The sequence below is a fragment of the Phycodurus eques genome, chromosome 1 (assembly GCF_024500275.1).
Source record: "Phycodurus eques isolate BA_2022a chromosome 1, UOR_Pequ_1.1, whole genome shotgun sequence".
Lineage (NCBI taxonomy): Eukaryota > Metazoa > Chordata > Actinopteri > Syngnathiformes > Syngnathidae > Phycodurus > Phycodurus eques.
In genome coordinates, this window is record NC_084525.1 from 40,627,753 (window position 1) to 40,771,931 (window position 144,179).

The 144,179-nt window shown below is 43.5% G+C and overlaps 5 protein-coding genes across 8 annotated transcripts in view; all 5 read left to right on the forward strand.

Moving 5' to 3' along the window:
* Positions 1-38,274: 38,274 nt before the first annotated feature.
* LOC133410465 (sodium- and chloride-dependent GABA transporter 2-like) lies at positions 38,275-63,963 on the forward strand. Of its 3 annotated transcripts, none has more exons than XM_061691694.1 (15): positions 38,275-38,342; positions 41,025-41,268; positions 41,439-41,573; positions 43,304-43,444; positions 43,662-43,752; positions 43,833-43,965; positions 44,117-44,251; positions 44,445-44,548; positions 44,930-45,054; positions 45,368-45,480; positions 58,458-58,595; positions 58,720-58,822; positions 61,382-61,482; positions 62,162-62,332; positions 62,423-63,963. In XM_061691694.1, exons 2-15 carry the CDS (start codon positions 41,052-41,054, stop codon positions 62,555-62,557), a joined length of 1,842 nt encoding a protein of 613 aa, XP_061547678.1. In that variant the 5' UTR covers positions 38,275-38,342; positions 41,025-41,051; the 3' UTR covers positions 62,558-63,963. The 3 variants fall into 3 exon arrangements, with proteins under 3 accessions (XP_061547678.1, XP_061547669.1, XP_061547686.1); XM_061691685.1 differs by having other exon boundaries at positions 38,298-38,364; XM_061691702.1 differs by lacking the exon at positions 41,025-41,268 and having other exon boundaries at positions 38,306-38,364.
* Positions 63,964-66,409: 2,446 nt separating this feature from the next.
* On the forward strand, positions 66,410-81,647 carry LOC133410478 (A disintegrin and metalloproteinase with thrombospondin motifs 5). Of its 2 annotated transcripts, XM_061691723.1 has the most exons (9): positions 66,410-67,723; positions 76,490-76,622; positions 76,843-77,010; positions 77,211-77,494; positions 77,588-77,771; positions 77,850-78,025; positions 78,105-78,280; positions 79,420-79,556; positions 79,621-79,777. In XM_061691723.1, the coding sequence occupies exons 1-9, from the start codon at positions 66,638-66,640 to the stop codon at positions 79,686-79,688; spliced, it is 2,412 nt and encodes an 803-aa protein (XP_061547707.1). In that variant the 5' UTR covers positions 66,410-66,637; the 3' UTR covers positions 79,689-79,777. The 2 variants fall into 2 exon arrangements, with proteins under 2 accessions (XP_061547707.1, XP_061547699.1); XM_061691715.1 differs by having other exon boundaries at positions 79,420-81,647.
* Positions 81,648-85,002: 3,355 nt separating this feature from the next.
* Positions 85,003-91,238, forward strand: adamts1 (ADAM metallopeptidase with thrombospondin type 1 motif, 1). Its single transcript, XM_061691739.1, has 8 exons — positions 85,003-85,952; positions 87,204-87,544; positions 87,640-87,772; positions 87,859-88,316; positions 88,421-88,607; positions 88,712-88,890; positions 89,109-89,284; positions 89,646-91,238. Exons 1-8 carry the CDS (start codon positions 85,331-85,333, stop codon positions 90,382-90,384), a joined length of 2,835 nt encoding a protein of 944 aa, XP_061547723.1. The 5' UTR covers positions 85,003-85,330; the 3' UTR covers positions 90,385-91,238.
* Positions 91,239-92,310: 1,072 nt separating this feature from the next.
* cyyr1 (cysteine/tyrosine-rich 1) lies at positions 92,311-105,391 on the forward strand. Its single transcript, XM_061664009.1, has 4 exons — positions 92,311-92,389; positions 96,381-96,480; positions 96,872-97,032; positions 105,297-105,391. Exons 1-4 carry the CDS (start codon positions 92,311-92,313, stop codon positions 105,389-105,391), a joined length of 435 nt encoding a protein of 144 aa, XP_061519993.1.
* An 8,455-nt stretch (positions 105,392-113,846) lies between these two features.
* The window catches only part of appa (amyloid beta (A4) precursor protein a), a 60,593-nt gene continuing 30,260 nt past the window's right edge, over positions 113,847-144,179 (forward strand). The window contains exon 1 of the mRNA XM_061691753.1: positions 113,847-114,049. Within this exon, the coding sequence (XP_061547737.1) occupies positions 113,990-114,049 (60 nt within the window). The 5' untranslated portion in view covers positions 113,847-113,989. The remainder of the gene's footprint in view (positions 114,050-144,179) is intronic.

Genomic DNA, 144,179 nt, shown 5'->3' on the forward strand with positions numbered 1-144,179 from the left:
ATAGTCAGGACAGATTATGGCTGTTGAGCATTCGGTGATGGGCCAGGTGTCCATCAGCATTCCGAGTCAGCCGCCGGGCCACCAGCAACAGTCATCGGAGATTCGGAGCGGAAGATGCTCTCAGGAGCAGGTGTGTACGAGACAGGGGGAAGACAACAACCATAACACACAACCCTCGTTAACTACCGGACCCAGATGGCAACCAGAGCCCCAGGATGCGCAATGTGGAAGTTCCAAATGAGTGAGTCCTCCACAATAAACCCAGACGGCACCCATGAACGTTCCTCAGGCCCGTAGCCCTCCCAGTTCACCAGATATTGATTCCCCCTCCGACGAGATGACAACAGCAGCCTCACCGTAAAGACAGGGCCCCCGTCCACAAAACGGGGGGGAGGAGGGGGCCTGGAAGGCGGGACCAGAGGCGACTACTGGGCGGGTTTGAGCAGGCTGACGGGAAATGCAGGGTGGACCCGCATCGACCTTGGGAGCCTAAGCTTCATGGTGACAGGGTTGATGACCTTTGTGATGGGGAAGGGCCCAACAAACCTGGGAGCGAGCTTCCGGGACTCCACCCGGAGTGAAATATGCTTGGTGGAGAGGCAAACTTGCTGACCCACTTTGTAGTTCGGGGCCGGTGTCCTCCTTCGGTCAGCTGCGGTCTTGTAGGACTGTCCTTGGCGTAGCAGCATTTGGCGGGCTCGCTCCCAGGTCCTCCTGCAGCGTCTCACCAAGGTCAATGCAGCTGGAACCGTGGATTCTGGGGCTATGGCAGGAAACAGAGATGGTTGGTAACCATGCACAATTGGAAAAAAAAATTACCAATGGATGCAAAAGGGAGAGAATTGTGAGAGAACTCGACCCAAACCAGCTTCTGAGTCCAGAATTGTGGCTCCTGTGAAGCAAGACATCGGAGCCCAGTCTCCAGGTCCTGGTTCAGCCTCTCAGGTTGTCCTTTGTTTTCAGGATGAAACCCAGATGACAGACTGACGGTAGCACCTATTAAACTGCAAAACTCCTTCCAAAATCATGAAACGAATTGGGGGCCCCTATCAGATACCACATTCTTGGGGAAACCATGAATCTTGAATACCTGGTGTATCATTAACTCGGCAGTGCCTTTAGCTGAGTGGAGTTTCGGAAGTGCAATGAAGTGCCACGACTGTGACAATGGTGGTATTTCCTTTAGTGGCTGGTAAGCCCATCACAAAGTCTACGGAGATGTCTGACCAAGGACGTTGTGGTATTGGCAGGGGTCGCAACTCCCCAGAAGGATGTTTACGAGAGGGCTTGTTAGCAGCACATACCTGGCAAGCATTGACAAAATTGATAACATCCCTTATAACATTGGGCCACCAAAAGAGCTGTTCGATCACAGATTGAGTCTTGGCAATGCCTGGGTGACATACAGTCCGGTTAGTGTGAGCCCAGTGGATGACTCTTCCCCTTAAGGCCGGAACCACATAAAGTCTGTTTTCAGGGCAATTTTCAGGGTTAAGAGTGTTCTTCAGAGCCTCTTTTACCGCAGTCTCAATGTCCCAAATAAAAGCAGAAATGAAACATGACTCGGGAATAATGGTTTTAGGGTCGGACAAAGAATTATCTACGCTGAAAATACGTGATAAAGCATCTGGCTTTCCATTTTTAGAACCAGGTCGGTAGGATGACGTGAAATTTAATCTTGTGAAGAACAGAGCCCATCTAGCCTGCCTCGCATTTAATCTCTTAGCAGACTTTAGATATTCTTGTGATCTGTCCATACTAAAAACGGATTATGTGCCCCCTCTAGCTAGTGCCTCCACTCCACCAAAGCTACCTTGACTGCCAGGAGTTCACAGTCACCAATGTCATAATGAATAAATAATAATAAATAATCGAGATAAAGCTTGATTTTAGTTTCTGAAAAGCTGGCTGACAAAGCGGGTTCCATACGAAAGGTCTATGTTGCGAGGTAAGATCATGCAAAGGCGAGGCTATAGAACTGAAATTTCTAATTAACTTTCTGTAGAAATTAGCGAACCCTAAGAACTTTTGTACGTCCTTGCGTGACGTGAGAGTGGGCCAATTAGACACGCATCAACTTTGCAAGGCTCCATTTTGATTTCACCTGGAGCCAGCACAAACCCCAGAAAAGAAACGGACGCCTTTTGGAACTCATATTTCTCAGCCTTGACATATGGTTCATTCTGCAGTAACTGCTGCAACACAGAGCGGACCTGAATGATGTGAGTCTCCTCATCCGGGGAAATATCAAAATATCGTCCAAATATACAAAAACATACACATTCAACATGTCACGCAGGACATCATTGACAAGGTTCTGAAACACAGCTAGAGCCGTTAGTTAGTCCAAAAGGCATCACCAAATACTCGTAATGTCCCGTTGGTGTGTTGAATGCTGTTTTCCATTCACCCCCTCCCTTATCCTGACTAGATGATGTGCATTTCTAAAGTCTTGTTTGGTGAAAACCTTGGCTCCCTCCAGGAACTCAAAGACGGTGGAGGTGAGAGGAAGACGGTACCTGTTTTTCACAGTTATGTCGTTGAGACCCCGGTATTCGATACAGGGTTGCAGAGTTTTGTCCTTCTTGTCCACAAAGAAAAATCCGGGTCCCGCAGGGAATGAAGATGGGAAACAGGGGATCTGCCTTGGTTTGGCTGGTCACCGAGGCTCATCCTCCAAGTGCGCTGTGACGCAGCCTTCCGCCGAACTCCGTCCAGCTCGTGATCCAAAAGCCTTTTGTCGATTTTTACTGTGAGAGCGATGAGAGTGTCCAAGTCGGTCGGCAGGTCTAGTGGGACCAAACGATCCTTGACGGCAGGGGATAGTCCTTGAAAAAAATGCATCGAGCAGTGCCCTGTTGTTCCACTGATTCTCAGCTGCTAGAATGCCAAACTCAATCGCGTAATCTGACACCCTGTGCTTGCCTTGTTGTAAGGTGACAAGGGAGCAAGCTGCCTCACAATCTGGTATGGAATACTGGAAAATTTTCTCCATCGTCTTTATGAAAGAAGCCCAAGAATGACACGCTGCGGAATTCCGGCTGCATTCAGCAGTAGCCCACGCCTCCGTACGACCAGTCAGGTGGGAAATGACAAAAGTGATTTTTGCCCGCTCAGTGGGGAAGGCAACTGCCAGCAGCTCAAAGTAGAGTTCGCACTGCGTGATGAACGGCTTAATATTCCCAGAATCTCCAGATAACCTCTCCGGTCGAGAGAGCTGTGGGCAGACAGCAGCGGAGGTAGCAGGTGGCTGCATGGTAACTGCTTCACATGGAAACATTGGTACTGTGGCGGTATCGGGTGTTGTGCCAACTGGTTCCTTCTTCTGAATCATTTTCATAAGAACTTCAAACTGTGAGGCCACCTGTCTCATCATATTGTCCTGATGCTCTGAAAGTCCCTCTAGATGAAGGTGGAGGGCAGCAAGCTGCTCATCCTGCTTCGAGAGGCGTTGACCCTGCGCTTGAAGGGCTTTGCTGGGTCCATGTTATGGCCAGTTCGTTCTGTCATGAGCGGAACAGAGGACAGGACCCAAAAAAACGCACGACTCCACTACAAATGGAGAGTTTAAAAAAAGAGAGGTCTAATTCACGGGCAGAGGTCGGTACACAGGCAGGCAATCCGAAAAGGCAACAGTATCCAAAACCGTGAGGCAAAAAGGCAAGGTCGATAATCGGAACAGGGTCTAGTCTTACTGTGAGTCGGTGACGTGGAAACAAGGAATGCTGGAACGCGACGACAAGGTACAACGAACTGGCGACAAGAAAGAATGAGACACGAGGTTAAATGCAAGGGGTAATTAGGGTGAATGGGCACAGGTGGTGAAGATGCTCTCAGGAGCAGGTGTGTACGAGACAGGGGGAAGACAACAACCAGAACACACACCCATGACACAAAGACAGTACAGTTTACGATCAAATGACTTCCTTGCTCTGACTGTCCCTTGTGTCCTCACGGAGCTGGATGAGAAGGAATTTGCTCCCTCTGCATGGAACTCCCTGCAAACTAAACTAAAATTGTCTGACCTGATCCCCCTTGACAGATTTATTGCATTACTCGAAAGCATTGGGCCTTGTCACTGTTTTTAAATCAAATATCATACATTTTAATATCACAGGGTTTTTTTTTATTCTTGGTGTTATTTATTGTATGAATGGTGATGTGTTATGTACTGTATAATTTCTGCTGCCTCTTGGCCAGGTCGTTTTTAAAAAAAGAGATTTTATATCTCAATTAACCTTTCACCTGGTTAAATAAAGGTTACATAAATAAATAAATATGTTAGAAGAGCTGAATGGCTTCGTCAGCATTGTGTCAACTCCAGTAGTGGCTTGAATGAAAGATTTATTTTTATTTTTTTTATTAAAAAAGCTGTTGATTATAGCTTTAAGTGAACAGACTTCTTCCAAATTTAGCCAAACATTTGACACCTCCACAGGAAAATGCAATAATTATGTAAAAATGCAATGTGTGTGTGTGTGTGTGCGTGTGTCTGTGTGTGCGAGACCATCATAGGATCCCCGTTTTATAAGGCTTAATATTGGGGGTGCGCGGAGGTAAAATGTGTCCCTGCAACCCGCCCCCCCCCCACCCAGACCTCCCCCCCCCCCCCCCCCAACCACCATCCACACACACACATATCCTTATCTGATATCTGATAAAACAAGGGAAAAGTTAAATAAATAAATTCTGCACACCTTCTTGACTGTAGAGAGCGTTAGCAGAACGGAAACACGGTCAGGACAGCTGTGGAGCATCAAAAGCCATTAAAGGGAGGTGAGGAAAAACAAAGTGCAGCCTCTGGACAGTATCACTGTTGGTCCAGAGTGCAGGGGAAGGGGAGATAGGAAAGAGGGCAACAAGACAAAGATATGCTGCAATGGAAAGGATATCTAACATTCAAGACTTTTGCTATTCTGGCAGTTGGGTGAAATTGTGAGAACATTTTAGAAGGAAAATATTCCAACAATATTTTTAAGTCAGTTTGACGTCTGGATGAGTGGAACCACCCATCCAGCAATGCAAGACCACCAAGACACTAAGCTTTCCGAAGCATTGGCGCAAGAAAGGAAGAAAGGTAAAAACGAACAGGAATTTCACATCACAAACGAACATTTTTAAAGCTCCCTGAGGTCTGCTTAGTGTTTAACTGTGAAGTTGAGAGTTTATACTTGAAGTGAGGTGAAACGGGTGCTCAAAGTGAAGTGCATTCGAGATGAGGACATGCAATGAGGTGCAGTCGCACTTAAGCAAACCCTGATGTAATGTTTGCAAGGAATTAGTTTGGCATGCAATGCTGACTTTACCACACACTAAAGCAATCTGGGACAAAGTGTACAAACATATACACCACATTCAAAGGAACAACTTTTCTCAACCATCTTCTCGAATCATGCAGAACCAAATGAACCCTCTCTGCCTGTCCCAATGTTCAAGCCACGAAAAATTGCTGTGTCAGCATTTGGACCTGATGTTGCAGGTCCAGACTGAGCTTATGTTGTTTATTTGCACTCACAGGTGGATCTGGACCCCTCCTGTTCATACAGTCTTCCATCCAACTCAACACAGGACAGGCTGTTAAATTCACTATCACAGTTTTAAACAAACTTGACACTATTCAGGTTAAGAAGAAAAGAAAAAGAAAATATGTTCTTTTGCTGTAATTGGCTGTAGGTCTGTTCAGTCACATCCAGCAGCCTCGTCATGCCAGGCTAAAGATAATTTCCAGATGTCTAATTGCAGAGAAACCTAAAGAATGGTTCCATTGGGGTGGGGGTCAGTTCATGCAATGCATAAAACATGTACAACCCTAATTCCAATGAAGTTGGGACGTTGTGTTAAACTTAAATAAAAACAGAATACAATGATTTGCAAATCATGTTCAACCTATATTTAATTGAATACACTACAAAGACAATATATTTCATGTTCAAAATGATAAACTTGATTGTTTTCAGCTAATAATCATTAACTTAGAATTTTATGGCTGCAACATGTTCCAAAAAAGCTGGGAGAGGTGGAAAACAAGACTGAGATAGTTGAGGAATGCTCATCAAACACCTGTTTGGAACATCCCACAGGTGAACAGGCTAATTGGGAACAGGTGGGTGCCATGATTGGGTATAAAAGGAGCTTCCCTGAATTGCTCAGTCATTCACAAGCAAAGATGGGGCAAGGTTAACCTCTTTGTGAACAAGTGCGTGAGAAAATAGTTGAAAAGTTCAAGGACAATGTTCCTCAACGTACAATAGCAAGGAATTTAGGGATTTCATCATCTATGGTCCATAATATCATCAAAATATTAGTCATTCGAACTGCTCTAAGTGCTAGAGGACTCTGCATCTTTTTGCACAATTGTCAAAAAAATAAAATAAAAAATGTACCGGCATTACCAGATAACTAGCAACCCTTTACTGCTCAGTGACTGGTTTTTTTTGTCAATTTCTTTCTGTCTCCAAAGTGTTCTGTAAATTGACTGTCTGTTGTCGTACTAGAGCGGCTCCAACTACCAGAGACAAATTGTTGGACATACTTGGCAAATAAAGATGATTCTGATTCTGATTCTGATTCTGTAAAGGTTCAGAGAATCTGGAGAAATCACTGCAAGTAAGCGGCAAGGCCGAAAACCAACATTGAATGCCCGTGATATTCGATCCCTCAGGCAGCACTGCATCAAAAACCGACATCAATGTGTAAAGGATCTTACCACATGGGCTCAGGAACACTTCAGAAAACCAATGTCAGTAAATACAGTTTGGCGCTACATCCGTAAGTGCAACTGGTAACTCTACTATGCAAAGCAAAAGCCATTTCTCAACAACAGCCAGAAACGCCGCCGGCTTCTCTGGGCCCGAGCTCATCTAAAATGGACTGATGCAAAGTGGAAAAGTGTTCTGTGGTCCAACGAGTCCACATTTCAAATTGTTTTGGGAAATTGTGGACGTCGTGTCCTCCGGGCCAAAGAGGAAAAGAACCATCCGGACTGTTATGGACGCAAAGTTCAAAAGCCAGCATCTGTGATGGTATGGGGCTGTGTTAGTGCCAATGGCATGGGTAAATTACACATCTGTGAAGGCACCATTAATACTGAAAGGTACATACAGGCCATCCAAGCAACGTCTTTTACATGGACACCCCTTATTTCAGCAAGACAATGCCAAGCCACATTCTGCACGGATAACAACAGCGTGGCTTCGTAGTAAAAGAGTGCTGGTACAAGACTGTCCTGCCTGCAGTCCAGACCTGAATCCCATTGAAAATGTGTGGTGCATTATGAAGCGTAAAATATGACAAAGGAGACCCCAGACTGTTCGAACAGCTGAACCTGTACATCAAGCAAGAATGGGAAAGAATTCCACCTACAAAGGTTCAACAATTAGTGTCCTCTGTTCCCAAACGTTTATTGAATGTTGGTAAAACCAAAAGTGATGTAACACAGTGGTAAACATGATCCTGTCCCAGCTTTTTTGGAACATGTTGCAGGAATAAAATTCCAAGTTAATGATTATTTTCTAAAAACAATAAAGTTGATGAGTTATTAAATATCTTGTCTTTGTAGTGTATTCAATTAAATATAGGTTGAACATGATTTGCAAATCATTGTATTCTGTTTTTATTTATGTCTAACACAACATCCCAACTTCATTGGAATTGGGGTTGTACAAATCCCATGAAAGCCTTGTACGAATACAAATGCATGCTCACATTCACTCTGCGTTTAATGAGCAGAGGTCCAAGAGGATTCCGGGAACTCGATTGATCTTGCATTACTAACGAAGTGTTTAAAGGCAAAACAAAGGGTCATATTGTGAAGTAACCTCCATCCATCCATCCATTTTCTGAGCCGCTTCTCCTCGCTAGGGTCGTGGGCGTGCTGGAGCCCATCCCAGCCACCATCGGGCAGGAGACTGGGTACACCCTGAACTGGTTGCCAGCCAATCGTAGGGGACATACAAGCAAACAACCATTCGCACTCACATTCATACCTACGGACAATTTAGAGTTGTCAATCAACCTACCATGCATGTTTTTGGGATGTGGGAGGAAACCAGAGTGCCAGGAGAAAACCCACGCAGGCATGGGGAGAAAATGCAAACTCCACACAAGCGGGGTCAGGGATTGCACCCCGGTCCTCAGAACTGTGAGGTAAACACTCTAACTAGTCGTCCACCGTACCGCCGTGAAGAGGTGCTTTGAGAATGCTATAGAAGTAGTTACACTACTCAAAATACAACATATATCCATTTTCTACAGTGCTTATCCTCATTAGGGTTGCAGGTGAGCTGGAGACTATCCTAGCTGAGTTTGGGCGAGATGCGGGGTACACCCTGAACTACTCGCCTACACCTATGGACAATGTATAGTAGGGATCACCAGCATGGTGCCCGTGGGCACCAGATAGCCCCGAAGGATCACATGAGTACCTTGCAGGCCTGTTCTAACAATGCCGTAGCTCACCATTGATGGGACATGGATTTTCTTCAAATTTGTAGAAGTGATTATTTGAAAAGGTAAACACTTTTTTTTATTTAGATTAAAGCATTGCATATTGATATTTTTCTGTTTTCTACGATGTAGAATAATTGTTGATCAGTGTCTTCACATAGATATCAATTATTATTATTAATGACATATGAGGGTAATTTGAGCTAAATTGTTATTTTAGAAGTGTTTAAATTTGTTGGCCTTCGCATTATTCAGTACCCAAGAAGTAGCTCTTAGTTTCAGAAAGGTGGTTTAGTTTTCAATTCACCTACCAGAAAACAAACTGCACAGATGGGGCTGAGCCAAGATTCAAACCCAAAGCTTCTGTGAGGCAGACATGCAAACCATTATGTTACCATGCTGCCACAATCACAACACTTTCTTCTAAAAAGGACAATGTGGAAGCCTGAATAAAATCCAGTGACAAATTTTAACTATTCAGACAATTACAACCTCTAAGGTCAATCACAATCAGATCTTATTTATTTTGTTTTCAAAAACATCGGAAGAAAAAGAAATATGTAATCCTTTGAGGTTGAGTCCCTTTATGTCACATCCTTTGTTGAGGTAGGGCCTTCTTTTTGAATGAATATTGCAAAAAAGATGTATTCCTTTGATGCTCCCTAAATTTAGATGGGATATGTTAACATGGTAGCTTGGTATCACTCATTTGTGAGTCTTTAGAGGCTTATTTTTCAATAGAACCTTTGTCAAATTCTTAATTGGGCAAATACTGGGTTTTCCTAGTTTTATGTAGCTTTGTTATACATAACCAATTAAACCTACATTTTGTATAAAACCCATTTGTTTTGGTTGGTGCTTGCTAGCATGTCGTGATGGTTAGCGCTCCAGACGATATTTTCACGGCTTGTATCTGACACTGAACTCTCCCAGAGCAACCCATTAAAGACCTGCATGGACTTTCTCATGCCAAACCCCTTGTCAGAGTCCCTGTGGTGAAAATGACTTTACTTTTTGGTGGAATCAAAGGCTGCCTCCAGAGACCTTGACGTCACCCTAGTCATATTTCTATGAAAACAGTATGCCCCAGTCAATGTAGTTCTGAGATGCATGTGAGTTGGTTGGCCTTAGATCTTAGCTGATATCAGGAGCTGCATAAAGAAAAAGGGAACTCCTAAATTTGTCATTGGTCAGTCCAGCTCAAATCACATGGCCAATCTCACAGTCATGTCCTTACGGCATATGATCACAGTTTACCACATACCAATAAATGATGACACCATGAACACATCATTATTTAAGGCACTAAATTGGGCATTTTAAAGTGCTCTGTCGGCCCATCTCTGCCAATGAAAAACAGACAAAAGGAGTGACAACCCTGTGGACTTTGGGGAGAAAAGATAAATGGATGAAATAAAGCAGAGGCATGTGGGTAATGAAAGCAGGATGTTTTCTGACAGGCACTGAGCACAGTTCAAGACCAACTCCTTCAGACAAATACAGTCCAAGAGACAAGAGGAGCACCAGCTGAACATCATTTGGAGCATTCTTGGGCGTGGTGAACCATCTGACTCTAATGTTGAATCATTTGGGGGGTGAGGGGGTTATTGGGGGCAAAACAGCTATGACATACTTTATCTCATGGATATATAATTATTTTTCTCATAAGAAAAAAGAGCATACGTGAAAGTATCGCAACATCTGAAACAGAGGCATTTTTGTGTTAACCCCGCGTCTATTGACATCAGATTGTACTCCTTTTAGGGAAAGCATGACCGAACTTTGTGAGCTTCTACTACTATTCTAGTACAGGGGGTCCTCTGTTTTCGATGCCTATCATTAATCCATGCTAATACAGTAGTACATATTTGAATGAAAAACACTTTTAGACCATAAATATAAAACAATCAAATTGAAAAACAGTAACAAAAAAAGAGAACCATACCTCTACTCCTGTGTTTGGCTTGTACACTCACTGGAAGGGGGTTAACTGCGGAGACTAATACGCAGGTTGAGACCATCGCAAACTAAGGACTCCCTGTACAACGAAATATTTTGTATATACAGTGTTACCAATACAATACACAATATGTTTCATCATGAAATATTGTTGTTGACTATAGGTACTGTATTCACAACTGTTAAATACATGCAAAAATAACACATTTTAGTCAGTAAATAAAATAAATCACTCAGTCTGAATTTTAAGTGGCGGCACGGTGGGAGACTGGTTAGAGCGTCAGCCTCACAGTTCTGAGGACCGGGGTTCAATCCCCGGCCCCGACCATGTGGAGTTTGCATGTTCTAGTGCTGGAGCCTATCCCAGCTGTCATCGGGCAGGAGGCGGGGTACACCTTGAACTGGTTGCCAGCCAATCGCAGGGCACATACAAACAACCAACCATTCGCACTCAGTCACTCCTACGGGCAATTTAGAGTCTCCAATTAATGCATGTTTTGGGGATGTGGGAGGAAACCGGAGTGCGCGGAGAAAACCCACGCAGGCACGGGGAGAACATGCAAACTCCACACAGGCGGGGCCGGGGATTGAATATAAAAAAATATATAAACAATGTGACTATCTACACCAACCAACACTATCTATACAGTACCTGTGTGAAAATGCCTTCCACAAACCACTGATGAAGAATCCCAGTTTGTCCCTTTGAAAAAGTGAATACTCCACCGGGCAGTCTTGCAGTCTGGCAGTCTTCTCTGTACAACTACATTATTTACAGGTTGTGCTGCATTAATTTAATTTTTTTTAAAGGAAATTGAAAAAAAAGGTAAACCTTTTGGGGTATATCTGGCTGTGCAACCCCAAATACAAAAATACCTTTTGTCATCGTTTCAGTTCAGCCGATCTACTGATTCTGATTTTGACGTGAAACGGAAGGCTAGTCAATTAGGCCACACATGAAGGTAATCAGGCTGTTTTTGTCCTGATTTTGCCCCTTCCCAACCAAGGACGACAAATGGCAGACTTTTATATAAGATTATCCAATCAGGTTATCCTGTAGTCTGAGGTGTGTTAAGAGTGAATTTGTCCTGAAAATAGTGTCCGAAACGGGTTGGAGCCGACAATCTTAAATACTGAACGTGGTCAATATTTTAAAAAATAAATTAAAAAAAGTTGACGTCACAAGAAGCGACCTGACTGACGAACAACAAAGCAGTTTTATTGTAAATAAAAGTTTCCTTCCCAATGTTGTATTTTGTATCAATGGATTCACCAGACGCAAGAAGTATTTTCCAAAGCAAGTCTTGATTGACGACATCACTATTCTACTACACCCCTGCCTCCGGTCCCTATGGCAACACTCGAGAAACTGTGGTGCAACATATCCATCTTTTCTTTTTCTTTGCTTTTGATAGATTACGTTTAATCATGTGATGTACCTGTGTTGGGAACTTGATTTTAGATCAGTGGAGGAACAGGATCTTTATGTGTGTAGTGTTAAGCTTATCAGAGCACACCACACAGTATGACAAAAAACTGTCAAATACATGATTTTCTTCTCTTCATGGGTAGGATGTGTAAAATTATTTTATTTTTATTTTTTTTTAAGATGTGGAAAATCTTAATTTGAAATAATACAGCCCTTGTTTGGCACTTGTACAGCAGTCCGGACCAATGAGCATCCTGCCTGCCCTATTTTTCCAACTACTGCCAAGATGAAAAAAAAAAAAACCCACACAACTTTGTTTTCTATGAAACTCAGGAAGCATTTTTCCCAAAAAATATTTTTGGGAGTGAGTATGTGAGAGAAGGAAACTGCTCTTAGTGTACACAGGGTGTGTGCTAATTGTCTTACGACATGCCTGAGCACAGAAGGACTTTCCTGGCTGCAGTAATTAGGTGAAGGGGCAGCCCTTTTAAACTTTGTTTCCTTTGCTCCACACCCTTTTAGATCTTCACTCAGGTTTCTGTTGGACAGGGACGGGCACTTCCCTGATTGTTCCCCTGTGTTGCTCCAGGATTGCTCTTCCTCTAAGACAGCCTGGCCAAAGCAAGCATTGCACTCACTGCATATATCAGTGGCCAGTGTTTTTACTCCTGCGGCCATGAGGGTGTGTCAACTCCCCACTGGTGCCCGCTGGCAGGAAGAGAGCAAGGAAATGATCCTTCTCTTTGTATTTTAGTGTGCACATTTATTTACCCATTGCCCTTTCATTATCAAGCTTCAAACAATATTTTCTTTCAAAGAAAAAAAAAACTGAATTGGTTATGTGTGTGTGTGTGTGTGTGTGTGTGTGCGCGCGCGCGTGTGTGTGTGTGTGTGTGTGTGTGTGTACAACACGTGGAAAACATGATACCATGCTGACCTAATGACAAATGTGCACAATTTAGACAATTTCGCTTTATATGATGAACCAGATAAGTGAATGTTCCATGAAAAAGTAAATGTTCTTTTTATGTGTTCCAAAGAGTAACAATAAAACCTTTTCAAAATCTCAGACAAACTAATCGATTATACCACACGATGGCGCTTCCATGTCATATAGATTAAAAAAAATTAGACTAATGGCAAGCATCTGATTTAGAAGGAGGAAGTGATATAAAAAAATAATTCTGAGCCTTTGTGACTATTTATCAAATGTAACTAAAATTGCATCATGGAAATGTCCAGAATCAACTCGAATTTAATTACACCCACGTACTTTAATGGTTTCAATTACATAATTTGTTTTATTAAATGACATCATCTCATTACATGTAATTAGTTTCTCCCCGGCCCCCTCTCTGGAGCCAGGCCTGGAGGTGGGGCTCGGCCGGTCACAGCTCACACTCTCTTCCACTCTGGAGTTGGCCACGGTGAGAGGCTACAGAAGCTGGTTCTAGGGACGTGGAATGTCACCTCTCTGGAAGGGAAGGAGCCCGAGCTGGTGTGTGAGCTCGAGACGTTCCGACTAGATACAGTCGGACTTGCCTCCACACACAGCTTGGGCTCTGGTACCAGTCTTCTCGAGAGGGGTTGGACTCTCTTCCACTCTGGAGTTGGCCACGGTGAGAGGCGCCGAGCAGGTGTGGGTATACTTATCGCCCCCCGGCTCGGCGCCTGTACGTTGGGTTTCACCCCGGTGGACGAGATGGTAGCCTCCCTCCGCCTTCGGGTGGGGGGACGGGTCCTGATTGTTGTTTGTGCCTATGCACCAAACAGGAGTTCAGAGTGCCCACCCTTTTTGGAGTCCTTAGAGGGGGTGCTGGAGAGCGTTCCCGCTGGGGACTACATCGTTCTGCTGGGGGACTTCAATGCTCACGTGGGCGACGATAGTGAGACCTGGAAGGGTGTGATTGGGAGGAACGCCCCCCCAAATCAGAACCCGAGAGGTGTTCTGTTATTGGACTTCTCTGCTCATGACGGATTGTCCATAACGAACACCATGTTCAATCATAAGTGTCATGGGTGTGTCTTCCGGTTGTTGTCTTCCCCCTGTCTCATACACACCTGCTCCTGAGAGCATCTTCACCACCTGTGCCTCGTTCACCCTAATTACCCCTTGCATTTAACCTCGTGTCTCATTCTTTCTAGTCGCCAGTTCGTTGTACCTTGTCGTCGCGTTCCAGCATTCCTTGTTTCCACGTCACAGACTCACAGTAAGACTTGACCCTGTTCCGATTATCGACCTCACCTTTTTGCCTCCTGTTTTTGTACACTGTTGCCTTTTTGGATTGTCTGCCTGTGTACCGACCTCTGCTCGTTGATTAAACCTCTCTCCTTTTGAAACTGTCCATTTGTTTTGGAGTCGTGCATCTTTTGGTCCTATCCTCTGTTCCGTTCATGACAGAACAAACTGGCCATAATATGGACCCAGCAGAGTCAGACCCGGTGCACAAAGCCCTTCAAGCGCAGTGTCAACGCCTCTTGAAGCAGGATGAGCAGCTTCCTGCCCTCCACTTTTATCTAGCGGGACTATCAGAACATCAGGATAATATGATGAGACAGGTGGCCTCACAGTTTGAAGTTCTTATGAAAATGATTCAGAAGAAGGAACCAGTTGGCACAACACCTGATAACTCCACAGTACCAACGTTTTCATGTGAAGCAGTTGCCATGCAGCCACCTGCCACCTCCGCTGCTGTCTGCCCACAGCTCTCTCGACCGGAGAAGTTCTCGGGAGATTCTGGGAATATTAAGCCGTTCATCACTCAGTGTGAACTCCACTTTGAGCTGCAGGCAGCTGCCCTCCCCACCGAGCGGGTAAAAATCGCTTTCGTCATTTCCCACCTGACTGGTCGTGCGGTGGCGTGGGCTACTGCTGAATGGAGCCGCAATTCCGCTGCATGTCATTCGTGGGCCTTTTTCATCAAGACTATGAAGCAAATTGTTCAGTTTTCCACACCAGATCGTGAGGCAGCTCCCTCCCTTGTCCCCTTACCCCAAGGCAAGCACAGGGTTTCAGATTACGCGATTGAGTTTCGCATTCTAGCAGCTGAGAGTCAGTGGAATAATAGGCGCGACTATCCCCCGCCGTCAAGGATCATTTGGTCCCGCTAGACCTGCCGACCGACTTCGACACTCTCATCACTCTTGCCGTAAAAATCGACAAGAGGCTTTTGGATCGCGAGCTGGACGGAGTTTGCCGGAGGGCTGCGTCACCGCGCACTTGGAGGACGAGCCTCGGTGACCAGCCAAAGCAAGGCAGATCCCCTGTTTCCGGTCTCAATCCACTGGATAGCCTCACCACGGATGAACCCATGCAACTGGGCAGATTCCGTCTCTCCCCTGAGGAACGAAAACCACACTGCTCTTCCTTTTAAGGGGGACCGTTGGGTGTGTTCCAACTACAGGGGGATCACTCCTCAGCCTCCCTCGTAAGGTCTATTCAGGGGTGCTGGAGAGGAGGGTCCGTCGGGAAGTCAAATCTCAGATTCAGGAGGAGCAGTGTGGTTTTTGTCCTGGCCGTGGAACAGTGGACCAGCTCTACACCCTCAGCAGGGTCCTCGAGACTGCATGGGAGTTCGCCCAACCAGTCTACATGAGTTTGGTGGACTTGTCCCTCAGGGGGTCCTGTGGGGGGTGCTTCGGGAGCATGGGGTACCGAACCCCCTGATACGGGCTGTTCGGTCCCTGTACGACCGGTGTCAGAGTTTGGTCCACATATCCGGCAGTAAGTCGGACTCGTTTCCGGTGAGGGTTGGACTCCGCCAAGACAGCCCTTTATCACCGATTCTGTTCAGAACCTTTATGGGCAGAATTTCAAGGCACAGCCAAGGCGTAGAGGGAGTCCGGTTTGGGGGCCTCAGTATTGCATCTCTGCTTTTTGCAGATGATGTGTTCTGTTGGCTTCACTAAGCCGTGATCTCCAACTCTCACTGGAGCAGTTCGAAACCGACTCTGAAGCGGCTAGGGTGAAAATCAGCACATCCAAATCTGAGACCATGGTCCTCAGTCGGAAAAGGGTGTCGTGCCCTCTCAAGGTTGGGAATGAGATCCTGCTCCAAGTGGAGGAGTTCAAGTATCTTGGGGTCTTGTTCACAAGTGAGGGAACAATGGAACGGGAGATCGACGGGCGGATCGGTGCAGCGTCTGGAGTGATGCAGACATTGTATCGGTCCGTTGTGGTAAAGAAGGAGCTAAGCCGAAAGGCGAAGCTCTCGATTTACCGGTCGATCTACGCACCTACCCTCACCTATGGTCACAAGGTGTGGGTCGTGACCAAAAGAACAAGATCCCAGATACAAGCGGCCGAAATGAGAAGGGTGGGAAGCTCGGTCATCCGGGAGGATCTCAGAGTAGAGCCGCTGCTCCTCCACATCGAGAGGAGCCAGATGAGGTGGCTGGGGCATCTGATTCGGATGGCTCCTGGACGCCTCCCTGGTGAGGTGTTCCGGGCACGTCCCACCGGGAGGAGACCCCGGGGACGACCCAGGACACGCTGGAGTGACTTCGTCTTTCAGCTGGCATGGGAATGCCTCGGGATCCCCCTGGAAGAGCTAGAAGTGGCTGTGGTGAGGGAAGTCTTGGCATTCCTGCTAAAGCTACTGCCCCCGCGACCCGACCTCGGATAAGCGGTAGAAAATGGATGGATGGATGGATAGTTTCTCCCCAACACTGCTCATTACAACATGGTTGTTTCGGTCCCTCCAAGCAATACACCATTCATTTTCTTAAACCTTTTACATTTCCTCTTGCAGCCCTGTCCAAAATGTTCCTTTTCTTTGTTTGTACATTATTTTTGTGGTGCATATACACAGAGGACATTTCTTTGAGACTCATCGAAGGCTATTCATATTCAGATTATTTGGTTGTTCTATCTGTAAACCTTAGTGATCAAGTTCTTCATTTCCTTTGATAGTCTTCTTCTTCTTTTCCTTTCGGCTTGTCCCGTTAGGGGTCGCCACAGTGTGTCATCCTTTTCAATGTGAGCCTATCGCCTGCTTCCTCCTCTTTAACACCTATTGCCCTCGTGTCTTCCCTCACTACATCTATCAATCTTCTCTTTGGTCTTCCTCTCGCTCTCTTGCCTGGAAGTTCCATCCTCATCACCCTTCTACCAATATACTCACTATCTCTCCTCTGGACATGTCTAAACATCGAAGTCTGCTCACTCTAACTTTGTCTCCAAACCATCAAACCTTGACTGTCCTGATGAGCTCATTTGTACTTCTATCCAACCTGCTCACTCCGAGAGAGAAACTCAACATCTTCATTTCCGCCACCTCCAGCTCTGCTTCCTGTTGTCTCTTCAGTGCCACTGTCTCTAAAACGTACATCATGGCTGGCCTCACCACTGTCTTATAAGCCTTGCCCTTCATCCTAGCAGACTCTTCTGTCACACAACACACCTCACACCTTCCTGTACCTGCTCCAACCTGCTTGGACTTGTTTCTTCACTTCCTTACCATACTCCCCATTGCGCTGGACTGATGACCCCAAGTATTTTAAGTCATCCACCCTTGCTATCACTTCTCCCTGGAGCACCACTGTTCCCACTCCACCCCTCTCATTCATGCACCTATATTCTGTCTTACTACGACAAATCTTCATTACTCTCCTTTCCGGGTCATGCCTCCACATTTCTAACTGTTCCTCCACTTGCTCCATGTTTTCACTGCAGATCACAATGTCATCCGCAAACATCATAGTCCACCGGGATTCAAGTCTAACCTCATCTGTCAGCCTATCGATCACCACTGCAAACAGGAAGGGGCTCAGGGCTGATCCCTGATGCAGTGCCACCTCCACGTTAAATTCCTCTGTCACACCTACAGCACACCTCACCACTGATCTGCTGCCCTAATACACGTCTTGTATTATTCTAGCATACTTCTCTGACACTCCAGACCTCCACATGCAGTACCACAGTTCCTCTCTAGGTACTCTGTCATACACTTTCTCTCGATCTACAAAGACACAATGTAGCTCCTTCTGAGCTTCTCTGTACTTTTCCATCAACATTCTCAAGGCAAATAATGCATCTGTGGTACTCTTTCTAGGCATGAAACCATACTGTTGCTCGCAAATACTTCTGTCCTGAGTCTAGCCTCCACTACTCTTTCCCATAACTTCATTGTGTGGCTCTTCAACTTCATTCCTCTATAGTTCCCACAACTGTGCACATCACCCTTGTTCTTAAAAATGGGCACAAGCACACTTTTCCTCCATTCCTCAGGCATCTTCTCACCCGCTAGAATTCTGTTAAACCAGCTGGTCACAAACTCCACAGCCAGTTCTCCTAGACGCTTCCATAACTCCACAGGAACGTCATCATGACCAACTGCCTTTCCATTTTTCATCCTCTTTCATGCCTTTTGAACTTCCCCCTTACTAATCATTGCCACATCGTGGTCCACCACACTTGCCTCTTATACGCTTCCTTCTCTTTTATTTTCCTCATTCATCAACTCCTCAAAGTATTCTTTCCATCAATCCAGCACACTACTGCCACCAGTCAACACATTTCCATTTCTATCCTTAAATACCTTAACCTGCTGCACATCCTTCCCATCTCTATCCCTCTGTCTGGCCTCTGTGAATAGATCTTTTTCTCCTTCTTTGGTAACCAACCTGGCATACATGTCATCATATGCCTCTTGTTTGGCCTTTGCCACCTCTACCTTTGCCCTACATCGCACCTCCATGTATTCATTTCTCCTCTCCTCTGTCCTCTCAGTGTCCCACTTCTTCTGAGCTAACCTCTTTCCTTTTATGATTTACTGTAATTTGAGGTTCCACCACCAAGTCTCCTTCTCCCCGTTCCTGCCAGAAGATACACAAAGTACTCTCCTGCCTGTCTCTCTGATCACCTTGGCTGTAGTGGTCCAGTCTTCTGCAAGCCCTCTGGTCCAACAAGAGCCTGTCTCACCCCTTCCTGAAAAGCCGCACAACACTCTCACTCTCGGCTTTCTCAGCTTCCACCACATGCTTCTCTTCTCTGCCCATGTCTTCTTAACCTTCCTCCCCACCACCAGAGTCATTTTACACACCACGATCCTATGCTGTCAAGCCATACTCTCCCCTACGACTTCCTTACAGTCAGTAACCTCCTTAAGATTACATCGTCTGGAGAAAATGTAATCCACCTGGGTGCTTCTACCTCTGCTCTTGTAGGTCACTTTATGTTCCTGCCTCTTCTGGGGAAAAAAAGTGTTCACTACAGCCATTTCAATCCTTTTGGCAAAGTCTACCACCATCTGTCCCTCCAAGTTCCTTTCCTGGATTCCAAATTTACTTGCTTGTGTCCCCCATAGGGCTGTATTTCCTTTGATAGTGTTATTCCTATTCTTTTTCATCCTCCTTTGCTTGCGTAACTGTAGATAGTTTATATCCATCACTCTGTTCCTTGCTCTTGTTTATGCACTACAGCGTCTCCCAGTCATGGTTCCTGTGTTCAGTGTTCCAAATCACGTTTAGATCTACTTTGACCGCACCTGCTCATGATGCGGTAGCCCTTGCTGCTCCACAGAGTTAGGGTGATGTGTCTGTGGGTTGCTTACATCATAGCTTCAATCTGCATTTGTAATCAACTAATTTCCATATATGTTTTGGCATACGTTTTATGGAGAGATGCCCATCCTGACTCCAATGACTCCAACCCTCCCTATCTATCCGGGCTTGAGATGGCACTGGTTGGGCTGGCTTACCCTCTCAGAGGCAAGGTTAAACATTTTCAATATTTATGATGGTAAATCCTTATGTTTATGGTCAACACTGAGGTCGTCCAATCTACCCACTCCATGAGTGTGACGTAAAACTGATAAATAGCCAATTAGGAACTGATCTGAGGCTGGCGCTGTTGCTTGACACAAATAGAGGAGTATGTGTCAGAAGTCCCTCAAGTTATTCACACAATAACAATGACAAGGAGAAGAGTTTGCAACTGCAATTTAGTTACTGCATAAACTAAGTTAGCCCTTACGCCACATGATTTAAGAAGTAGCAAGAACAAACTTAGGTTGCTAAAATTTTAAAATCAGTTAAGATGTAAAAAGATGCGTGTACCCCACTTTACTCATCCTTAAACCACTGAAAGCACATTTATACCCATATTTTGAAGTGCTGAATTAAGTCATAACCTGCCCCAATCAGACACGTAGCACCACTGTATGCTATTTTGTGAGCACAAACGCACACCAAGGTCAAGCACACATAAGCACACACGCATACGTGCGCGCGCACATGCACACCCAGACACACGCACAGACACACACACACTTTTGTGTAACAACAACACGGGCCAGCCAAACAAAGCAAATCCCCCACCGATTTTAAACAAAACTTTCCCACTGAGCATCTCATCATTTTCTAACAAGGCTGATGTGTGATCCGTGCATGCATGCGGACTGAGGGTATGCACTGGTGGTGTTTACCATAGAGGTTGACTGTTCACATGGCTTGTCACGTGATGCATGCAGCTGGATACCTGCCGTGCAGATGGAGACTGTCTTGGACTGAATGGTCTGGCCCAGGAGGTGAAAAAACACTCCGCTTTTTGTTCATGGGAATGGAGCCAGATATCGACAGACAGAACACCCGAGGAGACTCTAAGGCTTTACATTTACACTGCAGGTGTTAATGCACCATTCTGGGATACTGCCTATATATTTCTTGACTGTCTATAAACTGAAATTTACTTACTTTTCAAATAGCCCATACCATGGATCACTGTGCTTAAATAAAAATTTAATTATAAGAGCATTTCCAAGCACTCGAGGAATGTACAAAGTATAAATAACACACCAACAACAACAATAAAACAAGTATCCTCTAGCGCCTATTGTTTACCTATTTCAGGTTTTGTTGATTACTCACTCTTTGTCAGATTGTTTCAATGTCATCCATTCCGGACACTACAACGCTACCCCATGAATCCCCTCCGCTTTCCGCCTTCGACCACCAATTCCGCCATATCTCCTTTGCCTGTTCCTTAGATTGTTTGCCCAGCCTTCTGCCTTCTGACCACAAGTTTTGCCTTAGCAGTTTTATTTGCCCGCTGGCTGTTGCCAGCTTTGGCTTTTGAGAATTCTGCTACAAAGACAACAGAGTCTGACTTTCCCCGTCATGTTCTCTGTGAATTGTGAATTAAGACAACAATGAAGTGTGAGCATTCCTGACCTGCTGTCTGTGGATTACAGAGCATTCCATGAGTTTGGCGGAAGACAAATTCCCACTATTCAAAGCCTCACCCTCTCATCTGTGAAGTTGACTGCTCTGTATTTGGGCTTTGATTTCAAAATCATTATTAAAGTAATTTCCAGCTACTTTGGTGGTTCAGTGTGCTGCACCGGGGCCCTACACCACACTCGCCTCATGTCAAAAATGTCATATGTTTCATAACGCAGGAGTGTTTACAACCGTAACCCAAATTTGTATGTGAGTCAGAACGTGCCAAGTTGGTCTATCCTAATCTACGGTAACACAGTGGTGTGGTAAAGTCATAATTACAATAAATATTTGTATAAAAAACACATTTAGGCCATAAATATAAAACAATTAAAGGAAAAAGGAAAATCCATCCATTTTCTGAGCCGCTTCTCCTCACAAGGGTCGCGGGCGTGCTGGAGCCTATCCCAGCTATCATCGGGCAGGAGGCGGGGTACACCCTGAACTGGTTGCCAGCCAGTCGCAGGGCACATACAAACAAACAATCATTCGCACTCACATGCCCACCTACGGGCAATTTAGAGTCTCCAATTAATGCATGTTTGCACCTGAATCATTTTGCCAGGACTTTAGCCAAAGTATCTGAACCAAGCCAGCAGCCAGCCCCCCCAATAAAAACAACAGCCAACTCAATAATGTGAAAGGTGGATGTGTATCTTTGATTGCATGAGTCCACATTTTATGGACATGTGTGAGTATACATCACAGCTCACACATGATGCAGCAGGTCAAGGGAGTGCATATGTGGGCCCAAGACATAGATGGCGCAGAAATGTCTTGATGAAATCTGTCATAAATGAACTGTAACTTCAACGCCATCACCTGTCTCTCATCAAGGAAACCTTCTCTGTCAACCCTTACCTCTTCCTTCATGGTTCAACTCCACCAATTTGTATTCCAACTGTTCCCGTGTGATCCTTTTGAAATTCATTTAACTCTGTTTAACCACACCTCCAGGGCGCTCTCTTTCATTCTTTTGTGATTGTTTGATTTCTAGGTCACATTATTTTGTCTTTCTTTAGCTTCTAATTATTTGCTAGATTTCTTATCCTGTATAGGGCCACAGGACAGCTGGAGCCTATCCCAGCTGGTTTAGGGTGAGTGTTCGAGTACACCCTGGACTGATCACAGCATTGACACATAGTGACAGACTACCATTCACACCCACATTTACACGTACAGAATATTTTGATTCTTCAAGAAACCTAATATACATAATTATGGACTGTGGGAGGAAGATGGAGGAAGTAAAGAGAACCCTCACAAGCACAGGCAGTATCCAACCCGTGCCTTTTTAGTGTGAGGCAACAGGCAACAAATGCTTGTTTTTAAAAAAAAAAAATTGACACATTTATTTTGTTTTCTTTCTATTCATTGGTGCGCCTCGTCTGAGAAGTGTGTTTGATTTCTCTCAACATTGCTTTGGTCAGTTTTGGCCATTCATTTTCATACATGGCATTCCAGACAGATATCATTTCTTCTTTATCTCCACATTGTGTTCTTTCCTGTCTGTCTTCCTTTCGTCTGTGAAGCCTGTGTACCATATAATCACTTGTTGTTAAGATTTAGCAATCTCCGCATTAAGGAATGTTTACTTAAAGTCAACGGGCAGGCAGGTGGTGTGGGCCTGACCCTCACACAAATTAATCCATAATGAGATATCGATCAGGAGAAGCTAATTAAATGCTTCCTTTGGAATCAAAACACTTTACAGTAGCTCAAGGCTGCGGACATGGTAGCACTGTTACCTGTTACGTATTCATTTGTCTGGTCAAATGATGTTCAAGTCTGCCGCTTTTTCCAGTCTTACAGAGTGCCTAACCCTAGCCCTGCATTGTGGAGAGAGAAATGTGTCAGAGGTCAGCTCATGCCATTTGTGTCAGGGGCAATTCCATCTCAGGGGTTAGATCTGACATGGAAGATCACAGCAAAGCCAGATCTTTAAATCAGCACTCACATGACAGTCAGTGATGTTAGGCTTTTGAATCAGAGTGTGTGAGCAAATACCAGGAACACAATACCGTGCAATAAATTCCAATTCCAAGATGCAACTCACCCTTCTTAATTTCAGTTCAGTACTAAGATATTCAAACAACAGGACCTCCTCAACCATATGTTCTTGAATGGATGTACCAAGCTAATTGTACTAGAAAAGGGTGATACTTTTGGTTCTTTGCCTCACCTCCAGCCCTGCTTCATTAAAGGTCGTTTGTATTTTCAGAAGACATTGACATACAGAAGAGAAATTGCAGATTTCTTATAAGACTTATACTTATGACGTAATATTCTAATGCAAGGGTCAATGTAAACATTGTACAGTATACTGTAAATATTGTGTGTTGCCAGATATTACAAATGGACGTGAGTGCACTTCAAGTTGACTGATGATGTAAAGTGTTTTATCCTTGTTTTCCATTTAAATTATTTAAATTAATTAAAATCATAATACCTTTCCAGTACAGGTGACGCAATGCATTTGTTTTCATATAAAATATCTGAAGTAGAGGGACAACACATAAGAATTGTTAACACCATGATCTGCAATTACCTTAACATCACATTTGCACAAAAATGCTTGGAATGGAAAAGTATAAAAATTCCATTGTTTTTGTGTAGTCATGTTATTTACATTGCCTGGGAAACACAGTTTAATTGGTATAACTTGTAAATGTGACGGATTATATTTGAGAAACAACTCAGAGGCCTTTGATTTTGCTGCATTTTTTAAGCAAACACATACAGTACTTCACCATACAGAAAGTCAACTTGTTCCATTATTCTTGCCTCCCTGTGCGCTTTTCATCAAGCGACCCAATTTCCTGCATACTTTCCTTCTGCCTCTGCAGGCGCAGTGTTGTGCCAAATAAGTCCTTGAATCACTCATTCAAGCTCTCTGACCCAAGTACAGACAAACTAGACGTCACATAGTGTTTTAGCAAATGCTGTGTATGCCAAATGATGGAAAACAAAACTGTGAGGAAAAATCGGACAAATAGTGCACAAAAAAGGCTGGACTGACTGGATACAATTACTTATGACAGACATCACACATTACAAGAGTATATAAGTAAAAGACAACTTGATTGTCTCACTAAACATGTTTTAGATGCAAATTGTGCAAATGTCAGTTGGTGAGAAAACAAGTTAATTGGGCTTAACTTGTCAAGATCTGTGCTTGTTAAGCTTTCTGCTTTTACGAGTTTTGATCATAGTGAGTTTATCACCTTTTGTTTTCTATTCATGCCCTCTCTGTCTGCTCATCATGTCTTTCTCTCCACCTGGTCTAGCTAGATCTGCTCTCCTTGTATCAACTAATCAGCTTTCTTCGTCCACTCGTCTTGTTCAGGTGTGCTTTGTCATTTTGTCTGTCTGTTTGTATTTAGTTCCTGGTTTCTGTTCCATCTTTCTCCCATTCTCATTGTCCGTGGTGGTGAGTCTGTCTCCTGTGTTTCTTTGTTCATGATGTTTCTCAGTTGGACTTTTATAATTATGTTTTTTTCTTTCTTTTCAGTGCCTTTTTGAAATTCAATACTTTTTTAAAATTTACCCCAGCACTCCTGCCTTGCCTTGCGTTTGGGTTCACTTGCATTTTTGCCTGCACACCACCACCACGAAACACCCTTGTGACAGAAGCCATTGACATATACAAAACCAGAGCTCTTTTCAAGGTTATTGAAATGTGTCGTCAAAGCTGTGAGTAAATGATCAGGAAAGTTTCAATCAGTGCACTCCAAACAATCTGGCATCAACACTGAAAACTGTGACGGAATAATGTAAAATGAAGCCACAGCGACACCACTTCACCTTCACTCTCAAGTTACCTTTGCTCACGTACAAACTGCCAGGATGATGCTGAGACTATAAAGCTGTTGGGGGTGTCAGTATGAGCAAATGAAGAACACGGTTTGTCAGCAAGCTAGTTAATGCGGACTGTGGAACTCTGTGTGCCTCTGTTGTACTTTATATCACCTTGAAACCTTGTTTTCAAGGCCCAAAAGCCTGCACTCATCGTTCTGTTCCACAGACACTTCCCATGAAGGACAGTGCCTCGCTCCTCCAATTGAATCAAATTCCCGAGTGATGGTGTTCATCCTTATACAACCTCAATTCCAATGAAGTTGGGACCTTGTGTTCAACCTATATTTAATTGAATACACTACAAAGACAATATATTTCATGTTCAAACTGATAAACCTTATTGTTTTTAGCAAATAATCATTAACTTAGAATTTTACGGCTGCAACACGTTCCAAAAAAGCTGGGACAGGTGGCAAAAAAGACTGAGAAAGTTGAGGAATGCTCATCAAACACCTGTTTGGAACATCCCACAGGTGAACAGGTCTGGAGAAATCACTGCATGTAAGCGGTAAGGCCGAAAACCATGCCCGTGACCTTTGATCCCTCACGCGGCAATGCATCAAAAACCGAGATCAATGTGGAAAGGATATCACCACATGGGCTCAGGAACACTTCAGAAAACCAATGTCAGTAAATACAGTTCGGCGCTACATCATACTTTGATGCTTGGCTGTTTGGGAAGTTGTGGCCCAATGGTTAAGATCATTACCTGCCACCGTGGGGGACCTAGATTCAAGCCCCGACTGGACCATCTGGCAACATTCCCCGGACTCATGGCTGTGGTGTCTTTGAGCAAGACACTGATACCCCGAAATGCTCCCCGGGCGCTTAGCTACCCCCTGCTCCAGTGAGTTCCACTAACATGTGTATGTGATGGGTAAAATGCAGAGAACAAATGTCATGTGCAGGCATGGATGTTCATGACAATAAAGGTGATTCTTGTTCAATAAAGACTTTGTTGCTTATTTTCAACAACCCTCTGTCTGCTTTGGGGTCCAACTATTCACAAATCTTCAGTTTCTTCTGTTGAACTTGAATCTGTTCTTACGAGCAGGAGTAACAAGTCGGCCGGTGTACCGCGTGGGAGCGAGAATACTCTGGCGCTGGAACACTGGAACTGGCAGGCTTAAGTGCAGGCAGTGATGAGTGCTGATTGAAACCAGGGGCATAGGCGAGGAGTAATTTGTGCTGGAGAGAGATGGAGAAAAGAGGCAAAAAGCACCACCCATGCTCTGCAGAGGAACTGCAGTGAACAGATCATGACAAAAATTACTTTTTTTAAGAACATCAAACCAGTCAGTGACATGTAAACATTCCTGCTGCACCTCCTCTGTTTTGAGAACAAACTTTCACAGTCACAGTTTGGTCTGTGGCAGTCTTCCAGAGCCTTTAAATGTTCACTAAGTCTGGTTCAGGAGACTCCACAATCATGTCGAAGACTGCTGACTTGACTGTACTGCAGAAGTAGAGACATCCTCCACAAGAAAGGGAAGCCACAAAATGTTATTGCTGAAGAAGCTATCTGTTCTCAAAGTTCTGAACCCCAGCACATTAATACAAACTTGAGTGGATGGAGAACAGTGTGGTAGAAAGATGATGTACAAACAACAGAGATAACCACAGGCTTGAAAGGATTGTTTAGCAGAACCCATTCAAGAATTTGGCAGATTTTCACATTTTGTCTGTGGTCCAAAGTCCTATTTCCAGATAAAAATAAATTTTGAATTACATTTGGCAATCAAGGACCCAGATTCTGGAGAAAGGATGGTGACGCACACGATCCAAGTTGCTTGAAGTCAAGTGTCAAGTTTCCACAGCCCGTCCTGTTGTGATGGCATACAGTATCATCTGCAGGTGTTAGCCCACTCACAAGTCCTAAGTCAAAGCAGCTGATTGCCAGTATATTGTAGAGTACTTTGCATTTCCTTCTGAAGCCGAGCTTTATGGAGATGCCGATTTCAGCATGACTTGACACCTTTCCTTCAGCAAAACTTACCAATAGGTGGTCAAATATTGTGATATTACTGTACTTGATTGGCCAGCAGACTCAGCAGAACTAACCCAAATACTGTCGATATAATCTATGAGGTATTGCCGAGAGAAAGCTGAGAGACACTAGACCACAGGTGTCAAACTCAAGGCTCAATAGCCAGATCCAGCCCAGCGGAACATTTTATATGGTCCATGAAAGCAAATCATGTGCATCGACTTTATTTTTCTTGCTAATATACCAAAATTGCAAATTATCTTCACTTCTAATAACATTGATATACTATAAGCATTTTTTTGTTAACAGTGCCCCTTTTAAAATAAATTTAATTGTTGTTGAACAAACATTTGTTTTAATGGCTTCTGATTTCAAAACTAGTTATCCATCAATGTGTTGTGAATATGCAATAATATGAAGTCCTTACAGTCCTAATGGCCCTCGGAGGGGAAACCATAACTATCATGTGGCCCGTGACAAAAATGAGTTTGATACCCCTGCTTGACTCGACCCAATAATGCAGATGAGCTGAGGGCAGTTATCAGTGCAACCTGTGCTTCCAGAACGCCTCAGCTGTGTCTCAGGCTGATCGATTCCAAGCCACACCATATTGCTGGAGTAATTCATGCAAAAAAAAGTTCTGAACAAGTATTTACTGCAAGTGAGGAGACTTTTTTTTTTTCTGCTTTTGTAATATAAAAATTTTTTAGATGGTGAAATTTTAACTTGGCTGTAAGATATCATAATCATCAACATTACAAGAAACTAAATCTTAAAATCTTTCACTCTGTGTAGTTAATCGATGTAATACTCAAATTTCACTTTTTTAATATTCTTTTCTATGATATTGTAATTTATTGAAATGCATAAAGAGAGGGGACTGCCGCTGTTGTAGACTTCTTGCATACTCAGACATTCCTAAAGTATAGATAGATTGGCATCCCTTTACGAAACTAGTTGGTCTATATTCAACAATACCCTGAAATGGGATTTTGTTTTTATCGGTGACAGACTGAAAGGTAAGCTACCCCTAAAAAGTGGAGTTATGTACTTAGGTTTAACTTCTATAATGTTGCAAAGTGTGAAACAATTCCATGTCGCCACAACTTCTACAGAAAAAAACATTATGAATTTGAAATCTAAAAACTATCTACACAATTTACACTTGCTTATGTTTTTTTCTTCTTCAGTGTTAATCTTATTTTATTGCTGGCTATAATCATATCTTATTGACTGGGACGGCCTATTGAATATGCCTGACTTTCACAGTAAACCCTTAGAGGGAAGGCATCAAAGTATGTATTTTCTATATTTTTAAAAGTCAGCACCATTTGTTGGATGTCCATCCATCCATTTTCTGTACAAATTATCCTTTATTTTATTTTTTTTCCTGTCCTGTTCAGCTGCATGGCCTTCCAGAATGGTGGATCTTTATGCCTTTTGTGCTGGAGCTGTTTTACTGTGCAACTCGGGGAGTTTGAAATACTGTAGGGGACAGAGTGGGGACATAGACAGTCTAGATATTTGACCACAAGTAATGTTACGACAGTCAAATCATGTTGCTATTTGTGGATGGGGTGGTGGGGGGGGGGGAACCATACCCAAACCATTCACAAACCAAAAATAATACAGTACATAACTAGAGGTAAATTTTCTTCGAAAACTTTGTACGGTATCCTGGATTTTTCGTGAACAGAATCATGTATACATATATATTTAGAAATATGTATATCCATCCATCCATTTTCTACACCGCTTATCCTCACAAAGGCCACAGGTATTCTTGAGCCTAGCCCAGCTAACTGCAGGCAAGAGGCGGAGTACACCCTGAACTGGTCACTAGCCAATCGCAGGGCACATCCATCCATCCATTTCCTTTACCGCTTATCCTCACAAGGGTCGCGGGAGTGCTGGAGCGTATCCCAGCTATCATCGGGCAGGAGGCGGGGTACACCCTGAACTGGTTGCCAGCCAATCGCAGGGCACACATAACCAAACAACCATTTGCATTCACATTCATACCTACGAGCAATTTAGAATCTCTAATTAACCTATCCTGCATGTTTTTGGTATGTGGGAGGAAACCGGAGTGCCCGGAGAAAACCCACCCAGGCACGGGGAGAACATGCAAACTCCACACGGGCTGGGCTGGGATTTGAACCCCGGTCCCCAGAAGTGTGAGGCAAATGTGCCAACCAGTCTTTCACCGTGGTGAGATGCAATTCCATTGAACATATTTTATTGAACATTTTTTTGTCCTTCTAGCTCTGTCTAAAGATAGATTGATATTTATTGTTATGATATTTTGTTAGGCGGCACGGTGGACATTAATTAAAGACTCTAAATTGACCGTAGGTGTGAATGTGAGTGCGAATGGTTGTTTGCTTATATATGCGCTGCGATTGGCTGGCAACCAGTTCAGGGTGTACCCCGCCTCCTGCCCGATGATAGCTGGGATAGGCTCCCGCGCTCCCGCGACCCTTGTGAGGATAAGCGGCTCAGATAATGGATGGATGGATGGACATTTTTTTATATTCTGACACTGGTACATGTCTTGTTGATGATTTCATTGAAAATAAAATGCCCAACAAATGACGTCAGATCATAGCTGAAAGAAGAACAGGACACTTGCTGTGGTTAAAGACAACAATAAATACAACAAAGTAGTCGTGTAGGGAAACACTCATAAAATACATATGAAGGACCATCAGCAGCAAATAACTGGTGCACCACAAAGCCTCTGGGCAATTGTGTATAGTGTGGATGATTAAGTGATTCCTGTTTTAACTAAACCGTATGTGTTTCTCATACAGTATCTTGAAGAGGAAGGAGGATGCAACCACAGGAATTTTACCTGTGGGCATAAAAGTTTATATGTAACATGAAGACCTGGAAATTATTGTTACAGTATGTGTTTCGTTCACAACAATGTAAAATGTTGCATACTCAGACATACATACATTTAACCTAAACTTACATTTAGAGGGTTCCGTCTGATATTCATAGAATACTTTTTACTGTGAGTATTTTTATTTATTTTTAACACAATGCCCTCAGCTGTTTATAATGCCCCGAATACCAGACGCTAATTACAAGGTCCATAAAAGTGAGCAGAGGGCTTTGCCTGGTCTCCATCACACGCTCTGGCAGCACATTTACAGGAGCTACACATTGGCTTGTGCATAACTTTGACAACATATCTTAACGTTGGGCTTTTATTTGGCTCAAGGGGGAAGCCTCATGCAGCGTGTAGAATAGAATGTGTGTGTTTGTACTAAGAGCACGTGCGTAGTTGAGGAATTTGTGCATTGTATGACCACCAATTACTCTTAACCGATAACCGTTTTAATTTCTCTGCAGAATTTATGACACTAATGAGGGAGACTCGAGTAAAGCCATACAAAGAAACATTAGTTCTTCCAGCCCAGTCGCTCATACTTTTTAGCTGGGTGGATGTTGCTTTTCACTGTAAAGTTGGTTCTTTATGACTAAGCCTCCAGTGCCATATGTTCCAGATCAATTTCTGTGTTTGGATTTTATTTGTAAGCACTACCAGCTATAATGAGAATTATTTAGGCTTAATATACTGTATCGTTGTGATTTAGAAAATGGCATACATCAATACCATGTAGCCACAATTTCTCCAGAACAAACATTATGAATTTGAAACCTAAACACGATCCACACAGTTGCTATGTTTTCTTCTTCTTCAGTATTAATCTTATTTTATTGGTGGCTATAATACATATTTTACTGACTGGCACGGCCTATTGAATATGCCTGACTTTCACAGTAAACCCCTAGAGCAGTGGTTCTTAACCTTGTTGGAGGGACGGAACCCCGCAAGTTTCATACGGAGTACACAGAACCCTTCCTAATTTGAAAAATAAAACATGGTTTATTTCAAATTAAAAACAGGTATATATTTTATTGTCTGTGTAGATTCTCAATCATCCAGGTCATGCACAAAAGGAACCACGCATCAGTTGCACACAAAATCACTGTGTTAAAAGAACAAAACCAACAAAACATGAATTTCAAAAAAAAAAATTCGACTCAACTAAAATTTACTGTAAGTGAATGTGAATTTTGCTGTTGTCATTCCCCTTGGTAAGTGCCACTCTCGTATCAGAGGAACAGATTTTGTTGTTAAAATTCACAACAAAGTCTGTTACTTTTCTTTATGTTATATCTACAATTCTCGAAAAGGGTTCCAGGTCCTACCTGGAGGAAAGGAGTTCTTTTGTAACCATTGGAAGTGCTCAATCTCATCGAACAGCAATGACCTATGGGGTCCCTCAATGGTCAGTTCTTGGACTACTCCTGTTCTGCCTGTATTGCTACCCTTGGGTCAAATTCTTCAGAACTTTAATCTTGACTATCATAGCTATGCAGATGACACACAGGTATATCTAGCAGTGTCTCCAGATGACTACAGTTCAATTGAGGTGTTGTGTCACTGTCTAAAACAGATAAATATCTGGATGAGCCAACAAAAGTAAGATAATTGTTTTTGGCAATAAAGAAAAGAAAATTGCTGTTAGTAAATACCTGGAGTCACTCTCTCTAAAAACCAAAGACCAAGTCCAAAACCTTGGTGTTCTGATAGATTCCGACCTGACTTCCAACAGTCATATCAAATCACTTACTAAAACTGCCTTTTGCCATCTGAAGAACATATCCAGAGTGAAGGCTTGCATGTGTCAAGCAGACCAGGAAAAGCTAATCAGAAACAGAATCATCTTTCTTTGCCCAGTATGTCCAAAAAACACACAAGGAATTTGTCTCCGGTAATTGGAGCCGCTCTAGTACGACAACAGACAGTCAATTGACAGAGAACACTTTTGAGACATAAAGACATTGAGAAAAACAGTCACTGAGCAATAAAGGGTTGCTTAAACAGCTGTAGCTCATTCAGAATGCTGCAGCTCGGGTTCTGACCAGAACAAAGAGGTCAGAGCATATGACTCAAATTTCTTTACACTGGCTTCCAGTTAGCTTTAGAATAGATTTTAAAGTTCTGCTACTGGTCTATAAATTACTAAACGTTTAAGTCCAGAATACATGAATGAAATGCTAATGGGATATAAACCCAGTATATCCCAGACCGGAAACCAGCAGGGACAAAGACCAGTACCCGGCCCGGCTCTCGCCCCATCATGCCTCGTGCCAGTCCCTCAGGGGACACTGAATGAGATGTGATTGTGCCCAATGTGTGACGTATGTACAATGTGAGTAATACAAATGGGTAAATGAGTTATTTAATTGTATTTTTCAAACGAAGAAGTAACCCTCACCGCTTATCCTCACCAGGGTTGCGGGCGTGCTGGAGCCGATCCCAGCTATCTTCGGGCGAGAGGCGGGTTACACCCTGAACTGGTCGCCAGCCAATTCACACCTATGGGCAATTTAGAGTCGCCAATTAACCTATCATGCATGTTTTTATAATGTGGAAATCAGAGTACCCGGAGAAAACCCACGCAGGCACTGGGAGAACATGCAAACGCCACACAGGTGAGGCCAGATTTGAACCCGGGTCGTCAGAACTGTGATGTGATAACCAGTCAGTCATTGTGCCGCCTTTCTTGGATGTATGAAATAAATTTTAAAAAACAGTCATATAAACATTTTTTAATCTACATATCAATAAAATATTCACGTTACATTAAACTTTTTCACATGTATCATAACCGTTTCTTACATATTTTATAGGAAAGATTATGAAGTTGGGTTATAGTGTGTTATATCCATTTCCTGATGGACAAGCTGCAGTACATGCTAACCTTTGAATATAATCATAATTGTATTTATACTAAATACAGTGCCATGAAAAGTTACTTTCCCCCTTTCTGATTTTTTTTGTCTTACATATTAATCACACTTAAACATTTCAGATCATCAAGCCCGTTTTAATATCTTACAAAGAGAACCCAAGTAAAAATGCAGTTTATGAAAAATATAATTTTTATTAAAGAAATGCAGACCCATGCCCATTGTGAATGCCCAAAGATCTGGGTGTGTGCAAATGTTTTAATTCAAGTAAACATAAAATGCAGTTTTTAAACTGTGATTTTACTGAAGGAAAAAACTCCTCAAAGCTACCTGGCCCTGTGTGAAAACGTAATGGCCCCCTAAACCTAATAAAACTGGCCAGCAGCAACAACTGAAATCAAGTTTTCTATAACTGGCAATGTATCTTTCACATCTCTGTGGAGATATATTGGCCCTCTCTTCGTTGCAGAATTGTTTTAATCCAGCAACAACAAACGGTTTTTCGGAAAGCACAGTGAACGACTGGTTAGCAGAGCTGCCTCACAGTTCTGATGCCCCGGGTTCAAATCCGTCCTCGTCTGTGTGGAGTTTGCATGTTCTCCCATTTTTCGGTTTCCTCCCACATTCCAAAAACATGCATAGTAGGTTAATTGAAGACACTAAATAGTCCCTAAATGTGGATGTGAGTGCGATGTAACTCGGTAACGCGCTCTCTAGTATTGTCTTTGTTTTTGTGTTTTTCGTCCGTCTTTGGAGACCTTACACGACTCACTTACACAAGGGGAGACCTGCTAACCATCAAGGAGGCTACTCCGGACTTTCTGTCACCAACTTTCGAAAATCCGCTCAGTTTTTTCCCCGGAGTTACTCACCGGAGCGGCGTCCGCAGTTTTCGGCGCATGGAGCCGGAAGCGGCGCCACAGAGGTAAACGAGCCGGCATTCAGGTGAAACTCCGCAAGAGAGGACACAGATTGGCGTTCCCGTCGATCCACCTCGCGAATGTACGCTCCCTACCCAACAAAATGGACGAGCTTCATCTTCTGTGAAAGACCAGTAAAGACTTCGGACGTTCCGCGGCGATGTGCTTCACGGAGACCTGGCTTTGCGACGCTGTACCCGATGGCGCCGTCACGCTTCCCGGCTTCAACATTCATCGAGCGGACCGCGACATGGAATCATCGGGGAAAACGAAGGGCGGCGGGATATGCCTCCATATAAACGGAAAATGGTGTACGGACGTCACGGTGCTCAGCACACACTGCAGCCCGCATTTGGAGTCGCTGTTTCTGAACTGTAAACCATTTTACTCGCCACGTGAGTTTGCATCGTTCATACTGGCTGGAGTCTATATTACGCCTCAAGCTAACACGAACGCCGCATTGCTAACGCTCGCCGAACAAGTCAACGAAATTGAAAGAAAACACCCGGACTCACCCCTCATTATTCTCGGGGACTTTAACAAAGCTAAACTCAACCACGAACTCCCTAAATACAAGCAGCACATCGACTGTCCTACCAGGGAAAATCATACTTTAGACCGTGCTATACCTCGTGCAGCCCTGGGCTCGTCTGATCACTGCTTAATTCACTTAATACCGACGTACAAGCAAGAACTTAAATGTGCGAAGCCTAAAGTGAAAACAGTCAAAAAGTGGACCAATGAAGCCAAGATGGAACTTCAAAGCTGTTTAGACTGCACAGACTGGAGTGTCTTTGAAAATTCAGCTGGTAGCCTGGATGAATATACGGACACTGTCACATCCTATATCAGTTTCTGTGAAGAGGTTTGTGTACCAACAAAATCATTTCGGACATTCAACAACCACAAGCCGTGGTTCACTGCTAAACGTAAGCAGCTTCGCCAAGCTAAGGAAGATGCATATCAGAGCGGGGACAGGGCCCTGTATAATCGAGCTAGAAACCAGCTTACTAAAGAAATTAACATTGCAAAGAGGATCTATGCAGCAAAGTTGGAAAAACAGTTTAGCGCGAACGACTCAAAATCAGTCTGGCATGCATTCCAATCGCTGACTGATTACAAGCGACGATCCCCCCAAGCTGAGAACAATAGCACACTAGCCAACGACTTGAATACCTTCTATTGCAGATTTGAAAAGGACAGTTTCACTCCACACACCCACCCGGCCGCACCCGCGACCACAACCACACCTCTGACTTCTGCGTTAACCATCCATGAACAGGATGCGAGACGCATCTTCAAACAACAGAAGATTAACAAAGCGGCAGGACCGGACCATGTGTCCCCATCCTGCCTCAAAGTCTGCGCGGACCAGCTCGCTCCAGTCTTCACTCAGATCTTCAACAGATCTTTGGAAATGTGCGAAGTTCCATCCTGTTTCAAACGCTCCACCATCATTCCAGTCCCCAAGAAACCTGCAATCTCTGGTCTGAATGACTACAGGCCTGTCGCTTTGACATCTGTGGTCATGAAGTCCTTTGAACGTCTCGTGCTGGACCACCTCAAGAGTGTCACAGGTCCCCTGCTGGACCCCCTGCAGTTTGCCTACCAAGCGAACAGGTCTGCGGATGATGCAGTCAACATGGGACTGCACTTCATCCTAGAACACCTCGACAGTGCAGGGACCTACGCGAGGATCCTGTTCGTGGACATCAGCTCAGCGTTCAACACCATCATCCCTGAACTCCTTTCAACCAAGCTTCTCCAGCTCAGCGTCTCACCTGCCATCTGCCAGTGGATTTACAGCTTTCTGACGGGCAGGACACAGCAGGTCAGGCTGGGGGAGGCCACCTCATCCACACGCAGCATCAGCACTGGGGCGCCCCAAGGTTGTGTCCTCTCTCCGCTGCTCTTCTCTCTCTACACCTCAGCGAACCCGACTGTCAAGCTCCTGAAGTTTGCAGATGACACCACTGTCATCGGCCTCATCAAGGACGGTGACGAGTCTGCATATCGACAGGAAGCGGAGCGGCTGGACCTGTGGTGCGGCCGACACAACCTGGAGCTGAACACGCTCAAGACTGTAGAGATGATCGTGGACTTCAGGAGGCATCCTTCGCCACAGCTGCCCCTCACGTTGTCCAGCTGCCTTGTGTCAACCGTCGAGACCTTCAAGTTCCTGGGAATTACAATCTCTCAGGACCTGAAGTGGGCGACCAACATCAACTCCGTCCTCAAAAAGGTCCAGCAGAGGATGTACTTCCTGCGGCTTCTGAGAAAGCACGGCCTGCCACCGGAGCTGCTGAGACAGTTCTACACAGCGGTCATCGAATCAGTCCTGTGTTCTTCCATCACAGTCTGGTTTGGTGCTGCTACAAATAAGGACAAACTCCGACTGCAACGGACAATCAAAACTGCTGAAAGGATTGTCGGTACCCCCCTACCCACCATTGAGGACTTGCACGCTGCCAGAACTAAGACAAGGGCGTGCAAAATCCTCTCGGACCGTCTGCACCCCGGTCACCAGCTCTTCCAGCTCCTTCCCTCAGGTAGGCGCTACCGATCAACGCAAACTAGAACTAGTAGACATTCCAACAGCTTCTTCCCTCTTGCAATCAACTTCTTAAACACCTAACCTATAATTCCATTACAATAAGCTGGCAATTTTTTGACTTGAGTTCGTTGTCACATTTCTGTGGGGCCAATTATGTATTACTCGTGCACTCACTGTAGTTGTCTCGCCATGCTGCACTATTTGCATATACTGGCCACTCATGCCAGAGTAGCATCTGCTCCATTTGCACACTGATTGAGGAGTATCTGTAACATTTGCACAACCAACATTGTCCCAGATGATCGCACTACTCGTCACTTTAAACCGCATACACTCCTTGAAGTCTCAGCGCCCTTTGCACAATGGTCATTGCACCGGACTATTGCAATATTAGTCATTCGAACTGCTCTAAGTGCTAGAGGACTCTGCATCTTTTTGCACAATTGTTTTTTGTCAATGTCTTTATGTCTCCAAAATGTTCTGTAAATTGACTGTCTGTTGTACTAGAGCGGCTCCAACTACCGGAGACAAATTCCTTGTGAGTTTTGGACATACTTGGCAAATAAAGATGATTCTGATTCTGAATGGTTGTTTGTCTATGTGTGCCCTGCAATTGGCTGGCGACCAGTTCAGGGTGTACCCCGCCTATATCTCTACCTCTATCCAGAGTCAGCTGAGATGGATGCCAACACACCTGCAACCCTAGTGAGGATAAGCGGTACAGAAGATGGATGGATGGAAGGTTTTTGAGCATAAGCAGCCTTTGTAAGGTCATGCCACAGGATTTCTTTTTTTTCAGCAATTCAGAAGTTGGCTTGCTGGTGTGTTTTGGAGTGTTGTCCCACAGTGTTCACAGAAATAACTTGAATCTGACAAAAGTAATAAATGAAAATTTAATGAAAATTAAACAATAATAAATTTACGATTTTTCACCATACTAAATTAGCGATTGAACATAATTTGTGGGTGCTAGCTGTTGTTGAGAGAGCAACGGTATATGATAGCAACATAAAGTATAATTCCAACTTGAACAAAGCATTGTTCGGAAACTGGTGTTTGGAAAACTGTGGGGTTTTTTTTTTTTCAATTTCCTGAAAAGTTGTCATTTTGGAGGTGAGGGGATTCCACCTGACAGCTACAATACTGTAAATAAAATATGACTAGATACAATCACTTTAAAGTATAGTATATTCCACACCGGCTATGCAGATAATTTGGTCTTCACTTCTCCCACTGACGTCACACCAGCACATGGGGAGTCGCATTTGATTTTGGCAATGAAAAAGGGGCATTCCAAACGCAACTGGTGATTTACCAATTGCTCCAAAATTGAGGATAAGTTGATTAGCATCCAGCAACATAACAAACCATAAAATTATCAAAATTCCAATTAAAAAAGGCACAAATTTTACTTAGGCTAACGCAAGGCAATGCCGGGACTGGGGACCCTGATTAATAACAGGGAGTCCATAAACGATGTGACATGGATTTATCCAATGGCAGAGCAGTGCGGTAAGTTCAAAGACTGTGTGGACTTTGTTTCTATGGCTATGCAAAAGACGGTTTACAATGTAAACACGTAGGTCTAGAGAGTAAAATACTAAAGTAATACATAATAATCAGTTCAAATGTAACACTCATTTAAGAAAAAAATATGACAGCTAAAGGGAGTATAAAGAAAATGTATTTTTTTCAAATAATAATATCGATAACGTTAGGGTTTTTAAACCCCTGCTTTCAATTATTTTCAGAGCATTTCATTTGAATTGAAAGTATGTACATCCTGAAAGAACCCGTTCGGAAAAGCAGTAAAGCACGGCTTTCTTTTCAACAATGAATGTGGTTTTATGACATCAGCAATAAAGGATTTAATTGAGGGACCGGATTTTTTTTTTATTTTTTTTTATGACGATCAAACAATGCATTCTTCCAAGAGATGTTATTTTGAATTAGACCTCACAGTTTCTGCCGACCAAATAACAGCGGGCAGTCCCGAGATACTGCAGGTGAGCGACCGTTTCAGGCCATTCAGGCGTGACAACTTTTTCTTTTTCTTGTTCTCCTTGTTCTTGTTCTTCTGCTTGTTCTTCTTCTGCTGCTGCTGCTTCTTCTTCTTCTCTTCCTCCGGTCGGAGCGTTACGCGTCACTGGAGCAAACCATTTGGTTGCTAGGACTCGGGGTAACGTGCTGTGTAAAGAGGTATGATACACGCAGAGCAGAGGTAAGCTAAAGTAATGTCGAATTATCCGTGGCTTTCTAAAAGCTCATAATTAAGCATAACTTCAAATGACTCAACTCTGTCCCTAATCCGTTACGATGACGGTGAACCTGTTACATGTGTGCGGGGGTTGTTCGGTTATACTATGTTTGGGGTTGTAGTAGTGAGAGCCGGTCCTTTCAAATTGGGAATAGAATTGTTTTCGTCGAAGTGAAACATTCTTTTTGTACCATATACTGAATCTGTTTATACTGGCGCAAAGCTAAGACCAAGGGACGTGCAACTGCACTCTATATTACATTAGCTTCAGTCTTATGATATAACTTGCTTTTACCCGCCAGAAAGATATTCGTGTGTCAGCTGCACAATGTAGATAAAGCACACACGCTCAATGTGTTGTGTCCCCGGGGAACACATCTTAGATAAGTAAAGCAGCCAAAGCAATATTAACAAACAACATACTCATCATTCACAACCATGACGATGTGTGTGCACCGGGCTTGTGGTCTTTGAATTTGTTATTTAATTATTATTATTATTAATCAGTTTAGTGACCAACTGAGACAGAGGGTGACAGTCTGTCTGCTAGTGGTGACACTTGAGGACGTGGGGTGTGTAAAATAATGATTTCATGTTTTTTAATTCATAAAGTCACAATGGATTCAATGTCACACACCAGACCAGGTACCAAGTGACTATAAGGAGGCAGATATGGAAGTGCAGGTTTTAGGTGTGGTGCAGTCCCCCCAAGATAAATTTGTTTTCTTTTTCTTTTTCAAAGGAAGAAAAAAGTGGTGTGGGTGTGTTTTTATTACCAGGTATTGATTAGAACTAAGGCACTTGTTTGTTTAAAAAATATATATATATTTTAAAATAATATTACAAAACATACCCTATGTATTTTGTATAATTGTATATAATTTAATATAATCTGTATTATTAATATGTATACCAGGCGGAACACTTCTTCTTTTCCTTTTGTTGTCCCTTTAGCACATTTTAATTTTATTTTAATGGGATTCAAATTAAACGGTCAAGCATTATCATTAAACAAAACATAACCAAGGCGGCACGGTGGACGACTGGTTAGAGCGTCAGCCTCACAGTTCTGAGGACCCGGGTTCAATCCCCGGCCCCGCCTGTGTGGAGTTTGCATGTTCTCCCCGTGCCTGCATGGGTTTTCTCCAGGCACTCCGGTTTCCTCCCACATCCCAAAAACATGGAGTCATTCGAGACTCTAAATTGCCAGCAGCCATGACTGTGACTGCGAATGGTTGTTTGTTTTTATGTACCCTGCGATTGGCTGGCAACCAGTTCAGGGTGTTCCCCGCCTCCGGCACGATGACAGCTGGGATAGGCTCCAGCACGCCCGCGACCCTAGTGAGGAGAAGTGGCTCAGAAAATGGATGAATGGATGAAAACATAACCATGAAGAAATTAATTATGGTTGTTCTTCAGTCATCAGTCACATTTAAAAAAAATAAAATAAAAAAAAAATTCACAAATTCTGCCAGCGTATGTAAACTTATGAGCACAACTGTACATATATGCAGTCATTTATGTACCCCTCTCATATTGGAATGAAAATGTAGGCTACACCTTTTTCATAACCACCAGGTGGCAGTGGCATATTAGAATGAAAGTGAACACTTTTCTCATAACCTCTAGGTGGCATTGGTATTTTGGAATGAAAGTGTACAGCTTTATAACCTCTTGATGGTCGCATACATTTATAAAATGTGAAATGTTTTTCCATTTTTCCCCTATACCTATGTATTATGCACACTCTTGACTTGACAATTTTTTTTGGGGGGGGGGATGCGCATTATACACGAGAAATGACGGTACATCTAGCCTTTGACATCAACAAAAAATTTCTATTTTGGATTCTTCTTTTGTAATGATTTTCCATTCTTATACGGCAGCCTCTTTCAATTATTGTTTATTTTTGGAGGAGTTCCTATAGCAGGTAACTGTAATGCTATAAAGGGTTTAGGTCTGGAGATTGACTTGGGCAAGTATGGCAGCAATGGCAGGTGGTAAAGTGGTCGTTTCCCGACCCGAAGGTTGTGGATTTGATCCTCATCACTTGTGACCATGTCAAAGTGTCCTGGTGCAAGATACCTAAGCCCTAGTTGCTCCTGATACTATGTAATCAGTAGGTGAATGGGAGACGGTGTTAAAGCTCTGAGTACCTTGAAGGTAGAAAAGTGCTATACAAGTGAAAGTCCACTTGCTGGGCCAGTGTAAAAGCATCCACTTCTTTCCCCTATGGACTCCTTTGCTATTTTGGCAGTGTTTTGGGGGGCATTATCTTGTTGCATAATGAAAGGTCTCCCAATATGTTTGGTTGCATCTTTCTTTAAATTGGCAGGCAAAATGTTTCTGTCGCCATCCATTTTCTATGCTGCTTATCCTCACTAGGGTCACAAGTGGCGACTAGTTCGGGGTGTACCTCGCCTAAATGTCAGCTGGGAATGGCTCCAGCTCAATTGTGACCTGAATGAGGATATGTACTGTACTTCAGAGACAAATATTAAGGGCTAAGGGGAATGGGAGAAAAAAGGACAAAAACTCAAATCTACACCATTTTCTATTTCACTTTGCTCACAACATCTTATTTATAGTTCCCACCTAGCTCAAGTTATTTTGTATCTTTCAAGGGGTTTCGTGCATATTTGCCTTAACCAATGATGACGTCCCAGCCACCGCCACAGCAAAGAGAGCCATTGGTGAACAGCGTACATAAAGGAAGATTCCCTGACAAGGCGAATATCAACAAAGTTGGCCTGCATGACAGGGCCCAGTGGGCCAGCAAGGGCGAGTTCCTTCTGTCCGTGGCGGGCCAGATCATTGGCTTGGGCAACGTGTGGAGGTTCCCATACTTGTGCTACAAGAATGGAGGAGGTAAACTAAATGAGGGAAAGCAGTGCAGGAGTGAAGAGATGAGCTTCTTGCACGTACCCATTTTGCCTAAATGTCCCTCTTACAGGCTAATCTTTTTCTGGCATTCATAAGGTTTATTGCATCTACTTCACAGTATGAATAATAAAAATAAATGTTATTTGTGTGTCCAGGTGTGTTCTTTGTACCTTACCTTTTGTTCCTGGTGCTATGCGGTATCCCCCTGTTCCTCCTGGAGACTTCACTGGGCCAGTACACGAGCCTGGGCGGGGTCAGTGCCTGGACAAGCATGTGCCCAATATTTGGAGGTATATTTGTATTGCACCTCATATTTAAAGGCCAAATTAAATTAACTGACAGATAATAATCAAACAGAACAACAAAGTTGTGCAAATAACAGCACTTCTTATTGCACTTGCTTTCTTCTCTGTCCAAATAAAATTGGCACAGCTGAAAGTATAACATTGAGTCACCATCTATGCCAAAAATTAAACCATCCACCCCCTGGAATCATAATGGCACCACCCGTCTGTTGTTTATCCTTCATAAAACAGGAAGTTGCCTACTAACTAACAAGCAGATGGACAAACAAAAACAAATGTGAGGCTCCTCAAATTGTATCACACTTTAGTTTTGCCTTGGAGGAGGTCTGTGCTGTACTTGTACTCGTGTTTCTAAAACAAAAGAGCTAATGGAGGTCTGAGAGTATTACACAAAACTCTATTGGCCTGATTTACTAAAATCCTAAATCAAGGGCGCTGAATTGTATTTTCACTCATTCTAACAGATTGTGTGCATGTAAAAAAGGAGAAGGCTATTTTTTAAGCGTGTTTTGTTCTTCAGTTTGCGCTGATTGTTTTCACCATGGAAAATTTGAGAGAGCGCTGCAAGTGCAAAATGAAGTTTGAAAGTGTTAAATATTTCTTTGCACTTATAAAATGTATTATATTCTGGTAATTATAACATCATATGAACTCTGCTCTAGTATGAAGACAAAAAAGGTCGTTTCTACTGCCTCCTCTCACTCTGATATTTTGATATCACAAAACAGACAAAACATGTTTGGTGGATACTAGTTGCGTCAAGACATAAGATAACTAACTGCCTGTTCATGTTAGTGTATATGACTTCACTTAAGAAAAATAGTTGGGCACTTCTTAGCAGCCATCAGCCTTGTTGTATTTGAACTGTCTCCTTGCATGCCATATTATTTTAAATTGTATCACTCATTTCTCTCAAAATACTTGTCCTGTCTCTTGTCTATTAAGGGGTCACATTTTCCCAGTGACCAAAGTAATGGAATTGGAGGTGTTCGTGGAGAAGAGTTACGGAAAATAAATCTCTCGCTGATCATGTTGGGGAAGCCACCAACCGCCCATGTTTTGTGTATTTAACTCGCCGTGAGTGCATGGCATTTGAATGTACACAATGTGCCCATTCTGTACAAATTTTTATTTAAACCTTGAGACAGCACACTTGAAAAACTGCCCTGAGAGATAGTCACAGTGCCCCCAAATGACCCAGACACAAGGAAATGCAGCCTTGAAAGGAGTTTGTCATAAGTGATATGGCATGACTCCTTCTTGTGACTGGCTCCGGGTCAGTCCTTCGATAATTCAGAAGCTCCAAAGTTGCATTTGTGAATGGACCATATGTTGCAATATGTCGCCTCTAATTTTGCCTTCCCCTTCTCATCAAAGAGACGCACAACAGCGCCGTTTGCACCTGCCTTGCAGACGCGGTATTTAAAGCCTCAAAATCAGACTGTAATTTGCTTCAGGTTTCATCAATCACATTGTGTGTGCTAAATTAATCTATTTGCGTGTACTACTCCAAGAATGCACAAAATGAACTGTGTGTCACTTTAGCACATTTGACAGATGCAATCCCGGGTGTGCCTGCTTAGTACAGTAAATCAACTTCCACGTCTGTTTGCGTGAGCAATCAAGTTTCTGCCCATTTATCAGTGTACTGTATTTACTTGTGGTCCACAACCACCAGATGGTTATAAAATGTGCTTGTTCTTGTCTGTCTGCAGGTCTAGGCTATGCTAGCCAGATGATGATCCTGCATGGATGTGTGTACTACATTGTCATACTGGCCTGGGCTCTCTTCTACCTGTCTTCCAGCTTTCAGGCAGAACTTCCCTGGTCGCACTGTAACAACTCGTGGAACACTGGTCAGTTATCGCAGTAGCTGTTGTCAAGTACACACGTGGACAAAATCTTGGCACCACTCTGTAATGAAGGAAAAATCCACAGTGGTCACATAAATAACTCTAATCTGAAAAAAATAAAGAAAGAAATAAATAATGAAAATAAAAAATTTTGTCCACGTGTGCACATGTGGAAAGGTGCAGTGTGAAGTCTCATGTGTATTTGTATGCTTCCCTGCAGAGGCTTGTTTTATGTTTGATCATCACAACCAGGCATCCAATGGGAGCAACCTACCGGAAAACGTCACGTCCCCTGTTATGGAGTTTTGGGAGTGAGTGTATCCTTAATGATGCTTCATTGTTCATAAATCAGAGTTTTGCTCATTGTAACAACTGTCTGTGTGTGCTGCAGGCGAGAAGTGCTACATCTGCCTGATAGCTTAGACAATCTTGGTCCAATTAGCTGGAAGTTGGCATTGTGTCTTGCTATTGTCTGGCTCGTCTGTTACTTCTGCGTGTGGAAGGGCATTAAGTCCTCAGGAAAGGTGAACATATAAAGCCTTCACTTCCCCCAAAAAGTACTTAATAGCAGCAACATTCCCCTGGACTTGTCTGACATGATACATTTCATTTTGTAGTTTTCCATTGCTTTTCATTGTCATCCTTCTTATTTCCTTTGCAATTTGTACTTTCTAGGTGGTGTATGTCACAGCCACCTTTCCATATGTGATGCTCTTTGTGCTGCTGGTGCGTGGCGCCACCCTGCCTGGAGCAACCCAGGGAATAATCTACTACCTCAAACCCAACCACACTCGCTTGGCAGACCCGCAGGTGCAGACAGACATATTTGTCCGTAAAACATGAATTTAAGGTTTTGTATCACCATGTGTCCCCGAATGTGGATACAAATTCTTGAATTTTAGAGAACATCAACCAACAGAATTCAGAATCAATCTTATATTACAAGATTGGTCGCAAAACCTTCTCGAGTGTACCTTTTCTTCACTGTCTCCTCTCTTTGTAGGTATGGATGGATGCAGGTACCCAGATCTTTTTCTCTTTTGGAATCTGTTTGGGGAGTCTCACAGCCCTTGGCAGTTACAACAAATACAACAATGACTGTTACAAGTAAGACACTTTATCATACAGTCATACACACATATAAATTAATTCTTCAATTCAAGACCATACTCTGTGAAATGGGAGAAGCCGATGGTCAGATGGCTTCCAGAAAGAATGAATGGAATGGCCCAAGAAAACACATTTGGACATAGCCACACCTTAAAGAAAAGCCTCAGCCACCCAAATTCCCACACTCAACTTAGTCGTGCCCAAAAACAGCCAAGCACTTAACTTTTGGCTTCTTTTCATCGTTAACCTGCAATGCATGGCCATCAACTCACTACATACTGTTGCCAGATGCACTTAAATATAATGTGTACTGTGTTTTGTGTAAACTTTTACTTCCTCAATATTTCGTTTCTTGTATGTGTCTGTGTCTGCCTACAGAGATTCGTACCTTCTGTGCCTCCTGAACAGTAGCACCAGTTTCTTGGCAGGGTTTGCCATCTTCTCAGTGCTAGGCTTCATGGCGGAGGAGCAAGGAGTGGACATCGCCACTGTGGCTCAATCAGGTGAAAACACAACATCAAATACATATTAACCAAATATTTTTGATTTGCCTTTTTATTGTATTGCACTAGTGGGGAGTAAGATACTTTTTGTTTTATTTTGCCTTGTGTGTGAAGAACAAAGGGCTGCTTGTCCCAAAGTAACTATTTTCAAAGTTGGAGCGTTCATCATATCTCACGTCTGCATATTGCGCATGCTGTTAGCGTACCTCAGCGGACCTCATTTCAGCCACTATCCGAGAACTAACGCTGGCTCTTTGTGGCTTGAGAGTTACTTTTCTGGAAGATATATTTTTTGTGATTAATGTCCTCACAGGACCAGGCCTGGCCTTCATCGCCTTCCCCAGAGCTGTTGCCATGATGCCTCTTCCCCAACTCTGGGCCATCTGCTTCTTCCTCATGATCATCATGTTGGGGCTGGACACACAAGTGGGTCTCTATCTCACATGCACACCCACAAACACACTCACACACCAGGGTTCGACATTAACGCTGGCCCAATGGGACGGGGCTACGACACCGCTGCCTCTCCACCACCTACGTATAGATGCTGGAGCACTCGGCCCAGTACAAATTTCTACGCCACCAAAAATGTCCACCTGCTGAAAATGGCCCAAAACTGCATTTTCCGTTTTGACCGAAATACTTTTATCGCAGAAACATCCTGTCTGAGATAGGGTGTTGTGATGACGCATGGAAAACCCACGACTGGCACATATTTGACTGGACAAACGAGCACAAATCAAATCACTTATTAGTGAATGAACACCAAATCACACGCATCTTAGTCAACTGGTATATGGAGTTGCTGAGCCGGCACATTGAGGAAGGCTGGGCCTGGCTCCCTCCATCCGCAAGGCCACCCAGGGCATTCCCCCAGCCTAACTGAAGTGCCCCAAACAGTCCCAAAGGGGCGGGCACGGGTACCGCACCCCCACTCACCATGGCCAAGCCCCACACCCCCCACCAAGCGCGCATTAATATTGGGGAGACTGGTGGGTGGATGATGACCCTTAACCGTCACCCCCACAGAGGCCAACCAGCTCTCCAAAGGATGTGCGAATGTATGTTGTGCTTTTAGAAATTCGTGGGGATAAAGGCATGACGGGCCAGAGAGCAGGCCGGTGCAGAGTGCAGGAACACCTGGCCAAGTATCCTCCCCAGCCCGAAACTCCCCTCACTGACGGGTGTGTGATGCATTAAAAACTGGAGGACATGCAGAAGGGGGCAATCAGACCGGAGACCAGCACAGATGTGCCAGGAGCCGGCCCGGTGTCCGTCCCATCATGCCTCGTTGCAGCCCCCCAGGGGACCCTGAATGAGATGTGAATGCACCCAATGTGCGAAATATGTACAGTGTGAGTAATAAAAATGTGCTGAGTGTGTGAAGTAAGAGGCTACACTCCTGCGGGTCCGACCCCACACAGCCCGAGCGAGAGAGAAGAACACGGCCCTCCACCCGGAGACCAGGACGACGCCCCCGGAGTGGGGCCAGCGGGCACCCCCCTGGCACCCAGGGACCGAGAGCAGCCCCGGGACCAGAGGGCAACATGGACAAAACCCAACCCAAGAGGAGGAGGGGGAAGCACCCAGCATCTCCAGAGGCCCACACAGCAGCTCAGTCGCAGACCAGTTTTTCTTTGTTATCCGTTTAGTTCTTACATTTAGCAGAGATATTTTCTAGTGTTATCAGAATCAGAATCATCTTTATTTACCAAGTATGTCAAAAACACACAAGGGATTTATCTCCGGTAGTTGGAGCCGCACTAGTACGACAACAGACAGTCAATTGACAGAAAATACTTTTGAGACATAAAGACATAGAAAACACAGTCACTGAGCAATAAAATGCGACCAGTAGTGTGGTAATGCTGGTACAATAAAAACATTTTTCTTCTTGACAATTGTGCAAAAAGATGCAGAGTCCTCTAGCAATTAGAGCAGTTTGAAATGACTAATAGAGCAATAGAGACTGGCACAGAGACTTAAAGAAATTGATGCAGTTTAAAGTGATTAGTACTGCGATAATCTGGGACAATGTCAATTGTGCAAATGTTGCAGATGCTACTCCGCACATGGGTGGCCAGTATTGGTCCACAACAGATAGTGCAGTGTGGCGAGACCACTACAGTAAGTACACGAGTAATGTGTAATTGGCCTGACAGACGTGATAAACTCAAGACAAATTTGGCAGAATTTTGCGATGGGGTTGTAAATTTACTGTTTATGAAGGTAATAGCAAGAGGGAAGAAGCTGTTGGAATGTCTGCTTGTTTTAGTTTGCATTGTTCGGTTACGCCTACCTGAGGGAAGGAGCTGGAAGACGTGACCAGGATGTGGAGGGTCCAAGAGGATTTTGCATACTCTTGTCTTAGTTCTGGCAGCGTGCAACTCTTCAATGGGGGGTGGGGGGTACCGACAATCTTTTCAGCAGTTTTGATTGTCCGTTGCAGTCGGAGTTTGTCCTTTTTTGTCGCAGCACCAAACCAGACTGTGATGGAAGAACACAGGACTGATTTGATGACTGCTGTGTAGAACTGCCTCAACAACTCCTGTGGCAGGCCGTGCTTCCTCAGAAGCCGCAGGAAGTACATCCTCTGCTGGTCCTTTTTCAGGATGGCGTTGATGTTGATCAACATGAGAGACATGAGAGACTGTCATTCCCAGGAACTTGAAGGTCTCGACGGTTGACACAGGGCAGTTGGACAGCGTGAGGGGCAGATGCGGTGAAGGATGTCTCCTGAAGTCCACAATCATCTCTACAGTCTTCAGCGTGTTCAGCTCCTCGTTGTGTTGGCCGCACCACAGCTCCAGCCACTTCCTGTCGATACGGCGAGTCGTTACCGTCTTTGATGTGGCCGATGATTCTGGTGTCGTCTGCAAACTTCAGGAGCTTGACAGTCAGGTTCGCTGAGGTGCAGTCGTTCGTGTAGAGACAGAAGAGCAGCGGAGAGAGGACACATCCTTGGGGCGCCCTGGTAGTGCGTGTAGATGACGTGGTGTCCCTCAGCCGCACCTGATGTGTTCTGCCCGTCAGGGAGCTGTAAATCCACCGACAGATGGCAGGCGAGACGCTGAACTGGAGAAGCTTTGAGGAGAGGAGTTCGGGGATGAAGGTGTTGAACGCAGACCTGAAGTCCACGAGCAGGATCCTCTCGTAGGTGCCCGCGTCCTCGAGGTGTTCTCGGATAAAGTGCAGTCCTGTGTTGACTGCATCAGCCGCAGACCTGTTTGCTCTGTAGGCAAACTGCAGGGGGTCCAGCAGGGGACCTGTGACGCTCTTGAGGTGGTCCAGCCCGAGGCCTTCAAAGGACTTTATGACCACAGATGTCAGGGCAACAGGCCTGTAGTCATTCAAACCCGAGATTGCAGGTTTCTTGGGGACTGTGATGATGGTGGAGCATTTGAAACAGGATGGTACCTCGCACAGTTGCAGAGATCTATTGAAGATCTCTGTGAAGACTGGAGCAAGCTGGTCCGTGCAGACTTTGAGGCAGCATAGGGACACAAGGTCTGGGCTTGCCGCTTTGTTAGTCTTTGTTGTTTGAAGATGCGTCTCACATCCTGTATGTGGATGGTCAATGCAGAAGTCAGAGGTGTGGTGGTGCGGCTGGATTGATGTGGGGTGTGAAAGTGTATTTTTAAAAAATCTGCAGTAGAAGGTGTACAAGTCGTCGGCTAGTCTTTTATTGTTCTCAGCTTGGGGGGTTGGTCGCTTGTCATTGGTTAGCGATTGTAATCCATGCGAGACTGATTTAGTCGTTAGCGGAAAACTGTTTTTCTAATTTTACTGCATAATTACTCTTTGCAATGTTAATTTCTTTAGAAAGCTGGTTTCTAATGTGAGTATACAGGGCCCTATCCCCACTTCGATATGCGTGTTCTTTAGCCTGGCAAAGTTGCTTAAGTTTGGCAGTGAACCATGGCTTGTTGTTATTGAATGTGCGCAATGACTTTGTTGATACACACACCTCTTCATCCATCCATCCATCCATTTACTACCGCTTATCCGAGGTCGGTTCGCGGGGGCAGTAGCTTTAGCAGGGACGCCCAGACTTCCCTCTCCCCAGCCACTTCATCCAGCTCTTCCGGGGGGATCCCGACGCATTCCCAGGCCAGCCGAAAGACATAGTCTCTCCAGCGTGTCCTGGGTCGTACCCGGGGTTTTCTCCCGGTGGGACGTGCCCGGAACACCTCACCAGGGAGGCATCCGAATCAAATGCCCCAGCTACCTCATCTGGCTCCTCTCGATGTGGAGCAGCAGCGGCTCTACTCTGAGATCCTCCCAGATCACCGAGCTTCTCACCCTATCTCTGAGGGAGAGCCCGGACACCCTGTGGAGGAAACTCATTTCGGCCGCTTGTATCCGGGATCTTGTTCTTTCAGTCACGACCCACAGCTTGTGACCTTAGGTGAGTGTAGGAACATAGATCGACCGGTAAATTGAGAGCTTCGCCTTTTGGCTTAGCTGCTTCTCTATCACAACGGACCGATACAAAGTCCGCATCACTGCAAACACTGCACCGATCCGCCTGTCGATCTCCCGTTCCATTCTTCCCACACTCGTGAACAAGACCCCAAGATACTTGAACTCATCCACTTGTGGCAGGATCTCATCCCCGACCCGGAGAGGGCACACCACCATTTTCCCACTGAGGACCATGGTCTCAGATTTGGTGGTGTTGATTCTCATCACAGCCGCTTCATACACTGCTGCGAACTGCTCCAGTGAAAGTTGGAGATCACGGCTTGATGAAGCCAACAGAACCACATCATCTGCAAAAAGCAGAGATACAATGCTGAGGCCACCAAACCGGACCCCCCTCTACGCATCGGCTGCACCTTGAAATTCTGTCCATAAAAGTTATGAACAGAATTGGTGACGAAGGGCAGCCTTGGCGGAGTCCAACACTCACCGGGAACGAGTCCGACTTACTGCCGGATATGCGGACCAAACTTTGACTCTGGTCGTACAGGGACCGAACAACCCGTATCAGGGGGTTCGGAACCCCATAGTCTCGAAGCACCCCCACAGGACTCCCCGGGGGACACTGTTGAACGCCTTCTCCAAGTCCACAAAACATGTACACTGGTTGGGCGAACTCCTATGCACCCTCGAGGACCCTGCCGAGGGTCCACTGTGCCACCGCCAGCCATTAGGAACTCCAGGCGAATCTCATCCACCCCCGGGGCCTTGCCACCGAGGAGTTTCTTAACCACCTCGGTGACTTCAACCCCAGAGATAGGAGAGCCTGCCTCAGAGAACCCAGACTCTGCTTCCTTATGGAAAGGCGTGTCAGTGGAATTGAGGAGGTCTTCGAAGTATTCTCCCCACTGACTCACAACGTCCCGAGTCGAGGTCAGCAACGCCCCATCCCCAGAATACAGTATTTATGGTGCACTGCTTCCCCCTCCTGAGACTCCGGATGGTGGACCAGAATTTCCTCGAAGCCGTCCGGAAGTCTTTCTCCATGGCCTCACTGAACCCCTCCCATACCAGAGTTTTTGCTTCAGCGACCACCAAAGCTGCATTCCGCTTGGCCGGCCGATACCCATCAGCTGGCTCAGGAGTCCCACAGGCCGAAAAGGACCGATAGGCTTACGGCCACAGCTCTGGTCGGTGGAGGCGCGGAACATGGTCAACTCGGAGTCAATGTCCCCCGCCTCCCCCGGTACATGAGCAAAGTTCTGTCGGAGGTGGGAGTTGAAGCTACTTCTGTCAGGGGATTCTCCCAGACGTTCCCAGCAGACCTTCACAATACGTTTGGGCCTGCCACGTCGGACCGGCATCTTCCCTCACCATCGGAGCCAACTCACCACCAGGTGGTGATCAGTTGACAGCTCCGCCCCTCTCTTCACCAGAGTATGAAGAGAGGGGCGGCCGCAAGTCTGATGACATGACCACAAAGTCATTCATCAAACTGTGACCTAGGGTTTCCTGGTCCCAAGTGCACGTGTGGACACGCTTATACTTGAACATGGTGTTCGTTATGGGCGATCCGTGATGAGCACAGAAGTCCAATAACAGAAGACCGCACGGGTTCTGATCGGGGGGCCGTTCCTCCCAGTCACGCCCATCCAGGTCTCACTGTCATTGCCCACGTGAGCATTGAATTCCCCCAGCGGGAGCGCTCTCCAGCACCCGCTCAAAGGACTCTAAAAAGGGTGGGTACTCTGAACTGCTGTTTGGGGCTTAGGCAAAAACTACAGTTAGGACCCGTCCCCCCACCCGAAAGTGGAGGGAGGCTACCCTCTCGTCCACCGGGGTGAACCCCAACGTACAGCTGAGGGGCAATAAGTATACCCACACCTGCTCGCTGCCTCTCACCGTGGGCAACTCCAGAGTGGAAGAAAGTCCAACCCCTCTCGAGAGGATTGGTACCAGAGCCGAAGCTGTGCGTGGAGGCGAGTCCAACTATATCTTGTCAGAACTTCTCGACCTCACACACCAGCTCGGGCTCCTTCCCTGCCAGAGAGGTGACATTCCACGTCCCAAGAGCCAGCTTCTGTAGCCGGGGATCGGATCGCTAATGTCCCTGCCTTCGGCTACCGCCCAGCTCGCACTGCACCCAACCCTTATGGCCCCTCCCACAGGTGGTGGGCCCATGGGAAGGGGGACCCACGTTACCCTTTCGGGCTGTGCCCGGCCGGGCCCCATGGGTGCAACTCTTCACAGAAACTGATATAGGATGTCACAGTGTCCCTATATTCATCCAGGCTGCCAGCTGAATTTTCAAAGACGCTCCAGTCTGTGCACTTTAGACAGTTTTGAAGTTCTGTCTTTGCTTCATTGGTCCACTTTTTCACTGTTTTCACCGTAGGCTTCGCGCATTTAATTTCTTGCCTGTATGTTGGTATTAAGTGAATTAAGCAGTGATCAGACCAGCCCAGAGCTGCACAAGGTATGGCACGGTATGCATTATTTAGCGTGGTAGGACAGTCTATGTGCTGCTTGTATTTAGGAAGTTTGTGGTTGAATTTAGCTATGTTAAAGCTTTGTTAAAGTCCCCAAGAATAATGAGGGGTGAGAATGCGGCATTCGTGTTCGCTTGAGGAGTAATGTAAACACCGGCGAAAATGAAAGATGCAAGCTCACGTGGCGAGTAGAATGGCTTGCAGTTAAAAAAACAGTGACTCTAAATCCGGGCTGCATTGTGTGCTGATCTTACTTACGTTGGTACACCATTTTTCGTGGATATAGAAGCATATCCGGCTGCCTGTTGTTTTCACTGATAACTCCGTGATGCGGTCTGCCTGGTGTAGATGGAAGGAAGCATTACGGCGCCATCGGGACGCATTCACAAAGCAATGTCTCCGTGAAGCACAGGGCAGCGGAATGTCCGAAGTCTTTACTGGTCTTAGTCAGAAGATGATATACTCTATGAAAAGATTTTGTCATTGGTTAATGTTGATAGATTGTTTATCTTTCCAGTTTAACAATATTGTTTTTCTAGCCATTGCTAAAATTTCTCGAAGTATTGGTTGAGTGTGTTTATTTGGAAGATCTCTACCTTTTAAATCACCCAATAGACAAAGATTAGGAGAAATTGGAATCCTACAGTACAAAACTGAGGAGAGTTTCTGTGTAACTAGTGACCAGAATCGCTGTACACGTGTACAATGCTAAAGAGTGGGAAAATAAGTGTCTGGAGTGTTTTCAGTACAATGAGTGCATATGTTTGATTTTGAAAAGCCCATTTTATGCATACCATATTGCATAATGCAGTGGTGGGCAAACGTCTTGGCTCAGGGGCCACATTGACTTTTAAAATTTGACAGGCGCGCCAAGCCAGGACCAGATGGTTACATATCCCAAAAAAAAAAAAACTCATTATAGTGTTAAAACTTAGATTTACTTTTAATGGGAGCAGTGTTGTTTTGTTTATCACCTTTTTTTTTGCCAGTGCATCAAAGTGTGCTGTTAGTTTTGTTGTGGCAATTCTCAGAGGTGTTCATCACTCAGCTCGGATCTGTAGGGTGTTTTGTTAGTGTTCATCACGCTAAAAGTCTGTTCACACACATGTAGAGCCAAACACCACCAGCATCATCTGTGCCCCCCATCTGGATTTTTGGAAATTTGTCTCCGCTTAATGAAGCATATAACTCATCCAGTTTGAGAGTTGAACTTATTTTTTAAGACATTATCGCATTGGAGATCAATCAGTTTCATTTGCAGTTCCCGTGACGCTGTTTCAGGGTCTTGTGTAACTGAATCTTGGATGGCAGTTTCAGATAAAGGTATTTTGCTGAGCCTGCAAGCTTAATTTTAACCGCTGAGCTGAGCCGTAGCTATCAGTTCCTGCGTTGATTGGCTGTTAGCATAATCGGCATGCTTGGTAGAAAAGTGACGGCTGGTGTTATATTCCAAATTAAAATATATTAACCAAACAAATTAGACATACAGCCTTTGACAGGTCTTCAGTGAAAAAGTATTTAGTAGTCCATTCTATATTAAACACTCACTGTTGACTTTTCTTATCTTTGGCAGAGTAAAAATGTATCAATGTACCTACCGCACTACCTGGTGGAACCACTGGGCATTACAGGACAACATGGTGGAACCACTCAGCATTACAGGACAAGGTCAAACTAAGGTAGTCATGATTTTTTAGATGATTTGGGCGATTCTGGGTCCAATCTTTGGGGGGCCGGATATGGCCCGCGGGCCGTTTTTTGACCACCCCTGGCATAATGTGTGATCTATGGAGTACAATCGGCTCTCGCTCTCGTACAGTGCAGACACCTTTATACTCTCTCTGCTTGCTTCGCTTTTAGAGCTTTTTAAACCTGTGGGACTGTACTTTTTTTTTGTAGATAGTCAGTTGTTGCTATATTCCAATATTTTCTGATACCATCTCACCATTACGTGAGCGTGGCCTGCTAATTACCACAAGACTTCAATTAGTAACAAGACCAGCAATCAAGATGCCTCCCTTTTCCACTGAGGACTATCACGGACTGCTGCAGAGGATGTCAATCCTGGAAACGAAAATCCCCACCGTCTTGAAATGTATGTGGATGTAAATGGACAGTCGGGGAATGAAACCACTCTACCGATGTCTCAAAATGGTGAGCAGAAGTGTGCTAACAGACAGCCACATATCTCAACAAAGAGGACGGATGTGGACTGTGGAAAGGGTAATGGACCATACAGCAGTTCTCCCTGGAATTACTGGGAGCAAAGCCCAAAGATAAGGGAGGACTCAACACCAGCAGATTACTGATGAATCCGGCTAGCCTGCGTTGCGGGCTACTTCAACGCAGAGTAAGCGGCCGTGAACGGTCGCTACAGCGAAGGGCAAGAAAAAAGGACGCATCCCTCACCACCCCTGAAAGGTATGAAACTAAATCATAGAAGAAAAAAATTGCACCCCAAACCTTAATAGGTTGTGATGGAGCTGTCAAGGATGTGAAATGTTTTTCAGTGAAAAGAACACCAAAGTACTGTGTTTTACCAATTACATGGTGTCTGATATCGCTAAAAAAAATCTTGGAGATCACTAATCACAGCACCCAACTGTTAAATCTGTCATTATACACACAGGGGCCCAATCAGAGGTACTGAAGCAAGATTACATTGATCTCCTAACAAAAGTGCAATGTTTGGATGCTGAGGTTTTTATTAGTGGTCCTCTCCCACTTGTACGATTTGGAGATGAACGATTCTGTAGGCTCAGTCATTTAAATATGTGGCTCAAAAAAGTGTATGGCACTATCCGTGAGTTTCATTGACAATTTCTGAATTTTATGGTAGCGCAGACATCTTTACAAGGCAGGCGGTTTCTGCCTAAATAGACTAGGGGTTAAGTTATTGGCTGCCAACATTTTTTAGTGTACGTCATTCAGCGGCCCAAAAGAAAACACTGGCCTTGGTGATGCAGTTGTTCCCAAACAATTGGAGGAACAGGAGATAAGGCGACAGGAGGTGCAGACGGATTCATCAGGGTCATCCAAACAATCTGAGGAGCGAATGACAAATGAGATGAGCCAGCACGTTGAATCTCCCACACCCCTCCCTGCCCCAATGGCGCAAAGCCCAACGCAAAACTCACTCTCTACTAGCCTAAATTCTCTGCTAGGTGTGACGGACAGGATGAAGGCGAGTGCCAATATTGGAATCCAACGTTTGTGTATTCTTTGAAATACAGATTCTTCCAAAAGTTCAGACAACCTCTATGTCTATTAAGAAAAGGTACATAATTGAGAGCACCGCCACTAAGTTTATGGAGACCGTTGCTGTGCCACAAACAGAATCCTGAGACACTTGATGAACTTTTGGATAATTTCATCTGTAAAATCTCAAATGTCATGAATGTTGTAAGACAATCTTGAGGCGACCTAGAACACAGTGGAGGAGCACAATGATGATAAAGACCTCTAAATCAAAGTGTAGGAAAGCAGAACGTAAGTGGAGAAAAACTAAACACCAAATTGACTATGATCTCTACAGACAAAGACTTTGTAATTTTTACCAAGAGTTAGTCAGGGCTAGACAGCAACACTCTTCTGAAATCATCAATAAGAACTTCAACAATACTATAAAAAAAATTAAAAGAAAAGAAAAGAGAATTGCTGTTAGTAAATACCTGGAGTCACTCTCTTTAAAAACCAAAGACCAAGTCTGAAACCTTGGTGTTCTGATAGATTCTGACCTGACTTTCAACAGTCATATAGAATCAATTACTAAAACTCCCTTCTACCATCTGAAGAACATATCCAGAGTGAAGACTTGCATGTGTCAAGCAGACCAGGAGAAGCTCATCCATGCTTTTATTTCAAGTAGACTTGACTATTGTAATGGTCTTTTGACTGGACTCCCTAAAAAGAGCATTAAACAGCTGCAGCTCATTCAGAATGCTGCGGCTCGGGTTCTGACCAGAACAAAGAGGTCAGAGCATCCATCCATCCATTGTCAACACCGCTTATCCTGGTTAGGGTCGCGGGGCGCTGGAGCCTATCCCAGCTGACTTCGGGGGAAAGCCGGACTACACCCTGAACTGGTCGCCAGTCAGTCACAGGGCACATATAGACACGGACAACCATTCGCACTCACATTCACACCGTCACTGAGTGGGAACTGATCCCACGCTGCACGCACCAAAGTCAGGCGAGTGTACCACTACACCATCAGTGACAGGTCAGAGCATATTACTCCAATTCTAAAGTCTTTACAATGGCTTCCACTCACCTTTAGAATAACTTTTAATTATTTCTGCTACTGGTCTATAAATTACTAAACGGTTTAAGTCCTGAGTACATGAATGAAATGCTAATGGAATATAAACCCAGTAGGGCTCTGAGATTGACAGACTCAGGTCAAATAGTGGAGAACAGAGTCCAAAGCAAACATGGTGAAGCAGCATTTAGCTATTATGGAAATGGAATAAGTTGCCAACAGTGACGTCAGCCCCAAGTGTGCATGTTTTTAAGGCCAGGTTAAAAAGGAGGAGCATCTGCTCCATTTGCACACTGATTGAGGAGTATCTGCAACATTTGCACAACGAACATTGTCCCAGATTATCACACTACTCATCACTTTAAACCGCACACACTCCTACCGATCAATGCAAACTAGAACTAGTAGACATTCCAACAGCTTCTTCCCGCTTGCGATCAACTTCTTAAACACCTAACCTACAATTCCATTACAACATGCTGGCAATTTTTTTACTTGAGTTCGTTGTCACATTTCTGTGGGGCCAATTATGTATTACTCGTGCACTCACTGTAGTTGTCTCGCCATGCCGCACTATTTGCATATCCTGGCCACTCATGCCAGAGTAGCATCTGCTCCATTTGCACACTGATTGAGGAGTATCTGTAACATTTGCACAACCAACATTGTCCCAGATTATCGCACTACTCGTCACTTTAAACCGCATACACTCCTTGAAGTCTCTGCGCCCTTTGCACAATGGTCAATGCACCGGACTATTGCAATATTAGTCATTCGGACTGCTCTAAGTGCTAGAGGACTCTGCATCTTTTTGCACAATTGTCAAAAAAATAAATAATAAATGTACCGGCATTACCAGATAACTAGCAACCCTTTACTGCTCAGTGACTGACAAAAAAAAAAAAAAAGTCTTTATGTCTCAAAATTGTTCTGTCAATTGACTGTCTGTTGTCGTACTTGAGCGGCTCCAACTACCGGAGACAAATTTCTTGTGTGTTTTTTGGACATACTTGGCAAATATGATGATGATTCTGATTCTGAACACACAAAATACAACCAAGAGTTGAATTTTATGATATATTTAATGACATCTATAAGGGATCTAGAGGGAAACACACAAAGGGGTCTAACTAAAGAAAGAAAATAACACTAATAATGGTAAAAAAAAAAGAAGGAAAATAGGTGTACGAAAAGGGAAATAGAACATCGTGTGTTGGACTAAAGTGGAAAACGCGAGCGTTAACGCGTCCATTCTGGATGAGAGAGAGAGAGGACAAAGTAGAGCTTTTGTCTGAAGCTAGTAATTTCCCCGGAATTATTAGGCACTAATATTGTAAAGTCTGGCAAAAGTTTGCCTTGTCTACTCACGAGCCTAGGTTCAAGCTGGTGGGTGGTGGTCTCTCTCCGGGCGCGTCTTAGGAAGCAAGGTGACAGATTTGGTTGAAGATGAAAAAGATGTAAAACAAGAAACAAACAAGGCAGAAGACGAAAAATGGTTGGTCGTCACACCTCACGAACGACTGCACCTCAGCGAACCTGAGTGTCAAACTCCTGAAGTTTGCAGATGACACAACTGTCATAGGCCTCATCAAGGACGGTGACGAGTCTGCATATCGACAGGCGCCAACCAGTCAACACCGTTCCACCACACATACATATAATCACCAATATACAAAAAAATTCAAAGTAAATGAAAAACAATACTATACAAGTACATCTAAACACACACACAGCCCACTAACCAGCCAATATTTCTGAATATGCATGTACATACATATTAATACATATTATACACAATGTACACATCAAGGCACAAGATTAATAAGCAGTGTTGGAATGTCAGTGCTAAGTTAATATCTTATTAATTTATTGATTGATTTATTCTTTGAAACATTATTCTTAATTTGTACAATTGCAATACCTTGATTTCAATGAGGTTAGTAAATATAGCCGTGAATGCCGTTGTACTAATCATTTCCTCAAGGGGCTTAAATAATACAGTATAAAGGCGCTGAATACGAAATAATCACTAAAACTATGAATATACAGTGTCGATACCATTTCTGACAGAGCCACCACAACTTGGCTTGTCAGGCCACCACTTACCAAGGCTTAATGTCGGACCCTGGACACACAGCGTCTCTATGATATACTTACAACTTTGCTTGTCAGTGATCTTTTGTTCTTATGCAAAAAAAAAAAAAAAAGGCTGAAATCTCCCTGTTGTACAGTTTGTAAGTCTGGAGGCGCTGATGACATCTGTGACCGACTTGTACCCCCATCTGATCAGACGCGGCTACCGCAGAGAGCTGCTGCTGCTGTTTATATGTGTCGTATGCTTCTTGATCGGGTTGATCATGGTGACGCCGGTAACATGACCTCTGAGTGAACATGTTGAACTAACCTGTCAGTTTGGATTTCATGATACTAAGTAGTCAACTTTGTGTGTGTGTGTGTGTGTGTGGCTTTGTCTTTTTCTTGCCGGCGATGCAGGGTGGTCTGTATGTGTTCCAGGTATATGATCATTTCTCCTGCAGTGGAGCCAGCCTGCTGCTTCTCTCCATCTTCCAGTCTATTGCAATTGGCTGGATCTATGGTATGAATCATAGCACTGTATCACATCCTAGCATTCAAGTTGCATGTTTTTATCTCTCATGTGTTTGAGTCCAGATTGTTGAAAATTAAACATAAAAGCTAATAGAAACCAGGGAGCGAAATGACACAAAAACAGTTTTTGTTATTAAATTACTTACACACTCTAGCTTTCCACTTCCTCCCTTCCGTGGACATTCCACTCGGAGTCAGTAGACCGAACATGGCCGCAGCTTACCCTCTGTTGTAAGGAGACTGGCTCAAAGCCAGGGCCTTGTCTGTCTCCTCTGGAGCCTCAATCAGCCCCCCCCCCCCTCACAGTCTGGTGGCCCCAGGGAACCACTATTCCAGCCAGACCTGCGCAGGGACGAGGGCATTTTTAAAAACAACTCTGACATGGTGGAATAAACCATTTGGACACAAACTGTGCAAGAACATGCCCTGTCATGTCAATTAAGGCTAAAAAAAAATGCAATAAAAAGAGAAGTATCTTTTCACGTGATAATGATTAAGACAAAATGTTAGTAGTGTACACTGGTGCAACTGAATACGAAAGAAACTTTTTAATGGCTCTCCCCAGCAGTAGATGAATGCAGTGCTGGGATTCAGAAAAGAAGAATAACGTTGAGGGGGAATTCCACAGCAATGTAAACTCCACTAAACATTTTGCTCCTTACTTTTATGACTGACTATGGCTGTGACAGCCAAAAAAAATTACATTTATCATGTCTGTCTTCAGGTGAGCTTAAACTTGGGGTCGTGTGAGGATAACGACAAGGTTGTGAAGCTATGCCACTCAGTGCCTATGGTTAGATCACTAGCCAGAGCTCAGTGCTTTCTTAAATTACAGTGGCTCGTTAAAGGAAAATTCATATCTCGTTTGGAATTGTATATACATTACAACCCCAATTCCAATGAAGTTGGGACGTTGTGTTAAACATAAATAAAAACAGAATACAATGATTTGGAAATCATGTACAACCTTTATATTTAATACACTATAAATACATGATATTTAATGTTCAAACTGATAAACTTTATTGTTTTTAGCAAATAATCATTAACTTAGAATTTTATGGCTGCAACATGTTCCAAAAAAGCTGGGGCAGGGTCATGTTTACCACTGTGTTACATCACCTTTTCTTTTAACAACATTCAATAAATGTTTGGGAACTGAGGACACTAATTGTTGAAGCTTTGTTGGTGGATTCTTGCTTGGTGTACAGCTTCAGCTGTTCAACAGTCCGGGGTCTCCGTTGTCATAGTTTACGCTTCATAATGCGCCACACATTTTCAATGGGACACAGGTCTGGACTGCAGGCAGGCCAGTCTAGTACCCACACTCTTTTACTACGAAGTCACACTGTTGTAACACGTGCAGAATGTGGTTTGGCATTGTCTTACTGAAATAAGCAGGGGCGTCCATGAAAGAGACGTTGCTTGGATGGCAGCATATGTTTCTCCAAAACTGTATGTAGCTTTCAGCATTAATAGTGCCTTCACAGATGTGTAAATTACCCATACCATTGGCACTAACACAGCCCCATACCATCACAGATGCTGGCTTTTGAACTTGGCATCCATAACAGTCCAGATGGTTCTTTTCCTCTTTGGCCCGGAGAACACGACGTCCACAATTTCCAAAAACAATTTGAAATGTGGACTCGTCGGCCCACAGAGCACTTTTCCACTTTGCATCAGTCCATCTTAGATGAGCTCGGGCCCAGAGAAGCCGGCAGCCTTTCTGGGTGTTGTTGATAAATGGCTTTTGCTTTGCATAGTAGAGTTTCAAGTTGCACTTGCGGATATAGCGCCGAACTGTATTTACTGATATTGGTTTTCTGAAGTGTTCCTGAGCCCATCTGGTGATATCCTTTACACATTGATGTTGGTGTTTGATGCAGTGCCGCCTGAGGGATCAAAGGTCACGGGCATTCAATGTTGGTTTTCGGCCTTGCCGCTTACATGAAGTGATTTCTCCAGATTCTCTGAACCTTTTGATGATATTATGGACCGTAGATGATGAAATCCCTAAATTCCTTGCAATTATACGTTGAGGAACATTGTCCTTAAACTGTTCGACTCTTTTCTCACGCACTTTGCTTGTGAATGACTGAGCAATTCAGGGAAGCTCCTTTTATACACAATCATGGCACCCAATTAGCCTGTTCACCTGTGGGATGTTCCAAACAGGTGTTTGATGAGCATTCCTCAACTTTGTCTTTTTTGCCACCTGTCCCAGCTTTTTTGGAACATGTTGCAGCCATAAAATTCTAAGTTAATGATTAAAAACAATAACGTTGATCAGTTTGAACGTTAAATATTTTGTCTTTGTAGTGTATTGAATTAAATATAAAGGTTGTACATGATTTGTAAATCATTGTGTTCTGTTTTCATTTATGTTTAACACAACGTCCCAACTCAATTGGAATTGGGGTTGTACTTTTTAAGTACTTTGTCCTCTCGTTATAGCGGTAAAATATATTGTGACTAATATTTGAACCACAAAGAGACTTTTTTTCTTTTTTTTTTTTTTTTTTTTCTTTTTTTTTTTTGCCCAAAGGTGCTGAGCGCTTTTGTTCAAACATCAAGGACATGACAGGCCACAACCCCCTACTGCTCTTCAAGCTGTGCTGGAAATACCTGACGCCAGCCGTGTGCACTGTAAGTGACCTGCCATTAATTATAATGTACTTGGGCTCCAACTAACTATTATTTCAATAATCAATTAATCTGCTGATTTGTATTTTCGATTGATCGAATGACTTTTAATAATAATAATTGCCATCCTTTACTTTTTAGAAAATGGTTCATAACGTGTCAGAAAATGGGCAAAAATGTTGCTCATTATTGTCCAAAGTATAAGTTTGCAAATGTCTTATTTTGTTTAAACACAAAGATAATCCATGTGCTTTCACGGAGGACTACAGAAATCTGGGAATATTTACTTAAATTCCAAGGATTTGGACCATTTCAAGTTAAGCAATATTTATAAATTAGTAATCAAGTATCAAAATAGTTCTCTATTAATTTGATAATTGATTAGTCGTCAGTTAATTGTTGCACTTCCATCATGTACTGTGCATACAGTATTTTAAATGTATTTGTATCCCATGTTTTCATAAAAACCTCCTTTGTGTGACTTTGTACCGGCATTACCAGATAACTAGCAACCCTTTATTGCTCAGTGACTGTTTTTTGTCAGTGTATTTATGTCTCCAAAGTGTTCTGTCAATTGACTGTCTGTTGTCGTTCTAGACCGGCTCCAACTACCGGAGACAAATTCCTTGTGTGTTTTTTGGACATACTTGGCAAATACAGATGATTCTTATTCTGATTGTAGGCTACCTTCCTGTTCTCCCTGGTCTGTTGGTCTCCATTGCACTTGGGGAAAGGCCTGGTTGCTCCAGGTTGGGCAAGAGCACTAGGCTGGCTCCTCACCCTGTCCTCTGTGTCTCTGCTTCCAATCTGGGCCATCTATGCACTCGCCATTACGCCTGGCACTCTCACACAGGTTCTGAGTTGTCCTTCAGCTGCTTGTGCTCCTCGAGCCCAAATGTTGTTGATGCATATTTAACCTCTGTATGTTCTTGTCACCCCATAGCGCTTTTGCTATCTGTGCAACCCCACCGTAAACTTGCCACAAGCCTTTCAACGCTGTCCTGACAACTCGACCACATACAGCGTTGCACTCCCTCTCAGCGACAAGCCAAAGGAAACAATCGGCGACATCATCTGAGACCATGTGGCTTAGCGGCGCTACATGATGCACTGACGCCATGTCGATGTCATTCAAGAGGGTGGAGTTGGTTTGAATCTGAGACTGCAAAAGCTTTGCCCACCCAGCAAATACAGTTCTAGTCAGTTTTTTTTACAGTCGAATGATTATTATTCTTTCTTAATGATGCATTTTGGGGGGGATTCTCATTGTTAAAAGTTTTAAAGGGTACCAAAATAACTAATATCGCTTCTGTGCAACAAAAAAAGCCTTTTGTGTTTCCTGATAAGGGCATGACAGAGGATGTGAGGATATATCACTGTACTGTGTCATTTACCCCCCTTTGTTGAATTAATCAGTGGCTAACATACTCTGGTACTGGTATAATTTACATAGCACAATGCAGCAATTGCTATACTGCTTAAAAGCTCAGCCTTGGAGAAGCAGATCACTTATTTTGGGACATACGAACAAAACATCACTTTGGGTTGGGTTTTTTTCTTTGACTCTGTCAGAGCTTGTCATTTGGGTAAGTTGTACAAATTTGGTTTTGAAGTGGGATGTTATGCTGCCAACAAATGCCTGACGTTACACATCAATAGTCACCTGACTGCCATGAATGTTCCCTTCTGTGAAGGCATCATCTTTCATGTTAAAGGGAAGGCCTCAAATTTTGACTCCCATTATATCTTATACCAACTAAGCCGCTCTGTGAGAACATTCTTTTAGACGCAATTTTAATGAATATATAGCCAAGAACTTTTTCAACCTGCTTTATTTGGACTTTGTTCCTGCTTCGAATTGTTTACATGGCAACAAGTTGTGCTATAGGTTTTAAATCAGCCAAACTCATTTGACAAAGTATCAAGTGATTTTACCCACGACTTCCTTTTTTTTAGTCACTTTGACTCACATGTTCAAGTTGTATGTGCAGTTTCTGCAAATCAAAAATACGAACCTGTGAATCCTGCTATCAGTATGATTGATGTGACACCTTAATCGAAAAAATAACTCACCACTCCAATGACATGAAAGCTGTTGTTTTCGTATGTGTGACGGATATACTGATGGATTTTTTATATTATTGTATTCCAAAAAAAGGTTCCTGATACTTCTCATATTCAACTGTTTTGTTATAGTCTATAAGCACAGAGAAATTACAATTACCGTACTCTGACTAGAATGTTTAAATTGCCATGACTTTACAGTACTTGAGACTCAATATGTCAAAATGTGTGAATGTGTATTGTACATCTGTTTAAATGGGCAATAATTCCTGAACCATTGTGATGAGATGTTTCAGTACTACAACACTGAAATCAGGTGCGCACGTGTGTGAGAGAGAGAGAGAGCGAAATGTTTTTTTTGCAGCGCTTCATTATTTCTATAAAGTAAATCAATAAATACACTATGCATTGTGAACTAAAGAGTGTGTGCCATGTTCTTTCATTTAAAGTGTGTGTTCTTGATATGAGATGCAAAACGTGGTCATAGAAGTGAAGCCCACAGGGCTTAGTCTCAAGGTAACAGAAGCTTGGAACACACTGAGAAGATGCGCAAACTCACATCAGGTGTTCCATAAGAAGCATGCCATGTAGTTCCTCTCATCCCATTTTCATCCTTATGGGAATTTTAGCAATCAGAAAAAGAAGAGTTGGAGCAGGTGATGGGATTGTGACACCACCACTTACAGACAGAGCTCGGCGGTTATGTAAAAGGATCGGCTTGTCAACGATCTGTATTGGATTCTCCCCTGTCCCAGTCACGGTAGGCGGTGGGCTGGTTCCATACACGTGGCATGGCACGTGGAGGCCCTCGATAGTTGTTTTGGTGATGTGCTGTAGCCTGCGGGTAAATGTGTGTGTCGGGGCGGGGGGGATAACATTGGCGGTTTATGTCCATATGGTTGCTTTGGCATATATCTCCGTCTCAGATGATAGGGATTAAAAAGCATCCAATGGGTGAGTGTGTGACATTCAAAGAGGGAGGGAGATAACGTTGTGGGGATTCGAGCCAAAGTGTGTGTGACATCAGAGCAACCTGATCAAACATCCTATATCACACAAACCCCTTATTTGCTTTGACTTTACAGATGACTTTTACTGCGGCTAATACACTTGACAGTTTGGTGTGATGATCGAGCAGCCAGCAGTGCGCGAGACTCGAGACAAGACAGGAGGACAAAATAGAGATGAGTAAGTGGGCGGCACAATTGCTGGTGGGGAAGATATTGCATAACAGCTCAATGAGTTGGACATGAAGTTCACCTTGATACTGGAGCCGCTGCGGTGGCCTCCAGCTGAATTAAATCTGAGCAACAACATTGTGAGGCCTAATTGTACAATTTCTTATGAACATTTCTATGTGCACGAGGTTAGTTTGTCGTTGCTACAGCACCGCACATCTGAAGGTCAACAAGATCAAAACTTCCTAAAAATAATGGTGCAATGCATGGGCATTGGTGCCCTGAAAAAAAAAGTCCTGATTTTACGTAATTCGAACACATGGGTTGCACATGATTATAATGCGTTGAACTAACACGTACTGTATTATTTATTTTTGACGAAAATAAGGTAAAAATACATCAGTTTACCACATTTCAATCATGTACGACTGAAAATGAAATCGTTTTTTTTTTCAGTATGAGGTACAGACGAAGGTTCCCATTTGAAAATTATTTGTCGACCGGGAAGAGGGCTGCCAGCGAGGGGTCCCCAACATGCGCCGGGGGCCTTGTGACAGTTGTCCCCTTTGCCCCACAGTTCATCGGCCCCGGTGCACACTTTTGCACACTTTTGTCGAGGAGCTTGTACGGAGCAAGAACGCGTCCTTCGGGGTTTTGTATTCTGTCAGTGCGCAGATTTCCATGTTTAGCTGTGCTCCTTCACCTTCTCCCCTCTCACGCCCACTCCCTGGCATTTCACCGGTGGGGCTTCAGATGAGAACGCTGACCTGCATGGGCTCTTCATCACTTGACAACACAGTGGCAACCTAATATGGGCACTGCAGGTTGTGAGGCCTCACTCTTCAGGGTGCAGGCTGGCTTCCATTTGGTGACTCAGTAAATGAGCAGAACCACAGATCCTTTAAAGGAGACATTCAATGTGAAATTGACTATTTTGACTGCATTCTGTCTCCTTTAAGATGCTTGAGAAAAGCCACTCTCAAGCTCTTGCGAGTGAGAACACGACACTCATCCGTTTCCCGAATCCAGGCCATTTCCCGGCACCGTCACACACCTGTTTCGTCACATTCGGGAGTGCAACTAGATGGCGGCACAGATTGCCTCCGTCTCTCTTTCCTCTCTGACTTAGGCCTGCGCCATTAACATCTCGCGCGGGAACAACAACATTTTATTCACGGAACAAGTATAAATTATCTATCTCTGTCTAGTTTGCTGAAAGTCAGCACTTAAATCCAATTGGAAGAACCTGAATTATTCAAATAGTCCAGCTGCAAAGGCTAAAAATAACAGGGACATTTTTTTTTTTTTTTGTGAAGTTAAAGTGTTGAGAGACAGCTCTTTTGCTGCATGTGCAGTGATGCGATTCCCACCCTAAAACAGATGGTGACGAGATTTCTTCATCAGTTAGCAATTTGTCATGTCATGTGGAGGATATGTTTGTTTGGCTGCTGAGGACTGAGAGTCGGCCAGAGTGATTTCTTTGCCTCTCGAGGATCTGAACAGGGGACACGTAAAGCAAAACGCTGCTCTGCTAAGCATGAAGCATTTTTCGGGTAACTCCTCTCTCTCTCTCTCTCTCTCTCTGCTCCCAGCACTTGACTGTTTTGAGGAAAAGAGCAAGAGAGCGCTATAGAGCGAAGGGGGTGGGGGTGGAGGAGTGGTGATTGAGCGTAAAGGGGGCAGGACTTTTCCTCTCCGGGTCCTATTAAGCGCAAACTTTGTGATTTTGTTCTCCAAGTTCAGTCCAGACTGCACTCACTTTGTCTCCCCTCACTGCTTTTGTTGACGCTCTTTTGCAGGCCATGGAAGGATGCGCTTTTTGGCCCGACAAGTAAGTTGCCTGCGCAGCTCGTCCAGGGTTCGTGATTCGGACATAGTGTAGCGTATAGATGCTGCTGCACCGTGTGGAATGAACAATGGTGAGGCTCCTTGGTGCTGCGGCCGGTGGCGTGCTTTGGTTCCGTCTGCTGTCGCTGGGCGTGCTGCTGGAGTCGGAGCCTGGCGCCGCCGGGGTCTCCGTTTTCCAGGGTTTCTATCTCCCACCTGCGAACGGTTCGCAGCTCACACCAGCCAGGAGGACAGATGGGGTCGTGCGGACCGTTGACCGGATTTATAACGCAGGCGGGAGGGCCGGATACCTTGTCTACTTGGATGGGAGTCGCTTTCAGCTGGACATGGAGCGCGATGAGTCGGTTCTGTCGCATCACTTCAGCCCTCAGTACGTCCTCGCCATGATGGGAGGCAGCTCGGAGTCTTTGCAGCGGGACTGCGTTTATCGCGGGACGGTCAACACCAACCCGGAGTCCCTGGCCGTCTTCAACCTCTGCGGCGGAGGTGTGGAAGGCTTCTTCGCCGTGCACGGCGTGCGGTACACCGTCACGCCGATCGTCCGGGCCAAGGGGCACGAGCACGACGCGCGCGCTCTGCAGGACAAGGACGCCGAACACGCCCTCCACGTGTTCACGCGTGAGAACTTCACTTTTGAAGCCGCGCGCGACGGCCACGAGAGCTGCGGGACGCGCGACGGGCGCAGGGGGCGCAGGGACGCGGCTGGGAAAAGTCGGCGCAAGAGGCCGGACCGAGGGAGGCTGTCCGCGCCTGACCTGGGCGCGCACGGGCGGAGACGGTGGAGCCGGTTCCTCGGAACTGCAGCTGCGGACAGCCGCGTGCGGCGCAAGAGGTCGGTCTCCCGCGCCAGACACGTGGAGCTTCTCTTGGTGGCGGACGAGACCATGACGAAGAAGTACGGCAAGGACTTAAACCACTATCTCCTCACGCTGGCCTCAATCGCGTCCAAGCTGTACGGGCACGCCAGCATCGAGAACCCCATCCGGCTGTCCGTGGTCAAAGTAACCGCGGTCACCGACAAAGACAAAGGGCTGCAAGTGTCCAAGAACGCGGCGGCCACTCTCAAGAGCTTCTGCAAGTGGCAGAACCAGCAAAACCCGCTAGACGACGACCACCAACACCACCACGACGCCGCCATCCTCTTCACTAGGCAGGTAAACAAACTTCCTTCCCTTCCCGAGGCGCCAGGCCGCTTGTCGCCCAGGTGCGATGCCAAGGCAACGGAGTGACGCCATCGCTTGTTTTGATTTCGATGTTGTTCATGTTTAAGCACCCACGAAATTTGCTGACATGTCCCGTGACTCAGTGCGTTCAGGACACACATGGAGACCATTGCTTGTGGTAATGTTGGCTATGAGCTGTCAGATTTGTCGACCCTTTGAATCCCAGTCCAGAGAGCCCCACTAGCCCTCTCGGTCTTCCTCTATGTGCTGACGCTTCTGTGCTTAACGCTGTTCAGCATCTGTAAACCAGCCGTAAAAACTGAATTTCCTGCGTCTGCGTCCGTTTTTCTGGGCAGACTCCTCTGTCTCCAGCTTACCCTCTCAGTCCCCTGACCGCCTTCAAGCCTCAGAAGCTGAGACCTGAGGCGTTTGCAGACAAATTCTTCTCGGGAATTTGAAAATCATCTACAGGGTGCACCCCAGAAAAATCTTGAATAAAAAAAATTTAAAAAATACACTGCGACTTAACAAGGCAATCTCTCCTGACTCGTATCATCCTCACGTCGCTCCAGTCTGCAATTTTTTTTTCCTGGTTACTTTTACAGCATCTGTCAGCTGAGGCTGTCAGAAAAACAAACATAGGCTGTATGGAGACCGCACTAATTTAGCCTTTCTTTCACCTCGCTGCTCCCTGCCTTACTTCAGCCTCCCTCCTTCCCTACTGCCTGAACCACAGCCAAACATTTCTGCTTTTGAAGCGAGCATCCGGAGTATTACTTTGGATCTCCAAAGGATACACGTGTTGGGTTGGTGCTGTCGTTCATTGGCACGGGTGTCTAAAGTAGCTGGCAGGAAGTCCCGGTCCCTGCGTGCCAACCACCTACAATCGTTGTTGACACTCCACCTGCTTGGGCAAGCCCGCAGAGAAGGCGAGTGTCTACAGATGGCCACTCTTTGGTACAGCGGCCATGAATAAAAAGATGGAATGATGCCCCGAAGGCAACCTCTGGGGTTAAGAGCAGAGAGCCAAACCAGATAAGAAACTCCAAACAAACATGATAGGCTTTGTAGAAAGTAATATTAGGGCCACTCTGAAAGGAAAAGACAATAACACTATGAGACTTAAATCCTAATTTAACAACAATAGAGTTGTATTGTTTTTGAGAAAAAACGTAGTAGGTTTTTGAGATAAAAGTTGTATATTTTTGATATTAAAGTTATAATGTTATGGGAATGAAATGAAACATTCAGAATTGTGGATCATCAACATCAGATAATTATCATTATCAGTTTTGAAGTGATTGTTCTGGAGAAAGAGCAACCCAGATTTGGGTTTCACTGTGGACAGCCTCCAACACGAGTCACCTTGTTCATGAAGTAGTCCGCAGTTACTGTAGGATCACTGTACGTGCAGTATGCTTCCATCCGCAATACGGGGTGACTACATCAGTCAATACACCCTCTAATTGCAATACCAATACCATACAACTTAATTTTATCTTACGAGTCAAAATGCCGTAAAGCATTAGGGCCCCTGATGTTGTCCAGTCAGTCAGAGACGGCAGGTTCATTGGAATTCCACTCGCTCAGGATCCAAAATCTTGTCTGTCATTCTCACTGTTTCCTGTCAAAATAGGAAAATAAAAACTTGTCCAGAACCTCGACATTGCTCATCCTTACACAGGAAAGAAACAGCTACTCTGATATCATTCCTTCATTTCACATATATAAATATATATATATATATATATATATATATATATATATATATATATATATATATATATATATATATATATATATATGTCTGTATGTATATATATATATATATATATATATATATATATATATATATATATATATATATATATATATATATATATACATACAGACATATATATATATATATATATATATATATATATATATATATATATATATATATAAAGAGAGAGAGAGAGAGAATATATAGTCTCCACCAAAAGTATTGGAACAGTAAGGTTATTATTATTATTATTATTATTATTGTACACTGAAGACATTAGGGGTTTCAGAACAAAAGATGAATATGAGACAAAAGTTCAGAATTCCAGCGTTTAGTTTGTGGTATTTACATCTAGACGTGTTAAACAACTCGGGACAGAGCTCCTTTTGTTTGAAGCCACCCACTTTTCAAGGGAGCAAAAGTATTGGAACAGACATTATTAAAGAATCTTAAACGTGAATAACATTTAATATCTGATTGCATAACCCTTACTTGCAAAAACGCCTGCGACCCATTGACTTCAGCAGACTGTTGCATTCTTCATTTGAAATACTTTTCCAGGCCTTTACTGCAGCCTCTTTGTCCTTTCAGTCTCATCTCCAGGAGGTAAAATGCATGCTCTTTTGGGTTAAGGTCCACTTTTTCCCCCAATGAAGTCCTTTGTTGTGTTAGCAGTGTGTTTTGGGTCATTGTCGTGTTGCATGATGACGCTTCTCACGATTAGTTTGGATGCATTTTTCTGTAAATTGCAAGACAAAATGGTCTTGTAGACTTCAGAATTCATTCTGCTGCTACCATCATGCGTTATATCATCCATAAAGTCTAATGAGCCCGTTCCCAGAAGCAGCCATGCAAGCCCAAGCCATGACATTACCTCCACCATGCTTCACAGATGAGTTTGTGTGTTTTGGATCATAACCAGATCCTTTCTTTCTCCATACTTTGGCCTTTCCATCACTGGTAGAGGTTAATCTTGGTCTCATAAGTGCAGAAAACATTGTTCCAAAACTTTTGTGGGTTATCTCTTTACTTCTTTGCAAAATCCAATCTGGCCTTCTGATTCTTTTTTTCTGATGAGTGGTTTGCATCTTGTGGTATATGGCCTGTATATTTCTACTCTTCGAACAGTGGATTGTGATACCTTCACCCCTTGCCCTGTGGAGGTTGGCAGTGATGTCACTGACTGTTGTCTTTGGGTGTTTCTTCACAACGCTCACGATGATTCTGTCATCAAGTGCTGTTGATACCCTTGGCTGACCTGTTCGATGTCTGTTGCTCAGTACACCAGAAGTTTCTTTATTTTTCAGGACATTCCAAATTGTTGTATTGGCTATGCCCAATGTTTGTGCAATAGCGCTGATCGAGTTTTCCTCATTTCTCAGCTTCAAAATGGTTTCCTTTTCTCCCAATGACAGCTCTCTGGTCTTCATGTTTGCTTAACAGCAAATGCAGTTTTCACAGGTGAAACCCAAAGCCAAAAACAAGCACTATTTAATGTTTAAGCAGTCAATCTAAAACACCTGAGCAACTAGAAACACAAATCAGTCACATGTTCCAATACATTTGCTCACTTGAAAAGTGGGTGAGTTCAACCAAAAGGGGCGCTTTCCTGAGTTGTTTAACAGATCTAGATGTAAATATCATGAAATTAAAGCTGTTGTCTCATATTCATCTTTTGATCTGAAACCCAAATGTCTTCAGGATAAAACAAAAACAAAGGACCTGACCCGATATATATATATATATATATATATATATATATATATCCATCCATGCATTTTCTGAGCCGCTTCTCCTCAGTAGGGCGTGCTGGAGCCTATACCAGCTATCATCGGGCAGCCTGAACTGGTTGCCAGCCAATCGCAGGGCACATACAAACAAACCACCATTCACACTCACATTCACACCTACGGACAATTTAGATCTCTTCTATCAACCTACCACACGTTTTTGGGATGTGGGAGGAAACCGGAGTCGTCCACCGTGCTGCATATATATATATATATATATATATATATATATATATATATGTATCCAGGTGATTTATTTTTTTATTTTTAAGTTTATTCATTTCTGAACTACAATTCTTACAAGAAATGACCATGAGAAGAAAGTGTATTGCATGCAGTTTTATTCAAAATCCGATACGGGCGTCAGCATTAGCCAGCAGTTTCTCAAGCCGCCTGGGAACTGCATTAACTGATTTCACAAGGAACTCTTGTGGGATGGAAGACATAACTTCGCCCTTCAAGTTCTTCCAAAGTCATTGGTTTGGTAGAATAGATTTGCTCCTTTAATCATGGAACATACACAAAAAAATTAGAAAAAGATTACATTATATGAAGAAATTATAAGTATGTTAAAATAGGGAGTTACTTTTCAATCACCCTGTTTATATATATATTCGGCTGCATGATATTGGTAAAAAATTACAGAGATTTTTTTTTTTAAACCTGCAATATATTTTTTGATGTGAAATAATACAGGGCTAGATTGATTGAAGACTCTAAATTGCCCGTAGGTGTGAATGTGAGTGTGAATGGTTGTTTGTTTGTGTCCTGCGATTGGCTGGCGACCAGTTCAGGGTGTACCCCGCCTTCCGCCCGAAGATAGCTGGGATAGGCTCCAGCAGCCCGCGACCCTGGTGAGGATAAGCGGTAAAGAAAATGGATGGAATGGAAATTATACAGGATCAGTGTTGGGAAAGTTCATTTTCTACGCGAGCTACTTCAAAGTTCGGCTCATCGTTCAAAAAACGAACTACTTCATTTCAGAGTTCATAATTAATTGTTTTTAACTAAGTTCACCGGTCCAAAAGTGAACCAGTTCATAGTTCTTTTTATTTTTTTATGTTGCTGACAGGCTATTACCCTCAAAATACTGGAATTTCATTTTCCCATTGCTGCCACCCGTTCAGTCAACAACTAGTAGCCAGCTGCAGCTTTCGCCCTACAATCTCAAAAACATGAGGAAAAACTTGTTCCTTTAATAGCATTTTTTAAAATGAGGTATTAAAACAAAAACAAGACTTTTGTCCTTAATATGAAAACAAAAACACGCAACACAGTATAAAAGGAATGATGGTGAAAGGACATTGATAACTTTGCGTTCGTAGCAGCTCTGGCTGACGATCTTAACAAAATCATTTCTCTATTCTTATATTACAAAACCAAATAAATTCCATATTATCATAGTAGTGTTTAAAATTAAGCATTCCGATACAAATGATAATTTTTCTAGTAATCCATTTTTAGAATTATGTACTGTCTTACAAAAGCACACATTTACGCAGGTCCCTGAATGCACCTCGTGCACTCACGCAGCTGCCACGTGCCTTGACTACTGTAGTTTCATTCTAAAGAGCAAAATAGGAAGTACAGCACGCCCATTTCTTTGACTCGTTTGAGTATGTCCGAACAGGTCCCTCTGCTGCTCACTTTTAATATTACAGTTGATTCTCTGTATATTACAGTGCACGCTATTGCGTACATTACGTACATTGCAATGACGATGATAAGACAAAATACCGTGCAGCTATTATATGCATTTTACTCTAAAATTTAATCTCGAAATTGTGCAACTTTTTGTCCAAAATGTTTTGTTTTGTAAGGTGATGACTTTCTTTTTTCTTTTTTCTTTTTAGTGTGGCCCGAATACGCCTTGTGGATTTGCACTTTTATCCTTCCAAAATGATTTTGTCAATCCAGCCCATTTTTGGATGTAAAATCTTTTCACACATCTAACACTGTACACACTTCTCTGGAACCTTTTCAATTTCTTTATAACTGAACCCGTAGAAGCATGTGAACCCTCACCTGCCCTGCAAACCATCAAACTGTTGTTATGTTATACTATTATCGACTGCATGTCTTTCAGACAAATTAGTGTATTGGCTCCTCTTTCATGACCCCATTTTTGGGTCATGCCCTTAATAAGCCCATAATAGCAGCCAGCAGTTCACTTTAACGTTGACCCCTGACCTATTTGGCTCTGAAAGCCCAATCCTCAGGATTCTTGGCTGTGACTGAGGACTAAAATTGCTGTCACTTCAACCTGTCAATCAACATGATGGGCAGACCTGCACATCTAAACACTGCAGGAAAGCAGTGAGTGAAACAGGAATGTGCAAGCACAAAGTTACTGTTTCCCTTGAAAGAGCACTGCCAGGAAAGAACTGCATTTGGCTCAGGTGTCTTGTACCCAGCTGCATTGTGGGTGAAAAAAAGAAATCAAAGAATTTCAGCATGTGAGACAACGATATTTGAACCATTTCTCAATCGTCTCTGTCTGGCCATTTCATTCTCCTATATACTGTATTTTCAATTGAGGTTTTTCAAAAAACGTTGTGGAATAATAGAGATTCACTTCACATGTGAACGAATACAGTAATATCACATCAGGAGGCAGGACAGTGGACTCGTTGTTGGCACATCTGCCTCACAATTCTGAGATTTCTGTTTTGAATCTCGGCTCCGGCCTTTCTGAGGATAGTTTGCATGTTCATCCGTAAAAACAGGCTCATGTTAGGCTCATTGAGCAGTCTAAGTTGTCTGAAGGTGTGAATCTTTTTGCAAATGGCTGTTTATATGTGCGCTGCAACTTGGCCAGCGACCAGTCGAGGGTTTACCCCAACTCTTGCCCAAAGTCAGCTGGGATAGGCTTTTCAGCTTCCCCGCCACCCTGATGAGAAAGAAACTGGATGGATGGCGATCACAAGGCGAACAAGTGTGAAGCGGCCATTGTGGCTGAGAATGTTGTAACGGTCCACTGCTGCGTGATGGAATCTGGGACGTACAGTGTTTGGTATCAACCGTGGCATGGCAGTGAATGCCAAATGGCTGCGTGATGGGATGCCCAGGCTGCATACCAATCCGTAAATCCACTAAGTCTTGTCCCGCCGTGGCTTTGACTGCATAGTGATGTCATTTAACCTTTTACATGGAATTTGCACGTGTGGCGGCGACTCCTCCCTTTCCTGTCCACTTGTCAAACCCCCACCCCACCGCGTCCATGAGTTTTTGTCTACATCACGGTGTACATTTCCCAGCTCTTGCCGCCGTCGCAGATGGCCCCTCTATTTGTTTTACCTGTTCTTGATATTTCACACATTATACTTCGTCTGGCATCTGTTGACAACCTGCAGACAGCCCCTGGAGCCTAAAGTCTCGACACTGGACAGCGGGCACACCACATGGGACTCGCCCTCACTAACGGTGACGCATCAGTGATTTTTTTTCACGACTCTTCTTTCAAAAGCTCATATAGCCGCTCAATTTTACTGGCACACGAGCATCCCAGTGCATCCTAATATCTATCCATCCATTTTCTGTACCGCTAATCTTCACTAGGGTCGCGGGCATGCTGGAGCCTATCCCACCTATCTTCGGGCGGGAGGCGGGGTACACCCTGAACTGGTCGCCAGCCAATCGCAGGGCACATAGAAACAAACAACCATTAGCACTCACATTCACACCTACGGGCAATTTAGAGTCTTCATTCAACCTACCATGCATGTTTTTTGGATGTGGTAGTACCCGGAGAAAACCCACGCAGGCACGGGGAGAACATGCAAACTCCACATGGGCGGGGCTGGGATTTGATCCCCGGTCCTCAGAACCGTGAGGCCGATGTGCTAACTACACGTCTACCGTGCAGCCCATCATAATATGTAGTTAATATATTACCTTCACTGAGGCGGTTACTGGTTCCTCACTTGTTCGTTTGTTGGCAAAGGAAACCTACTTCTCTACTACGACTTCCACTACACTTGAAATAATTGCTGCATTTTACACACATACGAGTATGAGTGGTCTCCACTCTATTGTGTGTCTTTATTGGGTTGATGTAGTCATGATATCAGACGTGTAGTGTTTTTAGTGTAAGCTAAACTTGCTTACTCAGACTTTTAACATGTGTGTGTGATTGGCTGTTTCACTCAAATCTTGGCTGAGATCAGTCAGTCTCTCACAGGTTGGCACACAACCCACCGATCGTTGGCTGATTTTCGATTCCAGCCTTCCACCTGTTCGCCTGTTATTTGTGCCAATCCCCCCGTAACCCTATGCCCCGCACCAGTTCTCCTCTTTCTTTTCCGGCATTGCTCCATCCCCATTCCATTGATCAATTTCCTTTGATTTGTTTCTCTTTTAACTTCTTTGTTTTCTCCCTTGTCTGTTTTGAAAGAAAAAATAATGTTGGGAGTGAAAACAAGCAAAGTTTATATTTTTCTTCTTTCGGTTCATGCTTTGCTGTAAAAACACAAGCTTTCACTCCGTTGTCTTGGATGGTTTGGGTGAAAAAACATAAAAACGTTATGGGGTGAAAGAGTGTAAGAAACTTTCTATACACTCCCACTGTTAGATTCAAAACAAACATTGTGCTTGTCCGCACAGTAAGAAAGGAGAGAGCACTCAGTGCGTGTAAGTTTCCCCTCATTGGCCATGTGTGTCAACAACTATAACTATTCAGCAGTTAACTGGTAAACACACACTTTCTTGCTGTAAAGTGCATATTTATCCTGTTTGTGTCCTGTAAGCACATGTACTGTATTTATTCGCATGAACAGGAGTGATGTACATTTGTGTGTGTGTGCGTGTGTGCAGTGGTCCCACCCAATCAGTCAAGTGTGAGTGCATAACACAAGGCAGTTTGTTCCTAACTGGTCCACCGGGTAAACCGGGTAAACACCCTCCCTCTAGAGCCCAGCAGGCCCGTCAGCACGATTTAGGGCGATGGTTCGTCTTCTTGACGATGTTTGTCTGTGTTCACACATGCCATTTCCTCTCTGACATGACGGCGGGAATTAATCAATTGATCAGCGCGTTCGGCGAACAGTGGCAAGACTGCCCTGAGGCCTCGTCTGCATGGTTATGCGACAATCAATATCATGTAACCACTATGGGTTTGGCAAATGGTGGTGGAAGAAACATTAAAGGGAGAGTAAATATCAAGTCCTGGGGCTGCTTTAAAGTCACTGCATTACATCTGTGCAGGACCTCTGCGGCCATCACTCCTGTGACACCTTGGGAATGGCAGACGTTGGCACTATCTGCTCACCAGAAAGAAGCTGTGCCGTCATTGAGGATGACGGGCTTCACGCCGCATTCACAGTGGCGCACGAGATCGGTAAGCATGGATACACTTGTTAAGACAAAGAGAGATACAGACAAGTTTGGACTGGCTCATCTGTCAGCACCTCTGTGGTTGTTGATTACTATGAGAGGATTACCTGAGTGCCCGTTGTGTTTTCTTTTCCCATTCTTGCTGCATGTGCAAACCTGTGGCATCATTTTCCGGCTCCATCGACCGTACATAACATTTCAATTCCTTCCCCCGTCTGCCTCAGGCCATTTGCTCGGTTTGTCCCATGACGACTCCAAATTCTGTGAGGAGCGTTTCGGCGTGAACAGCGACAAGAGGCTAATGTCCTCCATCCTCACCTCCATTGATGCGTCCAAACCTTGGAGCCGCTGTACCTCGGCCACCATCACAGACTTCTTTGACGATGGCAATGGTGAGGTTTTTAAAGCATTTTCTTGCGTGAACTTCCACAGTGTCTATCACTGAGCAAGGAATGTATTTGTAGCACAGCCAAAGATCATATGTAACCTTCTTCACCATGGCCATAAAGTATAGTGTGAAGACATTGTGAAGAGAAAAGAAAAGTAATGTACCGCCAGCATCATCTTATTCTCGACACTGCCCCTGTCCCAGCCGAGTGTCTTCTCGACTCCCCCCGTCAACCCCTGTTGGGTCCCGAAGAGCTCCCGGGGCAGAGCTATGATGCCGTGCGCCAGTGCCGCCTGGCTTTCGGGCCAGAATACACCGTATGCCCTGGTATGGACGTGTGCTCCCGGCTGTGGTGTGCAGTTATTCGCCAGGGACAGATGGTGTGTCTGACCAAGAAGTTGCCAGCCGTGGAGGGAACACCCTGCGGAAAGGGGCGCATCTGCCTGCAGGGGAAGTGTGTGGACAAAACACGCAAGAGACATTACTCGGTAGGCGGTGACCGCATGTGAAACTTTCTGGCTTTCTTGGGAAGCATAAAATCTCGATGTGACTGACCCTTCCCTTTCTGCGCTGTGCCGCAGTCATCCAACCATGGCAGCTGGAGCTCCTGGGGTTCTTGGGGCTCATGCACTCGAACGTGTGGTGGTGGAGTGCAATTCGCCCAGCGGCTGTGCAACAACCCGCCACCACGGAACAATGGGCGTTACTGCACTGGGAAGAGAGCCATCTACCGGTCCTGCAATGTTGCACCATGCCCACCAACGAGTGAGTGCAGTATCGTGCATTTGAATGGGATGTAAGTACAATACACTACAAAATGTGTCTTTTCACCGTTTCCTCTAGATAAGAGTTTCCGACAGGAGCAATGTGCGGTGCGCAATGGCCCTCAGACAGATCCTAAAGGGGTGAAAACATTTGTTGAGTGGGTGCCCAAATATGCTGGAGTTCTCCCTAAAGATGTTTGCAAACTCACCTGCAGAGCAAAAGGAACCGGTTACTATGTGGTGTTCTCACACAGGGTGAGCTATTGGCAAAAAATGGTACTGGGACATTTCAGTGAAAAAGCATTTTTAGGTTAAAGAACCTCTCTGTTTTCAGGTGATAGACGGGACCGAGTGTCGTCCTTCCAGCAGCTCGGTGTGCGTGAAGGGGAAGTGCGTGCGAACAGGTTGCGATGGCATCATAGGCTCCAAGCTTCAGTTTGACAAGTGTGGTATATGTGGAGGTGACAGCACAGGATGCATACGGGTTGTGGGCAACTTCACCAAGAAAAGGTAAGAACAAAGAAAACTCTCTTGCCAAACGCAGGATAAAACAAAACATCTATTTTTATGATGATGATAATAATAATAATCATCATCATCATAATAATACTACTACTACTGCTACTAATAATAATCATTTGTTTTATTTAAAGGCACATTTCAAGCCTCTCAAGATCACCGTACAAGTTAAAAGAAATCAAGCAATACTATACAAATAACAGAACATAAATTAAAATGGCAAATGATATGGGAAACATTAAAGTGAATATATGCAGTCCGGAATAAGTGTGTCTTGAGTTTGGATTTGAAGACGGTTAATGAGTCTGTTTCAGAGGTCAGGTAGTGGGGCGTTACAAAGATGTGTGTGTGTGAGAGTGGGGGGTCACAAGGGAGAAATGTGATGTTTAGATGGAGGGAGGAGAAAGATCTGAGACTGCAGGTGGGTCTGGCAACATGCAAGGAGATCAGCAGGATACAGTTTACCAGGGCGAGGTCATTTATGGTCTTGAAGGTACAAATCAGTATTTTATATGGGAATGAGGTATTGAACAGGGAGCCAATAGGGATGTTTCAGGGCTGGAGTGATGTGGTGAGTGGAGGGGGTCCTTGAGAGTTCTGGAGAAGCTGTAGTTTTTGTAGTGACTTGTGGGGGAGACCAAACAGGAGAGAGTTGCAATAATCCAGGCGGGAAGTGACGAGGACAGCAGCGATGTGAGGGGAGGGGGGATGGACGAAGGCGATTGACGTTTCCAAAGGGAAAGTATGCAGACTGGGTGATGTTTATGTGTGCTTGGAAGGGGACTGTGTACATGCGAAGTTGTTACAGCTCAATTGAGCAGACGTGTGAGGACCGTAACATGGCATGAAAAGGTATAGAGTCAGCCTGATGCAAGAAAGATGTCTTGAATTATGGTCATACAAATGGTTAAATAGCTCACAAAAAATGTATAGAGCCATTCAAGTCAACAGAAGAAGGACATATGGCGGCGAGCCACAAATGATACATTTGTAATAAATTTGGCAAATAGGTTATGCATGCATGTTAGGCATGCTTGTTATGTTTATATTACCACTAAGACTATCGTCTGTATAGTTATTTCCACATCCCGATTGGCTAACCGAATCTTTCCTTTCACCCTGACAAACAGTAAGGGCTACACGGATGTAGTGAAGATCCCTGTAGGCTCCACACACATCAAGGTTCGTCAGCACAAGGCAAAAGACCAGACCCGTTTCACCGCCTACCTCGCCCTCCGGAGACCCAGTGGGGATTACCTCCTCAATGGCAAGTTCATGATCTCCACCTCAGAGAGCATCATTCCGCTCAACGGCTCTGTGCTTAACTACAGTGGCTGGAGTCAAAAGGATGAGTGGCTCCACAGCATGGGCCCTGGGGCCCTCCAAGAGGCCTTGGTAGTCCAGATCCTTGCCACAGATGCTAAAAAGCCGCTGGATGTCCGTTATAGCTTCTTCACGCCACGCCGGACAACCCCACAGAAGCCCCCACCACTGCTTGTCCCCAGTTTGAATTTGGCCCATTTGCAGGGCACTACAACTGTCACAACGAGAACCACCACCAGCAGCTTTACTACATCTTACCCCACTCCCACTATCCTGGTTCCTGCGCCAACGACAGCTACCAGTCTGTCTACACCACTTCCCGGGCCCCAATGGGTGACAGGAGCATGGATGATCTGCTCCAGGACTTGTGACACTGGCTGGCAGAGCAGGACAGTCCAGTGTAAGGACCAGGGCGGGAAATTGTCCAAGGGATGTTTGCTGAATTCCCGCCCTTCTGCTTTTAAACACTGTCTTGGGAGAAAATGTTAAAATGGCAGGAGGAGGGGAACAAGGCTTTGTAGGACAACAAAAGGGGACCGATAAAATGATCAAGTGCAGCATGTTGGACGAGGGACCAACGAATTTAAGACATCATCTAAAACCTTAATCAGGACTGTGAATGTTGGACCAAGTCTCACAGAGACTCTGCTTGAAGGATGGCTCAGAATCACACTTGCAGAGTAAAAGTTAAGCAAGGACCCGTTTGTTTTGTAGTCAGGCATTTGTGTTGCATGTTGGTGACTCAACTTTGTTTCCGCATCCAAACGTTGTTTGTCTTTTGCTGTGTGTGTGTGTGTGTGTGTGTGTGTTCGAGCGAGCATGTGCGTGTGTGTGTGTGTGTGTGTGTGTGTGTGTTCAAGCGAGCATGTGCGTGTGTGTTTTGAGTCATACTGTATATCCTCCTAAATAAGGGAGACACACGTCGTTCGCCCTCCAGCTTACGTCATTGCTTTGACCCTCCAGCTATCAAGGGATGGGGAAGACGTTGACCAACAATGGACGGGGAAACCCAGACATTCGGTGTTTAAATGGTGCTTTACAGTCTGTCCATTCTGCACAATAATATACAGCAGTACAAAAGCTTTATTGAGGTCGAGACTTGCTCAGGTTCTCGAAGTTCATTTGCTCTGCAGTAACTCAGGAAGAATGTTCTTCCTTATGACACAAGCGTTGATTGCGCTAATCCCCTGCGCATTCTAAAGAACACAACAGTGTTCTTTCAAAGTCAGCTGTCAGAGGGGAAAAGTAACCGTGACTGTCCTTAACATTCACATTCATGGAGGTTAGAGACGGATCACTTATTTTGCTTCATTTTTGAAGTGTGTGCGTGCGTGCATGTGTCTGTGTGTGTGAGTGTGTGTGTGTATGTGTGTGAGTCTGCTTACATGCATTGAGAGTGGCGGAAAAAAAATGCAAACAAAGACAAGACACTGGGAAATTTCCATTGGTGTGCACTGCCTTAAAGCAGGGTACACACATGCCGATAATCAGGCTAAATATGAGCATTTGAAGCCACTGCTAATCAAACTCAGCGGAAGACTGATGATTGGATTTCTCTGAAAGATTATCCTGACCTATGGCGATATGGTTCTGTGTGGTGTGGTGCGGTGGTTATCTCGGGTACACCACACACGAGAAGGGAAGTGAGACACACATGGGGATTTCTTTCCTCATCATTTTAAAAATCAGTATGTGTGTACCCTCCTTTACACATTGCAATTTAACAACTCGATGTAAACCTTCTTGAACAATAGATGATTTCAATGTATGTGTTAGTATTCAAAGCAATTTGCAGAGCCATATGCACATCTGTACACCTCACTGAAACACACACTTTGTTCCTTTGAGGAAAGCCCTCTCGCTGAACAGCAAAAACAGCACTGAGCTTGTAATTTATTGTTTGTACAACTGCTATGTGTGAATAACAAAGCAACGAGATGAGCTTTATTTATTGTAGTAATTTTGTATCAGATTACTATTTAATTTAGGACTATGCAGAATCCTCAGTGTAAGACTATAGTGTTTCTTTTCTCGTCGTGTGATGTACATAAAATATCTATATTTAAACACCTTGTTGTCTGTGTTATTTTCTTTGTTGTTTTGCAATACAAACACTTCACAAAATATGACTAAATTCACAGTTTTTACCCCAAGAATATAATGTACGTTTCCCATGTACTGTTCATCCAAGTACCCCCTTCCTCTACTGAATTTTAGCATAGGTACAGGACATGGACTTGAAAAGTAAATGGTAAAGATGAATGTGCATGCACACAACGAACTACAATGTTGCATTTGTAATTTTTCATTCCTTGATATTAGTCTATTATGACTCGAAATTGTCCGTAGGTGGGGATTGTGAGTGCGAATTGTTGTTTCTCTATATGTGCCCTTCGATTGGCTGCCGACCAGTTCAGGGTGTACCCCGCCTCTCGCCCACAGTCAGCCGGGATAGACTCCAGCACGCCCGCGACCCTAGTGAGGATAAGCGCTATGGAAAATGGATGGATGGATGGATGGATGGCTAACACTGTATGACCTTGAAATTAATGCACAGCAAGTGATTCTATGAAGACTCAAAATTGTCCATACAGTCGGTGCGAATGTGAGTGTGAATGTTTGTCAATGTGTGCTCTGCAATGGGTAGGTAACCAGTCCAGGATACACCCAACCTCTTGCTCAAAGTCAGCTGAGATAGGCTCCAGCTCACCTGGGTGGATGGATGGATGGCAGTTGTGGCAAACAGTGCGCCATGACATATTATCAGGTGTGCCACGGGAAATTATCCCATTTGGTCTGAAAGTGATCATTTATTTACTACTAATAATGTACCTTTGTTCATCTATTTATGCCAGCTACGTATAGCGACAGGTAAATGCTCTTCCAAGTCACTACAGGTAGCACTATTCTTCCGGTTTGTGCGCCGTGGTTCAGGCATTACAGTGTGTCAACAAACAATTTCTTCAGATTTTATTTTGTAGTAACGAGTAACGAAGACAGGAGTAGCAGAGTAAACATCCATCCATCCATTTTCTGGATTGCTTATCCTCACTGGGGTCACAGTTTAGCTGGAGTTTATCCCGTCTTTGGGAGAGGGAAGGGTACACCCTGAACTGGTCACCATCCAATCACAGGCCGTCAGAGTGAAAGCATACAGTTACACTTCATTTAGGAAATGTTATGAAGTAAAAGTATAAATAAAGTATAGATACCGTATATTGCCAAAACTTATGGCTCACCTGCCTTGACTCACATGAACTTAAGCGACATCAGGACTCTGTGCAAGCCAGTCAAGTTCATCCACACCAAACTCTCTCATCCACATCTTTATGGATGTTGCTTTGTGCACTGGTGCACAGCCTTGGACATGGAAAGAAATGGAAGAACTGAAGAACAAAGATAGGAGCATGGAATTGTCCAAAATTGTAACTCCTTAGTTCCAGTGAAAGCAACTCTGAAGGATTCAGCATACCAATAGCATTTGGACAATTTATTGCTTCCAATTTTGTGGGAACTCTCTGGGGATGGCCACTTCCTGTTCCAACATGACTGCGCACCAATGTACAAAGCAAGGGTCCATAAAGACATGGGTGAGAGAGTTTGGTGTGGATGAACTTGACTGGCCTGCACAGATTTCTGACCTCAACCCAATAGAACACCTTTGGGATGAATTAGAGTGCAGACTGAGAGCCAGGCTTTCTCGCCCAACATCACTGTGTGACCTCACAAATATCCTCCTGGAAGAATGGTCACATATTCCCTACACACACTCCAGAACCTTGTGGAAAGCCTTTTCAGAAGTCATATTAAACCCTATTGATTAAGAAGGGGATGTCACTTCAGATCATATGTGAGTCAAGGCAAGGTGAGCCATTACCTTTGGCAATATGTGAAAATGCAGCTTCAGTACAGTAATGAAGTATTTGTACTTTGTTACATTACAAGACTGCAACAAAAAAATAGGCTTGTGTCCAACGGGCCCATTTGGGAGTGAATGGAGACAAAATCAGAATCAGAATATGTCCCTTGGCTCAATTTAGGAATCATGCATCTCAGCTTTACTGAAGACTCGAAATTGGCAATAGGGGTGAATGTGAGTGCGAATGGTCGTTTGTATTATGTGCCCTGCGATTGGCTGGCGACCAGAGTCCAGGTTGCAGCCCGTCTCTCGTCAGCTGAGGTTGGCTCCAACTCACTCACCTGCCACCCTAATGAGAAGAAACGCTTTTAGAAAATGGATCGACAACAGCTGCCTTTCTGTGTTTTCTGTGTGTAATACAACGGCGCGATCTTTCGGTTAAACTGGTGATTGCAGGATGCAACGTTTGGCCTTTTCTTAGTTCGTTTGTGACCTCTAGTGGATATTGTTGAACTGCACTCGCACTTTTTCCGAGCTGTAATTTTTAAGGTGGACTGTTTAAAAAAAAAAAAAGTACTTTAATTGATTCGGCCTGGCGTTTGTAGTTTTCCAAACGCTGTGCTATGATGACTGTAAAGGGAAAAAAAAAAAAAAAAAAAAAAACTTTCCACTGCTCTCAGTTGCATTAGTGATATTTCTGGCCACAACTGTTTCGCCTATGCTATTGGGGATTTGTGTTTGTTTGTTTGTTTGTTTGTTTTTATAGACGAAATGGTTGTTTCTGAGGAGCCTGTTCGCATTTCATATTTGAAGCGAATAAAGTTGAAGTCAGAAAGGAGATTTCTCACTCACACAGTTATTTAGGTGAAAACCCCAGGGTACTTTATTCGCGGGCCGTGGAGAGGAGGACAAGTCCGGGCGGGCGGGGTGAGAAGTCGACAGACGGGGGCTGAATATGTATGGCTTCCGATGCAGGAGCTCCCCCCCCCCCCCCCCCCCCCACCCCCCTACACCCCCCGCTTCGGCAGCGTTCCACCTTAAGACCTCAGCGGCCCATCTCTGCTCCCTCTCCCCGAGAAGTGGAGCTCGGTCGCCGCCTGGCTGCGGCTCAACCTCGACTATGGTTACCGTTCGCTTTCCTGACCTGTTGCTTCTCCTCTTCTCTGCACTCACACTGCAACGTTTAATGATTAAAAAGGCGGCCATCTTAATTGAAAAGGTTCCAAATGGGGGCGTTAATAGGACGCAATCTGTGGGGGGTTGGGGGGGGGGGATAAACAGTGTGTTGATATTTAGGGTCAAAACAAACAAAAATCGGCGATCCACAGGAAGACCTTTCATCTACTTTTTTTTGTTTTTAATTATGTATTTATTTTACAATGATTGATCATTATGACAACCTGAAACGTTTTGCTTGCGCACAGGACTTGGCCCCCTGTCAGATCAAAGTGCCCTCAGAAAAGGGGAGGGACCCCGGGCCGGAGTGTATATAAAGTCCAACATTTCTGACTGCCAGTCAAAGTGCAGCAAATCCGTCTGGAGGGTCAGCAGGAGCAAAAAAGCAACGTTGCACCTTAGAGACAAAACCGGGCGCTGACATTTAGTCAGTTTTGGAGGAGCAGGAAGGGCGAAAGACCTGTTGGATTTACGACAGAGATCCAGCTTTTATTTCCATTGAGTCAAATAGGCTTTTTTTTTTGTCAGTGTGACTCTTGCTTGGGATTTGCACTGGATTTGGTCTTTTTTTTTTTTTTTTTTTTTTTTTTAGAGTTGTGTGTATGAAGTTATAGGGTTTAACTTACGTCACCGCGTCAACATTTGCATCGTTTCTATCTGCTTGTTGGATTCCAGTCAGTTGTATGATGTGGCTCGTGTGTGTTTCTGTTGGTTTCATGGCTGGTCTGTGCGCCGGCTTGACCCAGAACGCTTGGGAAGAGAGCACCGTAGTGCCTGTCAGACTAGACCCGACGGCGGGTGACACCGAACCGGGGCGAACCCTCTCCCCTGAAGAAAAGCAGAAAGTGTCGGAGATGAGGCTGTACAGGCTGGACGTGTTTGGTAAAGAGTTCATCTTGCAGTTGGAGCCCGATCAGACCTTCTTGTCCCCGGGGTTCGTCTTCCACATTGTGGGCAGTCCCGATTCCGAACTGAACCAGGGTCCCAAGAGCGCGGACGAGTCCGCCTGTTTCTTCTCCGGCACAGTGAATGGAGAAGAGCACTCCGCTGCTGCGCTCAACCTGTGCCAGGGGCTCACTGGTGGATTTTACTTTCACGGCCGAGAGTACTTCATCAAACCCCTCAACGCAAGTGACCGGGAGAAGGACGAGGAGGAGGAGGAGGAGGTCCACCTCATCCGCCGGAGGGCTCGAACAGCGGCCGGTGAGGGTGGCTCCATGTGTGGGGTCAATGAGGACGAGCAGAGGGTGCCGGCAAATCCGGACAATGAGCCCGAACGCGAAGCCGCCAACTCGGACCGCAAAGGTAAGGTTTTTACACACACACACACACACACACACACACACACACACACACACACACGTGTATATATATAATATATATATATATATATATATATATATATATATATATATATATATATATATATATATATATATATATATATATATATATATATATACACACAGTATATGCATTTGTACATATACGTATACACACACACATATACGGTATACATATAGAATGCAATGTGACATATACTGTATATACTAATGCCTTTACATTAAAATTTAAAATGGATAAAATTCATTGGGAGAAACTCAACTCCCAACTTGATTCATGTGGCGCTTTCACAGCATCCGCAGCTCTATACCAATCGATAATAGTAAGTGTGTTTTGAATGATTAATACAGGATTCTATGCACACACACACACACACACACACACACACACCCACACACAAACGCACACGAAAACAACAACACTCATATTGTATAAAACTAAGGTGTTCGAGTGTTCTGCCAATTCAACAACGTGTGTGTGCGCGTGCGCGCAGCTATAATTGACGACTCAGTGACAATATGACAGCGCCGTGCAACCTGTGCCAGAAGGGGCGGAGTGTTTTGGCACAGGATCTACATCTCAGAGGTAAAATAGGAGGAAGGGGGGAGGGGTAGGAAAGGGTTTAAGCAGGACTAGTCTACTGAGAGGTGCGAACTCGTGTCCTGGTACAAGGATTTCCCCCCAACAAACTATCTCAGAATTTTCGAGCAGAAAAAGTTTATTTTGAAAACACAAAGGAGGAGGACGAGGAACCACGACTCTGAGTCAAGGCGTCCTGCCTCCTCCACACACACGCAACTTTCTTCAGCCATCTGCTTTTCCCTGCAATTTTGAGTCTTCAATGAAGCCAACTTGCAAGCTTTGGGAACGTGGGTGGAAGTTGGAGTGCTGTCCCTGAAGAAAACCCATTCTCGGCACAGGGAGAACATACAAACTCCACACAAGAAGGCCCCAGCTCAGATTGGAACGGCGTCGTGAACGTGGCTTCGGCATGCTTTCCGAGACCACCACACTGCCCTGATCAACAGCAGAATATGTTCAACAAAAATATAATTTGGAAAGCGAGAATTACCAAACTGCACTGTATTTGATCTCTTCACAAAAAAAAGTGTAATTAGGAAAAACTAAAAATGACAAGAGGAAACGCAGATAAATATTGAGAGATGGGCTCAAATATATTTTCCAATTCCCCCCCACCCCCCCCCCCCACAGCCCATCACAGGACCAGGCGTTTTGTCTCCACTCCCCGCTATCTGGAGATTATGCTGGTGGCTGACCAGTCCATGGCTGAGTTCCACGGTGCCGGGCTCAAGGCTTACCTCCTCACCATCATGGCCGTGGCATCCCGCCTGTACCGCCACCCCAGCATCCACAACTCTATCAGCCTGGCCGTGGTAAAGCTGCTGGTGGTCTACGAGGAAGAGAGAGGCCCTCAAGTGTCGTCCAACGCTGCCATGACCCTCCGCAACTTCTGCCAGTGGCAGCGGCAGCACAACCCCACTAGTGACCGCCACCCTGAGCACTATGACACAGCCATGCTCTTCACCAGGACGGTAAGTTGGAGGGGGACGAGGAGAATTGTGAGCGATTTAAGGATGAGGAAAAAGTACGAAAGAGCTTGTTTTAACTCATTCATCTGCTCATTTAGGACCTGTGTGGTGCCCATTCATGTGACACTCTTGGAATGGCTGATGTAGGCACCGTGTGTGACCCAGACAAAAGTTGCTCAATCATTGAAGATGATGGACTGCAAGCTGCATTCACTGTGGCACATGAACTAGGTGAGTAGAAAAAGGCTGTGTACGGATGTGTGAAAATGATCGATTGCGTGCACTACAAACTGTTGTTTTGTTGTGCTGTTCTGTAGGTCATGTCTTCAACATGCCTCATGATGATGCCCAACTGTGCTCTGGGGTGAACGGCCCCCACTGGGGCTCGCACATGATGGCCTCCACCCTGTCCAATCTTGACCAGCAGCAGCCGTGGTCCCCCTGTTCCGCCCTCATGGTCACCACTTTTCTTGACAATGGCCATGGTCAGTGTCTGCTTGATAAGCCGGTCAAGCCTCAACCGCTCCCACAGCCCCTCCCCGGGACAGTCTACGATGCAGACCATCAGTGTCGGCTGACTTTCGGCGACGACTCCCAACATTGCCCTGACCTGAGCACCACATGCGCGGCTCTGTGGTGCACTGTGACAACATCCAATGGTTTGCTGGTGTGCCAGACCAAGAACTCCCCATGGGCTGATGGAACCCCCTGTGGGCACAATAGCTACTGTCTGGCCGGCCAGTGTCTCACAAAGAGCCAAGCTTCCAAACATCAGGTAGGACCTCGACTCCATCTGACCACTCAGCAGGAACATATTTTAGTTTTATGCCTCATCAGGTGGAAATCAGACTGTAACCTATCCCGATGTAACATTTCTAGATTCCTGTCAATGGAGGTTGGGGACTGTGGGGTCCCTGGGGTGACTGCTCACGGACATGTGGGGGAGGGGTGCAATACTCCTTCCGTTCATGTGATAACCCTTTGCCGAAGAATGGAGGCAAATACTGTGAGGGCAAAAGGATCCAGTATCGCTCCTGTAATACAGAGGCCTGCCCTGACAGCACCGGTAAGTCAGCAGTCACTTTAGTGCAAATCATTAAAAACATCCCTGTGCGGTTCTGTGGTAAAATGCCAAACAAACCTGACCACTGAGTCTTCTTTATTCTTCAGGCTTGTCATTCCGGGAGGAACAGTGTCTGGCTCACAATGACATGTCAGCCCAAGTGTCTCTTGGATCAGGCGAGGGTGTTGAATGGGTGCCCAAATATGCTGGGGTTTCACCCAAAGACCGGTGCAAGCTTGTGTGCAGGGCCAAGGGAACAGGATACTTCTTTGTCCTCAAATCTAAGGTAATAATTGTACAATATATGGCACATTATGTTTTTAATCTTTTGACAACTCTTGATCATCTTTGTGCTGACATGCAAGCTGAATGACCAGGTGTTGTCTTCCGGGCCCCGAGGTTGCCGAAGGCCTCCGATGTACTTCTTACCTCTTGACGTAGAGTTCTTAAATAACTCTTTCTCGGCAGGACTTTAAGTTCAGTTTGTTTGTCTGTTGCCCCCAGGTGGCAGATGGAACACCCTGCAGCCCTGATTCCACCTCAGTGTGTGTTCAAGGCCAGTGTGTCAAGGCAGGATGTGATCGAGTTATTGGCTCCAACCAGCGCTACGATAAATGTGGTGTGTGTGGAGGGGATGGCTCCACCTGCCAGAAAGTATCGGGATCATTGGAGCGTGCCAGGTGAATATCCAAGACACTTTTTATTCTGAAGATTAATAAAGACAGGTAGATAAAAATTAGTGCCTGGTCAAATAATGGTTCACATCTCTGTTGGAACATCTTCATGTGGAGCTTGCATGTTGTACTCCCCATCCTTTTGTGGATTTTCTCATGCATGCTCGGTTCATGAAAACTCTAAATGGTCCAAAGGTGTGAATGTGAGTGTGAATGGTTGTTTGTTTGTATGTTCGCTGCGAATGGCTGACAACCAGTTTAGGGTGTACCCTGCCTCTCACTCAAAGTCAGCTGGGATATAAATAAAGACTTGTGCTAGGAAAGCACACGGTTTAGCTAAACCAGCAAATTGTTGTCTTTGATCCAGGCCTGGCTACAGAGACGTGGTGACAATCCCTGCAGGTTCCACCCATCTTGATGTCAAACAGCGCGCCCCTGGCAATGGTCAACATGACAACAGTTACCTGGCAGTGCGCCGACAGGATGGTACTTACCTGTTGAATGGTGACTATAAGCTAATGACCATGGAGACTGACATCACTCTGCGAGGGGCACTGCTGCGGTACAGCGGTTCTTCTGCCAGTCTAGAGCGGCTCCGCAGCTTTTCCCCCCTCCCTGAGCCTCTCACCATTCAGGTACTGTCTGTGGGGGAAGCCCCAAGGCCCAGAGTGAAGTACAGCTACTTTGCTCCCCGACCCAACAATGCTGCTTCTGTCAACACCAACGGAGGGCGTCGGCATTCAATCAATGCTATCCGAGAGTTGGGCGTTGCTGAGTGGACTCTGATGGAGTGGGGTCCCTGCTCTCAGACCTGTGGAGGTGGGATGCAACAGAGAGAAGTGGTGTGTCTGGATCCCCAGGGCCGTCCATCCAAAGATTGCCCAGAGGAGCTGCGACCTTTGGCCTCACGATCCTGTGCCTCTCAGCCTTGCCCCTCGTGGCTTCTTGGCGAATGGTCCGTATGCTCAAAGACCTGTGGTAGAGGTTTCCGAAAACGCCAGCTTCACTGCATTGGCTATGATGGCCACACACTGACCCATGATAGCTGTGATTCCAAAGACAGACCACGACCCCTGCTGGAGCTGTGCTATCAGGGTGCCTGCTAAGGATTGCTTTGACAATCTGACCTCTATTTCACAAATTCATTAATTCCCCATTTCAGTGACTGCATCTGTACATTCCACAAACACCCACACCCACACACAGTGGTCAGAGAGCACACTGACTTGTCACACACTTGGAGGAACAAAATCTGCCACCTATCTCTGGAGTCCAGCAGTGGCACATCAACGAGCATATAGACGTTAATGAATTTGAGCATGCTGTTTACAATTCCGATGGTATGCTTGTGTGTGAGAGTATGCATAGATTTGAAACATATATATCGTTTGTCCAAGCTGGGCTGGACAGATTTTAGAGATTACTGTGGCAATAGCTCATTTTCTACTTAGTAACCCCATCAGGTATGGAAATTTAGATTTATTCTGAACTATCACTCAACATTTATTTATCACAAACCTGTAGCACTTCACTTGTGTTTTTATTTTTTACCATCGGCACATTGTTACACTCATTTTCTCTCGATGAATGCCTCATATTTTGTCATTTAGCCATATCTTGAAAACCAAAGAATTTGTATGCGCATGCATGGATGTGTGTGTGTGTGTGTGCGTGTGTGTGTGTGTTTGTGTGAGGAGACCTAAAGAGGGACTTGTCTCCTGCTACTACTTCATAAGTAAGTCTCTCCTGCCTTCTGTGAAGGCATTTTGTTTGTGCAGTTTTTCCTCTTTTTTTTTTTTTTTACAAAATATCCAAACATTATTTATTTTTGTACAGCCTGTTAAATATAATCCTGTGGCCGTTTTAATATTATTTTTATTTGTTATTGAGATCACAGAAGGAAGTAGAATATACAGAGTATTTATGCAATGTTATATGTATATATGTGGGTCTTGGTTCATGAATAAAATATTGACTCTAGAGAAGTTTGTCGTTTGTTGATTGGAAGTTACATTTAGTAGATACATTTGACACACACCGGCAGATACGTTTTCTGCTGTCACGATGCGAAGTCGGATGTGAGTTGGATGGGACCCGAGAGCAGACTGAGGCGGAGGGAGTAGATTTAGAGTGATTTATTGCTGACTGCTGGAGAGAAAGAGGGGGAGGGGGAGAGACAAGGTGCAAGGCGCCACCCAAGTTCCAAAACCGGAACTGCAGGGCACGGATCATGGCACATCTGCACCCCTAACGGCAACAAAAAAATGAGCCTTGTGCCCAAAGCTGAATAATAATGCACGTAAATTTGTCCTTTTTTTCTGACTTTGATCCTGACAAAGAAAAACACAGATTTGCCATTGATGTATAGGCCTACTTTTTACCTGCTTGTTTTTTTATGCCTCAAGCATGATTATCCTACTGCTTGAAAGAAACATCTGGAAGGTATGAGGGATCATTGGTGCTCCATGTGGGTGTCGGAGCTGAATTATCCATCATTCAAATCCTCAGACAAAACCCCCACGTATAGCACGGGAAAAACATGCAACACCACACAGGAAGGCTGAGTCGAACCCGGACCTCTCAACTGTGAAGCAGATGTGCTAACCGCTAGGCTTGCATGCTGCCACTCTCTGTTTTAATTGTTTTATATTTATGACCTACAAGTGATTTCAACATATTTTACAGCTTCAGACTTATTGCAGTGTAGCATAGGGTAGGAACCGAGCTACATCGTAAACCAAGGACCCACATTGTAAGGGTCGTGCTCGACTTACGTATCCCGGGATTTACCTCTCCCTCTACTCTTCTTTCACTCACACTTTGCTGTCGCCCTCTCTCTCCCTTCTCTCTCTTCTCTCCCTCTCTCTCTCTTTCTCTCTCTCTCTTCGCAGATAGATGAGACGTTTTGATAATACTGCCGAATGATCCAGCCATGTGACCGCTGCGACTGGTGGCAAAGGACATTTTTTGGAGGGGTTCGATTACGTTCATGTTCACGTTGGTAGAGAAAGAGAAACAGCGGAAGTAAACTCATGGAAAACCCCTGCAGGAGGACGCGGCCTGTGAGATGGAAACTGCTGAGAAACTCATTTCTGCTTTGTTTTTCCACTGGTGAGGTTTCTATTTTGTTAGAATCGATTCATTCTGTTTAGCCAATTTAGTTTAGTTATCGATGGAACTGCTATCGTGCCAATCTGTTGGTAAAAGCCAAAAGTATCGTCTGGATTTTAAGTGTGTGTGTGTGTGTCTGTGTGTGTGTGCGTGCGTGCGTGTGTGCGTATTTAGAGAGGGTGGGGGAAATTGATTCTAGTGCTTGTAGAGCAAGGACCTCCAAAGACAACCCAAGAGGAGCTAGTCAGAAGCCCTCCTGCTGGCAGTTACATAGAGGTTTCACACAGCTTTCATGCTCGGAATTGGATTATAACGTTGGGTTGCTTTGTGACCCTTTCCAGAAAAGATAATAATTACTACAAACAATGCTTTCTGCCTTGGTGCAAATCCTGTCTTAATGGCTCTCTGTAATTTGTCAGGGTTTCCCAGTCTTTTCCTCTTCAGACTCGAATAAGAAATTTCCTTTCCCACAAACCAAAATAAAGATGTTTCTACAGCATATACAACATAAATGGGTGGGTCTGTGTATATATGTACAGTATATGTACAGTGCCGTGAAAAAGTTTGTCCTATTGTCAAATTTTTACTTTTTTACAGTTTCCCCACATTAATGAGCATAACATTTTTTTAAATATCAGACAAAAATAGCTCAAGTAAACTAAACATTCAGTTTTTAAATGGTGATTATATTTATAAGCGGGAGAAAAACTATTCAAAGCGACTTGGCCCTCTGTGAAAAACTACTTGCCTCCCTTGTTAAATCATGAATTAACTGTGGCTAAACACATTTTTGGGAAAGCCGAGTTCGTTTTCACTGACTACACCCAAGCCGGATTACCTCCATATCTGTTCAATCAAGAAATCACTGTAACAGAACCTGTCTGGCAAAATGAAGTCAGCCAAAAGATCTAAAAAAGGCTCAACAAAACGCCACGATACAAATGAATTCAAGAACAGATCAGAAATAAAGTAATTGACATCTATCAGTGTGAAAAGGGTTAGAAAGCCATTCCTAAAGCTTTAGGAATCCAGCAAACCACAGTGAGAGCCATTATCGACAGATGGAGAAAACACGGAACAGTGGCAGACCTTCCCAGGAGTGGCCGGGCTACAAATATTCCCCCAAGGACACACCAACAACTCATCCAGGAGGTCACAGAGGAAGCGAGGCGGTCCAGGACCAAATTGAACCCTGTGTGAGGGACATCAGTTGTGCCCCCTTGGCCGATTGTCAACGGTGGGGAGGGGGGTGCTGGCAGACACTTCTCTAAATGTTGAGTGCCGCCCTCCACAGGATGCCACCCTTGGCGGCTGCCCATTTGGCCCATATCAGAAACCACCACTGCAGAGGAACCTATAACAACATCTAAAGAACTGTAGGCCTCCTCGGCTCAGTTAAGGTCAGTGTTCATGACTCAACAATAAGGAAGAGACTGTGCAAAAATGGCTTCCATGGCAGAGCTCTAAGGCGAAAACCACTGCTGACTAAAAAGAACATAATGATTTTGAAAACAACAACAAAAACAAAAAAGAACATTTGAATGATTCCCAAAACATTTGGGAGAATATTCTATGACTTAACTTTTTGCTGAACATTTTGGAAGGTGTGTGTCTTGTTACATTTGGTGTAAATGTAACACAGCATTGCAGAAAGATAGAAAAACAAAAACAAAAAAAATAAACATGGTGGTGGTAATATGATGTTCTGGGGCTGCTTCTACTTCAGGACCTGGATGACTTGCTGTGATTGATGGAACCAGGAATTTCACTTTTTACCAGAATATCCTGAAGAATTTTTACCCATCAGTTTGTGATCTCAAGCTGAAGTGCACTTGGGTTCTGCAGCAAGACAATGAACCAAAACACATCAGCAAGTCAACTTCTAAATCACTTTAAAAAAAAGAAAGTTTAGGAGTGGTCTAGTCAAAGCCGAGACTTGAATCCAATTAAAATGCTCTGGAATGACCTTGACAAAGCTGCTCAAAAAACCTTACAGTATTGCTGAATTAAAGCAATTCTGCAAGGACGAGTGGACCAAAATAACTCCACAGAGATTTGGAAGCTCCTCATGTAAGCTGTCACCTTATTGTGGTGGAGGGGTTTGTGTGATCCAATGATCCTTGGAGCTAAGTTGTCTGGGGCTTCACGCCCCTGGTAAGGTCACCCATGGCAAACAGGTCCTAGGGGAGGGACCAGACAAAGCACAGCTCCAAAAACCCCTATGAAGCAAGAAACAAATGGATCTAGGTTTCCCTTGCCCGGACGCAGGTCACCGGGGCCCCCCTCTGGAGCCAGGCCTAGAGGTGTTGCTGGTGTTTGAGGTCGAGAGGTTCCGACTAGATATAGTCACACACAGTTTGGGCTCTGGTACCAGTCATCTTGAATGGGGTTGGACTCTCTTCCACTCTGGATTTGCCCACAGTGAGAGGCGTCTGTGTGGGTATACTTATTGCCCCCTGGTTCACCCCGGTGGACGAGAGGGTAGGCTCCATCCACCTTCGGGTATAGATATATAGATAGATAGATAGATAGATAGATAGATAGATAGATAGATAGATAGATAGATAGATAGATAGATAGAACAACAGAGAAAAAATTAGCACTGCTTAACATGATTCACATAGCCTTTTGCCGTGAAAATGCGTGGCTATTTCTTGATCGTACATAAAATAGCTTACAGCATTTTAGTCATTTTACCTCAACCTAATAAAAATTGGATCACATCCCATTTTAATATTGAGAAACCCTGCTCTAAAGTGAACCCAGATATGGAAATCTGCTTACGTGTCCCCAGGCTCACACCATTTGTATGATTTACTGAAAGAAAGCAGACATGCAAAAAGTATCTTGTTCTTGTGCTTCATTTGAAGTGCTTTGATACTCCAAATTGGAAATGGGCTAATGTGGTACATGAAAGCAGGTTGGTAACAGTTACAAACAAAAGTGAACTCTGTATGCAGTGCTTTTAAAAATTTATAAAAATGCTTTCAAAATGGTCAGTTATGGCTAATCTGGAGCAAGATTAATTGGTTGTATTATTCTCACACCCGTGCACTATTAAAGCATGTTATTAACATACGGACATTATTGTTAAACAAAAAAAAAACACAGAGTGGTGACTGAAGTAACTTGTAACTGATGAGACCAGAATTAAAAACACCCAAGAATGTCAAAGAACAAAAGATCAGACAACAGGATTCTGAAGTGGCCTTCTCTGAGTACTGATTTAAATCCTATTAACATCTGGGGAAGAAGCTGAACCGTGCTGTTTAGAGAAGGCAATCTTCAAACCAAAGACAGCTGGAGCAGTTTTCCCATGAGGAGCAGACTTGTCAGTTGCACAAGTCTTTGGACAATCTAAATGCTTTGACGTAAAAAAACTTAAAAGTGGTTTAATGGCCGAAAACTGCAATCAATCATCACCAAAACGTTTGTGTACATCTCTACTCATGCCAAATTTCACTTCTGAAAATATCAAAATGGTAACTACAGTATTACGGATGCTGTCTACGTTAAGCCTTTTCCAATAAGGAAATGTAAGGTTATTGTGATATTTTCAGAGGTTGAAGTGGGCATGAGTGGAGAAGTATACACAAGTTTTGGTGACGATTGATCGCATTCATCGGACATTAAATGAGGTTAAAGTATTGTACGTTTGTGATGCGTTTTAGACTGTCCTCAATTCATTGAGAGTTACAGATTTTTTTGGATTGCAGTGACTGCCTCAAAAGGTGGTGATACCAAAACTAAGTTAAGGGTACCATCATTTTTGTCCAGGTCGGTTTCATTAGTTTATCTTTTAAAAAATAATTATACTCGACCAGATTTCAAGACATATACAGTCATAATGGCATTTTGTCTTCTTGCAAACTGATAATGCCAAACAAAATATTGTACAGTATGACTCAATCATGTCATATGCTAAATTTACCGTTGCTAGGTTGTTGAAATGCATGACTCCGTTGTAAACTGCGTGCACGGTGTGTTGCAGGTGGCAGCAAAGCCCAGTGTCACGGCTGTCTCGAGTACTGCTGCAAAGGCTCGCCACCTTTCTGCTGCTCCTATTACGCCTACGTGGGTGACGTCCTTTCGTTATTACAACCCACCATCTGTCTTTTATGTCGCAAAAAAAACTATTTATTTCAGGCAAAAGTGTGCTTAAGATTAGCGTGAAAGCCGCTAACTCACTCACCAACTGTCCTTTAGGTTACCAGAAGGACTTAGCAAAACATGCATGCGGTGACGCTTGTATTTATCATTACTCATCACTATCACCATGCTTTTGCACAATAACATGCTGACTAATTTTGACGATGACAACACTATTCAAAGCCACCACACAAATCCTGGTAACACTCATTCACATCCACGTCACACCATTGACTAATAGCAGATGATGCAGTAGGTCACTGTGGCAACACCCTAAAAGCGTTTGAGATCGCTTCGTCCTCTTCCTCACGTGTGACTGCTTGTGTGTTCCAGGGGCACTGCCATTTCTGGGATTGTGTTTGGCTTGGTGTTTCTGATGGGCGCAATGGCAGCCTTGTTCCTGTGTCTGTGCATGTGTGTGAAAAATGGACATGGCGCCAGGGTCGGTGTGTTCAGCACATCATGCATTAACACTGTTCCACAGGCCTACTCAAGTGAGTCGCCACTCAGATTACAAATGTCATATATGATCTCGGTTCCACTGTATGGTTCACTTTTGAGGTTCTTCTATAGGGTACTACAGTATTTCCTGAGCCGATACGACTATATATTTCACTTATAGCATGCCATCATAGGAATATACAGACCCTTTCCAACAAAAAATTTAATATAATGGAAAAGTTTTTTTATTTCCATAATTCCAATTCAAAAAGTTAAACTTTCATAGATTATAGATTCAGGGCATACAATTGAAACAATTGCAAGTATTTATTTGTTTATTTTAACATAATTTGGGCTTCCAGCTCGTAAAACCCACAAAATCAGGAATTGAAAAAATTTGAACACTATGAAGAAATCAGCCCAAATTTTGCAGGCCATAAATGTTTTAAATTGAGTGTCACACACTAATCATCTACTAAAATCAAAGCACCTTGACAAGTTTCCCCAGGTGTCATGAAATTGCTTCACTTTGGTTCAATTGTCTCAGGTTCAATATGGGGAAGACTGCAGACTTGACAACTGACCAGAAGACCATCATTGATACCCTCCATAGGATGGGTAAGCCACAAAAGTTCATAGCTAAGGAGGCTGACTGTTCACATAGCGCTATGTCCAAGCATATCCTTGAAAAGTCTAGTGGAAGGACAAAATGTGGCAGGAGAAGATGCACCAGCAAAAGTGATGACCGTGGGCTTCAGCGGATTATCAGACAGAGAAGATTCAAGAATCTAGAATCTAGATCCAGAAAGAGTGGACTGAGGCGGGTGTCACAGCTTCAAAAACCATCACATTCCGACGCACTGTCAGGTTCCTCGGGTCAAGCCACTTCTGAGCCTAAGCCAACGTAGGAAGCATCTCAACAGGCCAAGGAGAAGAATGACTGGACTGTTGGCCAGTGGTCCAAGGTCCTCTTTTCCGATGAAAGTAATGTGTGCCTTTCATTCGGGAATCAAGGGTCCAAGGGTCTGGATGAAGACGGGTGAAGAACAGAACCCAAGCTGCTTGAGTTCCAGTGTGAAATATTCACAGTCAGTCATGATTTGGTATGCAATGTCCAGTGCAGGTGTTGGTAAACTCTGCTTTCCTAAATCCAAGATCACTGCAAGAGTTTACCAGAATGTTTTAGAGGACTTCATGATTCCTTCTGCTAAGGATCTGCATGTAGATGCAGATTTCATCTTCCAGCAGGACCTGGCCCCTGCCCAAAATGAGGGACACCAGACCCCAAAACAAAGAAGAACTGACAGCCAGCATCAAGGAAATCTGAGCTTCCATAACTCCCAGGCAATGCCACAGGGTGATTGCCTCAATGAGGATCGAGGCAGGGATTAAAGCAAAGTGATTCACAACCAGGTATTGAAGATGAACATATCGTTTTATCCATCCATCCATTTTCTTTTACCGCTTATCCTCACTAGGGTCGCAGGCTGCTGGAGCCTATCCCAGCTATCTTCGGACGGGCTTAGTCACCAGCCAATCGCAGGGCACATAGAAACAAACAAGCATTCGCGCTCACATTCACACCTACGGGCAATTTAGAGTCTTCAATCAACCTACCACGCATGTTTTTGGGATGTGCGAGGAAACCGGAGAGCCCGGAGAAAACCCACCCAGACACGGGGAGAACATGCAAACTCCGCACAGGCGGGGCCGGGATTGGAACCCCGGTCCCCAGAACTGTGAGGCAGATGTGCTAACCAGTCTCCTCCATTTTATGAGCTGGAAGCCCAAATTATGTAAAAATAAATAAATAAATAGGCTTTACATTATCAGGATTTTTAGGGGTGATCAGCGAGTTTAAAATACCAATAACCGATCCCCGATCCGATCACAAGACGGAGCAATGTGTCTATTTAAATGACTTGTTCATTTACTGTATATTCTTGTGTACTGTATACTGCGTATATTCAAATATATCTTGTCAGGTCATGTATTCTAATCAGTCAGGTCAAACCAACATTACAACATGACAGAAATAATGGGTGCTAACTTGCTGTAATTAAATTACTTCACACACACCAAAACTTTAGAGCATGACTCGACAGAACGCCGGAACAACCATTAGTGCTAGCACTAGCGTGCTTGGCTAAATTATGTTTTGTTGCCTACTTGCGAGCCGTATCGTATTAAAAGTATGTGAACATTCCTCAAGTAAGCCTTCAATTAAAGTCCTCTCCCAAGCAACGGTGACCACCAGCACACGTTCTTTCCCCATTTTGTTCTCATAATACACGACGCGATCCATTATTGTTGTCATGGCCGTGGTAACGAGTGCATCCGGTCGCGTTTGAGTTGACAAGATAAAGCCCAGTGATCGTAAAAGACGGGATGCGGTGGTATCCGAATACAAGATTTTGTTGCAGTAGTCTGACATAATGCAGTCATGAATGAGAACATTTGTCTTGTAGTCTGATCCTTACGTGTTGTCTGTCCCACACCAGCGACATATTTTTTTGTTTTTTTTAAATAAGTTTAGTCAGATATTTACAGTACTATGTCAAAAGACACGCGACAAGGCTAAAAATAAACCAGCTTTTGGATTCAAATATACTGTACACGATGGTGACGCGGAGTATATTTCTTTTACGGAGCCGATCAATGATATCATTTATGACATTAAAGCCGATCAGCCGATCACCATAAAATGCTAATTATCGGCCGACACCGATCAGGCCGATCAGATCGGTGGAAAGTCGAGTAGGCTTTACACGATCAGGATTTTTGGGGCCGATCATCGATCAGCGAGTTTAAAAAAACGATAATGGATCACCAGTCTGATCACAAGATGGGGCAATGTGTCTATTTAAATGACTTGTTCATTTACTGTAGATCCATTCATCCATTTTCTTGTACCGCTTATTGTCCCTAGGGTCACGGATTGCTGGAGCCTATCCCAACTATCTTCAGGGGGGTTGAGGGGTACACCCAGAACCGGTCGCCAGCCAATCGCAGGGCACATAGAAACAAACAACCATTCGCGCCCACTTTCACACCAATTTAGAGTCTTCAATCAACCTACCACGCATGTTTTTGGGAGGTGGGAGGAAACCGGAGTGGCCGGAGAAAACCCACCCAGGCACGGGGAGAACATGCAAACTCCAGACATGTGGGGCCGTGATTTGAACCCCGGTCCCCAGAACTGTGAGGCAGATGTGCTAACCAGTTGAGGCATAGTGACAGACAGACAGAACAAATGAATGATCTTCTATTCGATGGCAGGAAGTACATGCAGTAATTAATGTATCCACTTTTGGTGACATTTTTGTTTGTTGGTGTGCCATGAGATTTTTCAATTTTAAAATAGTTGCCTTGGCTCCATAATGGTTGGAAATCACTACTCTAGTCAGATAATGTATTCTAATCAGTCAGGTCAAACCAACATTACATGACAGAAATAATAGGTGCTAACTTACTGTAATTAAATTATTTTATTGTAATTAAATTACTTCACACACACCAAAACTTTAGAGCATGATTTGCCAAAACACCTGCATGTTTGCTTACAACCGTAAGTGCTAGCTCTAGCTTGCTAGGCTAACATTTTGTTGCCTGGTTGCGAGCGGTATCGTATTAAAAGTATGTGAACATACATCAAGTAAGCCTTAAACGAACGTCCTCTCCCGAGCACCGGTGACCACCAACACACGTTTTCCCCCATTTTGTTATTGGTGTTCAGATATTATCAGTACTACGTCAAAAGACATGCGACAAGGTTAAAAATCAACTAGCTTTTGGATTCAAATATATGTTTATAATATGTTAATCAAATATATGTTGGCGGCACAGTGGTTGACTGGTTAGAGCGTCTGCCTCACAGTTCTGAGGCCCGGGGTTCAACCCCCGGCCCCGCCTGTGTGGAGTTTGCATGTTCTCCCCGTTCCTGCGTGGGTTTTCTCCGGGCACTCTGGTTTCCTCCCACATCAAAAAAACATGCATGCTAGGTTAATTGAAGTCTCTAAATTGCCCGTAGGTGTGAATGTGAGTGCGAGTGGTTGTTTGTTTGTATGTGCCCTGGGATTGGCTGGCAACCAGTTCAGGGTGTACCCCGCTTCCTGCCCGATGATAGCTGGGATAGGCTCCAGCACGCCCGCGACCCTTGTGAGGAGAAGCGGCTCAGAAAATTTATATATATATATATATATATATATATATATATATGCAGCTTGGCAACAGGTAAAAGGCTAAAAAAAGATACATTATTTTTTATTTTTAAAGTTTAATCTATTCATGACATCTGTCACTTTATCCAATACAACCTATTTATTTTCATACATTTTTCAACAAATTCAAATAATTACCTTCTTTTACGTTTTGGCTTCTCAAACCCCTAGAATGTCAGGTAGTGCAATTACTTAAAATTGCTTAGGAAAAGAGACTTTTTAGAGTCATGTCTGCTCAGAAACAAACACAATATTATGCTTCTGGAAAAGGAGACTTAAATGAATGACTATTATCTTCAATCAGTACTCTGTGGACAAATTCCTGATTTATGGATTTAAACAAAAACTTACTAGGATTAAAATGAATGGACCCAGGGACAGAAACTGAACCCAAAACTGATGTTTTTCAGTAGGGATAGGTGAGTACCAATACCAGGTATTTCTAGGTCCTCGTGAAGGCTGCCCATACTTGCCACCGATATTTAAGGTAAAAAAATAAATAAATCTGACACGGAGTAAGTCCTCCTCGCCAATGGTTGGCACTTTACTTCAGTGATTAGACATTATCATGTGTGTGTGTGTGTGTGTGCGTGAATTATCATGTGCGGCAGAAAGACAGAAAGGTATTTGTATACAATTATCTGTCAATGTCTTGCTTTAAATTTTATGGACATAAAAAGTACTAGTGGTATCGGTACTCAGTATCGGTGAGTTTGAATACGCAGTAATTTTTCAGTAATCAGAAAGATAAGGGCTTCATGTATACTAATTTCAACCAATAATCTTTCATTTCCAGCCATTGAATTACTTCTTGAATTACTTTTTATTGTCTTTATTCAATCGCGAATTAAGAGAGCTTTCTAACACTTCAAAGTTCATCATGATAGCTCAACTAAAAGGAAAGATATGGACATTTTTCTACCAAAGAGTCAAGGTTTCGGTCGCATGTTTCCTAATGATTGACATTGATTTCTGTGCAGAAAAGTTTGGCAAATTGTTCGACATAAAAAGTGGCATAAAGACTTTAATCCTCAGCCGATTCTTATAAACTAGGGCTCATTTTATTCATGTAACATTCCTCAATCCAGTGGTATTTTTATATGAAGGTAATTTGAAAATTTTAGAAGCATACCTATAATTAACGTTGATTTCTCATGGTGTGGGAAACAACAAAGCTGCTCTTTCATTATCCAAGAAGTATTTATTTTCCCCCTGGTACTTGGATGTTTTTGTTGGAGTTGAAAGAAGATCGCTTGCAGGTACATTGTCTGCAAGTTAAACCCTCTGCCCTCCCACCCCCCCTTTTTCATCATTTATTTATCACCTTTCATTCTGTGTACGTTGTCGTCTTCAAGGAAAACCGGACTGACAATCTTTGCTCTCCGATCATGTTTCAACACATTAGCAAACTGGTGTTGCAATACAGACTCCTTGATGGGAAGGGGAGGGGTTCTGCACCTCAACACCAGATGAAGGGAATACTGCTAGTGATGTGATTAGAAGTGTGCAACTCACCTTTGATGGGAAAACTAAAAATCAAGTTATTGTCAAAGATCAGTGCCTGGAATTGTTAATGTAGAACTCGACTGGCTGGCTAGCTACTGTACTAAAAAAAAGCGACAAATGACAGTGAAGTATTGCTGATGCAAACCTTCAAATTGGAGCAGGAGCTGACCAACTTATTTTCCCTGTCCTTTCTTCTCAGCTACTTTGATGTTTCAGTGGCTAAATGAAGGTGACCCTGCTGGGATTGTGCACCATGTATGCGGGTCTGCTGTTTCACCACTAGAGGACAGAGAAGCCTCATCAAAGTCATGAAATGGGGCACAGTAGTTTAAAAGTTTATTCCAGAATAGTTGACATTAAAGGGCCCAAAAGCAAGTTCATGGTAGTGAAGTTAGAAATGACTTGCTTTTACTAAACCTGTGAGATAGCATTCCTTTATGTCAGCCATTTTTCTTTATCAAGAATCGGAGGACTTTATAGTCATTACAAAAACACTGATATCGATATTTATTGTGCATCTCTACAGTTTTTAGAATACAGTACCTGTTGCTTTTTTATCTTAGCTCAAGATGCTACAGTATTGAGCACTTTTGACACCCACCGCACTTGCTTTGTGCGAAAGGTAGAGCGCAAGGACGACGGCACCCAAGGTGCGGCCCATGCAGACCATGCCCACAATTGGGATTTGAACAAATAGCAGCCTAGAAGTCGGGCGGCTTTCTCTGCTGAGTAGAACGCGACTCGGCAATATGTATTTGTCATTGTTGCAAAAGAAAACTATGGCTTTGCCTATTTTAAGGAGGAGGAGGTGATGCAGCAGCTATAAAAAGCCAATGTGTGCATCCCATACTAATTTCACAGCAGCATCTCAGAGTTTATAACTCGTTCGTGAGCTATAGTTCCACGGAGAATGCTTCGAGGTGTATTTCAGACCGAACGGGGAGCAGTTTGAAAGCCTCCTGCAGAGACGTCTCGCTTTATCGTTTTCTATTACCCCAAAACTGGGGGTAGTGGACCATAGCATGGAATAATGAACAGCAGCCGCCCCACTGGGACAATTTTCCCTCCTTTGAAATCAGCCGGTCAATGCATTTCTGTGGCGGCCGAAGGGTGCGCCATAAGAGGCCACAGTACCGCAACGCGCACCGGTACCCTTGGGTGAGTTTTCCCCCCTTCCTCCTCATCCAGCAACGTGCGGCTGACAACTGTAAGGCTGACGGCCCTAATGCTGTTCTGCCGGCTACTCTAACCGCTATCGGGCTGGTTCAGGGCCGCGGATCCCGTCCGGTTCGCCGCTACCTTGCAACGCAACGTGTGTGGGGCCAGAGAGCACGACACTGTAGCCCAAATAAGACCGCAGTCCTCCCAAATAATACAAGACACATTACACTTCAGGGAAGATAAAAAAAAAAATTTCGAGAACATAATTATAATAATAATAATTTGAGGGCCAATTGCAGTCACTGATGGTGTAGTGGTACACTCGCCTGACTTTGGTGCGGGCAGCGTGGGTTCAGTTCCCACTCAGTAACGGTGTGAATGTGAGTGCGAATGGCGACTGACCGGCGACCAGTTCAGGGTGTAGTCCGCCTTTCGCCCGAAGTCAGCTGGGATTAGGCTCCAGCGTCCCGCGACCCTAACCAGGATAAGCGGTGTTGAAAATGGATGGATGGATGGATGGATGGCCAATTGCACGCTATACTGGTACTAATGGATGAATAATTAAAATTAATTAATTAAACAAAATTTTAAAAAAATTAAAAAATAATAATAATAGATAGATAGATAGATAGATAGATAGATAGATAGATCGATCGATCGATAGATAGGCTCCAGTATACCCATGACCCTAGTGAGGATAAGCGGAAAATGGATGGATGGAATAGAATAAGAATAATACAAAATAATAAGAAGAAGAATGAATGAGGGAGTGGCAGGTCACTGATCGTGTAGTGGTACATTTCCCTGACTTAGGTGCAGGCAGCGTGGGTTCAGTTCCCACTCAGTGACGGTGTGAGTGTGAGTGCGAATGGTTGTCCGTGTCTATATGTGACCTGCGACTGACTGGCGACCAGTTCAGGGTGTAGTCTGCGTTTCGCCCCACGTCAGCTGGGATAGTCTCCAGTGCCTCACAATCCTGAACAAGATAGGCGGTATTGAGAATGGATGGATGGATGGATGGGGCAATTCTTCTGAATGGCCACTGCATGGAATACGGGCGCTTGGTGTTAATATAGTGCGGGAGGGCCTCGTGCTAGAAAGTATACGCCCTAGCCCGTTGTCATCACCGGCTAGTTTTTAACCTCAGCCCAAAAATCCGGCCAACTGAGATGATGAAAAATAATTTTAAACTCTATCTCAACAATTCAGTACTAAATTGTTCTCAGTCTGCACGTTTTCGGCACTTGCCTTCAAACATGGTTAACACAAAACACGACAATGAGTTTGGTTCAACTTTAAGTAATGTACCATGCAGCAGAATAACATCTTTACATCTCTACAAGAACCAAATTAATCTTATTGAGGTGATGAAGGATATGGTTTGACAAAATATTTGAACTGGCGCTATCTTACTTTTTCTTTGCCCTCAGGTCCTCCGCCTCTATACTCCTACGACTGTGAGACGTATCCTCCACCTCTACACCCTCCACCCTACACACCGGTTCAGTCAGGGCTAGGCAGCTAATCCCCTCCTCCTCCTTACTCGAGGCGCATGAGCAAATGATTGCATGGATCTTCCACTGGCAGCTGAAATGAAGCGCTCAGGCAGGCCTGGCTATGCAGGCAACAGAATAACCTCAGGTGTGTGGAGCAGAGCCCAGTGCAATAATGATTCAGCACTCAGGCTTCCCGAGCAGTGAGTTCTTCTGCTGAGTAGATGAAAAATGAAGACAGTGTTGAGGAAATGAATAATAATTGAATACAATGTAGGACAGGACAATGAGGCACTGGAACTTGCTGTGCTTGCTGGCAGCCATTACCAAACGCTTATCATCTCCGGCCATGCACTTCAAAGGGACTGAGTTGTCTTTTTAAATTGAAGACTACCTTTCTTGAGGGAACATTATTACTACCCCAGGAAGAAAGTTTTCCCAGGACTGTTATAGACATATTTTTTCTTTCATTTTTAAAATTATTTTGTTTGAATTATTTCATCAATGTGATTGTTTCTGGGGTGAAACCTGATGTGAAGTGCCTATCTGAACAAAGCAGGACTGGCATGTCCAGGGTGGAAAATGAAACTGCTTTTCCCACTTTAACTTGACATAATGAATGACAGTGAACTGGGGTCACAAGCTGAGCCACTCTGACACATGTCAATATTGTGCAACATTTATTACATGCATTTCAGTTGTGCTCATTCAAACTGCTGTCACAGTGTGATAGCATAGTGACTGTGAATGGAGGATGAGACTTGACTGTGCTGAATGCATAAATGACATCTCCTGGCTGTGTTTATGAGTGATGTGAATTAAAGACGTGACTAAATGTGACAGCACTGCTCGACTGTATTTTCCTCGGCTTCTTCATATTCTTTCATTTCCAACATAAGTGTGTGCATTTAACCCTCCTGTTATACTGTGGGTCAAATTGACCCATTTTGGAGTTCAAAACACAGGAAAGAATATTTAATTAGGTCACAAAAAATGAAGATGAACTAATCTAAAAATATACTAGTAAATACAGTATTATAAGAACAAGTAAGATAGAATGTAAGGTACAAATATGAGATACTGCAGTAATGTTGGAACTTCTGTGTGATGAAAATATATGTATGTATAAATGTGTATGTAGGAGTACAAGGGTTGAATGATAGAGCGGCATGTTTTTTGTTTTCTTTTCTTTTGGGATCCACCACGGTATATGAACAACACTTGGTAACAAACCTTTTTTTGTTTGTCAATTGTCAACGTCTTTTCAACTGATTTAGGATTATTCTGCATCACTGAATCTGAAAATGACATCAGTTCCTCTTGTTCAGGTTCAAGTTGTTAACAGTGTCTTAATCAAATGCTACAAACTTCGCTTACTGAAAACTGAATAGCAGACATTGTTACAAGTAAGTACCTGTAAATTGAATGTTACGTCATCGTAAAAATTCAGGGCATGAAGCCACGAACCTCGGTTTATTCAACTCGCTAAATCAAAACTACCTGTACATGTAAACAAAAAAACATGTCGCCATAGTTGAAAACGTTGACCTGATTGAGCAAAACCAATGTGATATTTGGATTCAGCACATCAAAATTGACCTAAATCAACTAAAATAATCTTAGACAATAGATTTGTTGTTGACCCGTGTAATCTATTGAGTATTAACATGATATGAGTCCAGATTTATAGAAAACAAGGGGTAGGATTAGATAAATTTGTTTTACAAATTCCTACTCCCTTTGAACATGTAAACTGTGCTGAATGAAGACATCTACTGATGTTCTTTTCCTTTCTTTTAAATTTACTTTTCTTCGTACGAATGACTGTTATGTTATGTTCAATCAAAAATAGATGACTTATTCTCAAACTTTTTTAAATACCTGTATATATATATATGTATATATATTTTTTTAAATTTACCTGGTATATTAAATATTGCCCTGGGGGCTAAAATGGGGACAGAAATGGACACAAAAGCATGATACTGTAAGCGTTTCAGCTTCAAGTTTCATTTTAACCCTCTTTTTGTTTGTTTCTTTGGTACATACAAGAAAATTAAGGTTCAATGTGACCTGGGGCCTCATGTACAAAAGGTGCAAACGCACAACAACGTGGCGTCCTTTCTTTTTCACGGCAAAGGTCAGATGTATCAAGAGTGAAATGACCGTGGAAATGTGCGGTGCCTCACGCCAACTTCACGCCAGCCGTACGCACGTTTCTACAGCTTTTGGTGCTTTGGCGACACCTAGAGGTGATTCTGGGAAACTGTTCTCATATACCTGCACATCAAAGACACATGAACAATTAATGCCTGGCAACATTTGATTTCAACAATCTAATTGAAGCAATGACTCAGAATTCATTTTTTAACCAGTGTATTTGATGAATCACTGATATTTGTGTGAACACCTATTAATTGATCAAGGTGCCGCTGATTGCCCTTACAATCGCTTCTTGTGACTCCAGCACATGCACTGAAAAAATGACTTCTTTGAATTTACTTAAAATGAACATGTACATTGAATGCACATGATTAAAATCTGTTAAAATGATTTTTTTCTAGGAGGGGTAAATTATGTAATATTAACACATTTTAATCAGATGAAACCGATGTACATGTTTAAATTAAGTAAATTTAAAGGACTCTTTTCATCAGACTGCACGGGTGCAGCAGCAGCCGGTTAGAGAGTCTGCCTCACAGTTCTGAGGAGCGGGGTTCAATCCCCGCCTGTGTGGGTTTGCATGTTCTCCCCGTGCCTGCGATGGGTTTTCTCCGGGCACTCCGGTTTCCTCCCACATCCCCAAAACATGCATTGACAACTCTAAATTGCCCGTAGGTGTGAAGGTGAGTGCGAATGGTTGTTTGTTTGTATGTGCCCTGCGATTGGCTGGCAACCAGTTCAGGGTGTATCCCTCCTCATGCCCGATGATAGCTGGGATAGGCTCCAGCACGCCCGTGACCCTAGTGAGGAGAAGCAGCTCAGAAAATGGATGGATAGATGGATGGAAATTTACTTCACATTTAGATATAGTTTTTAAATTTACATATATATTTTACATTTACATAAAACATTTAACATCCATCCATATATATATATATATATATAAATATTAATGCAGCCCTATGGGGGGCACAAGCCAGTGCAAACTACTGTGCAAACTACTGTAGGCTGGTCCCAAGCCCGGATAAATGCAGAGGGTTGCATCAGGAAGGGCATGCGGCTTAAAACTTTGCCGAACAAATATGAGCGTTCATCCAAAGAATTCCATACCGGATCGGTGGTGGCCCGGGTTAACAACGTCCTCCAACCTGCAGGGCACCATTGGAAATCCAGCTACTGTGGGTCGAAGTCGAAGAAGAAGAGGTGGAAAGCGGTTTCTTCAGCAGAAAGAGAAGAGGAAAGCACAGAGCCTAGAACTGAATGTGGGGACTTTGAATGTTGGGACTATGACAGGAAAATCTCGGGAGTTGGTTGACATGATGATTAGGAGAAAGGTTGATATATTGTGTGTCCAGGAGACCAGGTGGAAAGGCAGTAAGGCCAGAAGTTTAGGGGCAGGGTTTAAATTATTTTACCATGGTGTAGGTGGGAAGAGAAATGGAGTTGGGGTTATTTTAAAAGAAGAGTTGGCTAAGAATGTCTTGGAGGTGAAAAGAGTATCAGATCGAGTGATGAGGCTTAAACTTGAAATTGAGGGTGTTATGTATAATGTGATTAGTGGCTATGCCCCACAGGTATGATGTGACCTTGAGTTGAAGGAGAATTTCTGGAAGGAGCGAGATGGAGTAGTTCTGAGCATCCCAGACAGATAGATGAAGAAGTGATGGGTAAGTACGGCCTCCATGAAAGGAACTTGGAGGGACAGATGGTGGTAGACTTTGCAAAAAGGATGCAAACGGCTGTAGTGAACACTTTTTTCCAGAAGAGGCACGAACATAGGGTGACCTACAAGAGCGGAGGTAGAAGCACACAGGTGGATTACATTTTGTACAGACGATGTAATCTGAAGGAGGTTACCGACTGTTAGGTAGTGGTAGGGGAGAGTGTGGCTAGACAGCATAGGATGGTGGTGTGTAAGCTGACTCTGGTGGTGGGGAGGAAGGATAAGAAGACAAAGGCAGAGCAGAGAACCGTGTGGTGGAAGCTGAGACAGGACGAGTGTTGTGCAGCTTTTCGGGAAGAGGTGAGACAGGCTCTCGGTGGACGCGAGGAGCTTCCAGAAGACTGGACCACTGCAGCCAAAGTGATCAGAGAGGCAGGCAGGAGAGTACTTGGTGTATCTTCTGGCAGGAAAGGAGAAAAGGAGACCTGGTGGTGGAAGCTCATAGTACAGGAAATCATACAAGGAAAAAGGTTAGCTAAGAAGAAGTGGGACACAGAGGGCCAAGGAGAGGTGAAAGGAATACATTGAGTTGTGACACAGGGCAAAGGTAGAGGTGGCAAAGGCCAAACGAGGCATATGATGACATGTATGCCAGGTTGGACACTAAAGAAGGAGAAAAAGATCTATACAGGTTGGCCAGACAGATGGATAAAGATGTGCAGGATGTGCAGAAGGTTAGGGTGATTAAGGATAGAGATGGAAATATGTTGACTGGTGCCAGCAGTGTGCTAGCTAGATGGAAGGAATACTTTGAGGAGTTGATGAATGAGGAAAATGATAGACAAGGGAGAGTAGAAGAGGCAAGTGTGGTGGACCAGGAAGTGGCACTGATTAGTAAGGAGGAAATTAGAAAGGCATTAAAGAGGATGAAAAATGGATAGGCAGTTGGTCCTGATGACATTCCTGTGGAGGTATGGAAGCATCTAGGAGAGGTGGCTGTGGAGTTTTTGACCTGCTTGTTCAATAGAATTCTAGCGCGTGAGAAGATGCCTGAGGAATGGAGGAAAAGTGTGCTAGTGCCCATTTTTAAGCACAATGGCGATGTGCAGAGCTGTGGGAACGATAGAGGAATAAAGTTGATGAGCAACACAATGAAGTTATGGGAAAGAGTAGTGGAGGCTAGACTCAGGACAGAAGTGAGTATTTGTGAGCAACATTATGGTTTCATGCCTAGAAAGAGTTACCACTGATGCATTATTTACCTTGAGGATGTTGATGGAAAACTGCTGAGAATGTCAGAAGGAGCTACATTGTGTCATTGTAGATCTAGAGAAAGCCTATGACAGAGTACCCAGAGAGGAACTGTGGTACTGCATGTGGAAGTCTGGAGTGGCAGAGAAGTATGTTAGAATAATACAGGACAAGGGCAGCAGAACAGCAGTGAGGTGTGCTGTAGGTGTGACAGACAAATTTAAGGTGGAGGTGGGACTCCATCAGGGATCAGCCCTCAGCCCCTTCCTGTTTGCAGTGGTGATGGATAGGCTGACAGATGAGGTTAGACTGGAATCCCCGTGGATCATGATGTTTGCAGATGACATTGCAGTGAAAGCAGTGAAAGCAGGGAGCAGTTAGAAAGATGGAGGCATGCACTGGAAAGCAGAGGAATGAAGATTAGCCGAAGTAAGACAGAATATATGCGCATGAATGAGAGGGGTGGTGGGGAAGAGTGAGGCTACAGGGAGAACAGATAGCAAGGGTGGAGGACTGTAAATACTTGGGGTCAACCGCCCAGAGCAATGGCGAGTGTGGTCAGGAAGTGAAAAAACGGGTTCAAGCAGGTTGGAACAGGGGGAGGAAGGTGTCAGGTGTGTTATGTGACAGAAGAGTCTCTGCTAGGATGAAGGGCAACATTTATAAAACAGTGGTGAGGCCAGCCATGATGTATGGATTAGAGACAGTGGCATTGAAGAGACAACAGGAAGCAGAGCTGGAGGTGGCGGAAATTAAGATGTTGAGGTTCGCTCTCGGAGTGACCAGGTTGGATAAAATTAGAAATGAGGTCATTTCTCAGCCAAGGTTCGATGTTTTGGAGACAAAGTTAGAGAGAGCAGACTTCGATGGTTTGGACACATCCAGAAGAGAAATAGTGGGTATATTGGTAGAAGGATGATGAGGATGGAGCTGCCAGGCAAGAGAGCTAGAGGAAGACCAAAGAGAAGGTTGATGGATGTGGATGTGACATGTGAGATCTAGATCTCAATGTTGAACTATATCTAAATGTTAAATCTAGATGTGAAATATGAAATCAAAATGTTAAATATTTTATATCTAAATATAAATATATTTAGCTAAAATGCAAATCTAAACTCCCAATATTAGTTCCACCAGAAACATTTAGCTTTCCATTTCCATCCATTTTCAACACCGCTTATCCTGGTTAGGGTCGCAGGACACTGGAGTCTATCCCAGCTGACTTCGGGCGAAAGGCGGACTACACCCTGAACTGGTCGCCAGTCAGTCGCAGGGCACATATAAACACGGACAACCATTCGCACTCACCTTCACAACGTCACTGAGTGAGAACTGAACCCACGCTGCCTGCACCAAAGTCAGGCGAGTGTACCACTACACCACCAGTGACTTACATTTAGCTATAACATTTATATTTAGATATATATTTAATATTTTGATTTGACATTTCACATTTAGATTTAACATTTAACATTTAGATATAGATAAAAAAAATAGTATTTATATTCATAACATTTAGCTATATATTAAACATTTACATTCAACATTTAGATAGATATAACATTTAGATATATATCTATCATTTAGATTTAACGTTTAGAAATGTACACATTTAGATATAGTTTTAACATTTATATATATATCACATTTAGATTTAACATTTAGATTTAGCCTTTTGGCGGCACGGTAAACGACTGGTTAGCACAAACGCCTGTGTGGAGTTTGCATGTTCTCCCCGTGCCTGCGTGGGTTTTCTCCGGCAGATTCGCCATTGTTGCCTTGTGCTCTTCACATATGAGAGTAGATTCACACTGAGCACGTGTGACAGGTGTGACAGAGTCTGGAGAGGCCGTGGGGAACGTTCTGCTGCCTGCAACATCCTCCAGCATGACCAGTTTGGCGGTGGGTCAGTAATGGTGTGGGGAGGCATTTCTTTGGAGGGCCGCACAGCCCTCCATGTGTTAGCCAGTGGTAACCTGACTGGCATTAGGTACTGGGATGAGATCCTGAGACCCATTGTGAGACCATACGCTGGTGCAGTAGGCCCTGGTTTCCTTCTGATGCATGACAATGCGAGGCCTCATGTGGCTGGAGTGTGTCAGCAGTGAATGCATGATGAAGGCCTTGATGCTATGGACTGTCTTGCCTATTGCCCAGACCTGAATCCAATCGACCACATCTGGGACGTCATGTCTCGTTCCATTCCCTGACACCATGTTGCACCATAGACTGTCCAGGAGCTGACTGGTGCTTTAATCCAGATCTGAGAGGAGATCCTTCAGGAGAGCATCCGCCACCTCATCAGGAGCATGCCTAGGCGTTGTTGGGAGGTCGTACAGGCACATGGAGGCCACATACAATACTAAGCCTCAGTTTGACTTGTCTTGAGGAATTTACTCTGAAGGCAGCACGGTGGCCGACTGGTTAGCACATCCATTTCACCATTCTGAGGACCCGGCCGGGTTCAAAACCAGCCTCGTCTGTGTGGAGTTTGCATGTTCTCCCCGTGCCTGCGTGGGTTTTCTCCAGGTACTCCGGTTTCCTCCCACATCCCCAAAACATGCATGCTAGATTGATTAGAGACTCTAAATTGCCCGTAGGTGTGAATGTGAGTGTGAATGGTTGTTTGTTTCTATGTGGCCTGCCATTGGCTGACGACCAGTTTAGGGTCTACCCTGTCTCTCGCCCGAGGATAGCTGATATAGGCTCCAGCACGCCCGCGACCCTGGTGAGGAGAAGCGGTACAGAGACTGAATGAAATTTCCACTGAAGTTGGATCGGCCGGTGATATGATTATCCACTTTTATTTCACATATGGTTCCAAATCGAGACCTCCATTGGATAATAATATTGATTTGCATTGCAGATTCACATTCCACTATATAAGATTTTCAACTGAAAATTTGCTTTCATTGAGATCTAGGTGTGTTATTTTAGTGTTCCTTTTATTTTTTTTCAAGACGTTTCATATACTGTATATACATGTATTTAAAAGCAGAAGAAAAATAAAATTTTAATATATTGTCGATATTTTAATATTCCATCCATCCATCAATTTTCTGAGCCGCTTCTCCTCACTCGGGTCACGGGCGTGCTGGAGCCTATCCCAGCTGTCATCGGGCAGGAGGCGGGGTACACCCTGAACTGGTTGCCAGCCAATCGCAGGTATTTTAATATTTTGTTTTACAATTCTTAAATATTTTATTTTAGTTTTTACTTTAAAACGGGTCAATTGAAATCATGATCAAATCAAAACAAATGTTTTGAAATTGATTTGAACATTTTCGGTGGATCAAAAAAGAAAACGTGACAAGAAGATGAAAAGCATACCACGCTGGTTTCCTACGTGAACGCGCGTGCATCGGGGATGACAGCGGGGGCGTGCACTCTTCTCCCACTCCTCTGTGGTCACGTGATCGGGCACTGAGCAGCTGTGCAGCTTCTTTCGTCAGACAACGGGAGTCGCAGGCGCTGAATACACGCAATCTCGCACCCAGTTCAATAAGTGCTCGGTGAACCGGTGCCGACAGGAGCGTCGTGTCCGCGAAACAACATGGGGGATCGAGTGGCTTTAATGCTGCTGGCCGTTGCGGCGTCGGCTCTGGCTGCCGAGGTAAGATGCTATTTTATACCGTTACAATAATGTACTTGTCCATGATTCCGCTGTAATGCGGCTGTTATTGGAATCAAGCTCGCCGACGTTGGCGACAGCAAGACCGGAACCGAAGCGTCATAGCCTTTCACAATCATATCAAGATTTAACACAAAGGAAGCCCGAAACAGGATCTTAAAAGCCATTGGCTGGCAAACGGTGGAAACTACATTCATGTTAAATTCGACCAAGTACATGTTTATTTACCAAAGCTTGGCTAAAATACAATTTTGGAGCTAATTGTTACTTTACCGGGAAAGAACCGGAAGTGTAGCGTTAACACTTGTTTGTCCCGATAGACATCCATTGTTGAAACCCGATTTTTAAAACACTAAGTACATGCCGCATTGCAAATTGTTATCAAGCGGTAACCATGAGATGTATGGCTGTTCCGTTTAATACACGCATGTTGTATGTATAGCTGTTTTCATACGTTCTTCGTGGTGAAAACATCAGGCCAAGTCTGTGGCAGCTGCTAATTATTGTTTTCCTTTGAGACCATTCGGATGGATGGGCCGTTTTGATTTTTATCCTAAAAAAAACAACCAAAAAAACTTACATTTTGTCCGTAGTGTAAGTTATTTCACACTCTGTTATCTTTATATTGAGACTGATAAACGTAACACGGTGCCGTTTCTGTTGTTGACAGCGAATACACTGGTTCAGCCAAAAAGCGTTTTGTCTCCTTGTCCAGGAGCCGATGGCTAATTTTAGGCGAGTGGGCGTGTTTGGCAGTGAAACGAGGCAACAACATGGCATACGTATATTGTGTTAAAGATCCCCGCGGCGTGAAGACGCCAAGCAAAGTGACTGCTTAGACTCGACAAGAGGAACAATGTGACCGACAAAGTAACGCATTTCGGTCGTTTGATAGAGAAAAGCCAAGTAAGATGGCGGCGGTGCATTGCAGCATCGAGAGGGAGAAGGGAAGCGACGGACGCTATTGTTGCATTCCTGCTCTTTCCTCCTTTTCATGTTAAACTACAGCTTTGTGTGTTTAAATACGTGCCCCCTTAACATACAAAATGCAGTTCACATGTTGGAAGAAAATAACAAATTTTCCCCAGCTTTGTTGATGCACACATGAAGGTGTACGAAAGTCGGATCGCTTCGCAGTAATAAAGTCATAATTTGAGTAAACATATTTATGAACTACACATCGAAGACATAACAACACCAAACAATCCAATTGAAGAACATTAAGTATACGGCGAAAAATGGGCATGCCTTCTCTTTTGCCGCATGACGACGTATCTGTAGTACGCCACACGCCTTTCTTAAAATATCCAATGTCGGAAGTCGGCACCGTCGTATACAGAGGACCTCCTGTAATTAATCCATTCTAAGCGTTTCAGTGTAGCCTCTTATTCAAACATATGTAGCCGGCCTTACTCATGACAGACATGAGTGAATTTAAACAAAACAAAAAAAGTCCCCCTTTATTGCCTCTGCCGAGCAGGAGGCAATATATTTTCATTTGTCAGTCCATGTTTTGTTTGTAGGATTCTGCAAAAACTACAAATACACTTTCCATAAAACAATGTTAAGGGCCAAGAAATGACCCATTGAATCAAGGGTGTGAAATGGATTGTAGTTGGCAGGCCACATTCATCCCAGTTTAATCTCAAGTAGGCCGGAACAGTGTATATAACCTATAAATAACTATTCCAAATTTTACAAGTACATAAGGAAAATATTTTTATTTTTTAATCATCTTTGATCATCAATTGTATGAGTAAAAAAAAAAAAAAAAAAAAAAAAAAAAATTTCTTAACAAAAATGATTGAAATTTCAATATAAGCGGTACTGAAAATGGATAGACTGTCACGTTTGGTCGAAGGAGAGGAAGGCAAGGCAAAAACATGGAGGACCCAAGTGGAGGGAAGCAACGCAGTAGTGCAGGAGTATATAAAAAATATTTAATTCCGAAAACAAAGATCATGAAAAAGTCAAAATGCTAAATTAACAAAGTCCGAAATCTAAACACAAAGTAACAAAGAAACACTTGAGTAAACCCAAAACAAGACATGACTGGTGAAATAACTGAGCGACAACTGGCGACTATGACATGGCACAGACAGAGACAAAGACACCTGACAATGACATACTGAAAAGACATGTGACAACGACAATGAACCGACACGAACTGTAAGAAACCAGGGAACTAAATGCAAACAGATTGACGAGACAACGAGGAACACCTGGACAAGACACGAGTGGCTGGAGAGAGCTGATTGGTCGACACAAGGTAGACGAGAACAGGTGGACACAACAACCTAATGAGCACACGACAAACATAGGAAAACATGGAACAAAACACAACTCAACCCAAACCAAAACACAGACCGTGACATTGACATTAATCATTTTTTTTTAATTTACACGTGCAACTTACAGATCAAAGTGGATCTACCAGCATGCCCTTTGTGGTTGAATTGACTGTCAGCTTATCGCTAAAGTGTATTTAACACTGCATAATGTTAACCCCAAAAAGCAATTATATTTTTAATACATGGCTTTTTACACGACTTCCGTGTGCTGTACTCTGTTTTAATAAACTTTATTGACAAGTCCTCGCAGTCAACATAGAAGTACGTTCAGTTCGTGTTGGATATTCACACGCCAAAACAATGTAAAATGATTGAATGTCAGCAATAATAGCGACTAGCTACTGCTTACAATAAAGAAAGAATTCACCTCCCGTTTCAAAAGGAATAGTCACTTTATTTGCGTTTTAAAAAGAGCACATAGTCTTTCTTTTTTTTTTTCGGGAAACAATATATCCGTACAACTCACCCAGGGCGAGTGGAACCGCCTATAGCTAGCCACACAATAAACCATTTGAAGAAAAATTCACTTTAAAAAAATGGCAAAAACTGGGCAAAGCCACCAAAGTTAACTGTACGCCTCGGGGAGAAAAGGGGACACTGGGTAACAGCATGCCCATAAACCATGAAACGCCAATTTAACCAACGACAGAGCAGTGCTGTGAGTTCACAGAATGACCAGACTCTGTCATAATTCGCCGATCTGATCAGTGAAGTCATTGATCGTCTCCGCAAAAGACATTTACTCCGCGTCGCCGTTGTGTACAGGATATTTGAATCCAAAAGCTAGTTTATTTTTAGCCTTGTGGCGTGTCTTTTGCCGTAGTACTGTTAATATCTGACCACCAAGAAAGTTATTTCTTAAAAAAAAAACATGTCGGCGGTGTGGGACAGACAACACGTTTGAGACAGACAACACGTAATGCCCGGATCAGAATACATGACAAATTTGGTCTTTCACAATTGCACTATGTCAGACTACTGCAATAAAATCTTGTATTCCGATACCACCGCATCCCATCTTTTACGATCACTGGGCTTTATCTTGTTAACTCAAACGCGACCAGATACACTCGTTACCACGGCGACGACAACCACAATGGATCGCTTGATGTGTAGTGTGAGAACAAAATGGGGAAAAACGTGTGCTGGGGGTCACCGGTGCTTGGGAGAGGACTTTAATTCAAGGCTTGCTTGAGGAATGTTCACATACTTTTAATACGATACGGCTTGCAAGCAGTCAAGAAAACATTATGTAGCCTAGCAAGCTAGTGCTAGCACTAACGGTTGTACGTAAACATGCCAGTGTTCTGTCCAATCATGCTCTAATGTTTCGGTGTGTGGGAAGTATTTTAATTTCACTAAGTTAGCACCCATTATTTCTGTCATGTTGTCAGCCAATGTGGCGTCCTTGACGAGATTTTATACGACGCCCCCTCCATCAATGATTTAAATAAGCTTTCAAAAAAGTCGAATACCGATAGTTTTTAACATTGCTTTAATTTATAAGATAACATATCACACAATTTAAAATATAAAATAGAACATTTTCCTAATTTCATTACTCTATCGTTACTGCCAAACAAATCATGCGAGTTATGGCTGTTACGACAGCTATTGGGACAAACCAAAAGTTGCAACAACTTGACCTGTCGTTCTCCCATTCCTCCCTTTTTTCATCTTCTTCCCTGTGTTCTGGACAGTCGTGGTCGTTTTGACGATTGCAGATTTCTCTGGGTTGACGTCAATAAATTTGCCCCTACCCCAACAGAGAGCGAGCAGTATACCAATCAGTCAGAGGAGGGAGTATTTGCTATTATCATTTGTAATCATATTAATTGGGCATTTCTTGACATTTGAATCTATGTTGGCTAAGTTTTTCCATGTAACTTTTAACATGGAAAAACATAGACAACATAGATTCAAATGTCAAGAAATGCCCAATTAATATGATTACAAATTGTCAAGTTATTGCAAATAAGTGCCGCTTCCCCACTTGAAAGAGATTAATTCAGCGATTTCATCCGAAATTTACTCAATGACCAAGAAACATTTTCCTTTTGTCTCATTTTAATTTTGGATTGAGTGGTTTGACAGTTCCTTAAGATTTGTCTCCAAAAATGAGGTGCTTGTAAGTGCATTGGCATCTGCATTTTAATTATATTTAGGATTTTGAGAAATCTACAAAAATACGAGAAAATATGTTATTGTGAATAAGCAGTTACGAGAGAGAGATATTACACAAATTTGTAATTTTTTTGTGTCACGTGCTAGTCTTAGATTTATTCATTTTTTCAATTTTCTTCACAGCAAATTAGGTCACTGTTGGTTTAACTTTTTAGTTTAACATTAAATAATTCAGCTTTTGCTTCCTACTAAGTTCTTCCACATAAGATTATTACTGTCTAGCTGTGATTATGCATTACTAATAAAAAAGAGAGTAAAATTTCAGCCGGACACATTTTTAGGTCTCAAAAAAGAAGACATGTCCAGCCAAAAGTCGTCTGTGGTCACCTGACATCAGCGTGTTAAGCTAATGCTTACTTTATTTCAAGCTAGCTAGCCATAACATGTTCTTTACACAAAACGATATTTTAAAAATATGTTGACATAACGTTATCATTATAAATTGTCTTCTTTTCCTCCTCCGCTTTTCTTTTGCGGAACTGTGTGCCGGGGGGCTTTGCTGTCCTTTTCATGATGGAAAAGAATTGTAAATAAAATCACCTGTTCTGACTGATCGCTCGTTCGCTAACTTGAGATGCGCCCCCACGTCATGTGACGTGACTTGCCAAGTGACAAACACAGTGGAACTGCATGCAGAAGTCTGGGGTGGGAGAGAAGTATGTTAGAATAATACAGGACATGTATGAGGGCAGCAGAACAGTGGTGAGTTGTGCTGTAGGTGTGTCAAGACGAATTTATGGTGGAGGTGGGACTGCATCATGGATCAGCCCTGAGCCCCTTCCTGTTTGCAGTGGTGATGGATAGGCTGACAGATGTGGTTAGACTGGAATCCCCGTGGACCATGATGATTGCAGATGACATTGTGATCTGCAGTGAAAGCAGGGAGCAGGTGGAGTAACAGTTAGAAAGATGGAGGCATGCAGAGGAATGAAGATTAGCCGAAGTAAAACAGAATATATGTGCATGAATGAGAGGGGTGGTGGGGCAAGAGTGAGGCTACAGGGAGAAGAGATAGCAAGGGTGGAGGACTTTAAATATTTGGGGTCAACCGTCCAGAGCAATGGTGAGTGTGGTCAGGAAGTGAACAAACTGGTCCAAGCAGGTTGGAACGGGTGGAGGATGGTGTCAGGAGTGTTATGTGACAGAAGAGTCTCTCCTAGGATGAAGGGCAAACAGTGGTGAGGCCAGCCATGATGTACGGATTAGAGACAGTGGAACTGAAGAGCCAACAGGAAGCAGAGCTGGAGGTGGCGGAAATGAAGATGTTGAGGTTCGCTCTTGGAGTGACCAGGTTGGATAAAATTAGAAATGAGCTCATCAGAGGGACAGCCAAGGTTCGTTGTTTTGGAGACAAAGTTAGAGAGAGCAGACTTTGATGGTTTGGACACGTCCTGAGGAGAAATAGTGAGTATAGAAGGATGATGAAGATTGAGCTAGCAGGCAAGAGAGCTAGAGGAAGACCAAAGAGAAGGTTGATGGATGTCGTGAGGGAAGACATGAGGTCAGTTGGTGTTCGAGAGGAGGATGCAGGAGATAGGCTTACATGGAAAAAGATGACGCGCTGTGGCGACCCCTAAAGGGACAAGCCAAAAGGAAAAGAAGAAGAACATGCAAATTAGAGGAAGGAAAACACCTGTTCCTTGGTAGGACGGACTTTCAAATCCATCCATCCATCCATCCATCTATTTTCTGTACCGCTTATCCTCACTAGGGTCGCGGGTGTACTGGAGCCTATCCCAGCTATCTTCGGGCGAGAGGCGGGGTACATCCTGAACTGGTCGCCAGCCAATCGCAGGGCACATATAAATGAACAAACATTCACATTCACACCTTTTCAAATCCAAATGAGTTTAATTATTATTGGAAGCAAATAATTAATACATTTGACAACAAAACTTTTTTTTATGGATTAATGGATTTTTTAATGCACAATCCACAGACCACTTGGAATTACACAAATATTACAGAATTAAATCTATTATCAATTTAGATAACAGTGATACAGCAAATGAAAGTAAAAGAAAAAAGGCCACTTGTATTGTGATAATTTCAGCATGCAAAACAGCATGTGATCTTACTTTTCTAATTATTCCCACTATAGTATTACATATAATCGACTGTGATACATTGTTTTTGACGTTTTTATTTTTCAGTTTTCCCAAGCTACTTGACGCAATTATGCCCTTGATGTTCAGGAGAGTCAGCACAGAAAATCTGGCAATAGACATGCCCCCATGCCTTTTAAACACTCTGTTTGATGGCTCAGATTTTCTTGATTATTTGTACTTGTTTTAGTGCTTTCCATTTGCTTCAGCAGCTGCTTGTAAGGCCTTAATTTCTCTCAGCTGTCTAGCAGTGGACATGAAAATCGTAGTGGTTGAGGATTGCCACCAATCGCAGCAAATAAATGCTATAAATCCAAGTGTTGAAGATATCTGGAGAACTCTAATGTAGGCAAAGGGCAGTAAATGATGGGAGAGAGACTGCCGGTAAAATTTATGGGAATCTGGGGAAATTTGGACGTCTGGCAAGTATACCATAACTAGCAGACAGAGTTGCCGTAAAAACAGCTTGCTGTGTGTGGCTGATCTCTCTGATTTTCTAATTAATATGGCAGTCACCTACAGGATGAGAGTGGAACATCATGATTTTTCAATCAAGCAAGTCAGACGGACATTATTCGGCCTGGGAGGAGAGTACAGTAGAAGAGTTGGGCATCGTTTCAATTTGAGCGATGTCGATTCAGATTCATGTTCCATACGATTCTCAATTATGATTATTTTAGGGGACAGGGTCAAATGTTTGCATGGTTTTAATTATGGCTATCCAAACTACAGCCTGGAGGACATTTGCGGCCAGCCATTCATTTTTGTGGCCTGCGGCATAGACTAAAATAAACGTTTGAAAGCTTGTCATTTGCCTGCATTGTATTACGCTACTTACTTCCTCCACTTTGCGGCAAGGCAGGAGAAAAGAAGTTCGTTGTCATCTCTCAGTTCCTTGTTTTCATCCAATCATACAGTCAATGTGGCTAAACAGTATAAAAATCTCCTAGCCACACTTGTGTGTAGTTAGCCACAACATCACGTGTGTTTATGTGGCTAAACCTTTAGCCACATGTAGCCAGTCCTCATCACTGGTAAACCGATAAACTTTAAAGATGTGGGCCCAATTAAAACTACCTAGCCATCAGTCAGGTTTATAACTGAATGATATGTGAAATACTCTAATTACGAGTTGTTTAGTTGTTGTTTCTTTTTAAACAAATATTGTGATTGCAGTATTTTACTGTCGAATTGAAAACCTTCCATCACAGTAGAATATTGACTTACTGATTTACTCACTGATGGTGTAGTGGTACACTCGCCTGACTTTGGTGCAGGCAGCGTGGGTTCAGTTCCCACTCAGTGACTGTGTGAATGTGGGTGCGAATTGTTGTTTGTGTCTATATGTGCCCTGCGACTGACTGGCGACCAGTTCAGGGTGTAGTTGCCTTTCGCCCGAAGTCAGCGGGGCTAAGCTCCAGCGCCCCCCACCCTAACCAGGATAAGCGGTGTTAAAAATGGATGGATGGATTATTTAAGGCGGTAGGGTTAGCACATCTGCCTCACAGTTCTGAGGACCGGGGTTCAAATCCCTCACGTGTGTGGAATTTGCATGTTCTCCTTGTGCCTACGTGGGTTTTCTGCGGGCACTCCGGTTTCCTCCCACATCCCAAAAACATGCATGGTAGGTTGAGTGAAGACTCTAAATTGCCCGAAGGTGTGAATGTGAGTGCGAATGGTTGTTTGTTTAAATGTGCCCTGCGATTGGGTGGCGACCAGTTCAGGGTATACCCCACCTTTCGCCCAAAGATAGCTGGGATAGGCCCCAGCACACGCGCGACCCTAGTGAGGATAAGTGGGACAGAAAATGGATGGATGATTTAACTTCATGCCTTGTAAAAATGTATTATGTTGCTCTTGTCAGTAGCAGTAGCACTGCTGTCTGTCAGCCAAGTATAGAGATAAAGTGGAAAGTGACACGAGTGACGCTTTTCATCTATATTAAATGTTAATTAATGTTCCTATCAATTAAACCAAAAGTGTTGATTATTAATTTATTTAATAATCCTCAAGAAGGATTTTAAGGACTTTATCTAGAATTTTCCAAATTTAAACATTTTAGTTGAAGATAAACAATATTGTAAATGTTTGGGGGTAAATATTAGTAGACTAACTTTAGCTGTCAGATAATTGTAACAGATTTTAAAAACAGGACAATGTTGTTTAAATTACAAAAAAAGATGGGGTGGTGGGGACGTGACTGTTTGCCTTGAGCACCCAAATGACTAGCTGCGGGCCTGGTTCAACCCAGTGCCGCTGCGACTCATCATGACAACCAAAGTGGGATTAGCGGATTGTGCAATGATAAAGAAGACAGCCAGCTATCTGTGAGAAATAATGTAAATTGCAGGACACACAGGCCATCGATATTTCAAATGTACATCGCTGTAATCTGCATGCTTCAATTCGGCGCCAAGTGGCATCGGGTCTTGTCTTCCCTGATGTGCCGCTCCCCGCAGCTGGGAAAGCTGACTTCTTATAACTAGCAGCGGGTGGATGGCGGATTGAAGCATTTTACGAAGCGGGGGAAAAACTAAAGCACTAACACCATTCAAACACGGCAGAATGAGCGTGCTCACTTGAACTTTTATTAGGAAGGGCTTTTGACGCAGGCGATTTTGATTCGCCAGCGTGTTTCAATTAGCCATTGGCGAGGTGGCGAATGGGCAGCGCGAACCCTGGGTAAAATGTAACACCAAGGTCAATTTAGTACAGAATGCTCCTGTTTTGGCTCAAAATATGTAGATGTGATCCTGCTCCTCTGCAGTGCAGGGGTGGATTTATTCTAATGGGATACAAGGGCACTGGCCATCCCAAAATCCAAATATTAACTGTATGTACGTGTTCCAACATTGTGTGAGATTATTCCTTATTTAAAAGGATATGACTCCCGGGACTTCGATGCTAATTTCTGTTAGCACGTCAATGGGATTTTACATTGTGTGTTAGCATTAAGATGGCCATTGAAGTATGTCTGGTATTTATCCATCCATCCATCCATCCATTTTCTGAGCCGCTTCTCCTCACTAGGGTCGCGGGCGTGCTGGAGCCTATCCCAGCTATCATCGGGCAGGATGCGGGGTACACCCTGAACTGGTTTCCAGCCAATCGCAGGGCACATACAAACAAACAACCATTCGCACACACAGTCACACCTACGGGCAATTTAGAGTCTTCAATTAATGCATGTTTTTGGGATGTGGGAGGAAACCGGAGTGCCCGGAGAAAACCCAAGCAGGCACGGGGGAGAACATGCAAACTCCACACAGGCGGGGCCGGGGATTGAACCCGGGTCCTCAGAACTGTGAGGCTGACGCTCTAACCAGTCATCCGCCTTGCCGCCTCTGGTATTTAAATAGGTGTATATGTTATTTTTGTTGTGTGTTTAGTTGTACAGTAACAGCCCAGTACACACAGTACAGTACAATACAGTAACAGTTTTACAGTCCATCTCTTGTTTCTTGTTGGGCTTGAATTTGAAATGTTGCAATAATAAATATACTTGCATAAGGTAAGCATATTTGCCCACTCATATGTTGATTAAGAACTTGAAAAATATAATTTTATTGTACCTTTACAACAGATGCAAAATATGCAACTAATCTGAGATTACTCGAGTTAACTATGGAAATAATTTGATTAATCGCAATTTAAAATTGTAATGGATTGACAGCCCAAAAAAATGTATCTGCCATTGCTAGTTGGTTAGTTGCATGTGAGTTGACCCACTGTTTTATGTCTAGTTTAACTTGTTAGCCGCCTCAGTGTTGGCATAAGTTGTATTTCATTGTTTTACTTATCTAATTCTAACTTCAGTGCGATGATAGGATGAAGGTCAGCAGCAGGAGCTAGCTCATCAAAGACGGGGCACTCTGTTAACTACGTCATGTATCCAGAGGTGTTTAATCATGTTAATGGTGCAACGTCCTTCGCACGATATAATCTTACTGCAAGTGTTGCACTGAGCTGACTGGTCATTTATTTTAACAAAGTTAAGCCCCATTTTGGATCGCTACCACACACCGTTGCGCAATGAAAACATAACTTCGTTGCCAGACATAATATCTACGTTGGTATCTCCTTGTCATTTTTAATTCGGAGTTACACTTGCAGCTGACGTTCATTACATTTACATGTAACAAATAGCCATACTGTGACTGGTAAAAATATTAAAAGATCGCGATAATGATAGCTTTTTAGTTTATAGTACAGTTTATAGTACATTGTCTTCATTATTCTTTTGTCAATTTACATGTGCCACATGAATCTTTTATTTCTAACAAGCAAGGTAGTAAGTGAAAGAGAAGCTGGGCAGGATTGCACAATATATAGGTGTGGTTTTTTGCTTTTCCTGTTTCGGACATTTCTTTGATATCTCTGCGCCTACACACCCCTTGTAATCAGTTCACATGGAATGAATCATTTGGGCTGCACCTTACACAGAGCAGTGTCTTTGTTCCTAATCCTTTGCCTACATGACTCATGATAGTCTTTACCCTCTGAGCCGTGAAAACCTCAAGGGTCGAAATAATGAGCGAATCATGATTAAACCCGACTTCAAAAGACGTGGCCTTCTTAAAAACCTTGTTTAGCGTTGTTTGTGCCCTGACAAAAACACACAATTCCAGGAAGGAGCTTTTCCCGGTGGGCCAACCCTATATACAGAAGTCCTGTACATCATGGGAGTTGGACGCTTGCCTTTGTGCGTGTCAAAATGGGGAACTCATGTCTTTCTACTTTAAAAAAAACAAAACAAAAAAAATCCTTCATACATTTTGACAACAACAACATGAAGTGTGTCCCAGGTCAACACTGGACAATCTTATGTTGAGACAAAATTGCCACTGTTTATAAATTATGTTACAGATAATGGGTTGATCATTTCAAACAGCATCATGGTTGCTTCAACAATGACGCATCACCACCCTAACAAATTCCCCCACGATGCATCCCCTTTGTCTGTACTAATAATTTCTAAGCGTTTCCGTTCCAAAATAAGCTAAATAATGATAGCTGTGCCACCTGTACCTTGTATATAATGTGACATTTTAGGAATATGACAGAATGTAACCCATGAATAAATTCAACAGAAAAGAGCCACAGTCAGTGATGACTTTCTCCAAACAAAGCACAAATCCACTCACCCTGCATTTCGACACAGTTGTCAGTGTGACATCCTTATTATTCCTTATTTTTTTGCCCCAAACACTTGGGCTTTTTGTTTTCATTTTGTTGGGTGTTTCATCCCCCCCAAATAGAATGCTTGCTTTCTCTTAATTGTGATTTCTGTGAAAAAGCTGGCACTTTGATGCAGTAGATTAGAAGACGAGTGGTGTCCCGATCCGATTTTTTTAGATTGGAAATTGGTCCAATGTCAGAAAAAAAACGATGGGATTGGACTAGCTCTAAAAATCTCAAATTTTACCACTCCTATACAAGCAGTCCATTCTATGCTCCGCTCCAATACTTCTATCTAGCAGCGCACATATGGCATGCAGAGCCCACAAAATCACAACAATAGGTTGCTAAGGTGCTAACATAGTAGCAAGGAGTAAGAGTGAATGTTGCCTGCTTAGTCGTTTATTGACACTCCAGTTGAAGTTAACTGTAAAACTAAATAGACATAACAAAAGAATTAACACCTAGTGAATGTTCAAATATATCACAGACTTAATTTCTTTCTTTGTTTTTGTTAACAAAAATTGGAAGCCCAAATTTAACACACAATGAATGAAAAACACCATTGATAAGCTAACAAAATTAGCATCGAACTCTCAGCCCTTCTAGCTCTAGCTAAACTTGTGAAAAACGATTAATATCAAGAATTGATCTTGATTTATACTTTCTTTGTTACTGCAAGTGTGTATCTCATTGTGTGCACCACACTGCCCCTCAGAGGTCAAGATGTGCACAGCAGTTACTTTATGTAACCCATTGGTTAATAACGAGTAGTTCAGTTTTTCGCATACCTACTGTTGCTGATTATTGTTCTCCGAGTAACATCACTTGATCAAGCCTTTTCTAACATTCCATACTATAAAATAAGTAAATTATGTATGATTATTGCTGAAATTTGGATCGATATCGGCAAAATCTCCAGGCTGCAATATCTGTATCGGATCGGAAGTGGAAAAAGTTGGATCGGGACATCCCTATAGAAGACTATGAGGTCAGACGAGAGCATCCTTTTGCACATAAAAATGCTTTTGTACAGTTCACATTTAAAGGCTTTACTGAAACCTGATTCTGATTGTTAATCTTTAAAATTTGTACTTCAGTGTACATTCCTGTTTTTTTTAACTTAGTGGGACTAATGCAGAGCTAGAAGCCTAAAAAAATGTGCTCTATTAGGTCCAAAATGTACACCACATCCCGCCTATTCTCTGCAAGTGGCATCATTCATCACTGTCAGGGTTTGATACCCACCTGTAAAAGTCAGCAGTGTGCTGGCAGAGCGTGCCCTTCATTTCACGGCTGGCGAGTAGGCAGCTGTTAGGGCCAGATTTTATAAATAATTTTGAAGTGAGTTGCGCTGATCTGCCTCCTTACTCAGTGCAGGCGTGTATACTATGCACAGTCATGTGTATATCAGCCATTTCATGTCAAGATGAGGGTGCCGCCATGCCTTTAGAATGACAATCGCTTAGCTCACATCAAGGCATATGTCTGACCTTCCCTTTATGAGGCCATTGAAATTAAATCAAATCATACCATCACTACAAATAACTGTGAGTAATACAGAATACAAATACAGGAACCCTGTTTTGTATTAAATTGAATAATAAATAGTAACAAAAGTGCATTGTGTGGACAGCTAAATGTGGCCCTGTTCAATGGTAGTTTTACACATTAGTTAACCGTTTCACACCAAAAGGCAGAACTTTTCAGCCCCCTATTTTTCCTTTAATAAAGAAATGTTCCCATGCCCTCCCTGTCTGGCCCATTGATGGCCAGTTTGCAGCAGATTTCAAAGTTAGTCTGTTGCGCAGGGTTGTCTCCACCTTAGACAAATCACACAATTCATGCATTAAGACATAGGGTATATAGATATTCCTGTGAGTATTCTTGTATGGTGTATTTGTTTGTGTAGCTGCTCCATTTATATTAAAGTAGTAGTTTTTTAAAGGCCTATAATTTCCACAAGATCCATGCAAATCTTGTTTAGCGCGTCTATGGCGTTCCACATTATGTTAGGATTAAGCTATCAGATTTTCATCAGATCAGATTGTATGTTTATTTTTTAACATTTTGGTATTTAAATATACAATGTTGAATTTGATTTTATTTCACGTGTCAGTTTTAGAGTAAACTTAAACTGGGAGTTAAAAATAAACAGCCTGAAGCAAGCATTGCTTTGCCTCTTATTTGGAGAAGTGTTTGCTGAACTGTGCTTGGTTACAAAAGAAACATTATTTACCTTGATAATCCATGAAATGCAAAGAATATCCACCATTCTTCTTGTGGTGTTAAGCTACAGTGAATTTTTCTTTGACAGTTTTAGGAGCAAACTGTTTCGTATACAGCCTCACCCTGAAGGCATGGCGTTATACTATAATTGCAGTTACCGTAATTTCTCATGTATAATGGACATTCCCCCCACCCCCCAAAAAAAATGTCAAAAGCCAATAGCGTGCATTATACATAGGTATAGGGGAAAATGAAAAAAACTTTCACATTTTATAAATGTATACCACCATCTAGAGGTTATGAAAAAGCTGTACACTTTCCTTCCAATGTCACCGCCACCCAGAGGGTATGAGAAAGGTGTACACTTTCATTCTAATATGTCGCCACCTAGAGGTTATGAAAAAGGTGTAGCCTACACTTTCATTCCAATATGACAGGGGTACGTATGACTGCATATACTGTATGTACAGTTGTGCTCATAAGTTCACATACACTGGCAGAATTTGTGAAAAAAATTTTTTTTAAAAATATGACTGAACAACAATCATCATTCATTTGTTCATGGTTATGTTTTGTTTAATGATAATGCTTTTCTGAAATGCTTGACAGTTTAATTTGAATCCCATTAAAATAAAATTAAATGTGTTTTGCCTAGCCCTTCATGTTTTCTTTAAAACATTTTACCCATCTTACAAATTCTGCCTGGGTAATCAAACATATGACCACAACTGTGTGTTTTCTCATTTACTAAATAAAAGTAAGGCTGTGAATTTCAAAATAAGTAAATAAAAAAAGTGTTACATGTTCAAATAAAGTGCTTAACTTCATAATAATTCTTTGAAAAAAATACTTTGTTTTGATCATATGAGTAGAAGCAAAATCATGCATTGTAAAAATGAACATCATGTAGAAGTGTTTTCCAGAATTTTTAGGTCAACTTTGGGGGTGTGCATTATACATGGGTGCGCATTATACATGAGAAATTACAGTATAAATTATGCTGGTCAGATAATAGTTTTCATTATGTCAAAGCTTCTCGGGCGGAGGTAGCCCGTAGTATAATGGAGGTGGACGCCTCCAAATTTTATACAGAGAAAAAAACCTGTTGGGTAGTTGACATTTGATCAATCATGTTTATGTCAGAATCGGCTTCATTGATTAAGTATGTTACAAGACACACAAGGAATTTGTCTCCATTAGTTGGAGCCACTCTAATATGACAACAAACAGCCACAATGACAAAATATACATTTAGGACATAAAAAACATGGAGAGTTAAGTATGGAGAGTCATTGAGCAATGAAAGTGTACTAGTGTTATGATAGTGATATAATGGCATAGTGGAAACGATGCAGCGTCCTCAAGCAATTTGTAGCAATTTAAAGTTACTAATATTGCAGTGGCACAGTGACAATTGTGCAAATGGTGCATAGAGTTCTCAAACACGTAAGTGGCCAGTAGTAATCAACAACAGTATGCAAATATTGCAAATAGTGCTATAATAGTGTCATAAAACAACGAGTGCAGGAATAATGTAGTAGTTTCTCAACAGAGATGTGAAAAATAGGCAGCATTTTACAATGAATCTGTAAGATAAATGTTTGAGGTTGATAACAAGACGGAAGAAGCTGTTAGAATGTCTGCTGGTTTTAGTTAGCATTTTTCAATAGCGCCTACCTGAGGGAAGGAGCTGGAATCGGTGGTGACAAGGATGTGGAGGTTCCAAGAGGATTTTGCAAGTCCTTATCTTAGTTCTGGCAACGTGCAAGTCCTCAAGTGTGGTTAGGTGGGTACCGATATCCGTTCCAGTCCTTCTTTGTGGCAGCAACAAATCAGACTATATTGGATGAACACAGAACCGATTCATTGACTGCTGTGTAGAACTGCCTCAAAAGCTCCTGTGGCAGGCCATGATTCCTCAGAAGCCGCAGGAAGTTCATCCTCGGCTGGGTCTTTTTGAGAATGTAGTTGATGTTGGTCTCCCACTTCAGGTCCTGAGAGACTGTAATTCCCAGGAACTTGAAAGTCTCTGCGGTTGACACAGGGCAGTTGGACAGCGTGTGTGGAAGCTGTGGCGAAGGATGTTTCCTGAAGTCCATGAGCATCTCTACAGTCTTTAGCATGTTCAGCTCTAAACTGCAGGGTGTCCAGCAGGGGTCCTGTGACGCTCTTGAGGTGGCCCAGCGCGAGGCGTTCAAAGAACTTCATGACCACAGATGTCAGGGCGGTAGCCGTGTAGTCATTCAGTTCTGAAATGGCAGGTTTCTTGGGGACTGGGATGATGGTGGAGCATTTGAAGCAGGATGGGACTTCACACAGTTCCAAAGAGCTATGTGAAAACTGAAGCGAGTTGGTCTGCGCAGACTTTCAAGCAGGAGGGGGATACCTTGTCCAAGTCTGCCGCTTTGCTGATTGTTTTGTTTTTTTGTTTTAAGACAAGTTTCATGTCTTGTTCGTGAATGCAGAAGGGGGAGACAGAGGTTTGATGGTAGTCGTTGGTGGTGTAGCTGGGTGGGTGTGGGGTGTGAAAGTGTCCTTTTCAAATATGCAGTAGAAGCTATTCAAGTCATCAGCCAGTCCATTATTGTTCTCCGCTTGGGGGGGGGGAATAATCGCTTGAGGTTGGTTAGCGAATGCAATCCTGTAAAGATGAACGAAAAAGAAAAAAACATGGACAATACTATAGAGCGCGTTACCGAGGCGACCACCTGGATAGGCACCATTGTCATCGTTGTCACATATCATGACCCAGCCTGTATTGCGAAAGATACCACCCATTCAGTTGGGCATTCAATTACAATAGTCCAACAGCACCACCTTTGTGACTGCCCTGCAGGTAATGGGAGTTGGTCTTTTTTGGAGGGTCAGGGGAGGGTTATAAAACCTTCTATCAAATGGTTTCGCAAATATTCACTACTGCTAGAACATTGAATGCTCCTAAAATAGATTTTCTGTTCCTTTCATGTTGGAGGATTCTTGTTTGGGCATCCCATATGGTTTATGGTTTAGGACATTTGACCTGCTTTTCGAACTGCCTGCGATGTTCAGCAATATTTCTCCAGTATGTTACTGCCGTCAGCTTGAGATTCCCACCAGTGTTGAGTCGACAAGTTTATTTGGCATGACCTTGTTTGAAATGCCATCCATCCATGTTCTTTATTGTGTATCTTTTTCATAGTCACACGAAAGCTTGAGTCTTCTATCTGAGGTGATAGAGTATATGGGCGAGAGGTGGAGGTACACAGACCGACAGTCACTCACAAGGCAATAGTTAATGGGCACTTAGGCACTGAGTATGTGAATCGCTAAACTACCGAGGAACATCTTAACATTCCTTGAAAAACCAAGATACTTTAAATGGACTTAAGGATTTGGACTTCTGCATCAACAATTTATTCAAAAAGACCCCCAAATCATAATTGTTTGTTATTTATTTGTGTGAACAGTTTAAGGAAGGGCATTTTATTTTCCATGCCTATACCCCTCTGCTTAAAGTAATGTCAGTGAAGGTATGCCTTGATCAGTTTGGTCTCATCATGTTACAATTTTGACACACTCCAAAACCTTGTAGCATGCCTTCTCAAATAAGTGAAAGCTGTTATCCCTTCACAATCATTTTGTTCCAGTAGTATGTTCAATCCTAAATTACAAGTTCATCTGACGCTGATCATGCATGTGTATGTGTATTCGTTACTGCTTCCATCTGTTTCAGCATCGTTTTCCTATTTTAGTCTTAACAATAGAGTTGCACTTCCTGTGTTTGTGTGTGTGTGTGTGTGTTTTTGACGACCAAATCTGTTGCGGAGTTAACCTCCTGCACCTGAATTTTAAACTGGGAAGTCTGATTTTTGAAAGGGAGGCCCTAAACACATCTCTCTATCGAATGCAGTTGTCTTGGTGTGAGGCAGTATGCTTCAATCCTGATTGTGCGCTAGCAATCAGCTGCACGTGTCGGCAACTCAGACACTGACACATTAAACTGTTCATGTAATGCATGCATAATCTGGAGCCTTGCAGGTTACACATACAGACCCATAATGATGAAATTCATGTTCCCAGGCGATGTGAGTAAAGGTGTTGTTTTGGTTGCCACGGTGATGATGGCAGATAGAGCTGTTAGTTTCCCAATGGTAGGGAGGGTGGATGAGTGCAGCCTCAGTCTCTACGGCAATTATGACTTATAGGAACCAAGAGTGCCTCCATCATATGGAGACAAATGCAGTTGGAAATGTTTTTCTTTCACGCGTCTAATCAGATTTCACACACTTGTATGTGATGGAATCCGAGCAGTACTCGGGGGCGGGGGGGCTCAGAAAGAACTGCTCTCACATTTCTTGCCTGGCATACTATTGGATGATGCTCTTAAGTTTCAGGGCTTTCTTAATTTATGTGTGCTTACGTGAGCCCCATGCATTGAAAAATTGCAAAGGTTTATCCGCAGGTTGTGTGTGTCTGTCATTACTGGCTACTGAATTACACACTCTATTGATCAATGCTGTGATGCAGTATCGTGGACATTGGTAATTGTCTTTATGTTCCAGATGAGTTAATAATAATAATAATAATAGATTTTCATGTTAGGTGGGGTCAAAAAATGTCACAGATTGTATGCATGCACTTCAGGAAGTCCTCCCCTTAGGATGGGAGCTAAAAAAATAAAAATAAATAAATACAATAAACTGCCTCCCTTCCACCACCCTCACCCTACTCCCCACGGCAGGCATGGGCCACACTGATAAGGCTGCACAATTAATAGTGCAGCAAGACTGACTCCCAAAAAGGGGGTGGTCGGGGTGGGGGAACACTTCAGAGACTGTGTGCTGGCTTAGTGTGGCATATCTTGCCCACAAATACATTAAACCCTTTCAAGGCCGATGTGTGACGAAGATGATGCATCGTGTGTACCCTTGTTAATTGCTGCAGGATCATATCTTGATGCACCAATTCTCAAAAATCTTCTATATTTGAATGATTCCACAGTCATATCTTCATCCTTACTTTGGGAAGCAGGGAAAGCTGTAATTAGAGGCAAAATCATTTCATACTCTTCCTACAAGAAAAAACGGGTACAAAAATTAGAAAGCGAATTGGAGATAAAAATCAAACAACTTACAGAAGAATATGCAATAAATACTGACGGACCTACTTCGCAACCAACGTTATAATGCTAAACAAGAACTTAATAGCATATAAAAAAAAGAACAGAGTTCCTACTACAACAGCTAAGATGCACAATAATAAATTGGGAATATTTCTTGCAAACTAACTTCAACATAACAAAGAAAAAACTAATTACAACCATACAAGATTCAAATGGCAAATGTTGTCAATTGCCACACAAAATAAATTATATATTCTATTCTACTACAGTGTTGATCTTCCAATAAGCCGAATAAAAACGACAATGACCTTTCGCCCGAAGATTGCTGGGATAGGCTCCAGCACGCCCGCGACCCTTGTGAGGATAAGCGGAACGTAAAATGAATGAAAATGACAATGAAACATTTATCAACAACCTAAATATCCCTCAATTAACTTCAGAAAGTAAAGAGTCTTTAGACACCCCATTAACCCTTGCAGAATTGCATAAGGCCTCAAACGATATGCCAACGGGTAGAGCTTCAGGTAATGACGGATGTTCCACAGAGTTTTATAAACATTTCTGATCTATACTAGAACCACTATTTTTCGGAACTGTGACAGAGATAAAAGATAAAGGCCTAAATAAGAAGCCACATGAACACAGCCGCAATAAAACTTCTACTGAAACCAGGGAAAGACCCCACTCACCCAGCTAATTACCGACTGCTGTCACTAATTAATACGGACATCAAAATAATTTCTCAGGCTTTAGACATCAGGCCAGAAAATAATTAGTCCCACGGTAATACATTGTGACCAAACAGGTTACATTAAAGGTCGGTAGTCCACCAACGTCAGGTGACTGATAAACTTAATCAGTATGTCTCAGCGTAATAATCTAAAAGCAATTGTCTTCTCACTAGATGCAGAAAAAAGATTTTGACAAAGTTAACTGGTCTTTTCTTTTTGCAGTACTTCACAAATTCGTCTTCGGTGACTCATATGTTCAATGGATTGCAACGTTATACATATACATTATCACTTTACAAAGAGGAACGAGACAAGGATGCCCACTCTCACCCCTGCTATTAGCACTAATTATCGAACCACTGGCAACAGCGATACGTCAGAACACTAGTATTAAAGGTATGTGATCTGTGTCAGAACACAAAATCAATCTATACGCAGATGATATCTTTCTTTATTTACAAGAACTCAAGTCATCACTTCAGTTTTTAACCTCATTAAGACATTTTCGCAATTCTCAGAATATGCTATCAATTGGTCAAAATCAACAATATTCCCTATAACGGCTAACTCAGGGAATCCTGCGGACCAAAATCCAAACTGTCCAATTCCTACAGGGAACATAAAATATATAGACATAAATATGCTAGTTTAAAATTTTATTATAAACAAGAGAAAAGTAAAACAGAAGGGGGACTTGACACACCCAACTTAAAAACACTATTACTTAGCTAGCCAAATACACTCATGAAGTGGTTACATCCAAATGTTGAACAACAATCTTGGCTGGAACTAAAACAGATAGACTGCAATAGCCCAAACTTCCTGACCTCCCATTGATCACCAGTCTCAAACGCCACAATTGTTTTAAGAATCTGATCATTGCAGCCACTTCATCAGCTTGGTGGAAAAGTCTAGCAACCAATCTCAGTCAGCACCATATCAGTTCACCCTGATCTGGCACAAATCTGACAAACATGAAAATATATGGTCTTTGAGTCCCTACTTTCAGCAACACAAACCACTTTGAATTTGGAAGAACAAATTAAATTACTGTAGTCGAACTGCTGCAACATTGCTTGAAACAACTAATTGTTGCCCTGCTTTTATGTTTTCTTACATCTTTGCTTTTGGTGACCTCCCCTCAGGGCAGTATGAAAATGTATTTTTTGTCACCGAATGGATTGAGACTGAACCCAAGAGCAGGCGGAGAGGTTGCGATGAACAGTTTATTGAAAAGGGAATTGGAGATGTTCCTTGAGATGAGCTGGCGGGTTGTTTAGGCAGAGAACGTGTGGCAGGCAGTGACGAGGACAGGCGGCTGGCTTGGCGGTAGAAATCCACTTGGCGAGGCACACGGAGGAAAAACTGAGGACAAGGAAAAACACGGCGGTCAGAACGACAAGGAATTATGTCGCTTACTTGGAGACTGGGGAGCAGTTGTACCGCTGGAGAAGCGGCAATACTCTGGTGAGGATTTTCAGGATCAGGCAGGCTTAAATGCAAGTGGTAACAAGGCCTGGTCTGTGACAGGTGCGTGGCTGAGGAAGTGCTGGAAAGAGAGAAGGGAGGTGAGAGATTGAGAGCGAGAGGGCGCAAAGCGCCACATAGGCTACCGCTGCTCACCAGCCTCTATTAAGACTTCTTTTTGTTTATTTTAATGTTTTAAACTCATTTTAATCTTTTATAGCACAATCACACTTGATTTTAAGGGATTGAGCGGTTCATACATGGGAGCACATGCCTGTCGATCCAAGGAGCCTGGCGGAAGGCATCAGTCTTTGCTCTCGCTTTCGTCCCAGAGTTTTTGGGTTTTTTACAACCATGTGGGCGTGGACGACCGGAGTGCAAGTGTGGAGCTTGCTGATTTTGATCATCCTGATCCATGTTCACTCTCCAGCGATTGCACTGTTCCAGTATTCTGCTTCTGAGCTCCTACCACTCCGCTTTCGGCTGTCCTGGCTGTCTCCATCGGCACTCCACCTCCACCCGGACCTTGCCCACCTGCCTTGCCGAAGGTACATTCACGGTGGGTCCTGTCAAAGCTTCCACCTTGATGATGCGACAACAATAAAATAGATCTGGTCCAAAAATCGACGCCCACCACAAAAATTGGCCGTAGAGTCGACCAGTCTAGCTAGGCCAGCTGACACATCACTCCTAACCGACAACACCACCGTAAACTTTAGACTTCTCAGCATCTGGTAACTCAAAACCAAGGGACATCTCGTGCAGGATCTCCTCCTTGACCGTAAGCTTGACCTTTTCTGCATAACAGAAACATAGCAGCAGCCAAACAACTTTGCAGCCCTCTGGTCGCGGGGGTGGTGTCGCGATGATCTATCGTGAGAAGTGGAAAGTCTCGCCGCTCTCAACTCCTGTTTTCTCCACGTTTGAATCAACCGCTATACCACTCTGTGGACCCGCTCCACACTATCATTGCTGTTATTTACCGGCCACCCAAACACAGCAAAGATTATTTTTTTAACTGACTTTTCTGCCTATCGGTCCCCTCTGTCTCCTAACATTATACTGCTTGGCGATTTTAATATTTACATGGACATCAATAACACAATTTCCAGCAAGTCCTCATCTTGCTCAATAACTTTGGTCTTCAGCAATGAACTGATTTTCCCACTCAATGCAAAGGACACATCCTGGATCTGGAATGCTGTTCAGGTATCACTGCAAGCAACTTCAATTCCAACTCACTCCCCTTTTCAGATCACGTGCAAATAACTTTTTCTCGTAATCTAACTTTTCCCCAAATCATCTTCCCCCGTTCCATCTTTTTTCACCAAATCAAGAACATTAGCCCAAACACCTCTCTCCACTCTTATCAACAACCTTCCCAGCACGGACTCTCTCTCCAACACCGATGAACTGGTTACTCGCTACAATAAAGATCTCCACTCAACATCCTCTGTTCATCCCTCACCCCACACTGCTGCTGTCCTTGTTCGTAGCCTCGTCACTTCCCGCTCGGATTATTGCAACTCTCTCCTGTTTGGTCTCCCCCATAAGGCACGACAAAAACTACTTCTCCACAACTCTGCCGCCCTAATTTTCACAAGAACCCTCTCCGCTCACCACACCACTCCAGCCCAGCAACAACACCATTGGCTCCCTGTCCAATACAGCATCCAGTATAAAATACTGATCTTCACCTTCAAAACCCCCAATAAACTCACCCTTCTATATCTTCTAGTTATTGCACTTCACTGAAGGAAAAGAGGCAGTTTTTGTAACACTGTCCCTTGGTCCATTCCTAGTTGCCACTTTGAAGTAAGAATTAAACTGTCTTTTTAAAGACATTGAATAAATAAAAAAATATATTCTAAAATCATAAAGACTGCACAGAGAGACAAACTTTTGGGTCAGTGTTGATCATTTCATCTACTTGCGTACAAAATCTGATTCAAATCCAAACTCAAGACACACCTATTCCGGACTGCCTATTCACTTTGTTTCCCATATCATTTGCCATTTAAATTTTTATTTTATTTTATTATTTTTTTATTTATTATTAATTGTATTGCTTGATTTATTTTAACTATGTTTGTATGGTGACCTTGATTGGCTTGAAAGGCACCTATAAATAAAAATAATTTTTACTCATCCGGTGGCACAGAGGCCAACTGGTTAGCACATCCGCCTCACAGTTCTGAGGACCGGGATTGGAGTTTGCATGTTCTCTCTGTGCCTGCGTCGTTTTTCTCCGGGTACTCAGGTTTCCTCCCACAAAACATGCGTGGTAGGTTGATTGAAGACTCTAAAGGCCTCTCTATACTCACGCGCTGGCTCGTCCGACAACGCCCGCATTGCATCACATGATCGACGCATTGGCCCGCGTCACTTGATGCACACGGCAAAATATTTTGCTGCGCGTAGAATGCCGCGGGCATCATCTCTCGTGATTGGTCCACTTTAGTCACATGCTGTGATGACGTACTCAGCGTTCCTCTGTGTTCCACATACCACCTACGCCGCCCCCTTCTTGATCGATTTTGCAGCATAATTAAACGTATCATCTAGTCATCAAGTTCCATTTGTTCTAGCAGACACTGTTCCACGGTTGCCTATTGTTGTTGCTTTGTTCCATGTTACGGAAAGCAAAGTAAAAACGGCTGCCGGAAATGGCCAAAAAATGCAGAGGAAACTCCACCCTGTGGCGTCCTAGCCAATACCAGCCGTAGCAACACCCCCGACTTGGAGGAGAACTGCAGTACATTTTCAAAACTGCGCACGTGGGTTGCGCTCGACTATAAAGGCAAACTGCGTGCGGGATAGCCAAAGTGACGTCAGCGCGGTCACCGCCCGCGCGAATATAAAGAAGCCTTAAATTGCCCATAAGTGTGAATGTGAGTGCAAATGGTTGTTTGTTTCTATGTGACTCTAGGCGAGAGGCAGGGTACACCCAGAACTAGTCGCCTGCCAATTGCAGGCCACACAACCAACCAACCAACCATCCGCACTCAAGATTCACACCAACGGGCAATTTTGAGTCTTCAGTTAACATATGATGGATGTTTTTGGAATGTGAGAGGAAACTGGAGTACCCAGAGAAAACCCACACAGGCACAGGGAGAACACGCATACTCTACACACGGGAGGCCGGATTTGAACCGAGGTCCTCAGAACTGTGATGAAAATGTGCTTATCAGTCGTCCACCGTGCTGTCGGAATTATTACTATTGTTGTTATTATTACTATCATTACGACTACTACTACTACTACTAACCGGGCACAACAGGATTGTGTATGCAAATGGCTGCGCTGTTCATTTTGCGCATTATGGGAAGAATATATTGCTAGAATTGTGTAGAATCCTCAGATCTCTCAAGCTATCACTTTTCAGGAAAACAACAAAACAGTTTTTTTGAGCCATTAACATTGCATCATCAATGAGAGTAATCCATTTTCAACACTTGAGATTGGTCAATAATTTGTAAAACTGTCAAAATCAGAGGTGGTTGGGAGAAGTATTATTATTTTTTTAAATGCTAACAAAAGTGATTGTGACACATTGTCTTTTCAGCAATACAATTTGCGCGCTTCTGAATGATCTAAAGGCTGACTTGAGGCCAGTCACAAGTTTAGAGACCTGCCATATCACCGATGACAAAACTCCTTTCTACTCTATTTCTGCAATTCTGTGCATCTGGGTAACTCTGGGTAACACTTTGACAATTGGTGCTAGCCTCTCCCAGAGCAGTTTTCCGGGTGTACTGCCCCAGTACCTGTAGTCCTGTACATCCAATTGCTACACACCTGAGGCGAGTTAAATGGAACAAAACATGGCTTTTACGCAGTTGCTGGCTTCTCCAAAATTATTGGAGCAATAGCTTTAGTTTCTGTAACTCAGTAATATGTTTGCCTCATCCACAAACAATACCAGCTACCTAAGGCACGAAACCCTCTTTTAAATACAGGATCGGCCCTGTTGGAATGTTTCTGTTCAAACTATCACCACTGAGATAAGTTGGGCTGCGGTCCTCCTCTTTATCCATAAATCAAGTTGCCTTCCTTCCCTTATGGATACAAACAGCTCGGTCACCCCAGGAGAACATACTGCTGGTTTGAAGTGCTACCTGAAGTCACCAAAAAAGCAGGCAAAAAAAAAAAAAACGGGAATGTTTTGCTGATTGTTTTGCTTGGAATTTATCAACTATGAACTTTTGTCTCTTATATCCTTTTAATTTTCGCATGTGGACCTCCCACACCAACCACAGCAATCTGATAGAGCAGGGTGGTGCCCCCAATGATCACTTGAGTAGCCCCGGGGCTGGTCTCAAAAATAGCACGCAAATCAGTCCATGCAAACATGCTATTTAGGATCTTAGTAGATCAGGTCCTATTTGTTGTATGCAAAGCTGAAGTGACTTGAATATCGGCCGTGTAGTGTAATTCTGTGATCCCGTTTGGTCCAGCAGTATTTGCCTATATTTTATTTTTGGACATTCTAAAAGGTCAACTTTGTCCTCCGCGACAAATCTTATTTGCGTAAATAACTCCCCTCCAAAGGTATTTGAACAATGTGGTCAGTTCTTTCATTTTTACTCAAAATGTGTTTTTCATGTTGGTTACACCATTAATTAGTATACAGACATAAACAAAAATGTTGGCACACTTTCGTTTAAGAAAAATCCTCAATGGTCACTGAAATGAGACTGCTAGAGCAGTTTGCTCACAAGGAGTAGGGCAGTATCTCTTCTGTAAGAAGTTGGGCTTTGGAGCCAGAGGGTCACGGGTTGAGCTCTGCTGTGCAAGTAGTTGTTGAGATGCTGCTTTGCTTCCTATCTACTTTTGAGGTGCCCTAACCCCACAGCCCCAAGAGGTAGAGCTGTGTTTATGTGCCCCTTTCACTCTGACATCTCTCCTTGCAAGCCTGCATGTGTATAATCTGGGTCTCTGTTTGGTGAAATAAAACTGTAGAAAGGTGCGTTTTCTCATTGAGAAAAAAAAGACTGAGAAAGTTGAGTAATGCTCATCAAACACCTTTTTGGAACATCCCACAGGTGAACAGGCTAATTGGGAACCGGTGGGTGCCATGATTGGGTATAAAAGGAGCTTCCCTGAATTGCTCAGTCATTCACAAGCAAAGATGGGGTGAGGTTCACCTCTTTGTGAACAAATGCGTGAGAAAATAGTCAAACAGTTTAAGGACAATGTTCCTCAATGTACAATTGCATGGAATTTAGGGATTTCATCATCTACAGTCCATAATATCATCAAAAGGTTCAGAGAATCTGGAGAAATCACTGTATGTAAGCGGCAAGGCCGAAAACCAACATAGAATGCCCGTGACCTGCGATCCCTCAGGCGGCACTGCATCAAAACCCGACATCAATGTGTAAAGGATATCACCACATGGGCTCAGGAACACTTCAGAAAACAAATGTTAGTAAATACAGTTCGGCGCTACATCCGTAAGTGCAACTTGAAACACTACTATGCAAAGCAAAAGCCATTCATCAACAACACCCAGAAACGCCGCCGTTCCAATGTTTTTGGAAAATGTGGACGTCGTGTCCTCCGGGCCAAAGAGAAAAAGAACCATCCGGACTGTTGTGGACGCAAAGTTCAAAAGCCAGCATCTGTGATTGTATGGGGCTGTGTTAGTGCCAATGGCATGGGTAATTTACACATCTGTGAAGGCACCATTAATGCTGAAAGGTAAATACAGGTTTTGGAGAAACATATGTTGCCAGCCCAGCAACGTCTTTTGCTTATTTCAGCAAGACAATGCCAAACCACATTCTACCAATGTTACAACAGCGTGGCTTCGTAGTAAAAGAGTGTGGGTACTAGACTGGCCTGCCTGCAGTCCAGACCTGTCTCCCATTGAAAATGTGCGGCACATTATGAAGCGTAAAATACGACAAGGGAGACCCCGGAAAGTTGAACAGCTGAAGCTGTACATCAAGCAAGAAAGCTTCCACACGTAGTGTCCTCAGTTCCCAAACGTTTATTGAATGTTGTTAAACAAAAAGGTGATGTAACACAGTGGTAAACATGACCCTGTCCGAGCTTTTTTGGAACGTTTTGCAGCCATAAAATTCTAAATTAATGATTATTTGCTGAAAACAAAAGTTTATCAGTTTGAACATTAAATATCTTGTATTTGTAGTGTATTCAATTAAATGTAGGTTGAACATGATTAGCAAATCATTGTATTCTGTTTTTATTTAGGTTTAACACAACGTCCCAACTTCATTGGAATTGGGGTTATACTTTCTTTGTATGTATGGCTTACTTGGGTTGCTCCCAACATCTGGTGACATTTGCAGGTCAATAGCTCTTTTGTAAGTACATTTAGTGAGGAAAAATCGTGACGTGTTAAATACTAAATTAAGCCGCTGTATATCAGATGCAAATGTAAATGCCTTGAAATAAAAATTGGCTCATATTCATCTTTTGAGGTCAAACCTGAATGTTTCAGCAAAAATAAAGGAATTGACATCACTGGTCGAATACTTTTGGAGGGGGGTGTACTTCCTATTTAATCAGCTAATTTTTCATTAGGTTGGAAAGCATTTTGATTAGTGTCTGCTTTTGTGGCATCATGTATAATTTCTACTGCAGGAGAATTTGCAGGCCTTGCAGTTATGTGCCTGCAGTTTCTGCTGACTTAAACGGAACTATTTTCTCCGGGTCAAGCTCATATAACATCAGCCCCAGTTCCCCTGTCTTATTCCCTGCAGATATTGCAAAATATCTCATGCCGGATTGAGACTAAAGGCAGATATTCCTCCCAATTGGGCCGCTGTCCTAATCCTCAATGCCCAGATTACCACACCCCCACTTTTTCCTGTCCTGCAGGATGACAGCACCGAGAAGCAGATCTGTAAGAGGATAAAGACAGAACAACACATTCCTACAATAATAAACGTTTGCGCTTTGCCATTTGTGCTGTGGAGTGTAGTGTGCAAAGACATTCTTGCCCTCAACATTTTTTAAAACATTTATTTTGATTTGCGAAGTGCACTCACTCAGCACGATACGATATTTGCGCACCTATCCATAAAGTAATTTATGTTTGTACGGTGGTGATGTTTGAATCCGGGTTGGATACAAGACATTTGCTTAGTCTTCTGAACCATCATGCTTTTCTGCTCTTGATCTGAATGTGCATATCATAATTCTTTCCACTCCCTTTGTAGTGTTTGGCCGTCTGCTCAAACTTGATATCTAATCATGCTTGGTTTTCCGTCATTACAGTCATTGTTGTCTCGCCACCCACTCCTGCCTCAGCTTTCATCCTGGTACACTGATTTATAAACTTGCGAGTGAAGGTTTGGCCACCCCCTCTTTATTCCCCCTCCAGTAGAATCAGTGAAGTACTAACAGCAGTTGAGAAGCAGGAGGAAGACAATGGGACCAATATGATATAGGGGGTAAAACAGGATGACAAACAATTTTAATGTCAGTGAGAGGGTTGACAAAGAGCTGCCTACCTGTGAGAGGCCAGAGGCAACGTGGTCACTGTGAAAACTGGTCATTAATTAAATTATAGGACAGATGAAAGTTCCAGATGAAAATGACTTTAGTTGAAAACATTCAGCTCATTGCCCTAGGTTCTGCTGTTTGTCAGCAAGATTCCATTTCATCCTTTGGGCCCCTTATACTCAGATAGCAGCACAAGAATCAGAAAAGCAGAAGTGTTAAATAACCCTGTGTTGAGCAGATGGCTTTGTGTCAAAACTGACAGTGGTGTTAAGTTGCCATGTTTTGCAGCAGAGGAGCACTTGAGACAGGATTATCTAGTTTAAAACCAAATTTTTTTCTTGGAACTAGAACCTGTTCCAAGCTCCAGTGATAAAATGATTGCGTCCATTATTCTCAAATAAGCAGAAAAAGTGGAAATAAAAAAAAATAATAATAATAATTTTTAGCTTCACACTTATTATACCGTGCATTCCATCCTTACTTGTGAAGGGGACTTTGTCCCTCAGACTGCTCTTTGTGAATCAGTCTGCAGGGTGAAAAGAAGGCTCTCCATCTCGTAAAACATTTGTTTGCCTGCCAGGGGCTTGAAAACCATTAACAAGATTAGGGAGAGCACAATGGCACTGGTCCCTCACTTCTCTCCCTCTGCCCCACCCCCAGTATTCCCTCTGATTTTGTTCAAGCTGATTTGGAAGAACAATGCCGACAGTGTTTTTCTGCAGCTCTTCCAGAAATGTGCACACAAGCCTAAAAAAATAACTAATTATTAAATTCTGTTCCAGCTCACGCACACCAGAACATAGCTCAACAGAAAGCTCACATAAATAACATGATGTTGAGGAAGAACAAGCCTGCAAGGGCACAGAGGATGTAAGACGGCATTAATGTCGTTATAGGTTGAGACTCTCCAGCGAGTTGCCGTCGTAAATTGTCTTGTATGATTAAATCACTGCTGTGTTTGGAAGTCCATTTTATTTGTATGGCGGCAGTTCACAATAGAAGGCTCAAGGCACTTTACACATTGAACAAGTCAAAGAACATACTCGTCATGCATTTTATATATATATATATATATATATATATATATATATATATATATAAACAGTATTTAAGATAAAAAACCCTAACCCATTGTCTCAGATGGGCGACGGAGGCAAGGAAAAATTCCCTCTAAGGAAGAAACCTTGAACAGACCCCAGGCTCTCTGGGGTGACCTTCTGCCTTGGCAGGTTGGGTTGACCTGGAGGGACAGAGGGTAACTGAACAACAGAATAGATGGGTTGAGCA

What these genes read in the sequence shown, in the direction of transcription:
- LOC133410465 (XM_061691694.1), top strand. Translation starts at nt 41,052, where the DNA reads ATGATGACGTCCCAGCCACCGCCACAGCAAAGAGAGCCATTGGTGAAC. An exon ending in GCATTAAGTCCTCAGGAAAG is followed by an intron (nt 43,966 to 44,116) that starts GTGAACATATAA and finishes TGTACTTTCTAG; the next exon opens with GTGGTGTATGTCACAGCCAC. An exon ending in TGTTGGGGCTGGACACACAA is followed by an intron (nt 45,481 to 58,457) that starts GTGGGTCTCTAT and finishes CCTGTTGTACAG; the next exon opens with TTTGTAAGTCTGGAGGCGCT.
- cyyr1 (XM_061664009.1), top strand. Translation starts at nt 92,311, where the DNA reads ATGGAAAACCCCTGCAGGAGGACGCGGCCTGTGAGATGGAAACTGCTG. An exon ending in TACGTGGGTGACGTCCTTTC is followed by an intron (nt 96,481 to 96,871) that starts GTTATTACAACC and finishes TGTGTGTTCCAG; the next exon opens with GGGCACTGCCATTTCTGGGA. An exon ending in TGTTCCACAGGCCTACTCAA is followed by an intron (nt 97,033 to 105,296) that starts GTGAGTCGCCAC and finishes CTTTGCCCTCAG; the next exon opens with GTCCTCCGCCTCTATACTCC.
- LOC133410478 (XM_061691715.1), top strand. Translation starts at nt 66,638, where the DNA reads ATGGTGAGGCTCCTTGGTGCTGCGGCCGGTGGCGTGCTTTGGTTCCGT. An exon ending in CACAGTGGCGCACGAGATCG is followed by an intron (nt 76,623 to 76,842) that starts GTAAGCATGGAT and finishes CGTCTGCCTCAG; the next exon opens with GCCATTTGCTCGGTTTGTCC. An exon ending in GGCAACTTCACCAAGAAAAG is followed by an intron (nt 78,281 to 79,419) that starts GTAAGAACAAAG and finishes CCTGACAAACAG; the next exon opens with TAAGGGCTACACGGATGTAG.
- adamts1 (XM_061691739.1), top strand. Translation starts at nt 85,331, where the DNA reads ATGATGTGGCTCGTGTGTGTTTCTGTTGGTTTCATGGCTGGTCTGTGC. An exon ending in CGCCAACTCGGACCGCAAAG is followed by an intron (nt 85,953 to 87,203) that starts GTAAGGTTTTTA and finishes CCCCCCCCACAG; the next exon opens with CCCATCACAGGACCAGGCGT. An exon ending in CACTGTGGCACATGAACTAG is followed by an intron (nt 87,773 to 87,858) that starts GTGAGTAGAAAA and finishes GCTGTTCTGTAG; the next exon opens with GTCATGTCTTCAACATGCCT.